General features: G+C 41.5%; 1 protein-coding gene across 4 annotated transcripts; it reads left to right on the top strand.

Annotated features, from left to right (window-relative positions):
- The first annotated feature begins 30,327 nt into the window (after positions 1-30,327).
- Positions 30,328-115,111, top strand: JPH1 (junctophilin 1). 4 transcript variants are annotated; one of them, XM_041769368.1, is made up of 6 exons: positions 30,328-30,925; positions 36,838-37,597; positions 91,222-91,340; positions 105,555-106,204; positions 112,536-112,631; positions 112,806-115,111. In XM_041769368.1, exons 1-5 carry the CDS (start codon positions 30,547-30,549, stop codon positions 112,614-112,616), a joined length of 1,989 nt encoding a protein of 662 aa, XP_041625302.1. In that variant the 5' UTR covers positions 30,328-30,546; the 3' UTR covers positions 112,617-112,631; positions 112,806-115,111. The 4 variants fall into 4 exon arrangements, with proteins under 4 accessions (XP_041625302.1, XP_041625304.1, XP_041625303.1 ...); XM_041769370.1 differs by having other exon boundaries at positions 113,081-115,111; XM_041769369.1 differs by having other exon boundaries at positions 113,084-115,111.
- Positions 115,112-144,179: the final 29,068 nt, after the last annotated feature.

Consider the following 144,179-nt stretch of genomic DNA (forward strand, 5'->3'; position numbering starts at 1 on the left):
AAATAACTCTCGTATAGCTGGATGAAAAATCATAGTTTTATACCAGTCTAACTATTGTACACCTCTTAAAATTTGGCATAATAGTAAATTAATAAAAATTCTCCATCAGCAAATATGTATTAATATGACTGTAAAATGAATGTATAATTCATTCAGTAAATACTTAGTGAGCGCCTATTACATTCTAAACATTGTGCCAGGCTCTAGGAATACAAAGATCTGACACTCAATATATGTCTGGTGCCAGAGACAACAAAATAAATAGACAACACAATAGAGTTGAGAACTGTCAATCTTAGAGTGAACACAAGGTTCTATGAGAAAAGAGAGGCAAAGATGTAACTCAGGTCAAAAGAGACAAAAATCTCATGAGCTCCTTCCTCCCCTTTACAATATTGCATTTGTTATTCTATAAATTCTTTTATGATTTTTAAAGATTTTAAAATGCCTTTCATAACTGTAAGTTAATTCAAATGCTATAGCAAAAATGATCCTTATCAAGTTTGTTTTTTTTTATCAGTTTGGTCTTCAAAGTAGAAGAGAAAAAGCAAACTTTGAAAATAGAATGAGGTTTAAATTATGGTTCCACCCCTAACTTGATCTCTCTTGAGCCTTCACTTCCTCATGTGTAAAATATGGATATATATATATAAATATATATTCCCGCAGTGGGAATTCAATAAGAGAATGTATATAAAGCACTTAAGACATTGCCTGGAATACAGCAGTTGATGAAAGCATATGTGGAAAGCTCCTCCATGACATTAAGAGAACGTAATGTTATACGTTCTCTTCTCTCTTAAGGCCTCAAAATTTTTACAACTATATAATCCTCCATTGCCATTCTTTATTTAATTCTTTAAAATAAAGCTTTATTGCCATTCTTTATTTTAATTCTTTAAAATAAAGCTTTATTTTAAATTCTTCAACCTCAGATTCCAACATACTATACAGTTAACTTTCCTTAATTAATTCAATCACTTCAATAGCTAAATAGATTCAACAGTCTTGGCAGGTCATCTGTCACTTGCCACTGAAAGGGTTCTCACAATAAATCCCATGCATATAAAACACTGAGTACTTTCTCTATCACATCTTCCCAGTCACAAAGCCTTACAGCAAACATTAAATGAATTGATTATTGTGTTGGTTTTTAATATTAAGCATTTATAGATGTCCATGGGAGTAAAAATGTGTACATGATTTCTGAAGGGAAATTTATCCATATGCATCAAAAACCTTGAAAATAGGCAAAACTTCTAACCTAGCACTTCTTCTATTTGCAATTTAAGGAAATAAATTTTAGCAAACTCCAGCAGCTGACCCTAAAATTCTATTTTCTCTTTCACCGATGGTAATAGAAATTTTTAGCTAAGCACATAGGTGCTGAGAATAAAGACTGCATTTCCCAGACTCCATTGTACCTAAATGTGACTTTATGATTCCATCTAATAAATGGGATAATGGACATGCCCCAGGGAAAGTTCTGGGAAGTTTCCCTAAGAATACTGTTAGTCCTGTGCTTCCTCTTTATTTCATCTTGCTTCTGGGAGGGTGAATGCTTATTTTATTTTTTGGAATTTTTTTTAAAGATTTTATTTATTTATTAATGAGAGAGAGAAAGAAAGAGAGAGGCAGAGACACAGGCAGAGGGAGAAGCAGGCTCCTTGCAGGGAGCCCGACATTGGACTCGATCCCGGGTCTCCAGGATCACACCCTGGGCTGAAGGCAGGCGCTAAACTGCTGAGCCACCAAGGAATCCCCTGGATGCTTATTCTGGACCGTAAGAAATGGGACCACATCCCAGAGATGGCCAAAGCCATGAGCGGGAGAGAAAGTGAACCCCTAACGACATGGGAGCAAACCACCACACCAATCTCAGTCTGAAAACCTCCAAACATTTACTTGAAGAAAAAATAAGGCATATTGTTCAAGCCACTGTTATTTTTTGTGACTTCCAGGTGCTATCATCTTAACCTACACTAATATATCAATCTTGGAAGATATAAATGGCTTTTGCTTATTCTCTACATATAGTAATTTTCCTATAAATGAATATATGCTGCTTTTACCTCTTAAAGATTTGAGTGTTAAAAGAATATCATTCAGCAGATTAGATAAGGAAACATAGTGGTGTTTTGGGTTTTTTGTTTTGTCTTAAATCATGATAGGAGTAGGAAAAAAAACTGTTACATCTACTTTCATTGATCCATAATTCCTGTTATTTTCCATCTCACTAAAAGCCACTTGTAGGTAATATGAAAACCCTATTATCCGTTTACTTGATCATTCATAGAGTTGACTAAATTACACAGGTATTCTGTAATTGTGTGTTTTTGTACATCATAACATAAGCTGTGGGTTTCTGGAGAACAGGACCCGGATCCAGGTCAATTTATTTCTTCAATATGCATTGTTGACCTTACCTGTCCCAGGAACAGTGCTAAACACAGAAGATGCAGACTTAAACATCATAGTCACTGGGAACTCAAGTGTGGAGAAAGAGAAATGAGATTTCAACACGTGTGGAGATTACTTTGATAATCTTTGATATCTAGGAGATTATAATAGGAATATAGACAAAGCTACCTAATACAGATAGTCTCCCCAGAAGAGGTGATGATCTTTACTGTAACTACTACCATACTAGTGCAATTACCAATATATCCAATGTTGTGCCATCTCTTGCTCATACAGGCCCATGAGAGGTGATTATTGAATTTTCAGGAATTTTATAAGCTGGATGTTCAACCCAGTTATTACAAAAAATTGAATTGCTTTTAAATGAATTACTTACAAAATACAGCTAGCAAGTACTCAAAACTCACCAATTCCTGTTTTATTACATTTATTATTTTCTATACTCTTGAATTTCTTTTGTCTAATATATTTGTATTCTTGAATTTATATCTATTATATTTGTATGATGGAAGTTATTTATATGGGTATGCTACAGTGCATCTCTTCTATCTCCTTGTTCAGTGATACCATGTTAATAACTTGAATGGTAGGGGTATTTACACTACAGAACCAGCAAATGCTATCTATCATGTGTTTGTTTTCTCAAGAAAGTTGGTTGTTAAACATTTACCAGTACACCACTAAATGCACATATTTTACTTAATGTTGAATAAATTGTTTTGAAGATGATGATGATCAGGAGAACCATAAGTATATTTGAGAATGTGTAAGTTTGCATATTAATCTGTATATGGTACCTTTTCCTATCCCAACCAGCATTGGTTCTGCTTTTTCCTCCATTTCTCAGACAACCACACCCTATTTCCTTTTCATTCTCTTCACTGTGTTTAGGGAAAAAGAGGATATGCACACATTTATCAGCCAACTTTCGAACTGAGCACTTTCTCTAGCACATCTTCCCAGCAGCAAAACCATGAGTCATAGTAAACAGAGTGCATTGATTATTACATTGGTATTTAACACTAATAATACCTTATAAACAAAAGGCAAAATGCAGAATTTTTGCATTAAAGATCACGGACCACTTTCTTACAGTCTCATTTGATCCTCATAATAGCCTGTGAGGCAGCTACCATTCCTAATTTAGAGTTGAGGAAATAAGGTTTAGTGATTGAGGGAACAGTCTGAAATCCTATAGTAAGTGAAAGAGCTGTAACTCAAACATGACTTTTTAGACTACTTGTCAGGGTGTTATTTTCTACTACAGTATTCTAGTTTGAAGCCAAAGAGAGAAAGTTCTGGACTTTAAAGCTATACACAGCCTGGGACAAATTTCTTTCTCATGTGTTACATTCTGAGTCTTTTAAGGCCAAGGACCCAATGTTGTTAATTTCAGTATCACCAGGAACCCAAAATAGTGCTTGGTGCATAAAGGATGCTCCAAAATGCTTTTTAATTCATAGAAAAAAAGAGTAAGTAGTCATCACCAGCACCAACAGTGACAAATAAAGACAGAAACAAAAAATAATAATTAATAATAAATTATAGCCTGTTTAGTTTACTGCCCTAGAAATTCTGTGTGTAAAGGCAATTTCATTTGACAGAATTCGGTATTTACAAATCTGGACTATGGATCATGGCTCTGAAAATGAACTGCCTTTTATGTTAATATTCATTGATATTCTTAATTCATTTAAATATTTGAAGGAACGAAGTGCAAGTGAATTTGATTGATGTTTGAAATAATAGATCACGTAAACTTTCTTAGCCTGAGTCACCTTACTTATAAAATTATGATAAAAATCCTCCAGATATTCTGGATACACATATATAACCAGTTTGGAAAAATTCCTTGATCTAGATAGTTATAATATGTATCTTTTAGTGTCTTCTGCTTCAATCAAGTCTTGATTTGTCATAAAGAACTATTATGGCGGAATGATATATATGCTTATAAAAGCGATTATTCAAAGTCCTATTACTCATCTATATTGGCAGGTATTAATTCATATTTATATATACATACATATTTTTTAATGTATGTCACCTAAGCCAGAGATCTTGAAACCTTTTGACAAATTGTTCATACTCTAGGTTTCTGTTTTTTAAAGTACTTTTATGAATGACCACAAGAGGTCTCTATTTTTTTAAGAATAATTTGCTTTTCTCTTTTTTTTTTTTTTTTTGCGTTACAAATTAAAAAACAGAAATGATGATATTCTCAAGAGAATATATTTAACTAATTAAGCTATCTCATTCAAAATCAAATTTTCCAAAATGAGGGAAAAAAAATCCTTTACACAAACAGAAAAAGAGAACTGTCTCCAGTTCTTCCTGATACAGCAGCATTAACACTAAGCACCCAGAAGCTACTTAGCCTGCTCTGCTTTGACCCATGCTAGTCATCTGACACACGTGAATTGCACAGAATTTGTAATTAGTACGCATATAAGAAAAATGCAGGTCCTTCTTTAGAAATTACTTTTGAGAATTTTTTTTTTATCTCAAATGTGAATATAGTTCCTGTTGTCTGGCATTCTCAAGCATCTACAAAACTCTAAGTATTATCTAATTGAATGAGATAAAAGTTGGCTCATGGGGTACATTGATTTAGTAAAAAGAATTGCAATGAGCTCTAGCCAGAGCTCTAATCTCTAATGAATATGGCCCCTGTATTTGATTTATTGTAGTGGTTCTCAAAGTGTGGTCCCCTGACAAACAGATCAACATTACCTGACAACTTATTAGAAATGTACATTCTGGGGCACCTGGATGGCTCAATGGTTGAGCATCTGCCTTTAGCTCAGGTTGTGATCCCCGGGTCCTGGGACTGAGTTCCGCATCAGGCTCCCCACAGGGACCCTGCTTCTCCCTCTGCCTATGTCTCTCCCTATGTCTCTGCCTTTCTCTCTGTGTCTCTCATGATAAATAAAATGAAGAAGAAAGAAGAAAGAAGAAGAAGAAGAAAGAAAGAAAGAAAGAAAGAAAGAAAGAAAGAAAGAAAGAAAGAGAAAGAAGAAAAGAAAGAAAGAAAGAGAAAGAAAGAAGAAAAGAAAGAAAGAGAAAGAAAGAAAGAAAGAAAGAAAGAAAGAAAGAAAGAAAGAAAGAAAGAAAGAAAGAAGAAAGAAAGACAGGCACATTCTACTGAATCAGAAATTCTGGAGCAATTGGTGTTTTAAAAAGCCCTCCAGGTTTTCCTGATGCGCTTGGGATTTGAGAAACTACCAATTCAGTGTAAAACTGATGAACCATTCCAATTCTCCATTTGAATTTGCCCCATCTGTAAAATTTATAGAGCAGAATTGCATATGAAAACACAACTTACAGTATCTGACTGCTTCCAGTATCTAGGAAGAAAAGGTCAGATGCTTTGAAACCACTTCCACAAAATAGCCTGATAAAACCCCATGGTGCCAAATCACCAGTTATAGTTTATAGGCTCAAGATGCCAAGACACCTCCACTTTCGCTTCAAAAAATGTAGCTTACCCCCTGCAAGCTTATAAGCAAAACCCTCAATGACCTTAGAATAGCCCCGATGTACTTTTGAAACTCTAAAATGTTACTTCTGGTCTTTCCTGCATCCCAGAGCAATCATATTTAATACCAAGTGCAACTTATTAATTCAGAAGGCTCTAGCTGTGAGGTTACCGTAGACTTAAAATAATTTGATTAATTTTCTAGTCTCTCAAAGAATGACTACTAAGGTTAATGTACTAAAATCTTTATTTTTAACTAGAGTATTCACTTTGAGCTATATTTCCAGTAGAAAAAATTTGACATATATGTCCACTCACTCTCATTTATCTCAACTGTGATGAATGATGTACATTTCAGAATAAACACATGAATATGGATTAATATATAATTTAAGCAAAGATGTCTTTTCCCTAGATGGTTGCTAATATTTTTTGGAGTGTTTACTGTGTGCCAGGAACTATTTTGAGCACTTATGTGTAGATTGTATTTAACACTTGCAAAATCCCTTAAGACAGGGAGAAGTATCATCCCCATTTTATAGATGAGGATATTGAGGCACTGACATGTCAGGAAATTTCTCAAATTCACATTATCAACCCCAGAAGTCTGGTCTAGAGGTCATGTTCTTACCACTGCAAGATGCAGGCTCAGTATATGAGGGATAACCATGAGGTCATCAGGTCTGATTTCACTAGTCTATATGCAAATATTGCTTATTATCTTCAGTCACTAATTGTTTTAATTCAAGAATTTTTTGCCCAAGGCTGTTTAGAGCTCATAGAAAAAAGGAGGAATAACAGGATGGAAAGAATATCCTCCTAAAACTAAACTAACACTTATAAATTTGAACCAACACAAATCAGGTCTGAACCAATACCAAAAGATTGGGATCGTCCCTTGCATATTCTCAGATCATTATGCCTTGAAATTAGAACTAAATCACAACAAGAAGTTTGGAAGGACCTCAAACACGTGGAGGTTAAGGACCATCCTGCTAAAAGATGAAAGGGTCAACCAGGAAATTAAGGAAGAATTAAAAAGATTCATGGAAACTAATGAGAATGAAGATACAACCATTCAAAATCTTTGGGATACAGCAAAAGCAGTCCTAAGGGGGAAATACATCGCAGTACAAGCAGCCATCCAAAAACTAGAAAGAACTCAAATACAAAAGCTAACCTTACACCTAAAGGAGCTAGAGAAAAAACAGCAAATAGATCCTACACCCAGCAGAAGAAGAGAGTTAATAAAGATTTGAGCAGAACTCAATGAAATAGAGACCAGAAGAACTGTGGAACAGATCAACAAGACCAGGAGTTGGTCTTTGAAAGAATTAATAAGATAGATAAAACATTAGCCAGCCTTATTAAAAAGAAGAGAGAGAAGACTCAAATTAATAAAATCATGAATGAGAAAGGAGAGATCACTACCAACACCAAGGAGATACAAACGATTTTAAAAACATATTATGAACAGCAATACGCCAATAAATTAGGCAATCTAGAAGAAATGGACGCATTTCTGGAAAGCCACAAACTACCAAAACTGGATCAGGAAGAAATAGAAAACCTGAACAGGCCAATAACCAGGGAAGAAATTGAAGCAGTCATCAAAAACCTCCCAAGACACACAAGTCCAGAGCCAGATGGCTTCCCAGGGGAATTCTATCAAACATTTAAAGAAGAAACCACACGTATTCTACTAAAGCTGTTCAGAAAGATAGAAAGAGATGGAGTACTTCCAAACTCGTTCTATGAGGCCAGCATCACCTTAATTCCAAAACCAGACAAAGACCCCACCAAAAAGGAGAATTATAGCCAATATCCCTGATGAACATGGATGCAAAAATTCTCAACAAGATACTAGCCAATAGGATACAACAATACATTAAGAAGATTATTCACCATGACCAAGTAGGATTTATCCTCAGGATGCAAGGCTGGTTCAACACTCGTAAAACAATCAATGTGATTCATCATATCAGCAAGAGAAAAAACAAGAAGCATATGATCCTCTCAATAGATGCAGAGAAAGCATTTGACAAAATACAGCATGCATTCCTGATCAAAACTCTTCAGAGTGTAGGGATAGAGGGAACATTCCTCGACATCTTAAAAGCCATCTATGAAAAGCCCACAGCAAATTCTCAATGGAGAAGCACTGGGAGCCTTTCCCCTAAGATCAGGAACAAGACAGGGATGTCCACTCTCACCACTGCTATTCAACATAGTATTGGAAGTCCTCGCCTCAGCAATCAGACAACAAAAAGAAATAAAAGGCATTCAAATTGGCAAAGAAGTCAAACTCTCCCTCTTTGCCGATGACATGATACTCTACATAGAAAACCCAAAAGACTCCATCCCAAGATTGCTAGAACTCATACAGCAATTTAGCAGTGTGGCAGGATACAAAATCAATGCCCAGAAATCAGTGGCATTTCTATACACTGAGACTGAAGAAAGAGAAATTAAGGAGTCAATCCCATTTACAATTGCACCCAAAAGCATAAGATACCTAGGAATAAACCTAACCAAGGAGGTAAAGGATCTATACCCTAAAAACTATAGAACACTTCTGAAAGAAATTGAGGAAGATGCAAAGAGATGGAAAAATATTCCATGCTCATGGGTTGGAAGAATTAATATAGTGAAAATGTCAGTGTTACCCAGGGCAATTTACACATTTAATGCAATCCCTATCAAAATACCATGGACTTTCTTCAGAGAGCTGGAACAAATTATTTTAAGATTTGTGTGGAATCAGAAAAGACCCCGAAGAGCCAGGGGAATTTTAAAAAAGAAAACCAGAGCTAGGGGCATCACAATGCCAGATCTCAGGTTGTACTACAAACCTGTGGTCATCAAGACAAGACAGTGTGGTACTGGCACAAAAACAGACACATAGATCAATGGAACAGAATAGAGAACCCAGAAGTGGACCCTCAACTTTATGGTCAACTAATATTCGATAAAGGAGGAAAGACTATCCACTGGAAGAAAGACAGTCTCTTCAATAAATGGTGCTGGGAAAATTGGACATCCACATGCAGAAGAATGAAACTAGACCACCCTCTTGCAACATACACAAAGATAAACTCAAAATGGATGAAAGATTTAAATGTGAGACAAGATTCCATCAAAATCCTAGAGGAGAACACAGGCAACACCCTTTTTGAACTTGGCCACAGAAACTTCTTGCAAGATTCATTTATGAAGGCAAGAGAAACAAAAGCAAAAATGAACCATTGGGACTTCATCAAGATAAGAAGCTTTTGCACAGCAAAAGATACTGTCAACAAAACTCAAAGACAACCTACAGAATGGGAGAAGATATTTGCAAATGATGTATCAGATAAAGGGCTAGTTTCCAAGATCTATAAAGAACTTATTAAACTCAACACCAAAGAAACAAATAATCCAATCATGAAATGGCAAAAGACATGAAGAGAAATCTCACAGAGGAAGACATAGACATGGCCAACAAGCACATGAGAAAATGCTCTGCATCACTTGCCATCAGAGAAATACAAATCAAAACCACAATGAGACACCACCTCACACCAGTGAGAATGGGGAAAATTAACAAAGCAGGAAACCACAAATGTTGGAGAGGGTGTGGAGAAAGGGGAACCCTCCTGCACTGTTGGTGGGAATGTGAACTGGTGCAGCCACTCTGGAAAACTGTGTGGAGGTTCCTCAGAGTTAAAAATAGACCTGCCCTATGACCCAGCAATTGCATTGCTGTGGATTTACCCCAAAGATACAGATGCAATGAAATGCTGGGACACCTGCACCCCGATGTTTATAGCAGCAATGTCCACAATAGCCAAACTGTGGAAGCAGCCTCGGAATGTTGAGGAGCCATCTGTCCATCGAAAGATGAATGGATAAAGAAGCTGCGGTCTATGTATACAATGGAATATTACTCAGCCATTGGAAACGACAAACACCCACCATTTGCTTCCACGGGGATGGAACTGGAGGGTATTATGCTGAGTGAAATAAGTCAATCGGAGAAGGACAAACATTATATGGTCTCATTCATTTGGGGAATATAAAAAATAGTGAAAGGGAATAAAGGGGAAAGGAGAAAAAATGAGTGTGAAATATCAGAAAGGGAGACAGAACATGAGAGACTCCTAACTCTGGGAAACGAACTAGGGGTGGTGGTGGAAGGGGAGGTGAGTGGGGGGTGGGGATGACTGGGTGACGGGCACTGAGGTGGGCACTTGATGGGATGAGCACTGGGTGTTATTCTATATGTTGGCAAATTGAACACCAATAAAAAATAAATTTATAAAAATAAAAAAAATTTTAAAGCCTGAAAACTTCAGTAAAAAACAATGCAATTAGAAAAAAATAATAATAAATGCATAAATAAATAAATAAATTTGAACCAACATTCCCCTGATAGTATCTAATATCCTTTCTAAAAGTTTAAAAAGTGCTTTAAAAACAGTATTCATTTGATTTTCCCAACAAACCCCCCTTTTAGAGATAAGGAATCGGAGCTGAGATGTGACCCCACTAATAAGCAGTAGAGCAGGAACTAAAACGCAAGGCTTACAGCTCCAAAACCTGTGCACATCCTACCACAATCCACAGCTTCAAAGAGGCTCACCACTTGCCTCAGCCTAGATATGGGCCAACCCAAGAGCACTCCATTATTTATTACATCACAATCTGATTTCAGTCTCCTTTCTTGACTTTACAATGAAGGATCTGGACACGGTGATCCAGGACTGTGGGATCCTCTCATTGTAGGAGCCCAGTGCCTGAGGTTACACTTCATTCACTGTGTAACTTGTCCACCTTAATTTAGTGTCACCCTCCACTGAAGACCATAGCATAGCAATCAAGAGCTCAGCCTCCAAAGTCAGAGCTGGAGACAAATCCTTGCTCCAGCATTCACCAGCTATGTTAGCTTCCTCGCTCATAAACCAAGAAAAAAAATCAAACCACTTTCACTGAGATAGACTGAGGATTGATAGCGATTTATAAAGTGTTATTTAACACAATGTTTAGCATAGGGCATATAAAAATTATAACATAATGATGGTAGGATGGTAAAAGTAATTATGCTGGGTAAATGTTAACTATTAATGTGGTATGTTCTCCAGTCAGAGGAGTTTGGCTGCTTGATTGGCTAATCCTTGGAACTTCATTTTTGGCAATTCTCTCTAATGAGTTCATGTAAACATTAGCCATTTGTACTTCAAAAATACGTATGAAAGCATCAGCATTAGGTGGAAATTAAATATTTCTTTTCTTTTTGACATTAAATATAGCTAATGAAAGAAATAACAATAAAATATTTAGATTCTATGCATAGATTTACACGGGTTCATTTCTAGACCTCAAGCTCTGCCCTCTGGAGCAGATCACTAAAAGAACACTTTGTTGATTATGTTAATATTAGGCATGGAGAAGTCAAGGAGAAAAAAAGGAGTCACTTATCAGTATGCTTGACTTGCATTTGAATAATATCACTAATGTTCTTTTCTTAATGTTACAATAATTAAAAGGTCTATTTATAAAAGTTTACAGTTCTGAAAGCCTCCAGGATATTTTAGACACAATCTTGGAAAAGCATAGTCCATAGAAGATACGTAAAGCTTGGGTGTGAAATTGCAGCTTTGTATTCGTTGTGTTTCCTAAAGTGAAGTGCTTTCTTACTAATTTACAGCATGCTTGTATACCGTTTGTCATTTAATCACAACCATAGAATACCATTCTCTCCATGGAAGGTGCTTTTCTCTCCATTTCCCCAAAAGTGACTCAGGTGGTGTTCCCAGACACCTTTTAACATTCTCTTTCATGTGCAAAGGAATCTTTCCGGGGATTTAAGATCATTTGTCACTTATCTTTGTAATTCAAATTAGAATATTCAATAATACACTGGAATTTATTTTTCCAATACCTTTGCTCTTGTGTTTAGTCACTAAACAATAAGTGGAGAAGTTAATTTATGCCTGCATTGTCTCTGGCCACATGAGAAAAATGGCATAAAAACTCAGAGACATAAGATTTAAAAAAAGAAAATGAAAAAAAAGAAGAAAAAAGAAATAAAGAAAGAAAATGTTTGTGTTGCAAGGATTGCTCTAAGATTTTGCTTTGTTAATGTATAAATAGGACAAGATAAGGTACTGGCAGCAGCATGTCCTCAGCACCAAATAGTCGTCTATGTTCCTTTGGCACTAACTTGAACACACTAGAATGATATTTTTTTCTTAACCACCAATGTCACCAGGGATGTTGAGAGAACAAACATGAGAGCTAGTGCTTCAAAAACTACTTCATTTATCTTGTTGGTCTTAATAAGATCCTAAAGAAGCATAAGATAATAGTGATAATAGAATAAAGTGCTGAATTTTACACTGATACCAGTCTAAAGCGGCATGTGCTTTAATTTTTCACATAACCATATTTTTCAAATAAAAGCAATACTGTGGTTCATAGAGAAAAGATTAATTTAAATCCTAAGCATACAACTGAGACAAATGAAACTATGAAATTGAATCTATGCCGGTTAATGCTACATGAGAGAGATGGATGACATGTGACCACAATGAACCTTTGCCAAAGACTCCCTGAGTGACACTGGGGACTGGTTGGGGAGACCAGTGAACCACAAAGATCACAGAGAAAAAGAGCCTGGCTTTACAAGCAATCATATCCTTTTAGAGCAGAGCAGTTCAATAGAAAAAGGAAAACTGGTCAAATTCAGGTGATCCTTTGGTTTCCAAAAAACCATATATCAACTTAAAAGCTTTTCAGCCTTGCATATTGCTATATGCAAGTTCTGCAAATGTAAAAGCCCAGTTTTTCCCATTCCAAGTGGCAAAAGAATGTGAAGGTGGTACCACCCAAGAGACATGGCCATAGAATATATGAAATTGGAATATACATGAAATGGGACAGATGAAGATGAAACACCGGGCCTCCCAGAAATAGCTACAGCCCAGAAGCTTGGTCTGGAAAGGGAGACTTGAATAGTTTTAAAGGGAGGGAGATGCCCCTTCCTCCAAGACCTCCGGGGAGCAAAGGTGCTGATTCCATACAATGAAGTAGCTGAAATCCGATGGGCCCTCTTTAAATAACCGATGACCAACAAGAGCCCTCTTTTTCACCTTCCTCATTACACATGTGCCTTGATGGCTGTGGCAGCTGCAGATAACAGCAAGTTCTCAGGCAGACGTGCAAGGAAGTTCACGGCTCAGCTCTCAAGAGTCCTAAGCCAGCTGTCCTAAAAGCTGATTTAGAGCTTACTCCCCTGTGGCCAGAAGGGTGCAGAGCCCCCTCTAGCTCTGCAATGGGTTCTGCACCCTCTTCTTTCTTCAGCTAAGTCACAGCTCCCAAATCAAGGCTCTGGGTCAGCATCAGTTTTTGTACACGTTTCCTCCAACTCTGGAGCCAGCCCCTGGTCGCCAGTAGGCCTGTTTGGTGCTGCAAATGTGATCCTGTCTGTCGTTTGGGCCTCAGCAGAAGGGCGACATGACCATATTTATTGCTGTTGCTATTCTGGGGCCCGGATGACGTTTTTTCTCCCCTTGTGGCTGAGCACTGCCCGTTCATCTTTCACCACTCCCTCCAAGTCTGCAAGGCTAAAACCAGGGATACAAATAGACTCTATCAGGAGGAGAGTTATAATGAGAACTTCTTAAGAGGTCTCAGCCCATTTGCTTTAATGCTATGGCCTTGAAAGATTTAAATTCTGTCGTCCTAAGTTTTATACGTGTACTGTTCCCATCCCACTATTATCATAAACTGCTATTGGTGGTGACTTTCCTTAGGAAAGCTTTGCAAAGTGGGGGGTGGAGGAGGCAGGGGGAGCTTTGACTGATAAACACAGCTTGGAAATTTGGCAAATGTTGAGTTTTCCACTGCTGTGTGTTGGGAATGACCAAATGTTACCAGAACACTTGAAGATTCTCACTTGCCTCCATCCCTTCACTCTTCGTACTAAGACACTCCCCTTCTGTGACACGAAAGTGACTACATGACAAGCCACAGAAATTCCTATTAAGGATACAATGATACAGGGCACAGGTGACAGCTCCTGGAAAGTAACTATATACAGATTTTCTAAATGAAGAACGTAGGCACATAAATAACTAATTACCACATGCATTACATGATGCACCAAAGGGGAGTGCCTCTGACTTTACCACTAGCCCCTAGTCATTCCCCACTGGTTAGGTCTTCACCAAGGCTCATAATCCCTCCACGTTGGCGCTCACCTGGCTGGTCATCTGCGCGTGGCAATCCTCAGGTCTCTAGCTCTGCTAACATAACTCTTCGGGTTTCATAGGCTCTGACACAAATCACATTTGTAAGGGACACAGAAGCAGAAAGCGTAGGGGAGGCAGTGGGTTGCAGGAGCAGCACGCGTGGGCTCCGGTGCCAGCTGCCCAGGCTTGGAGCCTGTGCCCCCTCAATCAAGGCATCACTGGGGGCCCACTTCGAGCTTCCATTTCCTCCACGAAATCAGGATGATAGGAGGAGCCCCCTCAGGGGTTTTGTGAGAATTAAATGAGAAAACCGTATGGAAACACAGAAAAATTCACAGGCTGAGAACAGAAGCCTTGTTTCCAAGTTAGAGCAGAGAAATTTCACGTCACTCTAGCACATTTCCTTTGAATGAGTTGTGGTTCACCTCCAGGCTGGGCTGCTCGCTCTTCGGATGTCAATATGCAGGAGTTGTGCTCCAGATTCGGATGTTTCTGGCTGCCAGCCGGGGAAATACCTTTTCAATATCCAGGGTAGTATTGAAAGTGTACTATCAGCGGGCAGCGTGGAGAGTGTTCACCTATAGAACTGTTTAAATAGAAGCACCTAAACAAGGCCCAATTCTTTTTTTTTTTTTTTAGGCCCAATTCTTAATGTTAAGAAAGTGGTATATATAGATCACACACGTAGCTTTATTGCCTTCATTTGTGTTTATCACACACGTAGCTTTATTGCCTTCATTTGTGTTTTTGTCTTTCCTCCGTCTTTTCAGATGCATATTTCTGCATTTATTTCCACTGATGGTAAAATAACTAGAGACCCATTTCCACCACGTCCTCTTAATTTAGTCCCTTTCCTGGGAATTCAGGTAACTCCCAGTGGAATACAAACCTCTTTGGGGTAAATATTCAAGACTCCATTCTCCCTCTCTCTGGTAGTAGAAGTGGGGGGCGGGGGAATAGGTCGAATTTTCTGGTGCCTTACTGTTCACCTGACCTAAATGAAAGGGACATCTGGTTTGCCAACCAGCCTCTGGTCCTCACGGGCCTCCCCTGAGGTGTCTTGTCCAGCTGGATCTTTGGGACTTGAGCCTTGCCGCATGTTCTAAAGGGTTTATGTCTGAGGTCACTCGTGGCCAGTCCCTCTAGCAAGGTCTGGCCAGTCACCGTGTGGCCATCTACCCCTCCCCAACGCTGACTCAATCTTGGCTCTAACTGATCCTCTGGAATTCAACATCTTCTATCCAGGCCCTGTCCTTGTGTCATCTATCCCACTGCTCGTGGATGGGAAGACTTGTGACAACTTTGAACACTAAACTCTGGCTGACATTCCATATATATTAATCTGATTAATTTACAATTATAGACTACATCATCTTTTGCCTTGTCAGGAGATGCATATTAATTTTACTGGCTGTTCTTTGCATTTGGAAAATTATACAAACGAGTGCTCAGTTTGACAGAGTCCCCACCCGAATTTCTTTGAAAAGTGGGTTTTTTTTTTTAATTTTTTTTTAAGATTGTATTCATTTACTCATGAGAGACACAGATAGAGAGTGAGACAGAGACACAGGCAGAGGGAGAAGCAGGCTCCATGCCGGGAGTCTGATGTGGGATTCGATCCCGGGACTCCAGGATCATGCCCTGGGCTGAAGGCAGGTGCTAAACTGCTGAGCCACCCAGAGATCCCACCTTGAAAACTGTTCTTTAGGGATGCCTGGGTGGCTCAGCAGTTGAGCATCAACTTCACCTCAGGATGTGATCCTGGAGTCCTGGGATCGAGTCCCACATCGGGCTCCCCACAGGGAGCCTGCTTCTCCCTCTGCCGGTGTCTCTGCCCCTCTCTCTCTCTCTCTCTCTCTCTCTCTCTCTCTCTGTCACTCATGAGTAAATAAAATCTTAAAAAAAAAAAAAAAAAAAACTGTTCTTTATGTGCATGAGGGCAGGACTAAGCTTTCTTAGGACCCTTAATGTTTTCTTCCCACATTCCAGTGGATGGGTTTGTGTACCTGACTTGGAAGGCTAGTGCTGTAAGTCTCTTTCAGCCACAAGGCCCAGGAAGCAGAGATCTCTGTGCTGCCTCTTTCTAATCATGTCTGTCCTGAGTGCCATCAACAGGAACCACAGGGACTTGTGACCATGTCCCAGTTGGTCTCTCCTTATACTCAAATCTTAATGATCCTTTTGACACCACCAAACTTTAGATTCCAGTGATCCCTTTTAAGACTGTTAAACAATTCATTTTGTCTCTGTGGCTCTAGGAGAAGGAATAGTTTCCTCTAGGAAGTCCCTGGGAACAATCCACTCTCATTTAGAACAGTCTTCCAAAGGGAAGTCCACACAGCCATGGGAGCTCACCCAAGTATTCTAAGGGGTCTGGTAATTCCAGATTTTTCCATCTCTATGGACTGTTACCTGGTTTTAGTAGGCTAACTTTGACACTGAGTCTTTCTACAATTAATTTGTAGAATGCAGGCATCTCCACCAAGCAATAGTCAAATGGTATGCCAGTACACTGTACAAAGAAAGGCTTCCTAATAGATCCCATCTAAGAGTCCTCCAAGGCATCAGCATGTGTGGAATCAGGAGAAGCTATGCCTCTGTGGGCAGTGCTATAATTTTTTTTTAATGCAAGCAGTGATTTCATCAAAACATCATCTGTCACATTAAATTCAGGTTGTTAATTTCAATATTGTTTTCAATTTATATTGGTTTTGCTGTAAACATACAATAAGTATATAGAAGTCTACCTTGTTTTACAGTTTATATATTTAAATACACATACACAATGATCACACACTCAAATAAAATTATTTAAACCACCATGGGAGGGAGATCTGGATAAATTTTTGTTTTCCTTCAAAAGCTATTTGTGCATTTCTCAAGATTGAAAAATGCTGTTCTGTAGTAGAGGAGGTCACATCTCGCTTCAGGGTGTGTATGAGAATCAACCAGGGGGGCCTGGCATTTAGCACCAATTTCATATTTTCTTTCTAATAACACCCTTTTCCTTTTTTCTCTGCCCTACCCCCAGCTATGGGGTAAGTTGCAAAACAGTCACATATTCTCACTGGACCTCTTAGAATAAGATCACAAACAGGCCCTTATCCCTGCCTCACTCCCCACCATCATCTCTCACCAATATCCTCTCCTTTCTCAGTGAGCCTCAGCATATTGTCCCGTTTCAGTTCCTCCTATGTGCCAAGTTCTTTTCTACCTCACAGTTGTTTCCTCTTCTCCAGCTGATCTCCTACGTATTTTCCAGGCTATTTCCTACTCATCCTTCAGAGCTTAGCTTAAATGTCACTTTGTTAAAGAAGCATCTGAGCAGTCTCTGTTGGAATGACGGATGGATGGGTGGGTGGAAGGGGGGTGGGTGGGTGGCTGGGTGGGGAGGCCTTCCCTGACCTTTCATTTCATCTAAATTAAAGTGTCACTTGATATTCCTTTCTAGAGTATTGATTTTTCTTCTATAATACAGCAATTTTCAATGCCATATTGATTTAGGATCTATCCACTCCTCCCACCTTAGTAGACTGTACATTCCATGAGGGCAGCTCACTAATGACTTTATATCCATTAGAAGGTATTCCATTTAGAAGGCATTCACTATGTGTATGTATTGAGTACATGAACAAAAGGAAAACCTGAAGATTACATTCACATCACTAAGTAACTATGAACATTTTAAATTCTTTGAATTAATGGATTATATAACATGGGACAATCCAAAAAATGATTAAATTTTGAGGAAAATGATAAATTTTGGCCTTTGAGCTGAAACAGCCCATGCATACAGCCAGCCTCCTGAGACTCTAGTCAAAGACAAAATATACACTATAATCAGTATGAAAGTGACTATAAAAGCTACAGATTTTTTTCAGTGAAATTCAGTTATTGCTCACACAGAATGGCTCTTAAGATATGTATGATTCAGTAGTCATCAAACCATTTTCTTATAACAGCAGATTTTTTTTTCATTTACCTGACAGAATGATTTTTTAAAAAAATCTAAAAGAGGTAGTCTCAGGATCATTTGAACACATTTTCTTCCTGTGTGTTTCACCCTAAGCCCCTCCTATCTCAACCCTGCTCCAAACCCCCAGGAGGGACAGGAAGAAAAAACAGTTAATCCAGATAATTAGGAGTGAGCAGGGGGGGCAGGCCAGTGTGTCCCACTGCCACAGTGCCCAGCTAGTCTAGGACCCCATGAAACTGGCCAGCGGGATAAGGCTATAATTCTAACTGTATGGAAACCTCAGGAACTGGGGTTGGGATACTTTGCTATGTGGTAACCCTCAGGCCTTCTCAGCTTAGCCCAGACCCTATGCCCTGCTGCTTCTCCAAGATGGATGAAGGGAGACAGGCCTCTCAAGGCCAGGGATTCTGAAAGACAGCATAACTCCCTGAGTCAAAGTTTCAGAGATACTGTTGGGGAAGGAATGGAGACCTTACAAGTCCACCAACTGATTTGGCCTAGAGTTATCAGATTTTTGTTAGGGTCTGGATTTCAAGGCCACTCCGTTAATGGCTTGCTTTATTTTGTAAGTATTCACTATCTATTGCATACTTATCCTCAGGAGACATGCTCATACATAGTACTTTTGGATTTTGCTTTTAAAATGAGATTATTTTTAATTATCAAAGCATCCTGAAAGAGAATTTATGAAAGAAAGATGAACCAATATTGAGAACTCTAGTATCAGGCAACATTGAATTTGTTTTATCAATTTATGGACTATAATGGGATATGAAGGGATTACCCTAAAATAATGAAGAATGATGTGAGTAGTAATTAAAAATACGATTCCTGAGCTCCAACTCAAACCCACTAAATCAGAATTCACCAAGAGAGAGACTTGGACATGTATATATTCCCCCTGGTGACTGTCATGAGGGAAGTTTTAGAAATTACTCTACAAAAATGACTCTTCATCAGAGAAATACAGTAGAATCATGTGTGTGATGGGGCTTCTCTCAAAGATTTTGCTAGAGGAAGGTGGAGCCTGAACAAGCATCTTTTGAAAATGTTTACCAAGGGATTCGTACCTGCACTTTGATGAAGTATCAGTCCTGAAGGAACATTTAACATGGATCCGAGGTGTGGAAATAAGACATAATTTAACTTAGGCTCTAACACTGCAGAAGAAAATGATGGAGCATACTTCCTTCTAGAAGGAGCAAACTTTTCAAAGCAGCACACACAGCAGGACTGACACGCCAGTATACAGCTGGAGGTTGCTAAATGTCCACTCTGCCACAGTCAGGCAGACAGTCTATGAATTATTCAATCAGTTGGTGAGTCAGAAATCACTCATGCCATCTGGATTACCCAGACAGTCTTTTTCCATTTGGAACACTGTTTCTGAGGGTCGTAAAATTCATGAAGTCCACTCAGTACTGTACGCGTTACTGCATCATATGCCAACAGGAATATGTGATTCTATTCAATCACACATAAAATATTGATTTTTTTAAACATGTTAAGATGTGAAGATTGATTACAATTTAGTTATCAATAGGTAGTACAATTTCAAGATTCAAAATAAAGCAAATCAAAATGCTCTTCAGAGAGCATTGCCACCCCTCCCTTTAATTTTCTCTGTATCTTTACCGGTTTCTATATACATACAAATAAAGAAAAATACAGCAGGTTACATATACTGTTCTGAACCTTGCTTTTTTCCCATTAATAAGTCTTGGGGATTTTTCGTTATCAGTTCATAGAGAACTTCCTCATTCTTTTTTAAAGACCATGAAATCTGAATTTCTTAAGATTTTATTTATTCAGAGAGACACAGAGAGGCAGAGACATAGGCAGACAGAGAAGCAGGTTCCTTGTGGTTAGCCTGATGTGGGACTCGATCCCAGGACCTCAGGACCACCACCTGAGCCACACAGGTACCCCTTATATCTGAATTCAATTTTATTACGTTCAGAGTCAGACCTTCATCTTTGTTTGACCAAGGCCCACTTGTAATAAGTGTGTATGTGTGTGTATGTATGTGTGCATGTGTGTTTAGTGTGTTTATTTTTAAAAGATCACTGGGTGATCAGTTCACCTGTCAGCGCAGAGCCTCTTAGAAGCAGATGCCAGGACAGAATTAGACATACACGTGAAGGATAAAGGCCAGAGAAAACCGGAGTAGGTGGGGAAAGCCTCTAAGTCAGAATGCAGGTCTGAAACCCATGAAAGGAAAGAGGGAAGGAAGGAAGCTTGGGTAGAGGAGCCTCAGATTGCAGTGTAGCCCTGGAGAGTTTCAGCCATCAATAGGGAGCACAGGAAATGTCAGCCTGTCAGAGGTGATGTTGAGAAGGAATGTCCAGCTCTAGCAATCCCACTGTCCTCCGTTATAAGGTAGGTGAAGCATGGTCTCAGCATGAACACGGCCAGGATCCAAAGGTGCAGCAAACTGAGGCTGCTGACTGATCTCCCTCCTTGCAGCAAGTCCTCTTGAAGGAAGATCTGAGCAGTGGCCATGGCCACTACCATCTCTCCTTGCGTTGGGAAGGTCATCTTCTCCACGCACATTTGGGGAGCTCTCTTTTTAAGGGAAAGCTTAGAAATGGGAAGTTAATGGGACAAATAGAAGCCCCATCACTGTAGTAGGTCTTGGGGCTGTGAGTGGTTATCCTCACCCTCTTCTTCTCACCCTTCTTAAATCCCCCTTACCCTGAGCTACCACAGCAGCAGCTTTTGGAGGTTTACCTGGTGGCGTGGCCCAAACCCTCATTCCTGGAAGGTCCAAACCTTGGTAATTCATGCCCTTCTCATGCTGAAGCTGTGCATCTACAAGGGGTCTGTGAAGTACCAGGAAGCTCCCAATGGAGCACCTGTGTTCCACACATATTCCCTTCTGTCCCCATTTTATAAAAGCCTTCTCCTGCTCAGAATTTGCAGTTCAACAGGATTTTCATTTTGTCCTCTTACAAGTGTTTCCCTACTGGAAGTCCCGTGGGGCCCAGAGTTACACAGAGAGAAAAAGATCATTGGATGTGATGTTGTGTGAGGTCCTCTTGCTTCCACCTCTTAGTTCCTGGAGCCTATAGTGGGTTCCTATGGGAACCCTATGGGTTCTTTTTACGGAGCACATAGTGCTATGTAGAAGCTGATTTAGCGAATATACTGCATCCTGAAGGACACCAATCCATTTTTGCAGATTATTACCAGCAGACTGGAACTTCGGCTGTGCCTTCAGGAGACCAGACCATTCCATTGTTCTGTGAGGCTGGCTCCTCATGGATAACAGAGGCATGCTGTATGTAGTATGTAAGGCAGCATGTAATAAGACCAATGGATCCCAAGGTCAGGGCTCACTTTAGGAACTCGTTCATTCTGAAGTAGGTCCCCTGGTCATTCGTGATGCTGTATTAAATTCCATGGCTATGGATCAAGTATCCTGTAAGCTCCTGAGTAGTGGTGATACTGGCTGAGTTCTGTGCGCATGATAGGGAAACCCATACCCAGAATAGGTGTCTACCCCTAGAGAGGATAAACCACTGGCTCTTCCGGGCTAGAAGACGCCTAATGTATAGTCAACCTGCCACCAAGTACATAATGGTATTCTCAAGAACTAGTCTCTGTTGCTGGCAGGTTGGACATTCAGTGAAAGCAGTTACTAAATTGGCCTTGATAAATTTGAGTCCTTTCTGTTGGGCCCACGTATTACCTCCATCTCTGCGGCCAAGGCCACTAAGTTCACAGGTCCCTTGTTCCAGATCTAGGATGGGTGGCAAGGGAGGATGGCTGACATCAACTGGCTGAGTCCTTTTGTCTGATTGGGTTTTCAGTGCTTCCCTCTGGAAAGCAATGACATGCAACACAAAACTCTATACATTTAGCACCCATTCCCATGTCTCTACCCTAGAACTTCATGTGTCCAATCTTCCAGTCCTCTTCCTTCCAGGCTTTTCACTAGATGGCCAGGCTGTTGGCCATTACCTGGAAATCTACATACATTCCTACCTTATGCCAATTTTTTTTCCACACAAAACAGATGACCAGGTTTACCACTCACAACCCTGCCCCTTAGAAAGATTTTCCCCCATCTAGAGACTTTCAAGACCACTCCTGAGTAGAGCCTCCATTCATTTTCAGTTTCATCCACATACTGTGCCTTTCCATCTATAAAGCAAATGCAGGCTTCTCTTCCTTTTTCAGCTGGTTGTGCAGAACCTCAATCCTCCCCCAGGTGAGAGCTAAGGAAGGGGTGCTTAGTGCAACATCAGGGAACATGAGGGACTGGGCAACCGGTTCTGGTAGCTTACTCATGCCCTCTGTTCCCACTCAGCTTGATTCTGGATATGCCATGTCCAACATACAGTACACTGCTTTGGGTCCTTTTGAATTTGTCTTGGCAGGTTCGACAAGACCCAGCTTATAATGGGAAATTCTAGATGGCTGGTCACTTGGTGTCCTATGGTCAAGCATTCCTTTTCTACCAAGGTCAGGCAGCTTACCAAGCACTGATTCTCAAAAAAGAGACAGTTCCCTTTTGCAGAGAATACAGCCTTGCTTCAGATCCCCCATAGATCTGCATTGTGATTCTTCCACTGGGGCTTGCCATCACCTCCCTATTGCACCTTTTCTCACCTCTGACACCAAACACCCACAACAAAGGATCTGCTTGATCGTATGGCCCAAGAAGCAGAGTGTTTGCAGCACAGCCGGGGCTTCCTGCAAAACTCTTCCCTGCTCTGAGCCCTCTCAGTGCTGGTAGCTTCTTCCATCCATGTCACTTATCACGTAGGCTGCAGCACTTTCTAAGTATGATCCGTGTTGCTTCCGGGACACAAGAGGGCTACCTTTTTTGTAGTAGATCCCACAAGACGCAGCTGGTTGTTTTTTACTTTGGAGAGGGCGTTCTGGGCAGAATGCGGCCCTGATGCGAACACCAGAACAGATCTGAAGTTGTGGGAGCCAGAGGCCACCTGCAGAGTACTCTCCTCACAGGATCTCTCTGAGGGGGACCAGAGGCGTGCCCTACGTGGCCGGCCCATGGGGTGTTCCTACTTCTCAGTAAGCTGTACAAAGTGTTTGCCATGTGAAAGTAAACTGCAAGCGATGACAAAAATGCTAGAGCATGTTTAAGGAAAGGACGAGGAACTGAAGCTTCATCTGCAATGCAATCAGCATCTGAAGAATCCAACAAAGCTTCGAGGTGTGCAGGTCGCAGTGAGCTGTGGATTGGGCCACCAATATCTGGCAAGGATAGAACACACCCCCATGTCATTCAGTCAAGGGATAACCTTTCCGATTACTGGCTAGAGTTGCAAATCCCATTCCAGTGCTCTTGGAGCCATTCAGTCCCCAGCCGTAACCTACTTTTCTTTTATTGCTAATAATTGATTTTCCCCCTCTCCTCCAGCTATCGGGTACTTAGAGGCTATTTACCCCTCCCTTAGTTATGCTTTCAGCAAACTGTGTGCCTCCCTTCTTTATGCAACTCATTTCAAAAAGGTTCACTCATCAATTTTCACAACTTTTAACATCTTAATACCAACGCTCCCATGAGCCCAGGGTGATGTGTGGAAGCGCTGAATAACTGTACTGGACACCTGGAACTAATATTACATGGCATGTTAACTAACAGGAACCTGGAGAAAAATTTCACAAAAAACCCAACACTTCCAAATACGCTCTTGTATTCCTTCACCACCTCCAACTGGTGCTATTTCCAATACTGAGTTGCCTCAGTATCTTCCTATTTTCAGAATAAATCACTCTTCTGATGCAGCACGAGAGAGAAGCACCCACCATCTTGTGTCGCAGGCCTCAGGAGGTCTCCTGTCTCTCACAGTCACAGGTGTGGGTTCCCTTCATTCCCTCCCTTTGTAGGGTGGCTCCTCACGCAAGAAGGTCATCCTGCGTTGATGTCTGGAAGGACAGCCCTTCTACTTTATCCACAAAGCTAACAATACACCCGTGATTCCTACAAACTATCGCAGCCCACAAAACCCCTCTGTCCTCTGAGCTCCTAGGACACTTGGCACTTATTCGCTGCTTGGAGCTGCCTCCCTTGCCCCTTTATTATTTGTCCTTTTTTTAAAAAAAGATTTTATTTATTCATGAGAGAGAGAGAGAGGGAGAGAGAGAGAGAGAGAGGCAGAGACATAGGCAGAAGGAGAAGCAGGCTCCCTGCAAGAAGCTATATACAGGACTGGATCCCAGACCCCAGGATCTCGCCCTGAGCCAAAGGCAGATGTTCAAACCACTGAGCCACCCAAGCATCCCTGATTTTTCTTTTTTCTACCTCCTGCCTCTTTAGAGATGCTTTATACCCTTAGGAGCAAGTTCTGAGCCTTCTACTTCTCTGTGTCTCCACACCTAACCCAGTGATCATATAAGCATGCGCACACAGGCACACATGGACACGCAAACAGGTGCACACATCCACTTTATGTTTTGCTTCAATTACTGGAGTTTCCACACAGACCTGCAATCCACTCAGTGCCTTCAAGCTTACTGTCTCTTTGAAGTCTCCCTTTAAGCTGTTTTTATCTTTGTCATTGTGAGAACTTTCCTGAAACTCTCTATCAGCCTCATCATTGGACATGTATGCTAAGTGCACGTGGAGCCCTGCCCATTAGGAAAAGTAGGCAGAGAGCCACAGGGACAAGTCATGGGAAGAAACCAAAGTACTACCCTTGAGACTTAAAGAAAAGGCTCAGCTGGTGTTTTTATATCTGAATTAGACTATTTCTAAATTAGACTCTTAGCCCCTTAGGGCAGGATTGCCTAGTTGCGTAAGATAAGCCAACAAGTATCCAGCAATTACACAAAATTCTGGTCCCAAGAAGCTAATGCTTAGAACACAAAAGACAGCCTAAAATTAAGGAGACAGAAAGGGATAAGAAGAAGAACACACAGGGAAGGAGACAGCTGAAGAGGTAGGAGAGCAAGAGAGTGAGCAGAGGTGACAGACATGGGTTTTTCAGAACCTAAGGGAGAGAAGTGCTCACAAGGGTCGAATTCACAGCTGTCACTAGCAGGACAGACACTGAAGAGATGCCATTATATCTGTCAGCCAGGAGGTCCCTACTGGGTACATAAGTTTCACCAGATTAGTGAGGACAGAACCCAAACTGAGTGGCATGAGAATAAGAGCTAAGATATACGAGCATATATGATACACGAATATACACGATACTTGAAATATATATTACATGAATGTAATATTCTTTCGAGGAGGTCAGCAATCTTGAGAAGAACAAACAGAGGACTTGAGGTGAAAGCAGGCACCAAGAAGTTAGGGCTGTTTTTATGTGGAGGACATAGGAGCGTGGTTGTTGGATGCAAGAAATTACAGCATATTCAAGTGAGAGAAGAAACTGACCCCCGGAACAAGGAGAGGAAAAAGGATATCCATTATCTTTTCCTCTGGGATGGAGTGGTGGGAAAGGAAGAACATAAGAACCAATGATAAATTCCAGAGAAAGGAAAAAGAGGGATGATGCCCCCGAGTTAGCTCTTCTCCTCTTTAGAGAGAAGACAAAGCCTCTGCTCAGTAGGAAAGGAAAGATCTGGGCTGCATAGAGTTCAGGTGATAGGCATCCGGAAGTTGCCTGGGAAGAGATCTGCTGTGTGTGTGTGTGTGTGTGTGTGTGTGTGTGTGTAGGGATTAACCTAAGGCTGGCCCCCAGGGTTTGCTATGGCAAACTGGTAGCTGATGTGACTGCCTCCAGAAGGGGCTTCCTGTGAGCAGGGGATGGGAATTGGGGATGGGGCCAGCACCAGTTCACTATAGAAAGCACAGTGTGATAGGGCCGGCAGGCAGGGAAGGGCTAGGACATGGAGCATATGGAAGGAGTAGAGACTGGCAAATTGATGGCCTGTTCAGTGACTGGGAAGGCCAGAGAGTGTCAACAAAGAGTAGTACTGTAAACTTCCAGTTTTCAGAGGTGGCCTACATCCTGGTCCTTATAAGGTCCAGGCTGCATCATGACACTGGGAAAGACAATGGGCGGGCAGGATGAATCTGCTCAGGACAATGACAGGGGACAGCGTGCAGGGCAAAGAGGGCATGAGCCACCAGTCCTGGATGAATAGGGGAGTGACCTAGATGGAGACAAGAGTGGACCACCAGTGGAATGAGTGCACCATGCAAGTCTCAAAAAGGAGGCACTACTGAACAGCTGCCAGAGAGAGCAGAAAATCAAGGATTATTTACTTATTGACTAATTTATTTCTAGCTTTTGACCTGCCCCAACTGGCTGCTAAACTAAACATCTTCTCTTGGATGTATTTCTGGATTTTTCTTCTCCTTTAGTGAACCTATCTTCCCACTTCTGTAATTTACTCTTCTTCCTCCATTTCTTTAATACTAGACAGTAGCATTACCATTCATCTGGCCAGCTACTCTTAAAAATAAGAAATAAAAGTCACTTTCACTGCTCTCCATACAGCCTGCTCTCTCTCCATTTGAAAGCTCTCATCCTTGCTCAATAAAGGACAGTATTAAAGAGAACCACCTCTACAGTCAGACAGACTCGGTTTGAATCCCAGCTGGACTGTGTCTACCTGGAATGATCGTGGGCACATAAACGTCTTAAACCTTATTTTCTTCTTTGTAAAAAGGTTATAATACTACTATTTAATCCCATGGGTTTTTATGAGGTTTAAATGAATTAATGCATGTAAAGCACTGAACACTCAATCTGGAACTCAGTAATTGCCTTCAAAGTTGTAAAAACCATTAATTTTGGAATTAACGGTCTTAATTAATTCTTCCTCTTTCAACATCAAGTTGTCCTCAAAGCCTATAACCATATGTCTTTTGTACTTATAATGGATAAATTTCTTAAATCTTTATGAATGCTTTATTACAAATGTGCTAGTAATAATTTTGATTGGGTTAACCCAGTAATTTTAATTGTATGAGCTTTTTTACACACCTTGATGCAACACACTTAAGACAATAAACACCCACAGATTAGCTTTTGTCATTTGTAAATTTTTATCAAGAATTTCAATAATTCTAATACTTAAATGAACCGAAGTCACTAAGACATTTTTAAACACGCCTTCATTAGAAAATACTAAATTCTAAGCAAAGCATCCTCATCGAAAGGTTGTTACTAGACATTCACTCTCAACAAGGCTTACGTTTTGTTATGAAATTTTGGAGAGTGAAAGCCTAGAATAGCTGAGTTTTGAGCATGGGGAGAAAGAAAGTGCTGGAATGGTTGTCAGCCCCTGGGCTTCAATGGCCTCCCCCACCCCACCTGTCAAACCAACATTCACATTCTCTTCTTACTAATCCCTTCTTAAAGCTAAATTCAACTCCCCCTTATCCAGGGCAAAGGTTCAGAGTAAGAGGGAAAATAAGGACATGACTAACCCTGACTGGTGAATTGCAACATTATTCCACTGCCTACTATCTTCTATGCCATCATCCTCGGCACCTCTTCCTCCTCTTACTTCTCTTTCTCAGTCTTCTCCAACCATTACCATTGAACGTGAAAACTTACATGAATGCAACATTCCATTGTGATGGCAGCAGGTAAGTAGAGGCAGGGCTTGTACGGTTACTATGCCAAAAGTTCTAGAAGCTACCAAAAATTCAATACTAATTTCCTCCATGAAGAGAGCCTAACTCAGGTTAGGATTACAATTTCTTAAAATTTACTATCAGATATTTGGTGTATCAGGTATCTTCTTCTTTTAATGAAGATGCCTTCCAAAGAAGACATCTATTATGGATAGCAAGAGACAAATTAAGAGATAAATGGCCCTATCTTTCATGTTTCTCAAATCTCCATATTCTATCTATGATGATGTGCGTGGATCCTTTGTCCTTTGTCCACCCACCACTGGCAGGACTAGACATCCACCACAGAAGCCAACCTACTCTGTGCTAGTTTATTTCAGAAAATCCATCATTTGCATGAGAGCTCACTAGGGAAAGTTCAAAAAAAAAAAAAGTTTGCACCGTGCTTGCAAACAAAAACTTAGCCCTGAAATATTCAAATATGGATCCTAACATGTAGGGGTGGAGATTTAAAAAAAAAAAAGAAGAAGAAGAAAGAAGAAAGAAGAAGAAGATTGGGACACCTGGGTGGCTCAGTGGTTAAACGCCTGCCTTCAGCTCAGGGTGTGATCCTGGAGACCCAGGATCGAGTCCCACATCAGCGCTCCCTACATGGAGCCTGCTTCTCCCTCTGCCTATGTCTCTGCCTCTGTCTCGCTGTGTCTCTCATGAATAAATAGATAAAATCTAAAAATAAATAAAAGAAAGAAAGAAAAAAAAGGGAAAAGGACAAAGGTTATTTCATGAAAAAAGTTTAAAAAGAGGAAAAAAGATACTGGTTTGAGCAACCACACCGTCTTTCACATCAAATAAAACCCCAAAATAAATGGCAATATACCCATCTATGCTAGCTCCTGATCCTGGTATATCCCATAACAGAGAAATGGAATTATGGTTCATCAGCAAAGACCTGGGCCCTCGTTTTCCCAGTGGCCTAAACCAATCCCTAGTCCAGGACAAGATGCTGAGCAAGATGCGTAATTATTTCAGGCCACTAGGGTAAGTGCTATTCCTGGCAACTCTGCAGGCAGTGCCATGGACGAGGGTTTCTAATTCTCTTTGGTGATTTGGTTCTGTGTAAACTGAGATTTTTTTTTTTCTTTCAGTATTTCAGCCACATAAGCAGGAAAGGCCAGCTCCAGTCCTGAGATAGAGCCAATCAAGGTCCATTTCATTCCTTTTTTTCTGCACACTTTAGTCTATTTTTCCCCTGCTCCCTACCCTGACGCCCTGACATCAGATCATTTTTATCTGATTATCAAATACCTACTGAGACAAACTTTGGCAGCCTCCGCTGCTCCCCCAGTCATCCAAAAGCGTCTCGGCCTGAGGAATATCATGCATGAATCCTCCGCAAAGCAGTGTCCTCAACAGGCCAACCTCAGACCCCGGGCTATGACCACGGAAAGGTGTCTCCTGTAAGTATTTTGGTGAGACCAATGCTTGGTTTCACCAGAGGCAATACTGATTCAAGCGCCTATTGCCAAATCTCTAATTCTTGGCTCCGCGCTGTACCAGCACATACTCAAGTTACTATCGCACGTAGGAAGGGAAAAACAAATCTTATCATTCCCATTTGGCAGATGGTGAACTGGAGGTTTGCAAGTTTAAAAGAGTTGCCTAAAGTGAATTCGACAGCACAGCGTGGTAGCTTGGAAAATAGATCAGCTGACACCTGTCCCCAGTTTTTTAGGTCACTGGCTTTTTGTAAGTTTAGAGCAGTGTTTAAGTTCCCTATTCCTCCTTGACATCTTCTATTTACTTCGTTAAGCTGTGGGTACCAGCGGAGAGGTACCAGGTGTACATTCCAGACACTTACAGGATATTCACAGACCGAGCCCTCCGCCTGTTGGGTACAGAGGCCCTCCCTGGCTGCAGAACGTCTAAGGTTGTCGGAAGAACAAACATTAGGGGCTCCGATGCGAAAGGAAAGGGCATATACGTATACCCTGCGAAGGCAGATGGAAAAACCCCCTCTTCATTACCGCAAATCAAAAGCTGCCCGAGTTAGTTTGTGCTTTTTCAACTTCCATTGCTCTCCCCCCCCCCCCCGCCCCGATCTTCATTAAATAAATGCAAACACATGTGCTTAGAAATGGGTAGGTGTAAAAGAACATTCTGCACAATTATATCTAGGCTGCCAGCGATTTCCATCGCATGCATCCATATATCTAGGAGATGTGAGCGCACGGTGACAGCTGAGCCTGACAAATGCGACAGGACACACGCTGGAGGAAATGCAACTACAAGACCAACCCGCATTCAGGAGTTTTCCCTCAACACACACGTGGTCGCTCTTACAGGAGCTTAACCACGTGGACAAACCCCAAGCAGCGGGCCAGGAGGCCGGGCCGCCCCCACGCGAGCAGCCGCGCCTCCGCGTCCAGGCGTCCCCGGGCACGCTCGGCCTCCACCGGCCTCCCACCGGCCTCCCACGGGCGAGCACACGCGCGGCCGCCGGGGAGCGCGGACCGGGGCGGGGCGGGGCGGGGCGGGGCGGGGCGGGCCTGGGCGCCCGGGGAGGGGCCGCGGGGCGGGCGCGGGGCGGGGCGGGCTCACGTGGGCGGGCGGGCGCCGCTGAAGGTCCGCTCGGGAGCCCGGGCTGTCCTCTCGCGCGCGGCGCTGGCCGGGGCGGCGGCGGGGAAGGCGGCGGCGGCGGAGGAGGAGGGGGAGGAGGAGGAGGAGGAGGAAGGCGGCGGCGGCGGCGGCGGCGGCGGGAGCGGGGGGAGGACGGGGGCGGCGTCGGACTGGAGCGCGGCGGCCGCGCGAGCTGCCCGGGGCGCTGTCGTGAGCTCGCGCGCCGGGCCCCCAGCCCCGGGCTACACCCTGCCGTGCCCAGCTCTGCCCGCGTCCGTGCCCCCGCGGGGCGCGCGCCGGGGCTGCCCCCCGAATGACGGGCGGAAGGTTCGACTTCGACGATGGCGGCACCTACTGCGGCGGCTGGGAGGAGGGCAAGGCGCACGGGCACGGCATCTGCACGGGGCCCAAGGGCCAGGGCGAGTACTCGGGCTCCTGGTCGCACGGCTTCGAGGTGGCCGGAGGCTACACCTGGCCCAGCGGCAACACCTACCAGGGCTACTGGGCGCAGGGCAAGCGGCACGGGCTGGGGGTGGAGACGAAGGGCAAGTGGATGTACCGGGGGGAGTGGTCGCACGGCTTCAAGGGGCGCTACGGGGTCCGGCAGAGCCTGTGCACGCCCGCCCGCTACGAGGGTACCTGGAGTAACGGGCTGCAGGACGGGTACGGCGTGGAGACCTACGGGGACGGAGGTGAGCGCGGCGCCGGCGGCTCGGCTGCTCCGCGGGCTGGGCGGGGGCTCTGCGCGGGCGGCGGGCGGCGGGAGGCGCACGTGTCCGGAAACCCGCCAAAACACCTGGGGGAGCCCCCCCGCCCCGGCCCCGGCCCCGGCCCCCGCCCCGGCCCCCCGCCTCCCGCGCCGCCGTGCGGACGCGGCCCGTGCGCGCGCGGGCAGGGGCGGGGGGCCTGACCCGGTTCTGGGAACGGCCGCGGGTGCACACCGGGAGCGAGGCGTGAGCGCACCTGGCCCGCGCCGCGGGCGGGTCGGCGGCAGGGAGGACGCTGCCGCCCGAGCCCGTCCCATCGCGCCCCTGAGCCCTCCCTCTCCCGCCGGGTTTGAGGGCGCCACCCCCGGGGACTGAGCGAACGCCCGGGGCGTGGGAGGCCGGCGGTCGGTGCGGACCGCTCCCCGGATTGGTTTCACGTGGAGTCGTATTTCGCTTCTGGTCCTCTAGTAGCCTAAAGATAGCAGCCAGAACCCCAGGACTGGGATGTAGGGGGATTGTGCCTTATTTGGAGCGCATTTGGGACCCTCCTAGCCGTGGAAGTGGAGCGGCCACCTGATGCAGGTGGGGCTCACGGGCCGTGGGGTTTTCCCTTCCCGGTTTCCATTCGGTTCCTCAAAGTAGCGGTTTTTCCATCCAAAGAATGGTAGTCGCTGTTGACCTGGAGATCTTTGGGCAAGTTACTGGGGAAATGTCTTAGGAGTGAACAATGAAGTCTAGGTTTTAAGAAATACTTTCTTAAGATGACATTCCCACAGTCGCTAAGCCAGCAGCCACCGTGGAATCACCCCGTTGCACTACGGTGTATGCCCTCGACCCGGCTAGCTATAAACCAACTTCATATTTAACAATGTTGCGAAATAAATTGTGTGTATGATAGGGCAGGGTTCCTTTCTGTTGTTGTTTTTAATTAGGAAAAGTAGCCATTATTGGAACAGGTGTCAAAACCTGATGAATTTACTTGCGTAATAAGCAGAGAAGGACGAATGGCTTATGGTTTGGCAAAATACATTTTTCTGATTATAAACATAATCATAGCTGAAAAGAGTTAGGGAAGGCAGTGTCAACTTTTGTCATTACACAGCTCGGAGTTGAAGGGTATTAAAAAGATCCAATAAAAGTTTCTCCAGCCCACTGCAACCTCAGGCCACTCCTTCTACAGAAGCTTATACAATTTATATACACTTCACTTACTCAGAACACTCGGGCTCTATTTCAAATGCAAAATGGTAGGATTTGATTAAAAGGACATCTTTTCGTTCTATGGTATAAATAGAGGATATGATTCTCATGGATTAAAAGGTGGAGGAAAAAACTTCCTCTAATCCTTTTATATGGGCTACAGGAGTCTTGAGTCTCACAGTAGTTAATTAGGGCCCTTAAATGTTCTGAATGGGCATATAGTGCCTTGGCTGACAGCCCTATAAATATGTTAGGTTGTGACTGGATTTTATTAGAGGCCCTAGGTCTGTAATATAACTAAATTCCATGCTCAAAAGTAGAATGCAAAATTTCTCTTTTAAATGTGCATATTATAACTTCTTAAGACCGGAGATAGTTCTCTTCAGTTTGGGAAAGTTAAAAATAAGTCATAAATAATAAAGTCTTCTTTTAGGGTTACTACTTACTAAACAAAATCTCTTGGTTCTAGAGGATTCGTTACACTTGACAAATTATATTTGCACTTAGCAAAATATTTTATATATATTACATACATATTATATATATATGTATATATATATGGCACAATAAAGATCCTCTATGTATGTGTTATAGAAGCTCAAATAAGTGACCAGGATGACCAGGATGACTTTAAAACTAAATTTTAAAAAATTTTTAAATTTTTGGCATCACCATGGAACTGTGGTTTTCCTTTTCTACCAACTACCAAAAAAAAAAAAAAAAATCAAATATGCTACCAATTAGGAAGGAAAAAAAAAAAAAAAAAAACCTTGAATGTCTTCTCTGTGCTAGCTGATTTTCTGCTTTCTTTCAGATGCCACTCCATTTAATTCAAAAGTCCCTAAAGTGGGGGGTCTAAGTAGAAGTATATTGCTATAACTTATTTTATATAAGTTTTAGCCAAAATAGGAAATACCACCTTCCCTATTCTTACTTAAGAATTAGTTTATTTTTGTCTCTGTGCTACCACAGGTCCATCCCTGGGCACTCTCTGTCAAATTTAGGGAAAATCTGATTCCATGTATTTTGTGACAACATTAAACTAGATGAAGGAAGTATTAATTCCAGGTGAAGAGTATCACCTGACTTACTAATGATTGTGTGTGAAGTGTTGCCAAAACTGCCTGAATATTAAGAATAAATTAGTACCATACTAATGAAATCCTAATCTAGGTGCCCAGAATTTTTTGCATAAAGTCTAATCTGCTGTACCTCATTTTTTTCACCAGTCATAAAACTATTGAAAATATCTAGGAAGACACATTGCTTTATTAACTATGTGCATACTTGCATATACCCATTCATAGCACATAAATATAAGTTTGGCATAGCACAGTCTACATTTGACTGGAACTCATTCTGAACTGGATGCCTTCCACTACAAGATTGTGTCGTTAAAATGGCTATATCTAGAAAACCAGCTCCCAGATGAAAAAAAAATCATAGAACATAATTTAAGACAAAACCTGTAAAAATAATTTTTACACTTGTGCAAGATACATCTTTGAGGAATGGAAAGGAACTAATTAGAACTTAAGTTGGACAGCAGGGAGAAGGTTGGAACCCACCTGCTTCATAAAAAAAATAGAAGCCCTTTTTTTTTTCTAAGTTCATTGACTAAACCTATTTTAAATTTCAGATGAACTACTAACAGTTTGACTGTAAATTGGTTTTTAGCAATCCCATGGAGGAGGTCTTCCATATACTGTGATTTAACAAAATAGCATAGGAACGTGGCCAATGCTGTTGCCCCCACCCCCTTCCCTGTTTGACAGTTAAGCAGAGACCTAAGCTTTCTAATTACTGCTGTTGCCTTAAACTGCTTGGATTTTCAAACACTACTTATTTGGAAATTGTAAATATTCGTCTTATTTTTGGAGATACCAGTTTAAGGAAACTACTTGTTAATTTTCCCTCACTGTTCATCATTTACTAAGATGGTATGGTTGCATTTTCAAAGTATAAAACATATCAAATAGCACCATTGGAAACTGTTCTTGCAAAAAACGGGTTTTTTTTAGTACACGTTTTTTTAAGTCAGGTTGTAGAACTTTTATCTTAGAACTTCTATTTTATCTATATAGGCAAAGGGAAAATCAGAGTTGAAATTTCCTAATAATTTAATTCCCTTCCCTGTTAAGGTGGTGGTTATTTGGAAATGACTAATATTCAGTAGGAACCTTCTTAGCCTGGGATATTGTATATGACTATCTTATCCTTTGGGGTTTAGCCCTTTTGAGAATGCTATGGCCTACCTACCTCCTCAGAAGTTCATAAATGTCAGATTAAGACTTTTACGTTTACCCAGAATAGGACATCCATAGTACCAGACCTACTTAGAATTTCATTGTTGTCTTGCTGTTGTCTGCTTATCGGACATCTAACAGACTAAACAGAGAAGGTAGTCTTGAAATTTGTCAAAACTTTTGATTTTGGAGCTATTACACTTTTAAATGCAGTGAAATAATCAGCCCCTAATTGATATGGTATGAAACCATATCAAATGATATCACAATGATATGAAACCACTAGCATATATAGCTCAATATTTAAAAAGTAAATGGAAATCTGTATGTGGCAATATAAAATGAAAAGTGACTACAAGGTATATCAATATAATCAGATACTGAAAGAGGTCAAGACAGACTCTAACCATGATTTATTTTTTTATGATATTGTGAGTTACTCTGAGTAATACAGAAATAATTATATCTTAAAATTTCCATAGAGCTTCTTCTGGAGGATACTATAATTTAAAATATGCCTTTAATTAAAGGAAATTGCCTTGACTTTGAAAGGGAAATTCTAAGTTCCCTAATTTTACTCTTTTCCTAAGTTCCCTAATTTTAATACTCAGTTTTTCCATGCGATTATTTAAAAAGCCACACCAGCTAATTTGTTTAATAGAAAATTTAGCTAATTTATTTAATAGAAAAACTTACTAAGCACAAATGCTTTAGATTAGAAATTATCCTATTCCTAGAAAGACATAATATTCACTGAAAAAGCGATCTGGTGTCAACAGAGTTTTAAGGGACATTGTCAAACACACGTTTGCTCTGAGATGTGAATTCTATACTATTAAGTAAGTGGAAGTTTTATTCTGGCCTTATCTCAGTTTTCCTAGAGGTAAATAGTATATTCTTTTGAGCCACCAAAGCTGTTTACTATAAAGTCATCAAACACTTAGAGACCACAGGACACATAGAGCCACGAGACTGGAAATTTTATGTTTGCTTAGGAGGTAACCCCTGCCCTCAGAGTGCTTCTAGTCTACAACGTGTTTCAATATGTAGTGGCAGGGACTAGGGAAATCCATGAAGAAAATGGCCAGGAGAAAGCAGAACTTTGGCAAGTAGTAGAGGACAAATCTTAAACCAGTTCACCTGGAAGTACAAAATAAATTGGCCATTTTTTTCATAATGGTTCATATATCCTATCTGTCAAATCACTCTTAGCTCCAAAAATTTCTCCCAAATCTAAATAAAAGCCTAAATATTAAACTATTTTCCCTACCCTAAAAAAAAAAAAAACATGAACATGAAAGAAAATGTAAAATAATTTGGCCACTGTCCCGAGTATTCAGATCACTAATAACTTAAGTCTTTGAGCTTATTGGAATGTTATAATGACAGACCTGGCGTTTTTAAAGGTTTTTGGCTAAAGGAATAAAATGACAATCAAATTCACAGATAGAACTCATTTTCATCTTCCGTGACACTGCCTTCCCATGGTGGAGGGGGAGAATAATAATTTCGGGGAGAAAGGTCGTTTTCTGAGGATCATTACCTTCGAAATGAGAAAGTAGTGGTTTCCAATGAAACACTCGGATAGATTTTGAAAGGAAAAGCGAAGTTCCCAGGCTATTGGAAAATGCTATTAAAATGCTATGACATTAAGACCATAGACACGAAAAATAAAAGATAAAATAAAATTCAAAAAGACCATAGACGCGAAGCTACAGGGCGGGAATTCACAAACGGGTGAGCAGTGGTGCTGGGAGCTGCCCGGGTTGGAAGCGCGCGGGGTTTGGCTGCGGGCCGCCTGCGGTGCGCGCGCCCGGGGGCCTGCAGGTGAGCTGCGGGCCGCCTGCGGTGCGCGCGCCCGGGGGCCTGCGGGTGAGCTGCGGGCCGCCTGCGGTGCGCGCGCCCGGGGGCTTGCTGGTGAGCTGCGGGCCGCCTGCGGTGCGCGCGCCCAGGGGCCTGCGGGTGAGCTGCTGGCCGCCTGCGGTGCGCGCGCCCGGGGGCCTGCAGGTGAGCTGCGGGCCGCCTGCGGTGCGCGCGCCCGGGGGCCTGCGGGTGAGCTGCGGGCCGCCTGCGGTGCGCGCGCCCGGGGGCCTGCGGGTGAGCTGCGGGCCGCCTGCGGTGCGCGCGCCCGGGGGCCTGCGGGTGAGCTGCGGGCCGCCTGCGGTGCGCGCGCCCGGGGGCCTGCGGGTGAGCTGCGGGCCGCCTGCGGTGCGCGCGCCCGGGTGCCTGCGGGTGAGCTGCGGGCCGCCTGCGGTGCGCGCGCCTGGGTGCCTGCGGGTGAGCTGCGGGCCGCCTGCGGTGCGCGCGCCCGGGGGCTTGCAGGTGAGCTGCGGGCCGCCTGCGGTGCGCGCGCCCAGGTGCTTGCGGGTGAGCTGCGGGCCGCCTGCGGTGTGCACGCCCGGGGGCTTGCCGGTGAGCTGCGCGCGCCTCACGCTGTGCTTTCTCTCGAAGGTACCTACCAGGGCCAGTGGGCCGGCGGCATGCGGCACGGCTACGGCGTGCGCCAGAGCGTGCCCTACGGCATGGCCACGGTGATCCGCTCGCCGCTGCGCACCTCCATGGCCTCGCTGCGCAGCGAGCAGAGCAACGGCAGCGTGTTGCACGACGCGGCGGCCGCCTCCGACAGCCCCGCCGGCACCCGCGGCGGCTTCGTGCTCAACTTCCACGCCGACGCCGAGCTCGCGGGCAAGAAGAAGGGCGGCCTCTTTCGAAGGGGCTCCCTCCTGGGGAGCATGAAGCTTCGCAAGTCCGAATCCAAGTCCTCCATCTCCAGCAAGCGCAGCTCGGTCCGCAGCGACGCGGCCATGAGCAGAATCAGTTCCAGCGACGCCAACTCCACCATCAGCTTCGGCGACGTCGACTGCGATTTCTGCCCGGTGGAGGACCACGTGGACGCCACCACCACGGAGACCTACATGGGCGAGTGGAAGAACGACAAGCGCAGCGGCTTCGGCATCAGCGAGCGCTCCAACGGCATGAAGTACGAAGGCGAGTGGGCGAATAACAAGAGGCACGGGTACGGCTGCACCGTGTTTCCTGACGGCTCCAAGGAAGAGGGGAAATACAAAAATAATATTCTGGTCCGGGGGATAAGGAAGCAGCTTATACCAATACGAAATACAAAAACTAGGGAGAAGGTGGACCGAGCGATCGAAGGCGCGCAGAGGGCAGCTGCCATGGCGAGAACCAAAGTGGAAATTGCAAATTCGAGGTATGTCACTTGCAGGCTGGGTGGTTCAGAAGAGTGGGCTGCCCCTACTAGGTCTGTCTTTGTGTTGGCGACCTCACCAGGTAGCCTCTGCAATTGCCAGAACCACAGTTAGAAGCTGGTTAAGTCCAGCGGAATGAGTCGGAAACCTACCTGCACTGTCCTGAAACGTGATGATCACAAAAGGCCCAAGGCACAAGGAGGTGCCCTTCCTGTTGCAGATTGCTTCCCCAGTACTTAAGGTCAGGTCGCTCAGACCCTGTGCACACTTTCAGGGATCCAGTGCACACTTTCTGGGGTGCTTTATTTATTATTTTTTGTTTTTTATTTGAGAAGGCGTCAAAGTCTATATATGGCAGAAATGCAGTTATAAGACCACATCTTGCATGCATTCTTTAAAACTCCCATCCAACTTAAGGGCGCTTGTTATGGTGAGCCCTGGGTGTGGTATATGTGATGAATCCTACTTCTACTCCAGAAACCAATATTGCACTGTGTGTTAACTACCTAAAATTTAAGTTAAAAAAAAATAGTTAATAAAAAAATAAATATCACTGCAAAAAAAAAACAAACAGAGCCCATCTATATGGGAATGGCAGAGGGACTAAGGCTCACGCAAGTCACCGCATTCTGTGCAGGAATGATTAGATCACTGGTGTATTAAAAGGAAAGCGGTGGGGGGGGGGGGGAACCTGACATGGACAGATGGGACTGTCAGCGTGCCAAAGTTGGAAGAAAGTAGAGCAGTAGAGAAGGGATGGAGTGAGTAGGAGAAAGCGGTGAATTATAGATTGAGAAGTGGGGTGCATGTGGGCATAGAAGGACTATGTGCTTGAAGTTTTACCATTAATAGCTGGGTTCACGGATCCAGCGAGAGGGATGGAGAACTCTATCGGGAATAGAATTGTCCTATTGTAGACAAAAAAGGATGGTTATAAATGGAAAATATTATTTTTAGGCTTATTTACATGGCCACTGACTGGCCACAGTTTTGTATGACTTGAGGCATTTATCTTCCTGTTTCAGTAATATTTTCTCATAGAAGTAAAGCTTCCTTTCGAAGCCACAAGATATGAGCATGTCTTCAGATTTTTATTCTTAGCATTGAATTAATGAACCCTCTTTTGGTTTGGTTGAGCCATATGAATTCATTACTGATATTTGGACCTTTTAATCAAAATTGCAAAAATGGCTATTTCATGTGGTTCAGTGGAATACTTTCAGACTTCTGAAGTTGCTTTAAAAAAAACCTATTTTATGGCTACTATTTATTTCTTAGTATCTGAAGCACTACTTGGTCTTGTTTTTTGCATTATATTGAGATATGCAGGGTTTTCATCTTTATCCCAAACTCATCCTGTTTTAAAGTTAATGTGGCTTGTTGATCAGCACAAACTTTCAGGAAGTTACATTACTTGCTTTTCAGTTTGCTTATAGATGGGATACTTGATACATCTAATCTTACTGGTTCCCCTGGCCCTCAGCTAACTTGGGTTATGCCCTGGCCTGTAATTTTAAATGGACTCCTGGATGCTCCCCTTTGTTTTCACCTTACAACCTAGTGATCTAGTAGAGGCAGTTCGATCTTGGCAGATGGGAAGTACACCTGTGCAGGACGATCTAACATGATTTTCTTACACTTGCTTTGATTATTGACTTTTATCATTAGTTTAAATTGGAGAAATCTATATAATGAAAGGGAAATGCTTGTAATGCAAGGATCTCCGATTATACGAGGATCATAAAACTCTTACCCAAGTCCTAGCCACATTAACCCTGTTGAAAATCTTTTGGGGATAGTAGTCATGTAGTTTGAGAATACTATATTACATAGTTTATAATCAACAATTTAGCCAGTTAACTATTTCATAAAAATTTCACTTAGCTATTTTGTAAATACTCCATTCATTATACTAAGTGAAATAAGCCAGTCACAGGACAATTGTGATTCCACTTGAGAGGCGTCTAAAATGGTCAAACTCCTAGAAACAGAGAGTAAAATGGTGGTTGCCAGAGGCTGGAGGGAGGGGGGAAATGGGGAGCTGTTGTTCAACAGCTATAAAGTTTCAGTTAAGCGAGGTGATTGTGCATGTAGTTAACAATATTGTGCGCATAAAAATTTGTTAAGAGGGTAAGTCTCCTATTAAGTGTTCTAACCACAGTAAGGAAATATACGTATGCTGTTCAGATGACACAAAAGACAAAATACTCCATTAACCTTTTACATCTTACATCCACATATATTACTTCTCTTTCCAGATTCCTTGCTCTTTTTTTTTAAGATTTTATTTATTTATTTATTTATTTATTTGAGAGAGCACAAACAGAAGGAAGGGTGGAGGGAGATGGAGAAGCAGGCTCCCCATGAGCAGGGAGCCCGATGTGGGGTTGGATCCCAGGACCCTGGGATCATGACCTGAGCTGAAGGCAGATGCTCAACCAACTGAACCACCTAGGGGCCCCAATTCCTTGCTTTAATAAATGCTTCAGGTGCAGAGTTTTGTCACTGATTTTTGTAGAAAGTAGCTGTAGGACTGACATTCCCCTTCAGTCAGTAGCTCTGAGTTTAAAATTCTACATTCTTTTAAAAACTTTTTTGGGGTGCCTGGGTGGCTCAGTTGATTGTCTGACTCTTGATTTCAGCTCAGGTCATGATCTCAGAGTCATAAGATTGAGCCCCCTGTCGCATGGGGCTCCATGCTCAGGAGGGAGTCTGCTTGGAAATCTCTCTCTCCCTCTTACCCTGTGTGCTCATGTGCATGCACGTACTTGTGTTCTCTCTCTCTCTCTCTCTCTCTCTCATAAATCTCTAAAATAATAAATGATTGAGTAAAACTTTAAAAAAAAAGAAAAAGCTTGTTTGAAGGTTTTGGAACTTGCTGGCTGAGGGAATGCCTTCTTGCTATGTGTCACAAACCATAGTTCTTTTTTTTTTTTTTTAAAGATTTATTTATTTATTTATGATAGACATAGAGAGAATGGCAGAGACATAGGAGGAGGGAGAAGCAGACTCCATGCCGGGAGTCTGACGTGGGACTCAATCCCGGGACTCCAGGATCGCACCCTGGGCCAAAGGCAGGCGCTAAACTGCTGAGCCACCCAGGGATCCCCTAAACAATAGCTCTTTATAATGCCTATCTGCTCAGTCCTTCCTGGACCCCTCCGGTAGTTACTATTAATGTTTTGATTTGAAAAAATATCAAAAGTTTAAGAACGTAGGTGACACTCTCGCCCTGGGCCTCCTCCAGTAATGGCAAAGTAACAACCAGAAAGTGAGGCTCCTGGCAGCTGCAGCTCTGAAAATGGCTCGTTGGCCATTAGCAACAGAGAGAGAGGGTAACACTGACCACCTTAGTTCGCCATCCAGATAATGCTAATCACTATTCTATTGCTGTTATTTCTTAGCCCTATGGAGAATTTTTGTTTAAGTCTCAGGAAAATGGATCCATTTTTGTGCCATCACTCCATATCATCTTGAAGCAAAGTCTCAAGTTAGCCTTGAGAGAAAATAATGGTATCCACCTTCAGGGAAACCACCTTTGGCTCGGAGATTCAAGAAGGTCTGTGGACCTTTCCTTTGCTTCTTCGCGGAGGGAGTGGTGTGTCTCTGCAGGAAACGCATGGGAGACTCATTTCAGAAGGCGTATTATGGGGTCTCTATTTAATTCTTATCAGTAAGGGAATGTGAGGATCATCTAACAGTTAGTGGAAATAATGCAGCAGGTAGAGAATTCGCAGATACTGATAGTTTACTAGAAAGTTAGCACATAAAAGAGTGAAAACTCCAAGGGAGACTAATAATTTGCTGACTCCTATAACTTTTATTCAGGTTTCTGTTCTGATCTAAAAAGTACTGTGTCTATAAGAGGTAACAAAATGTTTCTTCCCTACCTGTCTTGGTCCTGTGGGTTAAAAATCATGTGGAATTGAGAAAATGTCTCAATCTTGTTTTTAAAGAAATGTCCAAGAGGTAGGAGAGCAACTCTGAATATTTCAGGTTCCTCACATTCACAGGCGGAGACTACAGCTCTGCCCAAGATCACCCCATTCTTCCTGTTGTTTCAATTACAGCTCTCACTTGATCACTCTTACTCCATGTAACTTTTGTCTCTGGTCATTGCTTATGAGGTGTTCAAAAAACTGTTCCTTGAGAAAGATGTCTTAAGGAAGAATTTTAGGGTGAGGCGTTTGGCTGAGATAGCAAATAAGTGGCCCTGAGAGAACCACACTTTGTGGAAAAGGACAGATAATCTAGAAAAGGATGTAGACCAAAGAAGAGCTTTGTAGACTCTGAGCCCCAGAGGACATGATCGTCCTGCTAAAGAATGGAAGATATCTGGTGACAGGGATGGGAGAGACCAATTGAGAACCACAGGCATTTGTTTGTACTGGCTTTGTTGCATCACACAGATTAGAAGAAAAAAAATAAAGTGGGAGGGTAGATTGGACCACCATTCTCTGACTCTGTGGCCCACCTCACTGAATCTGGGAGGGTATGTGGCTGGACGGGCTTTCCAGGGCTAGTGTGAAATATCAGTGACTGCTGCTCCAAACATCTCCCAGACTTCAGGTGGTGACAGCAGCCCTGAGATAGGTAATGTTGGGATGGAGCCCCGCTGGGCCTGGTACACGTGTAGTAACAGGGCAATGGAAGCCCCAGATACAATGTGGAGGCCCACACTCAAGCTATCTGGTGCACAGGTGAGCTTGCAGCACCTGTTTTCAGAATTAGAGATCGGATTCCATGTTGCTGATTCTGGACTTTAATATAAAAAAATGACACTTTTTTTTCCCCCAAAAATCCTCCATGAAAGTATATTTCCTATAGTTTTCTTCTAAGAAGATATAACTCATTACCATTCTCCTTCTTTCCTCCATCACCTGAATGGTTCAGCCACAACAGCTTTTCTTCAGTTCCAAGGGAACTGCCTGCTTTCCCCCTGCCTGGTGCCCTTGCCCCAGCTGGCCCCTTAGGCCACTCCATCTTCTGGGTAAGGCATCAAGTCTCCTCACGGAAGGTTTCCCTAAGCCCACACCCTCCCACCCCACTGCCACCCCCTTCTACCCAGACGCCCATTTGTCTTAAGTTCTCATCGAATTTCAGTATATTTGTTTGGTATCTCTTTCTCCAAGTAGATCGGAAAGCCAGATCCTGAAGGCAGCTTTGCTCACTTTTAAACACCCAGCAGCTGGTTTAGATCAGGGCACTCTCGTAAGGGCTCTGGTAAATATTTGATGAATAAGTGAATTAAATTCTCACTACTTAGGCCACAAACACTACCAGCGCTTCTAATTCTATTTTCTTGGGCATTTATAAACCAGCCTCAAAGAAAGGAAATCATCATGCTATAAATCTGGCAATAATCAAGGAAGTACAGAAAATGCAAAAGTATGTTACAGGTATGCTTTTCCTTAGCTATGTCAACATCGTTAAAGAGTCATTACTAAGTCAGGGCCTGGGAATAAGAACTTGAGGGTAAGCCAGACTGTTATCTCCATTCTTCATAGGAATGAGCTGGTCCAGTGATACATGTGAGTGCTTCCCTTAAACAGATGTGGAAACTCCAGAAAGTCAGCTTATACTCACTATAAAAAATATTAGCTCATCCTGCCTGTTTGACATCACCAAGTTATGTGATCGGTCAGAAAATAAGAGCTTACTGTTTTTTTTTAAGAATCTGTTTGCTAAATATTCAGCTGCCTTTATTCCCTTTTGAAGATTTTTCTTGTCTTTTTTTTTTTTTTTGGCTGAAATTTTTCATGAGCTCAAATAATAGTGTTCAATAGAAACAGTTCCTTAAAAGATTGCTTGACTTGATTCACACTTCACTTATTAGTAATTAAAACCTAGAGTCAACCATGAGTCAGTGCGCATTACAGATCCAAATTAAACTTCTACCAATTGTAGGGGAAAAAAGCTCAGCTTCTGCCAAGTTCGTGTGAAGGGCCAGGAATTTGAAATTCTTAAATTCAGTTGGGCAAGCGGATTCCAGTTCTCTTTTGTAAATCAAAATTCTGATTTTTTTTCTTTTCTGTAATGTTTGTAGTCCTCTCATATCTTTAAAAATAATTGTAGATTATCTTTTCCATGGATTTTTTTTAAATTTCTTCTACTGGGGCTCTCGTAAATGTTCAGTTTTTAACCTAAGTGATTTTCGCAGGAAGGTTGAATTTTTTGTAACGTCTTGCAAGTCATTTTATTGAAGAAGCCATTAAATAGGTACAGAAATTTGGGGGGAATCACCTAAAATGTGGATTTCAGTGTTGAGTGCATTAATGATTTTTTTAAAATTTTACCTTCCATGCTCATCTGTATCAACCTTTGCTGCCTGTCTGGCTTTTCCACCTGTTATTACCAGCCTTTCTACAAACAGATTCCAGAGTCTTGGATAATACACTCAGGCTGAGGTGCAGAAAAGTTCCTGTAAATGGGGATTGATAGTTCCTCTGTCTTCACAGGAGGATTGTCTTAAGAGTTGAATGAGAGAGTGGATGGCATAGGGCTTTGTATGTAAACTGTGAATCACCATATCCAGTTCATGTTTTGAAATCATATGAGTATGATTCCCATAAGTGCGAGTTGACAGGTGACCAAGAAACCAGACTGAGATAGAGGTGAAGATGGAGAGAGGAAGGAAAAAGGAAAGGAAGGCAGGCTTGGGAAGCAAAAACAGGGATAAGCAAAAGGAAAGGCGTTAAATCCACCAAGCATGACCTCCTGTGTTTAGATGTGGGTATGTACCAAGACTCACCCCATTCCCAGCCTCAGATCTTTCTGAAGTCAGTCTATTGTCAACAGGTAGTTACATATTTTAAGACTGAAAAAAAAAATTGAGCAAGGAAATGGCACATGTATTTGTATCAAGCTGTGCTGGGGTAATGTTCTGAAGAGAAGGCAGGATAATAAAGATTTTTATCTTCATATTGTGTAGGTATAACTAGTGTAAGTCACCATTCTTTGATTATTATAGTTTATGTATTGTGCATACAAATTTTAAGCACATGTTTCTCCTTACTGAAGAATGCCCATTTCCCATGAGTGAGAGCAAAGAGTCTGCTCTAATTTCCTCACGTTCTTGTCCAGGCTGTTTAAAGAAAGCTGGACTTCTCTGTGGTGAGGGGCCCAGGACTTCTCTGTAGCAGTCACTGAGGATTTTCTGTGTGGGTGTACAGAGGGAGCAGCTGAAACCAGAAAGATACTGAGGCGTCTGCTCTGACCTGCTCCCAAATAAGGGGCAAAGTGTGGATAAGCTGGTACTCCATAAGAGGAACATGCCCAGCTTCTCTCTTTCAGCTCTGATTTTATGGTACCTCACTGCTTAGCAGGTCGTTACACATAACATGGGAACATACTATGTTATGGGAACCTTGTAAAACTTTCCTCGGGTATCTTGTTTCTGGAGACCTCTCTTTAAAAACTCTTTATCCAACCTTCCCAAGTCCAAGCCCATTCAGAAACTGAGGCCTTGAGGGTGGTGTGTGTTCTAATGACAACCAAGTAGGTTCAAGCAATACAAATTTAATGAAAATTGGTCTTGCACCATAATAACAGGAGGGTCACACAGTTATTCAGATGTGTGGGCCATTAAAAACATACATTTTTAAAGCCCTGAATCACGTAGGCATGGCTCTCCACTTTGATTAAGCAGAGAGCATAAGGAGAAGATGCTGTCTGTATATGGTGTGAACGAGATACGAGGTAATGTTGAATTCTGCAGAAATCTACTTGGCAAAAACTGGCTGCAAAGACTGGAGGGAAAAAGCAATGTTCCAGGGGGACGATAAGCTAGGTTTTTGGGACACATGTTGGCCTTGTTTTAACTGTAAAAATCTGCGTGCGCTTAGACAGTACAAATTGCAGCAGGTTCGATCTCATTTATCTCTGAAGCATGACATTTTTCCCGATTCTGTAAACGTGGAAGAATTAAAGCAGCAGTTACTTCCTAGTGTAACTTCATTTGTAACAAAGGGCCCCTTACTCTGTTTCCCAGAAAGCCAAAGGTGTGATAGCATTCGTGTTCCGTCCCACGTGCTCCGTACAAATTTTAGCCTTGATCTGGAGCTACTCTGTTTTCAGGCAAGTGGCGGAGTTCTGTGTGCATGCTAACACAGCTGGGAGACTCCTGAGCTGCAGCTGCCAGGCGGCCAAAGCACCCCGCTCACAACTTTCCATTATGGATTAAGCTGACTCTGCCAACCTCACTTTACTCAAGACACCAAACGGGACGCTTGCAAGACTAGTGCCTTGCAAATCTTTGAGATGCTTTTCTTATTATAGATGAAATATGAACATTGTGTTTGGGAACAGGATCCAACAAATGCCAAAGGTATTTATGTAAGTCATTCAGCTTTAGTACAACGGCCTCTTGAGAATAAAACCAAATAAGCTTTTAATAATTTTGCCCTTCTGTTTCAGTTGGTGTTTCACATTTATTTGTATAATATCCTCAATTCACAATAAGCTTCTTTATCAGGAATTTAATTAATATGTAAGGAATCAAGATCACCTCCAAAAGAGTACGACTCTTTGAAGTCAAATCTTCTTAGGATTTCCCTGAGTGCCAAAAGAAACTTATTCAAACCAAGGAAAATACATTAATTCCTTTCCTAGCATTTTTTAAATAATTGATTATGCCAGAGATTAACAAATAACTTTGCTATATTTTTGTTTTTAAAAACTTTTGAATAAGGTTAACATTTTTTTGCTGAGGTTTACTGTATCGAGTCCCTCAAGCTTTGATCTCAATTATCTTGGTCCAGAGATCCCTATCTATTTCATTTTTTTCATTGGTGCAGGAGTTTTCTGAATTAGTATTTCAGGATTTCCTATGCTCACTTCCATACATTAGGGGAAAGGTTTGATATTCATGTCAGGAACCTACTAGTCAAAATGTGTTGAGGAAAAATCTAAAAGAGTTGGACTTTCAGGTTCAGGAGTGGGAATGGAGGAGCCATGCCCATGCTCCACAGGTCCTTGTTACTCATTCCCACTCCTCCTACTCACCCCAGTGATTTGAGAATCAATTGAACTGTGACTACTAGAATACCTTGCAGAGATACAAATGCCGTGGAAGGATTGCAAATTAACACACTAATTAATACCCTGGTCTGGATTTGCAGAAAAGACACTAGGTTACCAGCCCATCTTATAAGGCTTGGTTTTTATCTCCATGAAATATTAATTTTAATCATTCTTATAACATTAGTGGATGGCATGCTGTGTAAATGCAAAATTATGATTAGGATCCAGTCCTTTCCATCACATGTTAGGACAGATAAAAATGCAGTTACATCTCAGATGATTGCCCCCTTGCTAGGAGCTAAGGTAGCACATAGGAAGAGCTTAACCCTAGCCTGGGGCTAGAGGCATTGATTGTGCAGGTGGTACCCAGCTTGAAAACCGAAGGATGTGTAGATGTTTCCAGAAAAAGGTAGAGAAGAGTGCAAAGGATAATGGCCCATGTGTATTTGGGGTACTGTAAAATGTTTGGCATGGCTGGAAAAGAGAAAACAAGGTGGTGGGGGGTGGGTGTTGAGAGATGAGGTGGAGGAGAAGGCAGGGGCTCACTGACCTATGGGGGGGGATTAGACGTTATCATAGAGACCAGAGAGAGCTACTGGTAGTTTTAGACAGAAGGATGACATCAAATTTAGAAAGATCACTTTGGATGCAAGTAGTCTAGGGACTGGGAAGAACAAGGGGCAATAAAACTGGAGACTGATTAGATAGTAATCTGCTAACTGATAACCTAGGTAGGAACCTCAGGGCCAAGCTATGCAGTGACAGTGGGGATGGAAAGAAGCACAGCCTCCCAAGCAGACTTAGTAGGAGTCTGGTTGGTTGAATAAATGTTGCAAACCTAGAAGAGGCAGAGGCAGAGTGACCACCAAGTTTCAGGGCCAGCCAACTGGATGGATCTTGATACTGTTTATTCAGACAGGGACCAGAGAAGAGGGTACGGGTGTAGAGAGGAGGATGAGTGTGGATTTTTACTTTTTGAATTTTGACGTGCTGGCCCCAAAAATAAAAGGAAAATTCAAATGTGTCCCATCCATAGAGAGCTCAGACCCAAACCCTGAGGAACAAAGACATTTATGAGGCACATCACAAAAGAGGAATTCCATCCACACATATCATGTCCACACATGATACTAGATGCAGCTCTTAAGGATTTTTTTTTTTAAGATTTTATTTATTTATGAGAGACACAGAGAGAGAGGCAGAGAGACAGGCAGAGGGAGAAGCAGGCTCCATGCAGGGAGCTCGACGTTGGACTCGATCTTAGGTCTCCAGGATCAGGCCCTGGGCTGAAGGCGGCGCTAAACCGCTGAGCCACCCCGGCTGCCCAATAGATGCAGCTCTTCTTAAGAAGTACAAATTAAGCAATTCTCACATTCAGTAACCAGAAGGAACCTTTGCTTGTGGACAGTGCAATTCAGGTATCAGAATGCCTATTCCTGAATTTGTGAAATTCTACTTTCTAAGATTTGTGCTCAAAGGACCTACCCTGAGCAAGATCTGTTGGCCTGTTTCTTTCTTGGCAGCACACTGGAACAAAATACCACTCTCACAAATTATTGTGCTAAAGAAACATCATTTGGCAAACATTTATTTAGTGCCAGCCCTGTCCAAACATGGCACTAGGCCCTAGGAATACAAAGATGAATAAGAAACAAAACTTGTCATGAAGAGCAAAATGCGCTGGGGAGTTCACAGCACCCCTGTGCAGCGGGCCGGTGCCGTGAGCCAAGTGGGGCTGTGGGGTGAAGGGACCCACCGGGAAGCACCTAGCCCACCTCAGGGAGCCTGTCACTTTCCCTCTCTGCCTGGAGCATCTTCACATCCAGGCCCCTTTCCTTTGCCTAACCTTTGTCCATCTTTTGTGATCATGCTCGAGGTCCTTATGGGACTGAATTAAGAAAACCTAAAAAGTGTGTCTTTGTATATGGACTTTTAACCCCTGACAGTAGCAATGCTATCAACTGAATATACAGAGATTAATTAGAATTTTATAGTGCTAAGGAGATGACTGGTGCTTTCTTTAAAAAAAATAAAAATAAATTATCAAATTTTTTCAATAGCCAAATAATTTCAATTTAAATTAATTTAACTTTAATTCAGTAGCCAAATTTTAATTTAATAAAATTACATAGAATCTATAAGATACGATTTTTGATGGTAGCAGAATCTCAGCATCATTTGGATACAACAACGTCAAAGTTAGCTATCTTGCAGTAAGTTCATTTTTTTGGCCATGTTTCCACATATGGAAGCAGTGTAGACACATCTAAACATTTCCCCCACGTACTACACAGGAGTGCAAGCACTCATCTGAGGATAGCAATTTGGGTGATGCCTTTTGGCCACATATAAACAGAGCTGACATGGTTAAGTGGTTACCTGGTGCCTGAACTTGTGCCATGAACTTGGCATCTGTTATCTCCCCTAATCCCCTTAGCCATGTTAGTAGGAAAGTGAGACCTAGAAAGGTCATAAAACAAGTAGATGACCCGTGTTGGGCAAACCCCAGGCAGCACAGCATCAGATCCATGACTTTAATGTCCACTAGATTTTGGGACTTGAGTTAGGAGTTGTTTTGCTTTTACCCATGCGCTTGCCTTTGGCTCATAAAGGAAGATCCATCTGGGAGCAGTATTATTTCATCATATGCTTCATTTTGTCAGTTTCATTTAACCAATATTATTCAGTAGCCCCAAATCTTGTGACTGAGACAAACATCAATAGATAGTATCAGTTTAGTATGGTGAATTCTAAGAAAAACTGAAAATGCAAAAGAAGGAAGAACACTGAGCACATGTGAGGCTGAAGGCTGAGCCTGTAGCTGTGGAGGCTTAATTCAAGATTCAGCGGAAAGCAAATGGTGGCAAGGATGCTCTGGACAGGGCATATCTTGAAGAAGACAGAGTAGGTAGAAAGTGCATGGGGTAAGTTCCTAGCAGCAGTTGGATAGAGGGGCAGTGCATCTGCAGATGCGATCCATTCACACTCCCTGCAGTGAATCACAAGGCACTTGAAAATTTCTGGCTCCCACCCAGTGCTGACTTTGCACATCTTTGGGTGAGGCCTAGAAGTCTGCGTTCTACAAACTTTCCTGGTTATTCTGAGGCACACTGAAGGTTGGTAAGTGTAAGTTAAGATGTGATAGGAAATGATGTCATAAAGGTTCAGGAGCTGGATTGTCTACTTGTGTTGATCTTAGGGAGTCTTTGAAAGAAGTGGAGCAGAGAACTCTGTTTCTGAGATGGATTCAAGTGGGGCTGAAACTAGAGTCCTGGTCTGTGGCAAGATGATAAAGACCCAGTCAAGGGCATGAGTAGTAGAGAAGTAGATGAAATTAGGAGGAATTAATGGATAGAAGTGGTGACAAACAGAGGCAAATCTAAGATGTTTGTGTGTGATATCCTAATGCTCCTAAATTGGATTAGTGAAAAGGTTCATTCCTGGAATGTGGGTCATTTATTTCAAATATATTAAGCAAAGTCATCTATCTGGATCTCTCATCGATAGATGGGATGAGGGAGAAATTCATCTATGGGGAAGAGAAAGTGGAAAACCCAAGCCTGGACCTCCACCGCTGTGTGAATTCCCTTCCTTTGCCAGTATTTGAACTTGTCTTCACCCAGCCATACCAACAACACTTTTTATAGAAGTTATTCCGTTAGTAAATACAGCAAAACATCACTGACGTTTTACTTTTCCAACTCCAGATTCGTCCTCTGTCAGAAAAGGAAAATGTGCCATTGTGTAAACTGTTAAGAACGAGATTACAGTTAGGGACAGACCAAATTAAAACCAATTTTGAAGTACCTGTAAGCATTCCAGGAGCACAGCTCACATACCAATGATTTTTGATCATCTCAGGGGTATTGTTAAATGTTGACATACTTAGGACCACGCGAGACCTGAAGTGTGAGAAAGGAAGCATGGACCTGACCCCTCCTTAGGCTTAGGGTTGGAGAGAATTTACACCGACAGGGAGCAGTTAAGTAATAACAAAGCAAATCGTTCAGTCAACTGTTTATTAGTGCCCACCTCATGCCATACAGGTTTTGAAGTAGTTTATGTAAATGTCTAAATGGTCAGCCTTACAGGAATTAAAGATTGGCCTGTCCATAAAGCACCTCCAGAGACTTTTCTTGGCCACTAGTAATATTTTGAGGTATTTTTTTCATGTTACCATACAAACTTGAAAGTAAAAGCATTTTTCACAATTATTATTCTTCATACTCACTAAATCAGAAGAACTTTCAACCCAGTGTTGGAATGATTAAAATCTATAGAGCATGCAGTCCCTAAGGTTTCTTTTCTTTTTTTTTTTTTTTTAAGATTTTATTTATTTATTCATGATAGAGGCAGAGACACAGGCAGAGGGAGAAGCAGGCTCCATGCAGGGAGCCCGATATGGGACTCGATCCCGGGACTCCAGGATCATGCCAGAGCCAAAGGCAGGCACCAAACCGCTGAGCCACCCAGGGATCCCCTAAGGTTTCATTCTATAAATGAAAACAAAGGAAAGAAGGCCATATATAAGAGCTTTCTTTTTCCTTTTTTTTTTTTTTTTTGTGCCTTTGGAGTCTTCAGTAATATGTTAATTTTGTGGTGTTAAAGTTCAGTTGCTAAACTTTACTCTTCAAAAGTTTTCTTTAAATTACAGTTGCTATATTTGTAACAGTTACAGAGCCTCCACTGTATTCAGTGCCCAATAAGGGAAATTTCAAAGGAAAAAGAAGGCGTAAGTCAACAAAGGGAAGAAAATAAAAAAGTCTCCAGCATCCCCACCCCACCACCACTGCGAAGTGTCTGTGTAAACATGTATGCATGTGAATATGTAAATTCATGTGTAGAAGATGCTAGCCCTAAGGCAATGCTGAGTAATGAGAAAGGGGAGGAAAATGAGAGAGACAGCGTGAATAAAGGGGTTCCTGGTATAATTGGCGTGTCTGGTGCCAGGTGCAGTTGGTCTGGAATGATTTCATAGGGAATTTGAGCCTCAAGCAATATTTCCAAGGGAAGCTAAGGCATGATTTGTCATAGAGGCAACAGAGATTTTGCCAGGTGGGGGAAGAATGGCATGTCTGATGACTCACAGCCTGAAGAGAATGAGAAATGCTTCAAGGCAGTAAAGATCACCAGTGTTCATTATCGATTGGCAGTACTGTCTTCGTGGTTCGCTGGAGTAGATATTGCTTTTGGCCTCAAAGCCTTATTAATCTTCTGATGTTCTGTGTTGGTATTCCCCAGTGACTCCGATGGCCAACAGAACCTGAAAACAAGGGTTTTTTGTATGTAGACACTTCCCTTTCACCCTCATCCTACTACCCAGAAAAAACAAATAAAAGGTCCAGAAAGTTAGTAAATTGAGGGATAGCAGTAGTGGGGCTGGTCTGAAATTTCTGAAAGCTAATGCTGTTTGGTTTGTAGAAAAGAATAAAAATGATAGGAAGGTGGGAGGCTAGAGACACTGGAGCTAACATTTCTGTTAGATTTTCACTCTGATGCTTCATCTTTTTTTGAGAAGTCTTACAGTGTGTGTACAAAAGCACACTCAAAACCCTTCTGGACTGTGCACCCCCCTGCTGGTGTGTATAATGTAAGACGCACAGTGTTTTGCTTTGCTGCGGGTAGTGTAGAGTAAGTACAGCTGAGTCATGGTCGGAGAAGAGGACAATTAGATAAGGGTGCTGACTATTGAAGGATCTTAAAAGCACTAATCAGGTGTTATGCAAGACACAAGTGGAAACTGTTTCAGAGTCCTGAGGAAGTTAGTAACATGAGCAAAACAACATCTGAGGAGAATGGCTTTAGCTGTCATGTACAAGGTGGATTGGAAGCAGCAGAAGTTTGGGACTGGACCATGGAAGACGTGAATAAATGAATGCATAAAGAACTGGGTTCTTGAAAGTGGCAAAGGAGAACTCACCTTGTATACCACTGGTTGTATACAAAGAGAGTCAAAACCCTAAGGATCTGAGGATAATGCACTAAGAGCACACGTGGACTGTAAATAATGGCGGTGACACCTTGGGGAGAAGGATAATGAATCTTTGAGTCCTGGACTTTCAAGGAGGAACAAAGCAAAAAGAGATTCCTCTAAGAATGGTACTCAGAAGGCTTGTGCATTTAAGAGTTTCCAAAGAAATGAAAACATCAAAATCAAAGGTTTACATAGTCGCTTTTAATAGAATTGTCAAAAAAAAAAAAATGAGTAGAGAAGCCTGGGGTCGAGAAATTTATAAGGACTTATCAGAGATGGTGTGGAAACGAGGGAATTATTTTATGCTAAGATAAGCTTAGGCAAGATGCTGACCAGTGTTTGATTGTGGTTATCTCTGTTTGCATCTCTATTTGGATAATTCCATTGTCTGAAATCAAATTAGCAAATCCTTTTTATTTTTTATTTACTCTATTGATAGAGTGGCCATTGCAGTATCTAGATGGTCAGCTATATGGTAATCCGAGCTTTCATTAACTCTTTTTGCTGCCTGTTGTCTTTGACTAAGTCCATATAAAAGAGTGAAGTTGACATCTGTGATTTTCTTTGCCTTGGAAAGGCATCTTTTTGCTTAGTTATTTTTTGTACAAAACAGATCAAGAGAATAAGCACATGGCTTGTATGAAGATACTAATTACACAAAGAGTGTGAAAACTTGCAGAGGCTAGTTTCAGGCCCCAAACCATATCACCTGGGACCTGCCCCAAGAAGGACATTAGTAGGAATTGTACCTACATGGAGTAGGTAGGACCAAAAACAATGGGTAAGTTAGTCTTACAAAGAGCACTGGGGTTCAGCTTAAGATCAAGATCACGAAAAAAAAAAAAAAAAGATCAAGATCACGGGAGAACCAGAGGTCTGTTTTCTGATTATTCTGTTCCCCAGTACCATCTACTTTTTTTCACTCCCTGGTCTCTGTTCTAACTCGTTGCAAGTCTATTTTGTTTGACCCCTCTCTAGCTTATAATAGTCCACCTCGCTTCCCAGAGCAGCCATGTCCAAGAGCACAGTTCAGCCTTCCTGCAGATTCTTGGCAGTGGCAAGTCCCAGCTCAAAAAGCAACCCCCCCCTCAGCTGGCTCTGACTAACCACCTGAGAAATCCCCCCTCCTGCTGGAAATCAGGCAGGTGCAGGAGTGCTTGACGAGATACAGGGGCCTCTGTTGAGCAGTCTGATTTTCCCATTAAGAAGAAACTGGTAACGTGTATTCTGGTCTAGTCTGTCAACAGTTTTTCGTATTCTCACAAAACACGAAAATATGAAAAGAAAAAATATTTTTACTGAACGTTAAACACTTACTAAATCAAAATATAAGATTGTAGCTCTTGCAAAAGCATGGATTACATTGAGTCATGCCTTACAATTTTTGTCTAGATGAAGACTGAATTAGCCAGGGATGTAAAAGTTTTAAGTGTTCAAGCTATGGAGATTAGGAAGGGATTTCTTTGTAGGGAAAAAAAAAAAAAAAAACAACTTGTAGGCAAATACTTACAGTCCCTTTACCAAGGAGGTGTAGTGACTACTTGGAGTTTAAAATAGGCTGTACCTAACTGATTTTTCTCATGACATTTTCAAGGTTTTTTTTTTTTTTAATTAATTTTTATTGGTGTTCAATTTACCAACATACAGAAAAACACCTAGTGCTCAAGGTTTTTTCCCTCTTAATTTTCTGTTCTTCCTTTTCCTCCATCCATTGTGGCTCTATAAATTAGTTTCAAATGCTACTCCCCTAAATTCTAAATAAGTTTTAGAAATCTGAATACTGAACTAGTGAACTATAAAGCCATAGAGTTACAAGTTTTTCCTAAAAGTTAGGCACAAATCTAAAGCTAGCTAGAATCATTTTAAGTAAGAACTACAAGAGTTAAACCCAGAATAAAATATTTCCTATACCAAGAAAGAAAATTATGATCATGAATAAGAGGTCATTTTTAGACTTCATTGGCCTACTTTATGTGTATTAATGTATACTGTATAGCTAATAAAAATAAGTCTTCTACATTACATGGGATTCAGCACAGGTATCAAGACCTGATAGGCAATCTAAGTACTTGGTTTTGATTCATTCATCATTTTTGAGTTGGCTTTCTTCCTTGGAGACTTAGAATCCCTTACAGATGTAAGATCTCATTGGGTTTCTGATGGTTCATATATAAGCTCGATACAACATACATATCTTTTAATCCTTATGCTGAGATCATTGCATAAAAGTTAAATTTATTTTTTTAGGTTTTCTTTTTATTACTCATGAGAGAGAGAGAGAGAGAGAGAGAGTCAGAGACACAGGCAGAGGAAGAAGCAGGCTCCATGCAGGGAGCCTGACATGGAACTCGATCCCAGGTCTCCAGGATCAGGCCCTGGGCTGAAAGCAGTGCTAAACCACTGAGCCACCCAGGCTGCCCATAAAAGTTAAATTTAATGAAAATGATCATTCCTTACTGAAAGTCCTTTATAGTTAGTGACCCCGATTTCCTAGGGCTCAGTTACAACACACACATGAAACCTGAGTGATAGGAGACAGTTGGGTGATGAGTTGAATTTTGAGAGGTCCAATTCGCCTGGAGACTGTATCCCTTTCCCGCTCAGGTCAGGGCCCAGGAGCAAGACCCCAAGAGACCCATCCACAAATGACCTGAAGAACATTCCACATCCCTCCTGGTGCTGGCCCTGCCTTATGTTTAGGGGTCAGGACACCAGAGAGATGCTGGCAGGCTTACCAGACTGGGCTAGGGAGAAGATTTTACTCAAATATTGTCTATGTGACATTGTAAGCCTTAGATTACTCATCCAAAAAATGGGGTGATTTGACACCCAGCTCACAGAAGTTGAGAGAATTAAATTTGATTAGTATATGAGTTCCCCTCACACAGTAAGTAGCACCTAATAGGTACTAAATAAGCTGATAGAGCCAGCAGCTGTCGATTACTTCCACACTGAGTACTGTGTCAAGACAGACCTTGCCTTCTGAGAGCTCCTATTTCCACGGCAGGAGATTGAGGAGAAAAGCAGCAGATATTATAGGATGGGACACGGCAAAGGACAGCGTATCTAAGAAACCAGCAGAGGATCCCTCACCACCTGGGGGAACGGTGAGGGATGTCCAGGGGCAATTCTTGGGCAGTCTTGAGGAGACAAGTAGCATGTCCAGGAACAAAAGAGGGAAGAAGGGCTTTCCTAGCAGAGGGCACTGCAAGGGCAAACTCGTGGGGGATTAAGAGCTCGTAGGTCCCTTCCGTACTAAAATGCTATTGTTACTGATACTCCTGGAGTTTCAGGGCATGGAGAGGCAGTGCATGTGTCCCATTGCTGGTTAAGAACACACACTGTGGCTACAGTCTGGGTTCGGATCCTGGCGAGGTCAGGTCATGATGGGACTCAGGCTTCACATTCCTTCATCGCAGTGGGGAAAGAACAGTAGTAGCTATTAGCAGGATTATTCTGAGGGTTAAACGAGGTAAGAAATTGGAAGTGGAACGCAGATGCTGCATGTTTCATGCTAGTGTAAGTTTTGTAATTATCTCAGCCAGCGGTTCCCGAATCCCATGCTCTGCATAAAGTGGGAAGAGTAGGTGTTTGCGGGAGAAACCAAAATGAACTAGGGCCCTATCCTCTAGGAAATTTATAACCTAGTGGCAGAGATGGATAGGTAAACAGTTTGCAGTGCAGCTGGAAATTAAGGAAGAGCTATGTGGAGGCTGAAGCAATGTGTGGGAGCATCACTAGAAAAGAAATCTGTTCCAAGGAAGGAGGAATTCTTGGGAGAAATGAAGTTGGTAGAGAATCTTCACCCAGCACTCATCCTGGCTCGCTTTGGCTCTGTTGCATGTGACTGAGGGCAGGATCCGTCCAGGTGCACTGTTGGGCCCATTTCCTTCCCCGTGGCCGACTTTGTCTTGGCTCCTCACCCATTTACCTGGATGGCATTCAAATGCTTCCCTGAGAACTAAAGCTGGGAGGGTAAATAAGGTAGGTTTATATCCTCAGCCTAAAAGAGATGCAGGAAAAACAGGAGCTGATGGCAAGTCAGGCACCAGAGACTTGATCTTCAGTGGGAAGAAGTCAGGTTACCAGGAAGTCCCCAGGCCCTAGGCTTTGGAGCCCAATCACAGAATACCCCTCCCAGCCCCCGTGCTGCTCCTATTCTGGTGCTTTTGCTGGTAGTCGCTACACCGACTCCCCACATTCAAAGGAGTGCCCCCCAGACTCGCAAGTTGCCGTCTTCTTTGCTGCCCCAAGTGCCTCGTGAGGCCTGCGTTGTGCATGCGAAGCCAGATCTGAGAAAGCAAAGTGAGCGGCCCTCCCCCACAGTGGAGGAGCACCTGCCAGGCTCTACAAGAGCCCCCATGTCTCCCAGGAGCCACCAGCTCACAGGAAGGAGGAGGTGGGTGTCTACTGCCCCCCCACACCCACCCCGTGTCTTTCAACAATTGGGTCCAAGCTATCCTGTTTCTGGCAGAGTCCACTCACAGATGGTGGTTTATGCCTGACTCTGTCCCACAGTTTGAGCTCTGAAAATGTGCCATCTCTTCTCTTTGGTCAGTCTGATCCTGGGAAAAGAGGCTTGCAAGTCCACTCTAACTCGGGCATCTTTGCCTTTGAAAATCAAGGAAGAAGTGAATATGCGCTCTAGCGCGGAATTTCAGAAGGGACAAAAGAGGGAAACAGTTCAAATAAATGTTTAACTGACAGCCCGATTTTTGCCCAGAGCGGGTTAGGGAATTCTTTCTGCAATATGGTAATAGTAGTTATAAGCACAGATGTCAGGGCCACAGCAACTTCAGGTCTTGGCACTGTCACATTTTTTAGCTGAGTGGCCTCAAGTAAACAACTTTACCTAAGTCTTAATGTCATCATCTGTGAAATGGGCCATGATAATTAATAGTGCCTCCTCGCAGAGTTAAAATGAGTACTCCTTGAGTTGGTATATGTTAAGTATTTGGGACAGTGCCTGGCCCCAGTGAGCATGGTGCAGGTGTGCACTCTTACACTTACTATGGTGCCCATAGAGAAATTTGGGGTGAACTTGTTCTCCTGATGCCTCATTGGGCATATCTGAGGAAATAATACCTCAGGTACTATCCAAGGCTTTATGAAGTTCAAGTAATATGCATGTTCAGTTATTGGGTTAGTGGAAGCTTCTTGGCATTCCTAGGTTTCTGAGAAGGACAGCTGTAGAGATTCTCCCCCAAATTCTGGAATAGCACAAATTATTTGTTCCTAAGACATCATATACAAACATAAAGACAAATCCCAGCCTGCGGTATATAGAGCCACACCTCTGTTTGAAGTGCCTGCAGGCCACTCCATGGTGTGTGCAAACTGTGGATAGAAAGACAGATTTTCATGATGCAAGTTTCCTTTTGAGACTCCGACCAGCCAGGTTCATTCACCATTGTGTGCTGCATGCTGTGGAATTTAAACAGCTTTGAGCTGAACACCTGTATCTTTGTCCTGGGTCTTGCCTTGCAAAACAGGATTTGATTGGACTTCTCTTTTCAACACGGTTACCCACCTACAGGCCCGTACTTCTGCATTCCTACTTCCTAGTGCTTCACAAGAAATAGCCAGACTTGAAAGTATGAGAAAATAACCTGAAAGTTAGATAGAAAATCCTCCTCATGTATGTTTATGTTTGATTAAAAACGAAGCAGTGTGAAACGTGTATTGTAAGATGATTAAAGTGTCTTCATTATGTCCCTTCTGAGGCATATCTGTTTCAGCTTTAGGGAAATAATTGAAACCAGCTTTCCCCCAACTGCATCACCAATATATTGTTGGGCAAATTTGCAATCTGTGAAATGACATCAGAAGAGTAGAGTAAAAAGTCGGGATCCAGGAGTCAGTACCTACAGACCCATTTGCCATAGGCCATCGTGACAAATTATGGAAGACCCAGACCACTGTCTTTTGGGGCACTGAGTACTTACAGTGTTTCCAGGGATAAACACCGCTTGGAGTTTAGAAGTGAGTCTGAGATCATCTGGCCCTCAGGCAGCCTCCAGTAGGACAGTGTAACAAGTCACCATAATGCAAGGTGAAGAGCAAGTGCCACAAGAGAGTCAGTGTGTTTTCAGAATCTTTTTAGTCTTGTGTAAAGTTTTAAAAAACATAGGGATTTTTTCCACGTGGAAGCATCAGGAGAGGTCTCAGGGGATAGGGGCTAGAGTTGGATCTTGGGCCTTGGGAAGGATTTCTGCAAGCACAAATGGAAGAGAGTCTGTTCTAAGCCAAAAGCATGAGAAAAGAGCACAAATAAACAGCTCTGAGGGCTATGGCAGTGGAGGTCACAGTGGGGTGGGGGGACATCCTGTAAGGAACACAGCTCTGGTATGCTACTGAAGGTTTGTGATTTATTGTGCCTTTTTCAGTTAAATTCCTTTGGAGTTATCTTCTTTTTTGAAAAATCAAAGCCTTCATTACCATTACTAATCTGTTAGGCCATCCTACTATTCTTGCTGAGTAGATTTGTGTTATCACCACTCTCTGAAGAGGACCACATTGGAGCTGGTGGTATGATTGTGATATATACACTCATTGCCGTAAATGCAGGTATGTCCACCACACTAATCATTTGTTATTTTAACCCCATAAAGAAATGAAAATTGGATCTAAGTGAACTCTTGCTCCATTCTCTCAGGCAAGGTTTCCAAATAAAATATTATTTTCCCCTTTTTGACGGTTGCTTGGTTTCATGCATTTGGTGGGGTTTGTGCAGGTGTAGTTTTCTGGCCTGGTTTGTTGGCATCTTTCAGAGTTTGCATAGCAGCCTGCTTTCTAGCAGTCCAACCACTCCCTTCACGTATGGGTGAGGCCAGCAAACTCTTAAGTAAAATCCTCCCTCCATGCACAAAAGAAATGCATAGTTGGAAAGTCACTTTTAAGGCTAAGTAGCTCTACGTAGTGAAAATATTTACTAAGGTCTTAACAGAAACATGTGAATAAAAGATTATTCAAGGGGCGCCTGGGTGGCTCAGTCAGTTAAGCATCTGCCTTCGGCTCAGGTGATGATCCTGGGGTCCTGGGATCAAGCCCCAAAGTTGAGTTGGGCTCCCTGCACATGGGAAGTAAGTTCTCCCTCTGCTCCTCCTTGCGCATGCGTGCTCTCTCTCTCTCCCCTCCCTCTCTCTCCCTCTCAAGTAAATAAATCGTAAAAAAAAAAAAGGGGGGGGGGATTATTCAAATAACCTAAGCTTGTCATGACAATTATGTAAGTCTGTGGTTTCATGGACTCTATTTAGTGTTGACTCAGGACGGTAATCACATTGATCTCTTTTGAGAAATTGTCTGTGAGCTCTATTTTCATCTCCTAAAGCATTTCTTTGAATGCTCATGTGCTCCTTAACTCTCTTTCCTTCTGCCTCTTGCTTGTTCTTGTCATCTACCCACATTTGCCCTTCTCCCTGCCAACTTTCCTCACTCCTAGACTTACCATCCACTACCCTCTGGATATGCAGCTCTGCCTGGCGCATTTTTACCCTGTAGACCCAGTTCATTTTAATGGATGTTAATTGAGAGCCTCCTCCCTGCTGACATGATGCAGGTCCAAGACATGGGTTTTCAAAGGCAGCACTTGCCCTTTGGGTGCTCATCATGTCATGAGGTGAGACAGACAAGTAAACAGCCCATTACAGGGCAGAAGTGCTAGTGCAGCTGAAATTCTGCTGGAGAGGGCAGCAGGAGGCTTAGCGACCCACGGACGATGGGAAGATGAAACCTGCCCCAGCAAAGCCCCTCATGGGGCTGCCTTCCCCAGCTCCCTCCATCTTCCTGTCTGCTGCTTGGCTTTCCATGCAAATCCCTGTTCTGGGGCTTCCTAGACTGTATGTCTGTGCTTGTTTCATCCAGCCAGTTCTTACTAGTAATTGTACACCTCATGGTGGATAGTGGGTAGGACACATCCCATAAACTGTGATTTCCCCAGGCTGGTTCTTTACCTCTGTAAAGTGAGAACAGAGACTTAGAATTCTTTCCAGGGTTTTTCTGACTTAAAAAAAAAAAAAAAAAAGGAATATGCGATTATCAGCCAAAGCAAGAGCATATTTATATGGAAAACCATATAGACATTTTGTCTTTATTTTGTGATGATGCAGACATGATTTAAAAGCAAATTTATTTTGTAGGATTAATTTTTAAGGATAAAAAGGAAAGAAATTGTAGTTTTTATTTTTGGTGGGTTTTTTTAATGGTTCCGAATCTGAAAGTTTGTTACCAATGTCAAAACCGTGGCCCTGAAGGAAAAGTGTGTGTGTGTATATATGTGTGTGTGTATATATATATATACACATATATATGTATATATATATATATATATATACACACACATATATATAGTCAGGAAGAAATTTTACTTCATTGGTTATGAGATGGACTTTGACTCTTCTTCCAAAGTCTCTGCTTTCTGTCTTAAAAAAAGAGAAACTGAACTAATTGTTAAATTGAATATGTATACTAGTACAGTTTAGTGACCTTTTCAAAAATCATCTTGAAGTGATTCCAAGGATTCTAAGAAATATAAGGATTTGGGCTATTTCTAAATTTAGTAGCCCATGATTTTCAAAGCTTTTGAGTTTTAATATAGGTTCTCAGGACTTATTGCAATTAGTAGAGAACTTATTTCTTTAACAGTACAGGGAACAGATACAATTTTTAATTTACGATAATTCTTCCTAGATCACTTCTTAATGTGTGCAAGAGCACCAAAACGTAACTGGGTTTTCCCCAGCATCGATGCACATAGCAGCATTTGGAAATTTGGAAATTTAGAATAGCTCCCTCGCAGGCCAGGCTCTACTTTTAGTTGTCATTACAGGTGGTATTTGAGTCTTCAGAAGTCTGCCTTGATTATTTTTTTAAATTCCATTTTCATTATAAAACCTTCCTGGGAAATGATTTTTGTTTTATAGACTTAATTCAGTTTAGCTAGTATTTATCATTTATTATTTGGACAGGCCCTTGGGAGGCTCATTAGGAAGAGCAAATTACACAGTATAATTAACCATCAATATAAGAAAAACTGCCAAACAAAATGTTTAAAGCCAGATTATTTTTATCACCCCTTTCATGAATTTCCAGTGTAATAGAAAAGATAGGACAAATAAGAGAGCATATATAGCTAGCCAATACCATGAGTTTCATAGAGTGACACATATACCTGAAGTAACCACAGATAGGCAGGTAAAAGCTTCATTTAAGAAATGAGTTATAAATGGCATTTTGAAGGCAGAAGTGGCAACATTGTGAAGACGTGGGCATGCTTACAATGAGATCCAAGAACAGCCCAAGTTCATGGCAACTAGTCAAGGGGACCCACTGACTGTAGGTGTAAACGTTGCCCTACTGAAAACTTGTTAACAGAATGTATTTTAAATGGATCATGCTTTTACCATATGCTTTTAAGTGGCAATTTCTCTTAATTTTAATATTCTTTATTTTTTGGATAAATGATACATGTTCATGGTTCAAAATTGTAAAGTTTCAAAATAGAAGACTGAGTGATAAATCTCCCTCCCATTCCTGATTCCAGCTGATCAGTTCCTTTTCCTGAAGACAGTCAGTGCTGTTATTATTAGCATCTTCATAAAATTTTTCTCATACTTACACATCCAAATATACATCTTACCACCTTTAACACAAATGGTTATATACCACAAGTCCATAATTGCTTTCAAGATATTTTGGGTCCGATATGTTTTAGAATTCAGAATTCAGTGGATTCTAGAAAAGCAAAATGGTGCTTATAGCATAAATTGCATAATATCTATAGGAGGGTCTGAACAGCACAGAGTAATCAAACATTAATTCTCCAGGGAAACTGAATATTCACACCAAAAGGGATAAATAAGGACCATAAATAACCTCATGCCAGTTGCACTCAGGTGTTACTGTCAAGTTTTGGCATTAAACATGAAAATTTTGATTTTTAAAGCTTTTTAGATGCAAAGCTATATTAAGGAATTACAGATAAAGGATTGTAGCCTAGAATACACACTGTTCCGTACCCTATTGTTTTTAAATTAGCAATATATATTAGAAGTCAATTCATACCAGTACATAAAGAGCTTCCTCATTCTATAAGCAGTTAGAACTGGTTCATATACGTACTTCTTGTAGAAAATGATTTAAATACATACAGTAGTTTGTGTTCATAAGCATTTATGTGTGTATAGCTATATAAGACTCATAGATTGGTACAGTTGAGCAGAATCATCATTTTCTCTAAAACTCTTTATAATGCCTTTTTAAAAAAAAAGTAATAGAAATAGTAATGATACTGGTTTATGGGAAAAAGAAAAAAAAAAAAAACAACCCACACAGGTGAGCCAAACCAACAGAGCAGTAACATACAACATTAAAATTTGTTCAGTGTTGCGTTAAAAAAAAAAAAAAGGCCTGGGGAACTAGAATTTACTTTTCAGTATTCCTTGTGAGGATTCTTTGCCAAATAAACACATGCAGGTTTATTCGTAATATGATAATTCTTTATAGAATAGTTGCTACTAGGCAAGGCAAGAGGCTGTTTAAATAACGGAGACACTCTTTTTAATTGGTGTGTCAGCGCCAATGACTGAAAGGAGAAAGACTGGTAATAGCATGCGCTGTTGTCACCGTGCACCGGTGTTTGGGCAGAGAAGTCTGACTATATAAGGCAATGCCCAAGTGAGCCTTATCAGCGTTTGACCGCAATTACGGACAAGCAGCTGATGAGCGTGCTCGTCCGCCCTCTGCAATTCCTTAACGTCTTGGCAGATGTGCATTTATCATCTACCTCCAAAGTTCCTACCTGCCACGCTTGAAGCTGTTGCCACCTGCATTTTCTTTTCTATAGAGCTGAACGTGAAACTTAAAGTCTCTAGAGAGGATGAAAGAGAGAGCTCAGTTTACTGTTCCAAAAATGTGTTATGCATGTAAGCATACTTATTTTTAGTGATGTGTCAGTGGAGAGTTTGTTTAGGAGTTCATTCACCACTCCTGGCTCCCGAAAGCTTTTTCCCCAGCCACCACAGCACCTCCCCAGCCGGCCCCACCTCTCCAAGGCTGGGGTCCCAAGGAAGATTTGCAGCCACAGCCACCACCCCTTGGACTCCTTGGGTGCAGGCTGTGGGGGGAGGGAAGGGAGGAAGAGGAGGAGAAGGCGGGGAAGGAGCCTTTAATCACATCCAGTCATTAGTTTGCCTTTTTGCTTTTCATTGGTCTCCGTTCTGGGTTGTTTCTACTCTGCCAGTCTATGTATTTATAAAAAGAAAACAGAGCGTTTTTTGTAGGAATCAACCCAAGGGTTCAATTCTAATGCCAACGAGTATGGTTTTCAATTAATATTAGTGTTCAAGCCTACAAACTGGGCTTCTAATCCAGGCTTGGGTGTGCAGTGCTTGGGGGTGGGGATGGGGGTGATTGTGTACACACGGACACATCAAAGAGTGACCCCAAGCTGGTGGTGTGTACTGTGTCACCATAAGATAGAACAAAGAGATAAAAAGTGAATATGGAGACAAAGCTCTGACCTGGATTCGGTTTTGTTTTTTTTTTTTTAAGATTTTTTTTACATTTATTCATGAGAGAGGCAGAGGCATAGAGGAAGAAGCAGGCTCCCTGCGGGAAGCCTGATGTAGGACTCGATTCCAGGACCCCAGGATCACGATCTGAGCCAAAGGCAGACGCTCAACCACTGAGCCACGCAGGCGCCCCTCTGACCTGGATTCATAACTGGTGTCCATCTTCTGCCTATCTATTCCTCTGTCTTCCCCCCCTCCCCCAGCCTTCTCCCCACTTCTCCCTTCCCTCTCTCCCTCCCTCCTTCCTTGTGTTTTCTTAACCCTTTAGTGGAGAAGGTAAAGCAATCACATTCCTCAGGTCCTGGCTTTCTGTCTGCAACTATTAATGGAAGGTCCCTCTCTTCTTTTCCTTCTTTCCCCTTGATTGGTTTCCCCTGGCCCATTTCCTTCCCGTGCATAACCACTCAGTAATAAGTGGATGATAGGCCATTTGATTCTGTACAAATAGAAAAGTATGGTGTTGCTTCTAGATATTTTTAGTTTATATGAATGGAACTATGTCACACAGCTCATTTTCTTCTCTTTGTAATCATTTAATATTAATAATGGTAAAGTTTTGTTTTACATTTTTTATATAATGTTAAAGTTTTGTTGATTTTTTTTTTTTTTTTTGCCACCCAGGACTATTTTAGGATGTACACCTGGTATCCATGCTACTATATGTACACCTGGGCCATTGGTTGTGACTGCCTCACAATATTCTAAAGTACGCATGCATCGTATTTTACTTACCATTCCTTCAGTGATGGATGCTTAGTTTGCCTCTACCACCCCACCATCACAAACAGCACTATAATAAACATGATGTTCAACTCTCTTTTAAAAGCCAAGATACAGGGGTACCTGGGTGGCTCAGAGGTTGGGCATCAGCCTTTGGCTCAGGTCATGATCCTGGGATCAAGTCCTGCATCAGGCTCCCTGTGGGGGAGCCTCTCCCTCTATGTCTCTGCCTCTCTCTCCGTATCTCTCATGAATAAATATTTTTTTAAAAAATAAATGAAAAAAGCCAAGATTCAACTCATTAAAGTGCCTGTAGAAAAACCCTAGGGCATCTATTTTAAATTCAAATGTTATACATTCTGAAGTTCTTAATTTAAGAGTTTTTCTGTAGTTTGGAATAATGTTGGTAACCCACCACAGAATGAGTATTCTTGGCATCTCTGTCCTGATGGCACAGAAAAAAAATAAAGCTTTCTGATAGAGCATGAATGCATTGTGTGATTGGGCAGATAGCCTCTGGGTGTTCTGTTTTAGAGTAAAATATTCACACATATTCCCCAATAATAGTTTGAGTCTTTGATAGGCAAAGCTTGGAGGAACATTCTAGTCTAGTACAGAGGACGGATCTTATTCACACTCTGTAATTTACGGTCATGGAGTGTGGGAAGAACATGCTTTCCAGTCAGGAATGCCTTAACTCTACCTTGGGCAAGTTATTTAACCTCTCTTAGCCCTTGTTTCTTCATCAATAAAATTAGGGATTATAGAGCCTTCCCCATAAGAACATCAAAAGGATTAAATAAGCTAGTATATGAGATGGATCTTTTGTAATGCCTGACACATGATGAGCCTTTCATAAGGGGTAACTGTGGAACGTTAGAAAAGTCTCCTCACCTCCGATTAGATTAGACAACTTTCCAAACATTTTTCCAAGAGCCGGCTTGGTCATTGTTCTGTAGCCTCTCCCCATCTTCCACCTGTTGTAATGTCAAAGGTGGCTGACGGTTGGCACTCCTCGGAAGGCAGAGGCTGGCGGTGGGTGGCACCAGTGGTTATAAGAAAAGGACAGGGTGTGGGAGGGGGAAATCCAACTGTGTTTAAGAAGATTTATCCTATGACCTACTATCATCAAAGTATGAATGTGAGGAGATAATTGTGGGCTGAGCTAGGTCAGGATTGGGCAGCTCCCACTAAGCACAGTGGACAGATGAGAACCGGTCTGGCACATCGTGGGGAGCCAGGGCTGGGTACTCGGATTCCGGCAATCAGAAGAACATTGAGCATCCTTCACAACCTCTCATGAAAACACTGTATGCTTATCAAGCTTCAGTTAGAAACTTGTCCATAGACACTTGCTTCCAAAGAAGAACGGCGTTGTTTCAGTGTGTTAGATACTGAGACTGGGCCTGTTTGCCTGAAATAATTGGGTAAACACATCTGTCCACTTAGTATTTTCAGCTCTCTTAACCAGTGGGGCTCACTGAGGGATCAGTAGGGTTTTTGCTCCTACTATATTAAGGCAATCCCTAAATGCCCAAGTGACCACTGGTAACATTCTGATCTGGGGAGGACAATGGTAAGCAGAGTTGGTTTAGCCATGAATTTCCAGCTGATTATTAGGTTTACGTGTAGCTCACCAACTGATAAGAACCTTTATCTGAATGATCTACTTAGTGAAAGTTCATTTTATTGGGATTCTATTTGACTTAAATACAAAAACCAGTGTACCAAGCAAACAATTATCACAAGTTGGCAGATTCCCGCCCCCATAACATTTTAATTATTTCCAGCTGATGGGCAGCATAGTGTGGAAGAAAGAGCATGGGCTTTTTCATTAAGCGTACCTGGGTTCAGTCCTGATTCTGCTGTGTACTTTGGACAAAACACTACGTATCAGAGCTTGATTCCTCATACATAAGAGAGAGAATAATAGCCTTGAAGGACTGTTGCAAGAGTCCGGCACAATAATTTTGTTCATAAAGTGTTTAGCAAAGTTCCTGGATTATATATGCTCAGTAACTGCAGGATAGTATATATTCATATATTATCAGTCTGTGTGTTTGTACATACACATTACAGTAGTCATATAAATAGGAAAACTTTAATTTCCACATTTCTCTCAGGGACTTAGGATCATTTTTGAATGTCAGACTAGCTCTAGTATATTTACTGTGTGGTTACGCTCCTCTATGTGAACCCATAGCAGTCAGCACACTGCTGGCTCTCCTTTCCTCCCCAACTTCCTTCCCCTGTCACCTTCCTTTTGTGTGGGCTGATCCTTCTCTGCCTCTCCTCTGTCTCTCACATTTCATCACTAATAAGAAAGGTGTGGTGCGCCCAGGTGTCTCAGTCACTTAAGCATCCGACTCTTGGTTTCGTCTCAGGTCATGGGATTGAGCCTCGAGTCAGGCTCTGTGCTCAGCAGGGAGTCTGCTTGAGATTTTCTCTCTCCTCCTCCCTGTGCCCTTTCCCCTGCTCCTGTACTCACACTCTTTCTTAAATAAATAAATAAATAAATCTTTTTTTTTTTTTTTTAAGGTGAATGTGGTAGTAGTATCATTATTTGAAAAAAATAAGTGGAAACATCTGTCTGCTGAAGAGTAGCCCAGTTCTTGGCAGCCAGACTTGAAAAAGCCATCCATGTATACAGGGTACATCCTTTCATGGTCCCTTGAGGATGGCAGGTCTCTTGACTTTCACCACCTTATGGCTGGTGAAGTGATACCTTTTGCCGAACTGGTTAGAAATATTACTACTTTGGGCAGCCCGGGTGGCTCAGCGGTTTAGCGCCACCTTCAGCCCAGGGCATGATCCTGGAGACCCAGGATCGAGTCCCACATCGGGCTCCATACATGGAGCCTGCTTCTCCCTCTGCCTGTGTCTCTGTCTGTCTCTCTCTCATAAGTAAATAAATAAATAAAATGTAAAAAAAAAGAAATGTTACTACTTTGCATCCTGTATGTCTGTTATAGAGCCTCCTACCGTGCCAGCACCACAGTTCAGGAACTGTGGAGCACCTAATACAGACACAGACTTCCCCAGTGTGTGTGTGAGCCACGTAACTGTATCCCCTCCAGGCCTGAGCTTCCTGGTCCACATAAATGAGTTGGAACTAAATGATTTCTGAGGTCTTTCTCCATTTCCAGGTTTTGTAAGATACATTGATGCAATGATTAATAACCCCAGCTTTAATTAGCAGATTACAAGATATTTAAAGGCTGTGACCAGCATTAGAGATCCACTTATGAAAATAATCCACCATGAATCCTTGAGGACACTTAGGCTTTATGCTCATGTGTATAAGCACCTACTGCTAGATTTTTTTATCTATGTTATAAAATATATACAATTGGAATTTTTACTTTCCACAGATGATGTGATTGCTGTGTGGGAGCCATTATTTAGAGTTCTTTATCACTCGAGTCGTAAGAAAGTTTTAGTTAGAAGGTACAGCTGCCTCTCCTACTTGAATCTGATGTCCCTAAGTTTATTTACCAAAGCAAAAATAATTCCTCAGATTTAGTAGGAAGACTGTTACTACTTTTTAAAAAAATAGAAGGAGGTCTAGTTTTTACTCATATGTAATAAGCAAACTTCCCTAGAAATAAGCATAGCTGCCACAAGTTACCGTATATTTAGGTTGAAGAGAACTTTATTTTTTTTTTAAAGAATTTATTTTTTTTAATTTTTTTTTATTATTTATTTATGTAGTCATACAGAGAGAGAGAGAGAGAGAGAGAGAGAGGCAGAGACATAGGCAGAGGGAGAAGCAAGCTCCATGCACCGGGAGCCTGATGTGGGATTCGATCCTGGGTCTCCAGGATCGCGCCCTGGGCCAAAGGCAGGCGCCTAAACCGCTGCGCCACCCAGGGATCCCATGAAGAGAACTTTAGAATGCCTTACTTTTCCAGCATAGTTGCACACCTCAGAGTTTTCGGGGTTTATGGAGGGGCCATGGACAGGAGGAGGTGGAGACGGGCACCCTCATGCTGTAAAAGTCAGCACTTTTATCCAGTTTTATACGGGTAGGGGAAAGTAGGTTAAGTTTGGTTATAGGAATGAATTAGAGGGCCTCAGTCCGTTAAGTGTCTGCCTTCAACTCAGGTCATGATCCCAGGGTCCTGGGATAGAGCCCCACATCTGGCTCCCTGCCCCACAGAGAGCCTGCTTCTCCCTCTGCCTCTGTTCTTCCCCACCCCCTACCCCCTTACCATTCATGCACATGCTCTTTCTCAAATAAATAAAATCTTTTGGGCAGCCTGGGTGGCTCAGCGGTTTAGTGCTGCCTTTGGCTCAGGGCATGATCCTGGAGACCCAGGATCGAGTCCCACATCAGGCTCCCTGCATGGAGCCTACTTCTCCCTCTGCCTGTGTCTCTGCCTCTCTCTCTCTTAATCTGTGCCTCTCATTAATAAATAAGTAAAATCTTTAAAAAATAAAAAATAAAATATTTCTTTTCAAAAAGAATTAGAATTCTCATTCTGACTCCTTAATTTTATAGATGAGGATGCTAGTGTATCAGAGGAAGGTGAGAGGCCTCTGGTCATGAACAGTAAGGAATCAGCAATAGAAGCCAAATCTCTTACACTTCATACAAGTGCTCAGACTCCTCAGACCCCTGCTTCCCCATACAAGAAGCAACAGACCCAGCTGCAGCCAGTATCAGGGACACAAAGTGATGAAGCCCATCAGCCGTGCCTTTAGAGGACTGAATGCATTCCACTGCTTCTGGGGAAGTGAAGAACACTAGGGCCTTCAGTATGGTCTTATACTCCCCTTCCCAATTTACCCTCTGGTTTATTTTTCAACACTTAAGCTTCATGTAAAGTAAGAATTTTTGTTGATGCAATTTCAGATCAGCTATCAAAGAAACTGGATCCATGTTGGAAAAGTTGAACAAGATAGATTTAAGATACAGAGTATAGCCCATACTAACTCTTTGTTGCTCAAGGAAAAGTAGACCTTTGTGACCTTAGGCAAGGAACTGCATCAGGCCAACCACATACCAGGTCATAGATAGAGACTATTTGTCTCCATATCCACATACCAGTGTTTCCAGAGCAGAAAGAGTAGCCCTGTGGGATGTGGTAGCTTCTAACTGGCAATAACACTGTGGGTGTGTCTGTGCATGTCTTCGGATTTGCAGATCTCATGATATCCCCACAACAAACATGTTGAAAACCAATTTGTGCCTCCAAGACTTTTAAGTAATCTGTCCATGATTGTACAGCTTACAAATGGTGGGACCAGGACACACATACAGGTCCTCTGACTAGAAGCCTTGTCACCTCTCTGCTGCCCCTGCTTCACTTGGCTAGTCACACTTGCTGTCATTTCCCATGAAAGTTAAGGATTGCATTAGTTTGGCACAATATGATGCCCAATGCTATTTGGTGGCCGTTTTGTGGTTGTGTGTCACAAAGGTACAGAAATACAGTATATATGTATTGCTTCTTTTTGTCTAGAAAGGGAAATATGAAATTCCAGTTTTCTTGTATATACTTAAACTCTGGAAAAGTCTTTAAAAAAAAAAAAAGCAACACTGATTAGCTGTGGCTGGGTTAATACAAGGGTATGAATAAGGGACAAAGTAAGAGGGAGACTTTTCCCATTGAACCACTTTGAATACATTACGTATTTAGCAACTTAATATATTTTTAAGGTATTCAGTTAATTAAGTAGATAAATATTATCTATAATGATGTTGAGTGTTCTGTGCCCAGCTTTATCTGCACTATCTGTTCTTAGAGCCTTACATGTATCACCTGGATCTTCATCATAATAACTTTGCAAAGCAGGTTCTCCCAGTATTCTCGATTTACAGAAGAAACAGTGTCATAGCAAGAGTCAGTAACTTGCCCTGGGTTATGGGCTAGTGAGTGTTGAGAGCTAATTTGTATCCAGGCGGCCTGACTCTAGAACTCAGGTTTATGGCCACTATAGGCAGGAATTCGACAAATAGCAAGAAATTCAATCTGGAGTGTGTTCCAATATGATGTAAGAGATATTTTTAGTTTGGCACTTTTGAAGTCTGTGAGTCCTAAATAATGTGTCCACATCTATAGAGCAAGCCCAGGGAGACCGTGAAATTTCCATTATGCTAATCTAATCCAAGGATTACATTGGTGCTGTGGTTGTAACAACATGTGGTAGATTGAGGTATTGGGCTTTCGATGCCAACTATTACCAATGCTGAGACACCCAAGGACATGGTGAGGGCAGTAGGTGTGGGGAGGGAACAGCCAGAGCTTCCAGATGGCAGGAGACAGCAGGAACCAGGATGGATGGCATGGTGGCCTCAGGGTGACCAAGCAGGCACAAGGCTTCAGATGCCACTACCATGGGGGTGAAATGCCCACTCTAGGGGTTTGGTGTGTGTCACCCGCTGAAACCTCAATGAAAGACAGCAGAGCCTCAACATCTTATAAAGGTCTGAGGGAGATGTGGCAACCTGGTTTTAAAAAAATCCCATATCTTAGAGTAAAATCATTTGAAAAGCTGGTGCAGCTAATACTCACTTGTTACTTGATAGTATCGAGTATACTCTTATTTAAACTAAAAATTGTCAGGGCGCCTGGGTGGCTCAGTCAGTTAAGCATCTGCCAGGGTCCCGGGACCGAGCCCTGTGTAGGCTCCCTGCTCAGCAGAGCCTCCTCCCCACTCTCCTCCTCCCCCTGCATATGCTCGCTCTGTCAAATAAATAAACAAAATCTTTAATTAAAAAAAAAAAAGACAAACTAAAAACTGTCCCTAAAAGATTATTCTATAAAAGAATCAACTCATGAGAAAAGATAAAATATATATATTAATTTAGATCATATCTGGAAAAAAAATGCTTATCTTTTAGTAAATTCAGATGATAAGGAAAAACAAGTATTCACAGAATGAAAGGAAAGATCACCGTGGGGAAAGTCTATATGGTTTGACTAGGATTTGGGGGTGAGATGGAATGCATGCACAATCCTTACCTTCAGTTCAGATTAGCTCCCACCACTCACTAGCTCACAATCCAGGGTGGATTACAGGTGGTATTACACCAAAAGTTCTTGGAACAGATAATGCCAGTTAAACCTGACATATAAAAAGCACTCAGTAAGTGTTGATGGTATTTATCATCACCATCATCATCAACACTTACTTGCTTGATTAACTTAATACAATGGATATATCCCAGGCGTTTATATTTTTCCAATGGTGATACTTCGTAGAGTACAGGACATTGAACTGACCAGAAACAATCTGCCCCTCTGCTTTGTGTCTCGTGCTGTCTGTACCACACAATGACCAGAGGTAGGGCCGACCTCCAGGCCACAGAGACCACAGAGGACAGCTCACCGTGGCCTGTTGATCAGGTCACACGAAGCATGGCCCATGGCTGCTGTAAACCTCTGGGTCCTGTCCTATCCATTCACCCTTCTCTATACCCCCCAGACCCAGAAATTTGGCCCGTGCCCCTTTGTTTTCAGCTCCTACCACCTATGGTTTTATTTTATTTTTTTTTATTTTATTTTTTCTGTCTAATGTTCACTTCTCTCCCGGGCTCTTTAAAAAATAGGATAGAATTTCTCTTCTCCTTTACCCTGTCCTTCCTAGAAATAATGACACATAAGCCCTTTGTTTATTTTAATCTTGGGACATGTGTGATCTGTATATGCGTGTGTTTTAGTTGATAATACCAGCAGCACACAATATAAGAAAAGTTGAACTAGTAATTAAGACATCATTAAAAATGTCTTTTCAAATGCTACTAATCATTTAAGTTGTTTTGTTTTGTTTTGTTTTGTTTTAAAGCCAGAATTAGTCTCTTCCCTGCCTTGCTCTGACCTAAGAAGATGACTCTCATAAAGGCCTTTTCAGAGCAGGGAGTGCAGAAAAGCCTACCTCCTATCCTTGTTCTAGAAGGAAAATCCTGGTGATGTTAATGCAGTTATATTAAGGGATTTGAAGTTCCTTTAGGGACATTATGTTTCTATTATCTGTTGTGCTGTAGCCACAATTATACTCCCATTGGCAGCATTTCCACGGCAGGTTCCTGATCCAGACTTGTAAATACATGATTTATCCTAAATGGTTATGCATGGTTGTGGCGGAAGAGTCGCTTGGTTTTGTTTTTTTTTTTATTGTCATGCTGCCTTTAAGGATGAGTTTGGACAGTATTTTAGGAAAAGGAAAGATAGGGAAAACCTTAGGTAATTTTCATTCCTAAATGAGGACCCTCGCAATGCATTTGGGAAACAGGATGGCATTTTATTTATTGAAATTTGGAATCAGCTCTGGAGAGAAGCTTAGAGAACTAAAGGGTAATTTATTTTGGGTTGTGTTTTCATGATACTCAGAACATAATGATACTCCGTAACATTGGTGTGCCTTCTAGTAAAAAGCAGGCATCTCTGTGTTGATCCATTTTCTTCATCTCTGTTTTGCTACTGTGTAGATAAATCTGAAAGCCCGTAGCCCTGACTACATGTAACCAAATAGTCTACTAATGGCCCTTCCTTTGTTAGGGACATTTAAAAGTGGTTTCATATTAATTGACAAGAGTCTGTGTGAGTGAATGCTGTCTTAACGTAGTATTTCTGAAATGGTTTTCCTGACCATTCCAGAATAAAAAGGCCTAGTCTTTACTTACTCCCTGCTTGGGTAGTGAAGCTGACTCAGCAAAAAAAAAAAAAAAAAACAAGTAGGGTGTTGGCTGACAACAGGTCAGTAAATTGGTCATTTCTAATAGACCAAGCAGTCAGAGTTAAAACCTCTCAAGTAAACAGGCAGAAATTTGGGTTTTATACCTCACCTCCCTAGATGGCTAGATGAATAGGATCATGTAACTAGTCCAGATTTGAATCCCACTGCCAGCAAAACAAGTATCAGTACCAGCATTTGTACGTTAAGGTCTCGAGGCAAAAGTTCCTGGACTTGTAAAATATTTCCTTAAAAGTTAAGTGTCTTCTGGGTCTTCATCCCACAGCCTGCCTTTAGGGTTAGCTTTGAACTTCCAAAGTTTACAAGACCTCAGCATAGTTCTCTGGAAAGGTGTTTTTTCATTGTATTTAACTTTAATGATTAGTGTGCATTTCCGACCTATTTTTCTTCTCTGAAGGAACAGCGTAACTCCAAGTGAAAACTCAACACTTCTGTACTAGATAGAAAGTGTACAAACTGATGCAGTGGAGAAGGTGGGGGTCCGTTAGGAGGGCAGGTGAGAACTGAGAGTTTCTTCCAATGTCCGCTTCCAAAAAGCTCAGAAATGAGAAAGCTGGCTTTTTAAAAGGTGCGTGTAATTTCTCTAAAAAGGTGCATGTAATTTCTCTTAAGGCTCTCTCAATAGAGGCATAATATTTTACAAAATTCATATCTGGAAGTTCATCTTTGAGAAATTATTCTGCAAATATGCCAGTAACACTCAGCCAAGAGCTGGAGGTGTCTTTATTTTTCCTTTCGTCCTCGTTCCTGTTTCTCAGTTTGCTCTTAAAGTTTTTGGTGGCTGCTCCATGGGTCCCTGCCATGCCTCATGCCTTCCCAGTGAATGGCCCCCACCCCACCTAATGGGTGGGGAGTGGGCGCTAAGCCGGCCTGAATGACACAGAACCTTACACAGCTTGACTCAAAGCCAAAGCACAATTGGATTATGTCAAAAAGGGAAAAGGTGCCACGTGCATTTGCCATGTTTCTTCACAGAGCAGGCCAACTTAAATATAGCCTACAACCACAACTTGTCCAGAATTAAAATAGCCCAGAACAAGTGGCAAATGGCAGGCAGTGGGGCTCTTTGCCAAGAGATGGCTGAGGGACGGGAAAAATGGGCTTTTGGGATGGATCGTCCAGGCTCCGGTAACAACAGCAAATAGGACACCCCAGGATCCTACTTCATAACTTAAATTTCAGGTCAATGTAAATTCCCAGAGCATAAAAGAGAAGACTGGTGAAAATACTCAGAAGCTTATAAGGCTATCTCAAAAACTGATTAAAATGTGCTGTATTATTATCTTTAAATTAAAATCTGGTTACTGAGTTCCAGTTTCATGATTTCTCATGCAGAGTTAAGGGCAATACCATTGCAATTAGGTTTTCCAGGCATAGGAAACCTTTTTAACTCATGAATTAAATTACATCATGACCCTGTAATAAAGCCTTATTTTGACAAAGCAGCCTGGTGCTGTACATAATGAGATTATAATTTAAAAATATAAGCAGCCCTAACTTAACGAGTTGCTAGGGCAGTGTTAGTAGTCAGTATAAGGGTTTTAGCTAGTGTTTTGGTTAAATTATCCCTAAAATTTCTTGTTTGGTTAGTTTTTTAGTTTTTCTTCGTTCCAACCCCGTTGTGTTCCCTGGGCTCGGTAAAACCAAAGAAACATTTTAGTAGAGGACTAAAAGTACACTTAGATATTTACCCCTAATGAGAAGAAACAAACAAACAAACAAAAACCCTTTTTAGACACTTATAATAGTGGTTCACATTTGTAGGTACACAGATGTATCTCAATCAAACATAACAGCCATATATTAAAATGTGTGCTATATTGTATATTGACATGTATTTGTGTATTCTTCTCCTAAAATTCACTGCCCAGTTAAACCTACCAAGCATACCTTTAGCACTACTTTAGAAATTTTTAGTGATACCAGAGATTAATGGTCTTAACAGGCATTTAAATTGATAGTTGATAGCTACTTCTAAGATTACAAAGTAGATTTAAAAAAAAATCCTAGTTCTTTCCATTATGTCTAGAATGAAAAAGATTTGCCTCAAAAATTAATTTCAGACTTACAGGTATCTAAGGTAGATAAGCTGTTTTCTGGAACTATGCCAGCACCATGGAGAAGGTATTTTAACATAAAATGCATGAAGTTATTTATCGTATTAAAATGTGTCGATTGTGGAAACGTTTTATATAGTGTCTCAGAGCTCAGGGTATGAGGGGAAGCCTCTTTCTCAGACCAACATCAACCTTTTTCATTTCACTTTGCCACCCAAGATCACTTGTTTGAGCTACTGTTGCTGTGATGTCTCAGGAAAACATTGCAGAGAAATTTCGTATTTACAGTTGACTGTTGCCAGCAGTGATCATCTGCCAGAGAGAAATTTAAGGGAAAATAAGCTTTAATTTCACCACCTGCATTGCCAGAATTGCAGAGGGGTCAGAGCAGGATGGTGAGGTATGCGATACAGATATAGTAAGCCGAGAAAGAAAAGTGCGCGTGATGTTTAAAATTATGTAGAACTATGTGTGCCTGGAGTAGCAAATGACTCAAAAGCATTTCTAGACATTTGTAATGATTAAGTATGTTGAGGTTTTATTTGAGGTAGAAAACATTAGGAGTTGATCAGGAAATGAGGATTCAGATGGCAATGGGAAGATGTCATGAGAGATGGCCAGGGGTGATTATCTTAGGGAGCCAAATCCAAAAGTGATCTGAAACCTGGAGAAGTGTCCATAGGGAGATGAGGAACAGTGGGACGTTCTTAACATTAGTCAGAGCTCCCAACAGCTAGCTGCAAGCTGCTCACCAGCCTCAGACTTCCATGCGCATCTCCTCCTCATCTTGGGTAGAAAGAGCTTCTTAACTCTTGTTCTTACTCTGTGGAACCAATGCCATTCCCCGGGGCATTCTAGTTCTTCTCTAGGAAGCACTGTCAACAGGGCGGTGGAGTCCACACATTCTCCTCAAAGAATGGAGGTCTTTTCAGGATGGGCGTGTTATGTGCATCACGATGGACTCTCGTCGGCATCTCCTTCCTTTGATGTCCTTCATGTGTTCAGGGTAACTGATGGACCCAAAGGGTCTGCATACTGAGCTATAAAGGGACTTTCTGTGCCCCCCATATCATTCCAGAACAAAATGAAGACTGTGAAGTATTACACTTCATGTCCATTGTGGCATTCTTTGGGTCCAAAATTATGTTTTACCAGTTTCTAGCAGAATCTTACAGAGGATCTCAGGGCTATGGAGTTCTCTGCCTTAGATGCAAGGAGATTTTTCACATTCCTACGTCAGTCAGATAGGGCAGAGTGGCCCTAAGGCAAGAGTACATCCCATTGTCCCCAAGTCTGTTGTCATTTCAGTAGATACTGTGATTGTATTGAAAAGGAAGGAAGAACTATTTCCAGAACTCCTGCTGTGGCTAAAACTTAGCACAATCAGGAAATCTAACTTGGAAAGCGTAGCCCAATGATCTGAGATAAACTGCAGACCTCTAGAGCAACCATCAGAAAGCAGTGAAGCAGCCGCAGCAGGGAAGACACTGAACCTTTGTGCTAACACTGGACAGCTCTCTGCCGGGGGGAGAGCAGATAACTCCTCCTGTCCCTCCAGAGTTCAATCTGACTTTCCCCTAGTTATAAGATAGCAATTAGTACATTTGGAATTTGGGGCCTCAAAGGATATCCTCACTTTAATGCAAATCACGTCCTAAATTTTCCCCTGTTCTTGGGATGTGCGGTATTCCTTCTATGCCTGGAATGCTTCTTCTGATTCTTTGGACTTGATCTAAATCTCGGATTGATGAGCAGTAGTTCCATTTCGGGTAATGCATCTGTCTCTTAAGGAATGGAGTTCCGGAAGACAGCTCCTATACCCCCCAGTGGTTATAGCAGGAGTCCATCCATCCCACTGACAGGCATGGCATCCCAGGCTCCAGAGTCGATTAATTCCAAGAAGAAAAATAAAGGTTAAAAGTTCATCAGAATGTGTCTAGGGTAGGCATAGGCAGACAATAGGCTGCTGGTCAGGAATATTCCAAGTATTATTAGCCCCACAAGGATGTAGTATTGAAGCACATCACTGATAATCTATCAGGACCAGGAGGACAAGATTCCTATTATTTGAGCCCGAATATAAGATGATTCTTTTACTTTATTTGAATCCTGCTTGTGTTTCTACCACCATCTCTACTGGAGTTTGCATTTTTATCTCGATATACATATATTCCTTCAAAAGTGCCTCTGCCCCCCCCCTCCCAAGTTATACTACTAGTTTATTGAAGGGTACAACACAGAAAACTGGTTATCCTGGTTTATATATCTGTCTCTGTCTCCATTTTTCTGTGTCCTTGGGTAAGCCATTCTTTTATCCATTGAATACTGGGATGAAAAATTGCTGTTCTCAGTTTAACACAGCAAGTGCTGAGTACAGGTAAAATTACAACACAGATTTTTTTTTTTTTTTTGAGATTCTCATAAGGATGAAGAAGAAAACTTTTTAAGAATTCCGGAAGAACTGGATGATCTTCTGATATCTCCTTTTAAAGTCGGAGGCGTTAATTACTAATTCGGTGATTTGGGGAAAGGCAACTATGAGTTGGATGAATCTGTAGTATTTTTAACACCACCTAAAAATGTTCCTGCTAAAGAATACCCTTGATGAAAACCAAATCTTTCCTATAGTCTATAGCGAGATGTTTTCTGAGCTGTGTTATTTTCATTTGAAAGTCAGCCAAAACTGATCTTAAGAAATATTTAAAGAAGAAAGCTCAAAATTCACAATTTTTAGAGGGAGACATAAATTTATTAAGGTTAAAGGATCGGAAAGAGGAATAAGGAGGGCAACAGACCCAAAGAGAAAGCATGAATAATAAAAACTATGGATATGAATGAAAACAGAAAGTTTGTAACTAGGAGATGAAATAATTAAATAGAATATTTGCTAAAGCAAAATATAGAAGATGATAATACAGAAGCCATTTTACAATATAGTCCCCTGCTTTGCCCTAAAGCTTAGGAGACTTGGTGGGTCCTGCCTGACTGCTACCACATGAGTACCTTCTAGTTCTCAGAGTCCCTTCCAGTGAACAGTTGTGTTTTTTCATGTGTCAGGTAAAGCACAACTCTCAAGAGTCACTTCCTCAAAACCAGAAGGTTAACATAAATCAGAGAAAACCCTTCATGCTTTTTATATCATTGTCCCCAGTATCTGTTACAGCAGAAGACTGAAGATTGAAAGTAAGAACAGTTAAGGGATGGGATCCCTGGTGGCGCAGCGGTTTGGCGCCTGCCTTTGGCCCAGGGCGCGATCCTGGAGACCCGGGATCGAATCCCACATTGGGCTCCCGGTGCATGGAGCCTGCTTCTCCCTCTCCCTCTGCCTATGTCTCTGCCTCTCTCTCTCTCTCTCTCTCTCTCTGTGACTATCATAAATAAATTAAAAAAATTAAAAAAAAAAAAAAAAAAAGAACAGTTAAGGGACTCTTAGTTGAACTACTGAATGATTCCTTGTCAGGAACCAGGCATGAAATATATGGACTAACTGAATCATAAATCCTACAAGGAAACATAAAGTAACTAAAACCAGTTTGCTGAAAGTATAGTTGACCCTTGAACAACACAGTTGACCATTGAACATATAAACAGGTTTTTTTTTTTACAAATACAGTAAAATACTATAAATATATTTTATTATATTATTAACCATTTCTCTATCTTTATTATAAGAATGTAATACATATAATATTATTAAGATACGTGTTAAATGGCTGTTTATGTGATCAGTAAGCCCTCTGATCAACAGTAGGTGGTTAGTAGTTAAGTTTTGGGAGAGTCAAGTTATACTCAGATTTTTGGCACCCCTCACCCCTGCGTTGTTCAAGAGTCCACTGTTTATCCCTACTATTTCAGCATTCCTCACAAGGCAAGCTTCTCCTAAACTCTGTAATTTCAAAATACGCACGTTTAACATGACAGCTCAAGATGCAGAATGGCTTTGCATGGTCAGTCCCAAGCCAGTTCTTGCTCATTCTGTATCAAATGTTCAACAGAGACATAGATCCCTTATTGTTCACTTTCTAAACATATCTAAATAGAGCAAAGTGAAATGGAAACTGTTAGATTTGGGATATTTAGAGAGAACAATTTTAGGTTATATGAGATGGAAATGGATATTTTATTACCTAAGAAAATGTGTTTCAACTATGAGTTCAGGGAAGAATTCTAGAGAGTTTGTGATTTTAATGAGTGAATGATGTTTGCTTAATTTTTTAAATGTACAAACATTTATTTAATGGAATAGTTTGAGCACCAGGGTGTAGATGTAATGGGCACCGGCAGCAGTAAGTGAAGATTAGGTCCACCTGTGAGCCAATCACTCTGTCATCTGTCACTCAGCTCAGTACTATCGACTGCTAGCATGTCTTTTGACCATTAGTCTTCGGTTGCTCTAGTCCGTAGTCATACTTTAATTGTACCCATAATGGATCCCTGGTAAAGGATAAGAACCATAATAACACTAATGAGATGAGAAATAAAAACAGCATTGACTTGCCAATTCTTGTCATTACTCAGATCTTCTCTGTTCTGAGGGTTGCAAAGTTCTTAACCATGCACATCCAGGTGTTTCTGTTAATGCACTAAATAGAAAAAGTCGTGATTGCATCCAGTTTCATTTTATGGAACATGCATCCATTTTAAAATAATTTGCCCTACCTTTTGTTAACCAAGAGCCTCCTGGCTGATAATTTGAACTAAAGATCTACCCTTTAGTAGCGCACCAATTTTAGGCAGAGTAAGGCAGTTTCTATGCATCCGCCATAGGAAAGCCAGATGCCTTATTTCAATCAGTTAAAAAATGCCTAAAACTGTAAAAATAGTCTGCATTGATAGCACTTCACAGTTACCAAATCTCCTTTACATTTTTCACTTGATCCTAACTTAACCCTTGCTGTTTCCCCCGGTCCACAGTCCACCGTAGGCTGTGCCCTTTCTCCCTACACAGGGTTCCATCCACATCTTCCCCATTCACGTCTCTACCCTGCATCAGGGCTACTTTCTACTGTCTGTGCTTCTCCCAGAAGAGAGAGAGCCCTGCGAGAGGAAGATGTAGCATCCTGGAGACCTGAAATCAGGTCCTCCGGGTCCTCGTCAGCAATTCTAGTATTCCTTATTTCCATTTCCTAGAATCTTTGTGCAGTTCTAATTCCAAATCTTCACCATTGTCCCTCCCCAGGTCCTTCCCATCAGCCCTGAATTGTAGCAGAAGGCTAATGATGGCCATTTATTGACTACCTGCCCTCTCCGAGTTAGTACTAAGTGCTTCATATCAACCAGTTCTGATCCAGAACAACTCTACAAGGTAATGTCCTCCCCATTTTATAGATAAGGAAATTGAGGCTAAAGGAACACAGTCAGTATGTGATAAACTGGAGTTTGAACCCAGGTCTGTCTCATCCCATAGCCCACAGCACTCTCAGTCTCTTTCAAGCTATCAAAGGATCTTTCGAATAACCTTAAAATATTGCATCAACCCCTCACTGTTCTCATGTTTTTTCCTGTTTCCTTTCTTTGCCTTCATCCAAGACCTGTCTCTAACAATTGTCACCTTCTCAAGGCTTCTTCATTTTCCCCTATTGTCTGAGCATCTTTCTTCCCACCTAGTGATAAGATCAGCTCTCGTTTTCTTAAGATAAAGAGTAAAACGCCTTTTCCCTTGGCCCAGCTAATCCTTCTGGTTACTGTCCACATTTCCTCCTTCCTTTCTGGACAAAAGTCTCCAGCATGTGGCCCACACCTGCTTCCTCCACTTCCTCTGCCGGTTTCCTCACCAGCCCTCCTCAGTCTGGCTTCTGTAGTGGCTGCTTGTTCACACTGCCCTCTCAGAAGTTCTTATTGAATTCAGCAGCCTCTCCTCTGCCCTCACCTCTCTCTAGCACAGGGCAGGATTTACCAATCATCCATTCCTCAGATTCCAACTGTGCTTGTTTCTGGGATTGCACATAAATCAGTGCCTCTGCCCCAGAGAAGAGACCCGTTCACATCTGGCCCCACTTAACTCCTAAGAGGAGTTATCTAAGAATTTATCTAAGAATAAGAACTTGGAATACTTATTTCTTTCTCCAGGTCCCTAAGACAATTTTGTCTCTGCCCTCAGTTCTTTTTTTTTTTCCCCTCAGTTCTTTGCTTTTTTGTGACTCACTTGGGTTCATCCATCTCCATGAACTCTGGAATGTCTTCTCTGATCACCTTCCTGTTTGTAACCTTGACCTTTCCTTTGCATCGCAGCCCTGTATTTCCAACTAGAAATGCCTGTGTTATATAAAAATCCGGTTTGTCTAAAACTGAACTTGTCATCACCTTCCAGCTGTCTCTCCTTACTACCTGCACAGTTTCTGTCTGTAGTAAGCCATTCATATGGACACCAAGTTGGATACCTTGGGGTTATCTTGTATGTTTCTCTTCTTACCCATTTATCCATTCTACCAGCATTTGTTGAAACATCCTCTGTTCCAGGATTTTTGTTAAAAGCTGGCAAGACAGACACAGAGGCTGCCCTCAATGTTTCAAAGTTCTGATAGTCCTTCCCTTAAAATGTCTGTGTGTTGTTCCTTCAAACTCTTGCCCTTGTTAGATACTTAACGTGCCCTGGCTTGGACTAGCACAGTAGCTTCCCATCTGAGAGTCTAGCCTTTGGTCTTTTCTCCTCACTTCGTCAGAATACATAGGATGATCCATACTTACACATCAGGTGATATCAAGTAGAAGGTATTTTTTATTTTTACTTGTAAAATATACATACAAATACATACAATAAATTGTAAAATATACGTGCAATCTACCGTCCTAACCATTTGTAAGTGTGCATACAGTTCAGTAGTGTTTAGTACATTCACGTTGTTGTGCAACCAATCTTGAGAACTTTCTTAGTTTGCAAAACTAACAGCTATACCTGTTAAAGGACAACTCCTCATTCCCCTTGCTTTAGAACCCTTGGCAGCTACCCTTCTATTTTCTGTCTCTATGAACTTGACTATTCTAGGGACTTCATATGAACAAAATCACTGGATGTTTGTCCTTTTGTGACTGGCTCTCTTCACTTAGCATGGTGCCCTCAAGGTCCATCCATGGTTCATAGCAGGTGTCAGAATCTCCTTCTCTTTTACAGTTGACTAATATTCTCTGTATGTGTACACCACACTTGGCCTATCCATTCATCTGTTGATGGACACCAAAGGGTTTCCCCATTTGGCCGTTGTGAATAATGCTTCTGCGAGCATGAGAGCACAGATACATCTTTGAGACCCTGCTCTAAATTCTTGTGACTGTATACCCTCAGGTAATTGGTGGATCATATAGTAATTCTATTTTTAATTTTTTGAGGAACCACCATACTATTTTCCACAGCAGCTGCGCCATTTTACACTCCATCCATGCACAAGGCTTAAATTTCTTCACATCCTTACCAACACTTGTTTCCTTTTTTTTTTATAGTAGTCATCTTAATGAGTATGAGGTAGTACCTCAATGTGATTTTCATGTGTATTTCTGTTGTAGTTAGTGATGTTGAGCATCTTTTCATGAGCTTGTTGACACTTTGTAGATCTTCCTTGCAGAAATATCTATTCAAGTTTTTTGCCCTCTTTTTATATATTATTTAAATTCAGTTTGCCAACATATAATACTCAGTACTCATCCCATCAAATGCCCTCCTTAATGTCCATCACCCAGTTATCCCATCCCCCCACTGTTCCTCCCTTTCTGCAACCCTTTGTTTCCTAGAGTTAGGAGTCTCTCATGGTTTGTCTTCCTCTCTGATTTTTCCCCACTCAGTTTCCCTCCTTTCCCTTATGGTCTGTTTCACTATTTCTTATGTTCCACATTATCAGTGAAACCGTATGATAATTGTTTTTCTCCAATTGACTTATTTCACTCAGCATAATACCCTCCAGTTCCATCCATGTCAATGTAAATGGTAGGTATTCATCCTTTCTGATGGCTGTGTCTTTTTTTTTTAAGACTTTGAGAGAGAGAGCGTGTGTGAGAGAGCATGAGGAGGGGGAGTGGGAGAGGAAGGCAAAGGAAGGAGGAGAAGCAGACTCTCCCATGCTGGGGAGTCCAGTGTAGGGCTCGATCCCAGGATTCCAGGATCATGACCTGAGCAGAAGGCAGATGCTTAACCAGCTGAACCACCCAGGAGCCCTTGCCCTTTTTTTAGTTGAGGTGTTTTTTTGTTTTTTTGTTGTTGTTCTTGTTGTTGTTGTTTTGTTTTGTTGTCATTGAGTTGAAGGGGTTCTCACATAGTCTGGATACTGACCCATTATCAGATAAATGATCAGCAAATATTATTTCCCATTCAGTGAGTTGCAGGTGATTTTTATTTTAAAGAGAAGTTTTAGTCTAATTTAGTGATAATGTTTTTGAACTTTAGAATGACCCTCAATTTAAAAGGACATTTTCTATAAATCATTTCAAGAGTAAAACATGTCTTAAATGTTTCTTTTTTACGTCAGATTTTTCTCAGTGCATAAATTACATGGGAAGGTCAATTTTAAATAAATTTTATAAAACTCAGAATAAAGTAGAAGATATCCAGTTATTTGGCCTTTCTTCCAACAGAGGATTACAAATGTGCTTTTGACCTGGCTCTCCAGAGAATATAGCCTTTAAGCTTATTAAATTTGATCAAATGTTATGGAATAAAATCTGTAAAGTACCTAAGAATGAGGACTTATTTTTCAAGCTTGAAAATGGATATAGAAAAAAATCCTGTGAAGGAAGTTGAATAATAAATAGGTTCTGCTGTCTCTAAGTTATGACCTATGTTCCTAAGCTTTAGCATGTTGCGAGGGGCTACAGTTTGTAAAACTTAGTGTAACAAGAGCTTATTGATCTGGTGATTTTTTTTTTCAATATCCAGTTTCCAAAAAGGATTTGCAGGGCATTATGATTCACATACATAATAGCATTCCTGACATTAGAGAATGTTAAAGCCATGTAGTGAGAGTACATAACCATACACATAGATTAAGGTTAATTTTACTTCTAGATTCCTAGTAGCCTTAACAAAAAGAGAGAATACATTATGTAGTTCTCATTGTATGATACAAGGAGGCACACAGATTTATCATCGGAGGCTATTTTTTCCTGGCACAAACTTTAAGAGGAATGTGTCACCAAGATCTTTATAAACCCAACAATGTCACGCATAGTGGATGGCATTTTACAAAAAGACATATAAACATTCTTCATAGGAATCTTGGTTCCTTCCATCTGCCTTTGATAAAAAGCCAAGGGTATGATATGATTCTACAAAGGGATTTCTGTGATAGCTAATGTAATGCAGTTTGACTTTTGATCTCATGGACCAGAATCATCTGTGGCCTAGACTGGACTCAGCCTCATCTTTGGCTAGTAATGCTTTCAAAGCCAGCATATTATCACACCTCTGTAAAAGTTTGGGCCCTTGAAAGATCAAATACCAAACTTCAATGGGGATATAACGCCCCTTAGTTTATATTTTATAATTCTATATCACTTTTTGAAAAGAAAGACATGAACTCCTGCCTGGTGAAAGAGACAACTCTTTGTTGATGATGTAACTTGTTTCTACCCAGGACCTAAGAATCCTGTCTTGAAATTACTGTTCCAGGTCTTGTCTTTTTAAAAAAAACAAGAAGGTAACTGAGGGAGAAAATGAACACTGAAGAAGTAATAAAATGGTAAAGACTGGACCCATAACAAGTAGTCTTCCCAAACCATGTTTACTGAAAATAGATATTTAACAGAATCATGTAACATGTACCCATTTTCCAGACTAAAATCTTCATCTGCTATGTCAGGCACCAGAAGATTGGAAGTTAGAAGTCAAGCCCAACATATAAGAGCCCTGCCTGTACCTCCGCAGGAGGAGCATGTGCTGAGCCTTGCTGGGCTGGGTCTTATCAGAGAACCAAATCAAGATCAAAAGAGCAGTTTCTTCCGGGTACAGTAACTCAGAAATCATGCCTCTGTTTTTTTTTTTGTGTGTGTGTGTGTGTGTTTTTGTTTTGTTTTGTTTTGTTTTTCTTCATGCCTCTGTTTTTTTAGCCGAGATCTGTGCAGCCTCCCCTCTCTTTTTTTTTTTTTTTAATTAACTTTTATTGGTGTTCAATTTACCAACATACAGAAAAACACCCAGTGCTCATCCCGTCAAGTGTCCACCTCAGTGCCCGTCACCCATTCCCCTCCAACACCCGCCCTCCTCCCCTTCCACCACCCCTAGTTCATTTCCCCGAGTTAGGAGTCTTTAGCCTCCCCTCTCTTGTTCCTGTCAAGAGTATTCCTCACACAACAGACTGATTTCTTCTTTTTTTTTCTTTTTTTTTCTTTTTGTTTTTCTTTTTTTTCTTTTTTTTTTTTTTTTAATGATTTCTTCTTAAAAAGGACTACAACTGTAGGCACAAGAGAATTGGCTTTCACAGATCTGGGTGTCACATAAACGGGTAGGGTCACAGTCCAAAAGGAAGGCTAACAAGTCATATTTTTTTCATGTCCTTATCATGGTGCCTTAGCGCAGGGAAGAATGTTAGCTATCGTCATATATTTTCAGGAGAACCAGAAGGGAAACGGAATGGTCGGCAGTGAAGATAGAAACAGGGACTTCAGATCTGCCTTTGCAGTCACCCTGGTGAGAGAGGGTGGCAGTGTGACCAGGGCAGGCACAGCAACGACAACAAGAACTGGCAGGTTTGAGGATATGTTTGGAGGTAGTGCCAACTGGATTTGCTGACCGTGGCTGTGGCGTGTGGCAGAAAGGGAGGCATCAAGGATGACTAAAGGGTTTAGACTTGAGGAACTGGAAGATGGGGTTGCTATCCCCTGAGATTTGGATTCTTAGGTACAATTGAGATTATTTTTAAATTTTCCTAATAATCTCCTTTAAATATTTCAACATCAAAGCAAATCATGAATACAGCCCCTGAACCAAATAGATCATTGGCTCTGCTGTCAAATTTTAAATCATATCAGTAAACTTAGATTTAATATAACAAATTTTACAAAGACATCAAACATCAAAATCCACATTTTTTTAAAAGGAGTTTATTGTTGGGAAGAAAACACATAAAAAGCAGAAATAGCAAAATTTGTTAATATTATATACAGTTTTGTCTTTAGCAGATTTCTTGTCCATTCTAAATTAAAATCTTCATCAGCTACGTCAGTGAATAGATGAGTAAAAGATTGAAGTTAGAGGGTCCGGGGTGGCTCGGTCGATTAGGCATCCGACTCTTGATTTTAGCTCAGGTCATGCTCGCCAGGTCATGAGATTGAGCCCTGCCTTGGGCTCCACACGGGGAGTCTGCTTGTCCCTCTCCCTCTACTCCCTACCCCCTTTACTCGCTCACTCTCTCTCAAATAAAATCTGTAAAAAAAAAAAAAAAAAAGATTAAAGTTAGAAGTTGAGACAGCTAAAAGTCCAGTTTGTTACCTTAGCAGGAATATATACCAGGCATGTTTGGTATATTGTTGATAGACTTTTTTCATAAAAGCATTCCTAGGTTTAAGAAAAATCCAGAAAGCCAGACTATTTTCTTCTGGGTATGATGACTTGAAAGTTCATGAAAAACTATTTCAGTTGTTAAAGAAAAAAAATTAGATAGTCATCATCAAATTACTGATTGGAAAAATAGCTTGAAATTCAGTTGTTGTGTAGAGAGGATGCCTCACATCCAGAAATTCTACATTTACTGGTTTGGCTGTTCACGAATGACCTTCCCAGGAGAACCAAGGTCCAGGGGGAACTCACCCAGCTGCTTGTGTGAGCTTAGCCAGCCCCTCAGGTCTTCCTGCCCCTTCACCTATACATAGTAACTCTCTACAAGCTAAAATGGGTTTATTTGGGGGGAAAAATATGGCCCTAATGGAAAGTTGCTTTTTACTTACTTTTTACTGCATTTTATGGGAGAAAGTGTATGTGATAATGGTATTTGGAGATTTGTGAGGGTCTGACCCCTTATAGATATTGGCAGTGTGTTGAATACATGCGAGATTTTTTGGGCATGCATGTTCCTTGTGTGTGTGTGTGAGAGAGAGAGAGAGTGTGTGTGTGTGTGTGTGTGTGTGTGTGTGTGTGTTTTCTACGTGACCAGCTACACAGCAGGGCATCATCTACTTTGCATCGTTGCAGCTGCCCACCCCAGACTGACTAGCCTGAACCCGCCTCCCCGCCCCCCCGCCCCCCGGGCCCATGAACAATGGCATGTCTTACCACTTGGCTGAATGAAGGGGTCGTGTGTTGAGCTCTGGAACTGAGCCTGGGATTTGAACATATGAATTCACTAACATGAGCCACTATTGAGCCCAGATTTTTTTTCCCCAGGCAAATCTAGACTTGTCAGTGGCCTAGCCACACAAAGCTAGCAGAGACAGCTGATCAGATGGGTTCCTGTTCTCTTCTACTTCCTGTCATTGGATTTAGGGCTACCAGTAGCTCTCGTGCAGACCTTTCGTTTCAGGTTTGAATGTGGTTTTGACTCATCTTGCCAACTGTGCAACAGCATTGACACAGGGAGGGGCTCTAGATGGAACGGTCCCCCTCCCTGTTTGGTCTTACCGGAAAGAGCAAGTAGAAAAGGAAAGGGGTTAGGGCTTTACTGACACTGTGCCTCCAAGATATATTTGCAGAAAGGTTAAGCCCGTATTTGTTTATTCTCCAGTTTAGCATATCATAAGAAGTGGTGGAGATAAATGGTATCGTTTTATTTGCGTATGTGGTGGTGTGTTGTGATATTATCAGAATAAACTGTACTTAGTTTTACAAATTTTTCACTGAAGGGCTAGCAGATTTTGTTATAAGGCAGCATAACTGTTCTCTTGCGGCTTCATTAATTATGATGCCTAGACATAATTAGGCTCTATCTAAGAATAGCAGAGAAGATGGAAAATAATTCTGGGGGAAAGAGTTGAGATTCTGAGAAACTGTGAAAGAACATAAAAGAGGACATCCATGGATTCTCAGGAGGAGCACAAGGGCTACAGTGTTATCCATCCTCAGTGACGGCTCCCGTGAGGGTGTTAGGATGCTCTTACCCTCTTGACTCTGTTTCCATTTCATGGTACCTTATAATGAAACATCCTCTGTGATTCAGAAGTAACAGTTTCGATGATTGAAAGTAGATCCATTCATTTTTAAATAATGGACTTTGTTTTTTAGAATAGTTTTGTGTGTGTACAGCGTTCTCATATATACCTCCTCTCCCCTACACCGTTCCCCCTGTTACTAGCATCTTGCACTGGTGGGTACAGCTGATGAGCCAGTATTGATACTATAGTGTAAACTAAAGACCACAGTTGACATGAGGGCTCACTCTTTGTGCAGTGCTGTTTAGTGGGTTTTGACACGTGCATAGTGTCGTGGAGCCCCCAGTACGGTATCAAAAAGAGTAGTGTTGCTCTTTCTCCTGCACTCCACCTGTTCATCCCTCCCCTACTTTTACCCTGAACCATTAGCAACCACCAATCTTTTTACTGGCTCAGTAGTTTTGCCAATCCACTCATTTTTTTTTTAAAGATTTTATTTATTTATTCATGAGAAACGCAGAGGCAGAGACATAGGCAAAGGGAGAAGTAGATTCCTCACAGGCAGCCCAATGCAGGACTTGATCCCAGGACCCCAGGATCATGCGCTAAGCCAAAGGCGGATGCTCAGCTGCTCAGCCACAGGGGTACCCCTGTCAATCCATTCATTTTTAAGTAACTACCCAGATGTTCCTGAGGACACATCATTGACTCCTTTATTCATAAAATGAACCCTCAGTCGATACCATGTGCCAGGTAGTGTCATACACATTTGGGAATATAGCAGAGGACCAGCAATGCAAAATCCCAGTCTTCATGAAGCTTACATCTTAGTACTTCCAGCCTTCCATCTTGGCTAGGTCCTAAGGGGGAGTGAAGGATCCCATGAAGACACAGAATGAGAGGAGGTAGTTGGAGAATTTGGGAACAGGACCTCCTGCCCATTAGCCCCCACCTCAGTCTCAGGGCAGACCCCAACTTCCCTGCTTCCTTCCTGCAGCTAGTCCCAGGAATTCCATCTGCTGGCCTCCTCCACCTGCCACCTGCCTTTTCTCTCCTAAGAACTGCTGGGGCACAATGTTGCTTCTCAACTTTTTCTCTCCTGTTGTTTCTCTCTTTCCTTTTTCTTCTTTAAGATTTTATTTATTTAGTTATTTGATACAAAGAGTGTGCACAAGCAGGGCGAGCAGCAGGCAGAGGGAGAAGCAGGCTCTCTGCTAAGCATGGAACCCAGTGCAGGGCTGAATCCCAGGACCCTGGGATCATGACCTGAGCCAAACACAGACGCAGACGTTTAACTGACTGAGCCACCCAGGTGCCCCCATCTCCTGCTGTTTCTAAATTAAGTGCAGGCACCTCTTTCAGACTTTCATTAAGCTTTTATTACAGTTACTTAAAGCCCTGCCTGGTGCTAGTAAAATTAGAATAGAAAGCAAAACTAGAAGAAATAGATGCCCATGATTATCATCTAAATACTGACTGGACAAGGTGTTCTTTGGAAGTGGATGACCTAGAGTTCTCTGTCTTACCCTCTGAATCCTCTCTTCTTGGGCACGTGAACATCAGTTCTCCTGTGTTGCCATAAACAGCCCCCTTCTCTAAACCTACTGCCTTCTCCCTCACCCTAGTCCTCTGGAAAGACAGGAGGTTTCATGACTGAGGATGGGCCAGAGGGCAGGTGGAAGATTGAGAGACTTCTGTTTCCTCTTTCCAACCTCGGCCTCCTTGTTTCACAAGAATTAATTGATCAATTAAATGGGCTCCTTAGAACCTCCTGAGCATATTCTTAAGTGCAGACCTGGTGCTCCGCTTCTACAGGCTGGCGAGAGCCTGTTGTGTGTATCTCTTCCCAACTGCACGTCCAGTGACATCACACTGGTCACTTGAATTGGTCATAGAGGGAGTATTTAACCATGGAAATCAATGCTACTTTCTTTTCCAGAGTTACTTTTTTCCAGCGTTCTATGGGATAGACCCTCTTGGTCAAATTCTTTTTTTTTTTTTTAATATTTTATGTATTTATTCATGAGAGACACACAGAGAGAGAGAGGCAGAGACACAGGCAGAGGGAGAAGCAGGCTCCATGCAGGGACCCTGACCTGGGACTCGATCCCGGATCTCCAGGATCATACCCTGGGCTGAAGGCGTGCTAAACCACGAGCCACCCAGGGATCCCCTTGATCAAATTCTTATATAGATTCTGCCGCAGGAAATAAATTCGTGAACACTGTATTCCTAAGCTCTACCTCTACTCTCCATGGTTGGCGGGGGGGGAGCTGCCAGCCAAAGGCAGCAGGAGCTTCAACCCATAAGTTTTGAAAACCAGGCTTTGCATCAAGCTGCGCAGAACTTGCTCACCCTTTTCATTTCCCTTGAAAGGAGGACTGAGGCATTATACAGGTGGTTCCACCCATGTTGTCTTCATCGATGGCTCACAACAGTGTGACCATAAAACTTGCAGGGGAGGCGCTGGGCCATGACTACAGTGAGCGTGGCTCTTCCCCAGGCCGCAGACCGTGTGCTTGCCCACGTGTCATGAACAAGGCGCCCCCCATGCTGACTCCCCTTTCTGCCCTGTGTAGGACTGCACACGCAAGAGCCAAAGCTGACGCCGCCGACCAGGCTGCCCAAGCTGCCCGCCAGGAGTGTGACATCGCAAGAGCTGTGGCCAGGGAGCTGTCGCCTGACTTCTACCAGCCAGGTGAGACCGTTGCCCACTGATGGGAGAGCTAGGAGTTGGACCTTCGGTTTCCTTTCTTTTTTTTCCCTTTTCCTTAAAGGTCTGTGAATACCAGCAATACTACAAAACAAGTAGGTATAAAAAGTGCTAAGTATTTGAAGTCTGAGTGTTAGTGCTGGAGATTTGGTTTATTCCCCAGTGTCTCTCCCTTCCTGCCTCCTGACTCCCAGCAACAAACTTTGAGCTGATAGCATCAAATGAGATGGGAATCCCAAAGAAGTACCTGATTCTAAGAAATGGCGTTAGCGTGTTAGTGACTGTCGTGGATGTCGTCACAAACATTCCAAATTCAGAGCCAGGTATAACAATACTGTTAGCGGTAGTAAGAGATGAACCAATAACTATTGTGACTATTTTTTAAAATATTTCTAAACTGAATTTCAAAGGACTGTAGTTAGGTAGGGACATACACACTTAAAGGCAGACTAATATGCATATATTAACAGGAAAATCCAAGTCATGGTAGAAGAAATTAAAATAACAACCTCAAAAAAAAAATCAGACTCAGTCCAGATCATCTACCTCTCAAATGTAATAAAGTAACAATACACAAATATTTGCAGTAGGTTTAAATATTTAACTCACTTCCTAGTGAGTTAAACCACTTCCTAGTGGTTTCTTAGTAGATTGTTTCCATCCCTTTCTATAATACTCTAGCTGCTTTTTTATTTATGTTTCTTCATTGTTTTAGAAACATCTTCCTAGTAATTGAGGGATCAACAGATTTCTAAACGAAGGGATCAAAATAAATGCTCTATAAGTTTCTACATACCAAAATTTGTATTTTCTTGGTAAAGAATTTTTCCACATTGGTTTCTATGAACTCAAGCTGGAAAATTAGCACCCTGTACAACAACAAAGGTGTTCAATCCATGTTTGGTTCCAGTAAAGGTAAGATAATCCTGGAACCCACTAAATGAACTAGGCAGGTCAAAGTGAACAGTATAGCAAGATCCATACAAAAGCTAGAAACTTGGCTGTAATAAAGGATGGAAGAATGGAGAAGGTAAAGGACATGGTGATTTTTTTTTCTCCTACAAAGAGTGAAGACAGTAAAAGTCTAGGGGAAGAAGACTCCATTTTTACATGAGAGAGACTAAAAAGGACTCATTCTATTTGTTGCTGAGTGATAGAGCTGTCAGAGGGACTTCTGTAATAGTTCAACTCCAGGGAGACAACCATGGTAATGGGTGTTTTCTTTAACGTGCCTCTTTTTTAAGCCTCTGGATGAGACTTCAATCATTTAATGTATATGTATATAATTAAGAAAGGGGAACCCTCCGTTCTTTGCAGTGACCTCTGCTAGGAATAAACTATTTCCTGGTGTGACATGAACTCACACTTCCCTGATGCCTAAGTATATTATTGGTCACTACCTGTTGGTGTGACAGCTGCAGATAGAGTGCAGCCACCCAAGAGGTACTGTCCTGTTCCCTCCCCAATGGCACTACCCCTGGGAAGCAGCTCAGTACTCAGGAGATCGGTGCTGCCCCATGAAGTAGTCCTAGGCTTGAGCCTCTCTGAAAGCAAACAAACTTAGTATTGTTGTCTGCAGATGGTAATTTCTAGGTTCTGTTGCTAATTCTCTTGGGGGACAGGGTCCCTATAGATTTCTATTAGGTGTTACCAAGAGGTAAATGATACTGAAGGTCATCTCAGTTTCCCAGACTAAGTGGTTTTAAAAGCCTTTTATGGCCTAAAAGCATTTGAGGGAAGAAAATATTGTGGGAAACTGTAATTCCACCCTCTTCGCTAACATACCAGCTTCATACAAGCAAGTTGTCCATCAGTAATGAATACATCACAGTAGCGCAAGTTGACAACGGGTCTATTTAAGACAAGGGCTGAGGGGAAGGCTGCAGTCCCCTCTGACCCACAGCCAACTCTTCCCTCAGCAACTGGATAGAAAGCCTTTTCTGTACTAAGTATTATTGATCTTCTCAAGGGAGCATAACTCAAGCTTTCCATTCTGCATTTATAGGGCGATCAAATCAGACATTTCTAAAAGGGCTTTCAAGTACTTTTTTAAAATCAGGCTTCGCATTTAATTTATGTATCTTAGATATAAATATTTCCATTGTTTGAAATGCATTTGTCGTGCATAGAAGTTGTTGGCCCTGGGATAAAGGAGGTCTGCTCTACCTTACATTTTGAACGCTTTTTCCCAGCATTGGCAATATTTTCAGATATTTGCCATTAGTTAAATCTAATCTTGCTTTTAGTTCAAAACTGCATTATTCTACAGTTCAGTTAAAAACTAAGGAAAAAATAGACCCATGGGGGATGGTCACCCAAAGGGTTAAGTTCAAACAAATAATAAAAAGCATACAAGTGAAGTTATATGAGTATATATGTAGATAATTACACATATACACACAAAGAAACCTTACTCGTCATGTGTACAAGTGGCACAGTAAGTCATCCCCCAAAAACTTAGATTTGACCTTTCCCTTTGAGAGTTAAATTTTCAAATGACCCGGGATCCTGCACAAAGATATATAGTGATCATAAGAAATAGCACAGGTATATTACAGCAAGATTTCCTTGTAACCTGATTGAGTGTATTAAAACATCTAAACAATTGGTCACCCAAAGTAGTATAGGAAAAAAAAAAGCCACAGAGGCAAAAGTTGGCAGCGCCCATCCAGACACCGTCCAGAGGAGAGAGAAGCCGAGGCCAAAATCTCAGAGTATTGCATTTGAATTGGCAAGGACGTTGGTGTTATGGGGAAGATGCAAGGAACTGCAGCCAACCGTGGATGGCTTTATTGGCAAGATCATCCAACGGAGGAAATGGATGCATCAGGCTAGCTCAGCCTCATGCCTGTCGATATTTGATTCATCTCATGCTTCTTGTCCTGATTCCATGCTCACCGTAACCTTCTGATGTGGGATTGAGCCGCTCACGGAGGTCTACCAACAGGAACAGCATGCACTGGTGCTTTTGGCGCGAGTCCCCTGGCCTAGGCGATGTTTACAGAGCTCATTGTCAACTAACAAATTGACCTTCTGGTGTTTTACATCAGTCTTGTGAGCTCTGCTGATGTGAGTCTGCCCCAAGGGATGGCTCTGCTTCAAAGTGCTGATGAAATCAGGTTTCTAAGCCAGGAAAGCTGAGATGAGATTTTGGCCCATCACTGAGGAAGCAGAGGAGAGACTGATTGGGAAACTGTATGGCTCTTTGTCGTGCTCTTCCAGTCTCCTTCCCATGAAGGGACTGACTTTGTTTTTAATTTCAAGGGGTATTAACAGGGTGCAAAACTTTTCTATTTATCAGCTATGGGAGAGACTGGGTGAGAAAAGACTGAAAAGTACTGCCCCAGGATGTGGTATAAGCATATTTACCTTGACCCTCTTAGGAGACAACTAGCCCACTTCCTGAGGCAACATCCTCAGCAAGTGAGCACTCTTCTCTTCCTATGTTTAAACGTGTGTATTAGTTAATTCAGCTGCTATAACGAAGGAAAGTACTACAGACAGGGTGGCGTAAGCAATGGAAAGTTATTTCTCAGAGTTCTGGAGGCTGAAAATCTTGAGATTAGAGTGCCAGTATTGTTGGGTTCTGGGAGAGAGCCATCTTCCCAGCTTGGAGATGGCCTTCTCCCTGGGTCCTCACGTAGCCTTCCGTGGGTGTATGTGTATGGTTAGAGACAGAGAGAGAGAGAGAGAGAGAGAGAGAGAGAGAACTCTGGTGTTTCTTCCTCTTTCTAAAGGTAAGGGCACAAACGCTGTCATGAGGGTCTCACTTTCATGACCTGATCTAAACCTACTTACCTCCTGAAGCCCGCACTTCTAAATATGAACACACTAGGTGTTTAGAGCTTCAGCATACGTATTTGGGGGAGACACATTTAGTCCATAATAGCATGTACGTGCACACACATAATTCTCTGTACATTACTTAAAGTGAAATATTTAGGCTATTATGGGCCAGTGTTAATAACTAAGCTCACATTTCTGGTATGAATTAGAAATCTTTAGAGATCAGAACATATTTTCATTATATAATGGTCCGTGCTTATCATTAATATGTAGTATTTTGGAATAAGGGAAGTATCCTGGAACAGATGACTTCTAAACCCACTCTCCAAAACCCAAAACCCAGAATCAGTCTTTTCATGGAAAAAGGGAAATGGAATAATCCACTAGTTGACATGAAATTAATAATTCATGAGCTTGCCGGTTATTCCTACCACTTACCTCATTTCTGTATATTCAGCTCCACAAATGTGTGCCGAGAGCCAGCCTGGCGCAAGGCACAAGAATGGATGTCCCGCAGCTTGCAGACAAGAGCGCTGTGGCTATGCTCATGCAAGTGGCAGTATTTTTATAGATGGGACTCCTCAAGTCCTGTAGGAAAGGGGCATTCTTTCCACATAGAATATGAAAGTAATCATGCTACTGGACATACAACCTTTGCAGAATCTCTCAGTGTGATCCTCTTGTACTGATTGGCAGTCTCTTTAGAAAATATCTCATTTCTATTTAATGAATTCTGATGTTACTACAAAGCATTTGCGATCAGCCCTGCCCTTGTGGACATTTGTTCCGGGGAACCTTCACGGCGCTCCTTCTGCCCATAGGCAGCCCACCGAGGCTCACCTCTGAGGAACGAGTTGCATGCCCTGCTGTCACCATCTGCCGTACCCTCCGTTCAGAGCCTTCCCGCCAACTGTAGCAAGGAACCTTTCAGTGCTCAGTGGTGGGGCATGTCAGTGAGCAGGTGACTCGCATCTGACTTCTTCCTACTATGAATCCCCAGGGGAAGAAGTCGCTTAGGATTCACAGATGTGGCCTGTAAAGATAGAGGAAAACGCTTACGGTGACGGCTCTCGACATACATGGTCATGTTGCTCCCCGGCAGTCACCTGACTAGTCTCTTTAATGAACTGCTGCATCTCATCAGTTTCATGCTGCTGGCATGGCACTGCTGACACACATTACTGCACAGAACAAGGAGCAAGCACAACACGTGCCTTCCAAGAAGATAGTCCAGGAAAAACTTCTGTCCTCTGCATTATATGTCTTATTCAAGAAGCATTTCGTCTTACTCTGGAAAATCTAACTGTATATCCTCCTTTAGCTGGCCAGTCCCCACGTGACTGCCCCATGTTGGAACCATTGCCCGCTGGAGTTAGGCCCACCTCTAGACAACATTTTTTATTTTTTGCAGGCTTTTAAATGGCTATATTGGGTACATTAGAATCACCTGGAGCATGTGTTAGACATTAAGACTTGGCACTTATTCCGAGGTCTCTGCGACTTGCACCCCAGCTGCCTTTGATGGACAGCAAAAATGGAGCCACTGCTTCAGAGTACATTTATTTTCTTATCTAGCCATTTATTAATGGACAGTAAAGCTGAGAAATTTAATGTGGAAGGAAGTCCAAGAATGTATGTCCACGATTCTAGTAAATTCTTTTTATTGAGGAGTACTTGATATCCAATGTCTCTGGTATACAGTATTGTGATTTGACAATTCTGTGCATTATGCAATGCTCACCTTAGGTGCAGTTACCATCCCCTTCACCTATTTTGCCAACCCCCTTTTTCCCTCTGGCCACCTCCAATTTTCTGTATTTATGAATCTGTTTCTGGGGGGGTTTTAGTTCGTTTGTTTTGTTGTTTAGATTCCACATGTAAGTGAAATCATGCAGTATTTGTCTTTCCAAATCTGACTTATTTCACTTGGCATAATACTCATTAGGTCTGTCCATTGTCACAAAAGGCAAGGTCTCATTTTTTATGGCTGAGTAATATTCGTGTGTGTGTGTGTGTGTGTGTGTGTGTGTGTGTGATGTGCTTACCACATATTCTTTATTCATATGTAAATGGACACGGTTGCTTCCACATCTTGTCTATTATAAATGCTGCAATAAACATAAGGGTGCACATATCTTTGAAATAGTGTTTGTTTTCTTGTGGTAAATACTCGGCAGTGGAATTACTGTAATGTATGGTATTTCCATTTTTAATTTTTTGAGGAACCTCTGTAGTGTTCTCCCCAGTAGCTGAGCCAATTTGCATTTCCACCAAAATAGTGCACTTGGGTTCCCTTTTCTTCACACCTTCAACATTTATTATTTCTGATCTTTTTGATAACATAACTAAGCTATTCTGACCGGTGTAAGGCGATACCTCATTGTGGTTTTAATTTGTATTTCCTTGGTCATGAGTGATGCTGAGGATCTTCTCAGGTATCTCTTGGCTATCTGTATATATTCTTTGGAAAAATGTTTGTTTAGGTCCTCTGACGTTTTTTTAATCAGATTATTTGGGTTTTTGGTGTTGCGTTGTATAAGTTCTTTATATATTTTTTGATACCCCTCATCAGACATATCATTTGCAAATCTCTTCTTCCAGTTAGTAGGTTGCCTTTTCATTTCCTTCTCTGTGCAAAAGTTTTTTATTTTGACGTAGTCTTAATTGTTTAATTTTGCTTTTGTTTTCCTTGCCTGAGGAGACATACCTAGAAAAATTTTGCTATGGCCAATGCCCAAGAGATTATTGCCAGTTTTAGTAGTTTTAGGTTTTCAGGCCTGATGTTTAGGCCTTTGATCCATTTTGAGTTTATTTTCATGTATGGTGTAAGATAGTGGTCCAGTTCCCCAGCCATTTATTAAAAAGGGACTGTCTTTTCCTTACTATATATTCTTGCCTCCTTTGCCATAGATTGACCATATAAGCATGAGTTTAATTCTGGGTTCTCTGTTCTGTCCCACTGATCTATGTGTCTGTTTTTGCGCCAGTACCATACTGATTTTGCTGTGTAGTATGGCTTGAAATCTAGATTGTGATACCTCCAGGTTTTTTTGTTCTTTTTCAAGATTGCATTAGCCATTTGAAGTCTTTTGCAATTCCAACAAATTTTAAGACTATTCTGATTCTGTGAAAAATACTATTGGTGTTTTGATAGGGATCCATAGATTGCTTTGAGTAGTAGGGACACTTTAATGATACTAATTCTTCCAATCCATGAGCATGGAACATCTTTACATTTGTGTCATCTTTGTGTCTTTCATCAGTGTCTTTCTTACAGTCTTACAGTCTTCAGAATACAAGTCACCTCCTTGGTTAATTCCTGGGTATTTTATATTTGGTGCAGTTGTTTTCTTAAGTTCTCTTTCTGCTACTTCATTATTAGTGTTTAGAAAAACAACAGATTTCTGTATATTAATTTTGTATTCTGCAACTTTACTGAATTCATTTACTCATTCTAATAGTTTTTTGGTGGAGTATTTAGGGTTTTCTGTGTATATTGTATAGTATCGTGTTATCTGCAAATATTGACAGTTTACTACTTTACAAATTTGGATAAATCCTAAATTTGTGAGCTGCACCGTTATGGTCTCACATTTTCAAAATGAAGCATGTGGGCTTTATTTCTCATGGTTCAGTGACTGTATCTTTTCCTCACAACTTTAAGAATGTATAACCAATCATGTTTGTCAGAGTCCATTTTCCCCTGCTCTTTTCTGTCCTGGTAATTAAGTTAAATATTAGTTTTTAATGTGCCTTTATCTTTAGGTTAGCAAAAATAACTTTTGTTCCTACCCCTTAGATTGAAGGCATTAAAAGTATGTTGTAATTTCTGTATTCCAGTAATGCTGTAAAATTGAATAGCAGTGAAGTACAAATAAAATCAACCAACTCTGACGAAATTTTGGCTAGAAGGGTTAAGAGGAAAAATACATAAGGAACACACTGCATCAGACTGTATCAGATATTAGCCCTTATCTCACAGGAGAGGTGGAGAGATTTTGTAATAAATAAATAAATGTGCCATGGAATCATGAGGTTCTTCTCCATGAAAGACCCGTATAAATGACCTTAATGGGCTTTTTAAAGGAGGGGCACATCTGTTGATGAAAGAACACCACTTTCTGGTGCTGCTGCTACTACTTCTTTCTCTTGGTGGTATGTGCAGGTCCCAGCATCAAGAGAGAATTTAGAAACAGGAAAATAGTCACCTTTTGAAGGATTCTCAGGTGCCCCTTTTTCTTCAGTGCACTGAGATACCTTTCTCTAGGCCAAGAATTTATACTTTCAAAGAAAATTGCCAAATTTGGGGGAGCTTACCAAGTTTAGAAAGGAAATCACGATTGTTGACACATGATCTTATCCTATTTGGATGAAAAATGGGATAATACTGTTTGTTATGTTTGGGGCCCTGAATATAACGTATAATTGTGGGTCTTTGGGAATTCTCATTTTTCTGTTTAAAGTATTACATTATACGTTGCATCATATTTTAAGGATGCACAGGAGCTGTGTGACTTTTTGGTTTTCAGCTACAATAGCTGTTTTCACATTGGTCAATTGACATGATGCCTGCTTCCTAAGATTTTGGTGAAGCTTTAAATTGGAAAATACCTTATCTAAATAGCAGTCTCAGAACAATAAAAACTACTCAGAACACCAGAGAAGAGCAATCGAAAGTATAAGTAGGCCATGTGTATTTTAACGATTAAGGATGATTGTTCTTCAGCTTCTCTGTAAATCTTCTGAGTTTGGGTTGAAGAGTAGGAGTAGGGGGCAGGGAGGAAAGTGAACAGATGCCAGTTTCTGTAAACAAATTGGTGGGGTGGTTTCTCCTTGTATACTTAAGGATGATATTGTTGGCTCCTGCCCATTTGCAGAGAATAGGGCCACCTGTACTGTATGACCTTGACTTCACCTCATGAGATGAAAGTGGCTGATAGGTTGAGCAGTGGCCATAAGAAGTATGTGCTCATAGGGGAGGAGCTGAGAGGTGAAGTGCCTACAGGGAAGGCGCTGCCTTGGAGTGCTGTCTTGGACAGCCCCAGGATTTCCACTGCCTGGACCACTGACTTTTATAAACTCTCAAGGCAGTACCATCTTGTGCAGCATAGTCTGAGTCTTTACTCTTTCTTTACTCCTTCAAAAATTCCCACATTTCAGTACAATTTTTTAATTAAAATATGGTTGACACACCAAATGTTACTTTATTAATAAACTTGTTTATTTGTTTTGTAAGAGAAAGAGAGTGGGAGCAGGGGCGGGAGGGGCCGAGGGAGAGAGAATCTTAAGCAGACTCCTTGCTTGAGCATGGAGCCCAGCACAGGGCTCAGTCTCACAACCCTGAGATCAGATCATGACCTGAGCCAAACTCAAGAGCCAGACAGACACCTAACTGACTGAGCCACCCAGTTGCCCCACCAGATGTTACTTTAGTCTCAGGTGTATAGCATAGTGATTCCACAAATTTATACATTTAGGCTTTGCTCACCGCAAGTACAGTGACCATCTGTCACCATACTATGCTATTACAATATCATTGACTATATTCCCTATGTTATACCTTTCATCCCCATCACTTATTCTGTAACTGGAAGCTTGTATCTTCCAATCACCTTCACCCATTTTGCTCATCCCACCACTCCCTTCCCCTCTGGCAACCATCCATTCTCTGTATTTATGAATCTGTTCCTGCTTTTAGTGTGTTTTGCTTTTTAGATTCCACATATAAATGAAATCATGTGGTATTTATTTGTCTTTATATGATTAATTTCACTTGAGTAATACCCTCTAGGTCCATCCATGTTGCCACAAATGGCAAAAATCTCCTTTTTCATTGCTGAATAACACTCCATTGTGTGTATATACATCTTTTTTATACATTCATCCATCAAGGGACACCTCGGTTGCTTTAATATCTTGGTTATTGCAAATAATGCTGCAGTAAACACAGGGATGCAAAGATCTGTTCAAATTAGTATTGTCATTTTCTTTGGGTAAATACCCAATAGTGGAATACTGGATCATATGGTATTTCTGTTGTTAATTTTTTGAGGATGTAAAGTGATATCATTGTGGATTTTATTTGCATTTCCCTGATGATTAGTGATGCTTAGCATTTTTTCATGTGTCTGTGAGCCATCTGTATGTCTTTGGGGAAATGTCTTTTCAGGTCCTTTGCCTATTTTTCAATTAGATTGTGGGGGTTTTGGTGTTAAGTTGCATTAGTTCTTGCGTAAGATTTTGGACATTAACCCCTTATTGGACATATCTTCTCACATTTAGTAGGTTGCCTTTTTGATTTGTTGATTTTCTCTTTGCAAAAGCTTTTTATTTTGATGTGGTCCCAATGGTTTATTTTTGCTTTTGTTTCCCTTGTCTGAGAAGACATAGCTAGAAAATTTATAACTTTCATCCCCTACGATGGTGCCACGGCTGGTGTCAAACAGATTATTGTCCATGTTTCCTTCTAGGAGCTTTATGGTTTCAGGTCTCACATTTAGGTCTTTAATCCATTTTTATTTTTGTGTATGGTTTAAGAAAATGGTCTACTTTCATTCTTTTGCATGTAGATGTCTAGTTTTCTCAAGGGACTGTCTTTTCCTTATTGTATATTCTTGCCTCCTTTGTCATAGAGTTATTGACCATATAAGCATAGATTTATTTCTGGGCTCTCTATTCTGTTCCATTGATCTATTTTTGTACCAATATGATACTATTTTGGTTTACTATAGCTTTATAGTGTATCTTGAAATCGGGGATTGTGGTACCTTCAACTTTGTTTTTCTTAAGGCTGCTCAGGGTCTTTTGTAGTTCCATACCAATTTTAGGATTATTTGTTCTAGGTCTGTGAAAAAGGCTCATGGTATTTTTTAATAGGGATTGCATTGACCCTGTAGATTGCTTTGGATAGAATAGGCATTTTAACAATATTCTTCCAATCCATGAGCATGGAATATCTTTCCATTTGTGTCATCTTCAGTTTCTTTCATCAGTGTTTTTGGTGCAGTTATAAATGGGATTGTTTTCCTAATTTCTTTCTGCTACTTTATTATTAGTGTATAGAAACACAACAGATTTCGATATGTTAATTTTGTATCCTGCAACTTCCAAATTCATTAATTAGTTCTAATAGTTTTTTGGTGGAGTATTTAGGGTTTTCCTCTTTTTAAAAAAATTTTATTAATTATAGAGAGCACATGCGAGTGAGGAGAGGGGCAGAGGGAGAGACCCTACAAGCAGACTCCCTGGTGAGTGCAAAGCCCATGAGATCATAACCTGAGCCAAAACCAAGAGCCAGGCGTTTAACTGACTAAGCCACCCAGGTGCCCCTAGGGTTTTCTATATTAGTATCTTGTTGCAAATGGTAGGTATTTATATGCCTTTTTTTTTTCTTTTTCTTACCAATTTGTATGCCTTTATTTCTTTCTCTTGTCTGATTGCTGCAGCTAGAACTTCCAGAACAATGTTAAATACAAGTAGCAAGAGTGGACACTCTTATTTCTGATGTTAGAGGAAAAGCTCTTAGTTTTCCACCACTGAATATGATAGTAGCTATGCACTTGTCATATGTGGCCTTTCTTATGTTGAGGTATGTTCCCTCTAAACTCACTTTGTTGAGAATTTTTATCATGAGTAAATGATGGATTTTATTAAATGCTTTTTTTGCATCTATTGAGATAATATGATTTTTTATCCTTCGTTTTGTTAATGTGGTGTATCACATGGATTGATTTGCAAACATTGAACCATCCTTTGCATCCCCAGAATAAATCCCAGTTGATCATGGTTAATGATTCATTTCATGTATTGTTAAATGAGATTTGCTGATATTTTGTTGGGAATTTGCATCTATGTGCATCAGAGCTATTGGCCTGTTATTTTTTTGTAATGTCTGTCTGGTTGTGATATGAGGGTAATGCTGGCCTTATAGAATAACTGTGGAACTTTTACCTCCTCTTCTATTTTTTGGAATAATTTGAGGAGATTAGGTTTTAAATCTTCTTTAAATGTTTAGTAAAATTCACCTGTGAATCCATCTGGTCCTAGACTTTGTTGGGAGTTTTTTGATTGCCGATTCAATTTCATTACTAGTAATTGATATGTTCAGATTTCCTGTTTCTTCCTGATTGAGTTTTAGAAGACTGTCTGTTTTTAGGAATTTATCCATTTCTTCTAGGTTATCCAATTTTTTGGCAGATAAGTTTTGCAGTAGTCTCTTTCATATTTCTGTGGTGCTGGCTATTTTATTTCTGATTTTATTTTGTCCTCGTTTTTCTTAATGAGTCTGGCTAAATGTCAAACATTGGGCTTTATTCCTTTTTTTGTAGTTCCTTTACGTATAAAGTTGGATTGTTTGAGATTTATTACTGTAAATTTCCCTCTTAGAAGTGCTTCTGCTGCATCCCAAAGATTTGAATCATTTTGAGTTTATTTTTGTTGTCTCCATGTATTTTTTTTATTTCCTCTTTGACTTTTGGTTGTTGAGTAGCATATTGTTTAGTCTCTGCATTTATGGGGTTTTTTTTTAGTTTTTTTCTTATAATTGATTTCTCATTTCACACTATTGCGGTCAGAAATGATGCAAAATAGGATCTCAGGCTTCTTAAATTTATTGAAACTTGTTTGGTGGCCTAACATGTGATCTAGCCTAGAGAATCTACCATGGGCACTTGAAAAGAATGTATATTCTTCTGGTTTTGGATAGGATGTTCTGTATGTCATCTGTTAAATCCATCTAGTCTAATGTATCATTCAAAGACACTGCTCCCTTTTAAAGGGAGAAAATAACAATAATGTAACAGTAGGAGACTTTAACACCCACTTACATCAATGGATAGATCAGCCAGGCAGAAGACAAATATCTGTTAATATTTGCTTTATGTATTCACATATTCCGGTGCTGGATGCATAGATCTTTACAATTGTTATATCCTCTTATCATTATGTATTGCCCTTCTTCGTGTCTTGTTACAGTCTTTGTCTTAACATCTATTTTGTCTGAACTAATGTATTTATAAAAAAACTGGGGTAACAATACATATCTGTCAATAATTACTTTAAATGTAAATGGCCTAAACGCTCCATTCAAAAGACATAGAGTGAGAAAGGATGGATAGAAAACAAGACCTACCTGTATCTATATGCCTATAAGAGACTCACTTAAGAACTAAAGAGATAGACTGAAAATGAAGAGGTAGGAAAAGATCTATATGCCTATAAGAGACTCACTTAAGAGATAGACTGAAAATGAAGAGGTAGGAAAAGATACTCCCTGCTAATGAAAAAAAAAAAAAAAACACTTGATAGCAACACTTATACCAAGGTCCTTTATTTTTTTTTTAAATATTTTATTTATTTATTTGACAGAGAGCACAAGCAGAGGTAGCAGCAGACATAGGAAGAGAGAGAAAGCAGGGACCTCATTGTAGGGCTCAATCCCAGGACCCTGGGATCATGGCCTGAGCTGAAGGCAGATGCTCAAATGATTGAACCACTCAGGCACCCAGGGTCCATTTCTTTAAGTACAAATTTTTCCATTTAAAAGAATAACATGATTGTTATAAACAATCCTGAAATATTCAGAAAAAAATCCTAAGACTAGAGTGTCTAGAACAACTGCCTTGTCATGTCTTTGCTTACAGAAAATAGTGAAATGGATCCATGCTGTGAAAGGACTCCAGGAAGTTTAAAGGATCCTTTGATGGGGTGCCTGGCTAGCTCAGTGGATTAATAAGTAACTGTCTTGAGCTTCAATCATGATCCTGGGGTCCTGGGATTGAGCCCCATGTCAGGCTCCTTGCTCAGTAGGAAGTCTGCTTGCCCTCTGCCCCTCCCCCCTCATGCTCTGGCTCTCAAATAAATAAATGAAATATTTAAAAGAAATGAAAAGTAAATGATCCTCTGATGAAATAGCATTACAAATGTCATCTGCAGATTCTGTTCTTACACAGATGTTCTGTTAAATGTTAATTTATTAAATAATTTAAATATTTCAATATACTAAACATATGAGAGTCAGCTTGAGTATATACTTTGTGTTTTAGTTATGCTGGATAATTTAAATATGCAGATTACATATGGTGTTATCCAGTGCTTCATCAACGTGAATTTCACCTCAGTGTTCTGCAAGCAGGTAGGAATGTTGCAATTATTAGGAAGTCAGAACTGTTTGACCTTTATGGCTATCAAAATAGTAGGAATACTGGTAAATATTAAGTTTTTCTGCAAATAATCTTTTCCCTGGGAAATGAAGTGTGCGCATGTTTAATCCAAGCCTTGTCAATATTTTTAAAGAAAAAAAAAAAAGAGGAATGGCTAATCTGACGTAGCAAAAATGCATATAGATAGCCAGAAGGAACAGCCTTTATGCCTTATTTTTATTAGCTTCTCTTCTGTTGTCAATTTTTTCCCCAGGCCCAGATTATATCAAACAGAGATTTCAGGAAGGTGTAGATGCTAAAGAAAATCCAGAAGAAAAAGTACCAGAAAAGCCACCTACACCAAAGGAATCTCCTCATTTTTATCGCAAAGGCACGACACCCCCCAGGTCTCCTGAAGCAAGTCCCAAACAAAGCCACTCTCCCCAGCCCTCCTCCCCAAAACCCACGAAGAAGCAGAACCCCAGCTCAGGGGCAAGACTCAACCAAGACAAACGGAGTGTGGCTGATGAGCACGTGACAGCCATCGTCAATAAGCCTTTGATGTCAAAGGCTCCCACGAAGGAGGTGGGAGCCATGGTGCCCACGTCCAAGTACTCTGGCCGCCACCACATCCCCAACCCCAGTAACGGGGAACTGCATTCTCAGTACCACGGCTACTATGTGAAACTGAACGCCCCCCAGCACCCTCCAGAAGACATGGAGGAAGACGAAGGATCAAGCCAGTCTTCCTCAGCGCTGGTGCACAAGCCATCACCCAACAAGTGGAGTCCCCCTAAATCTGTGACAAAACCAGTTGCCAAAGAAAGCAAAGCTGAGCCAAAAGCTAAGAAGTCTGAACTTGCTATACCAAAGAATCCAGCAAGCAACGATTCATGCCCTTCTTTGGAAAAAGAAGCCAATTCAGTAAGTTGTGCAAGATGTGTTTTTTCTTCCTTTTGATTCTTTGAGGTAGCAGCACAGGGTGACTTACATCTTGATGACAGCTTCTCTAGCTGAAGTCCTAATGATGAACTCTGTGTAGAATAGAGGTTAGCACATTTGTATCCTGGGACAGCAAAGAGCTCCCCAGGTAGAAAGTCCTCCCTGTTCGCTCAGCCACCCACCTTAGACATCATTCAGGTAGCCAGCTTGTTCGCATCATATGTTAGCAAGCCTTGACTCACACTTCTTGGTAAGTTTTGTGGTAGCTTAGTTCAGACTGCTATAACAAAGATGCCATAAACGGGGTGGCTTAAACAACAAAATTTCTTATTTATTTCTTAAAATTCTGGAGGCTGGGGAGGCCCAAGATCAAGGCACCACAGACTTGATGTCTGGTAAGAACCCAATTCCTGGCTCATAGACCTTCTTGCTGTTCCCTCACATGGCAGAGAGGAAGAGCAAGCTCTCTCAGGTCTCTTATAAGGGCACTAATCCCATCATGAGGGCTCCACCCCTCATGACCCAGGGCCCACCTCCCAAAAGGCCCCCTTCCAAATACCATGACATTGGGGATTAGGGTTTCAGCATACGAATCTTGGAGGAACGTGAACACATAGTCCGTAACTACAGCTCAGTCCTCCGATTGGCTAGAAAGGAATCATGGGCCCTGAGAATGGACACCCCCTCTCAGAGCCCTAGCTGGGAAGAGGATTCCATCACCATTTGCTATGTTCTTAGTCCTGCTTTTGATCCTCACAACAGACATAGAATAAAGGAGTAGATAGAAAAAAAAGACCTATCTATGTCTGTGTGCCTGTAAGAGACACCCTTCAGACCTAAAGAAATAGACTAAAAGTGAAGGAGAAGGAAAAATACTCCAGTCAGCATCTTTAGACAAAAGAGTATCTTTTCTAGCTGTTGTGAATTATTCCCCTAAATATTTAGTTTGGATTTTACTTAATTAGTCAGGCTTTGCCACTAGAACATTTTCTTTTTTTTTTTCCAACTATTTAAAATCACTTTGGTCTTCTAACTTCTCAGTGTTTAAATGCTTCTAAAATGTTAGTTTTCTGGTAAATGCTAGTTTTATTATCAATTAGTCTTGAGAATCTAACATTTTTAAGTATTCAACCAGAAAGCTGTATGTAATTGTGTCATTTGATGAGCATGTAGAGATTTGTTGAATGATATATGGAATTCATACTTTATCAAATTCTATAGAATTTATAAACTTTTTGGAACAGTGGTGTAGCATGTTAAATGTAGCTTAGGAAAAGCCACAGCTGACCCAATATTTACTAGTAATTTCTGAGTCATTTGCATAAAGGTGTGGATTATAAACTGATGAACAAGAATGTAATACAACTAGGTTTTTTTTTCTTTTGTCCATTTTAACAGAGTTACACTGTTCACAATTAAATAGTAACAATGTAAAAAAAAAATAAATAAATAAATAAATAAATAAATAAATAAATAAATAGTAACAATGTTAAATAATTTAAGTTCATCTTTTTTATTAACTTACATTTGGTGTTTCTTAGGTTTATCATCTAAATATAATTCGATTAATCAGATCAACTTCTTGAGAATCATCCTGCATGGGGATAAATGGTTTTTAAGACAGACTAAGTCGATTATTATTAGCTTGCCTGATTTACAAGGGTGAAATTCAAACAATGCAAGGCCATATAGTTTCTATCTTGGGCATACCCAGTAGTGGGGTTCAGTTGACTTCTAGAACTCCGTAAGAGGTGGTGAATGACCCTTTATATGAAATGTTACTAATGTTTGATAAATTCATAGCCTCCTTGTTTAGAAGAAGTATCTTATTTATGTGCAGAATTGTCTGATTCTTGGAGGTAGCCAAGCATCCTCCAGCCTGGTAGGTTGATCTCTAGGGATCTTCTATACCCCAAAAGAAAGAAAACCTAGCACTCTGCATGCCGGGAACCAGAAGTCAAGATTGGCTTGGCACCTTCATGTGAAGATTTTAACAATTAACCTTTTTTTCCTGATAATAACAGAAAGCTGCCTTTCGCACTCCTGACGACTGTTTACTTGACAGTTTAGAAGTGATAAGATCATCATAAAGGTAGTTAATGAACCACCTTTAAAACGAAAGAGTACTGCATACAGTTTTAAGATAGACACTGTATAAGTTAGAAGTTTATAAATAACTTGAAAATTCGTAGGAGTAGTCACAGGAAAGCACACCCTGGAGGGCAAACCACAGTGAAGCGGTGTTCTTTGTGAACAAGAGATCTAGTATGAGTCAGATTCGTCATTTCTAGGGTGGTTGAGTACCCCGGGACCTGGAATTTTAGTCACCAGCTTATTGACTGAGACAGGATAGGCTGGAGGCTACGGGTGTGGACTCTGGTCCCAGACTTCCTAGGTTCAAATCCCAGTTGTGTTGCTTCTCAGTCATGTGACCTCAGGCAAGTTTCCTAACTGCTCCGTGAGTAGTTTTCCTCATCACTGCCTATATCATAGGGTTGTTTGGAAAATTAAATGAGTTACTACTTACCCGGTTCTTAGCACAGTGCATGGCACATAGTAAGTGCTCAAAAGGCAATGGCTATTGTACTGTAGTAGTTGAAGCATAAACTAGTTCATAAATATTCCAATAGATTTGACCCATCCTCAGGATCACCCTGGGTATTGATCTCCTAGAAATACAGAAAATCTTCTGAGACACAAGCTAACACTCGAGTGTGAGTGGTAAGAGACAGGAGGCTATGCCACAGATTACTCTACAATGCTTCTCAAGAAATGTGACTCGGATGAGCCATGGTTGCACACAGACTGATGTTTCATGGAAACACATTCCATGTGGTACCAACATTTTTTGCAACATGGCAAGTTGGGTAGGAGCCAGAAGAGACATTACAGCCTTATCAAGCAGACTAGCAAGGGGTCTTCTCATTAGGAATCTTGACTTCTTCTGAGAACTGCCTGCACTTTTTCTTAGCCATTACTCTCCTCCAAGTCTATTTTGAAACTTACCTTTCTTTTGAATTGTAAAACAAGACATCCCTGTCATGTGGGGGAGGGGGGTGGGTGTTAAGATTTTATTTGAGAGAGCATGAGCAGGGGGAAAGAGCAGAGGGAGAAACAGGCTCCCCACTGAGCAGAGAGCCCCCAAAGCAGGGCTCCATCCCAGGACCCTGAGATCATGACCTGAGCTAAAGGCAGACACTTAACCGACTGAGCCACCCAAGCATCCATGTCACACCCTTTTGAACCATGTACACATACTAACACCCTACAAACAATGAATATATATAAATTTGGCTATTAATACTGAATTTTGTTCATGTTTTTAGAGAAGTTTTAGATTTAACAAACTACAGTAACCCTTCAGAAGATTCCTCACAGTTTTAAATGAGTAATAGTCTTTTGAAGAAAAAAAAAGCTAAATTTCTTGAGTTAGAACTTCTTTCCATATTTTGACTTCCCACACTTTATTATTTTCTGTCTCAAAGTTCTTCCAATCAAGACTTGCACTTTGCCCTGCTGCAGCCTCTTTTATTACACCTGTCTCAGTCAGTCTTGAAAAGCAAGACTGATTTTTTTTTTCATTTTGCTATTTTAAGCCACAACTGGCTACCACAGTCATGTTTATGAGACTTCACCTTAAAGCTTTCCCCACCCTGTGCCCAGCCTAGGTATCTGAAGAACACAGAGGTCACGTCTTCATATCTGCCTATTAAACATAGCATCCCAGAATTTATTTATCACCTGGTTGCTGTTTGAACTTTCTTTTGCTGCCTTACCCTCATCTTCACTGAGTCATCTTTAAAAATAGCTTTATAAATGGAGTTGTACTAGTTGGATAAATATATGTTTCTGTGTTATATATGTATACTTATTTACATATATTTACATATATTTGTGTATATAAATATGTCATTCATCCAAAAATGCTAATTCAAAAAGTTAGATAAATTCATGGAACCTTATAAGGATTTATGAAATAAGAGTTTAAGGTCCAGACATACCTTAGACTTTTGAAGTTAGATTCACTGAATGCACTTTCTTTGTTGTTCTACTTTTCCTTGGTCCAAAGGACCAAGACACTAAAATTCTACATTGTGGTGTTCTGAGCCCATATACTTTTCCTCATCTTTCATGTGAGAAAGGAATTATGAATTAAATCCACTGACCTAAAGAGTTAAGTGAATCCAAATTTCTGAACATATTCATGAGAAAACTCTAATCAAAATTTGTGGTAGTAAGAGCATTTCTTTAATCTCCATGCTGAGTTATGACGTTGAAAGATTATTTCAATTATTTTCTGAGTTATAAGAATTTCCTGTACTATGCATTTTAATTTAATTATTATTGAAGAGTTACATAGATCAGGACCCTCCTAGTAACTTAGAATGCAACTATTATAAAAGAATAATTGGTCATATCAAGATTTGATGGTTTTCTGCTGCAATGAAATCAGAGGATAGAGATGAAAATGCCGTTTTCAAGAACTTGATTAGAAATTATTATATTTAAACTAAGTCCTGTGGCTATAACAAGGATGTAGGGGGAAAAACAGCAGCTCTGAAGTAGACAAAGTTTAATTTTAGTTCTGTAATTTGTTTAAACTGGGTGAGTAACCTTGGGCAAGACACCTACCCTCTAATTGTGCTTTTTCCTCTCATTTACTTGGGGTTTAGGGACTAGGGCTTTACTTCTTCCTCGTAGTCCCTATCTCAAGGATACCCATTTTTACTTCCTTTTCTCCCCCACTCTGATTTTTACTAATCACTGTGTTCTTCATTTAAGGCGGTGAATTAATAAGGTCAACAACCACATCCACAGCACCTGGAAAAGTACAGATGAGATAGTAGGTGTTCATAATGAAAACCTGGATGGACTGGGCAACCCGTATGTGCAGGTGCATGGTGGTGAGCAAAGCACAGCTCCCGCCACTACGGAACTTAGTCTAAGGGAAAGATGGAAACTAACAAGAAGTCACAAAGTGTGAAGTGTTAGGATAGACAATGGCTGGGGAGTCCTGACCTCTGCCAGAGAAGTTGTGACCCCATCTGGGGAGGAAATCTCTATAAGGATATGACCCAGGCTCTATACCTTGCAACGTGAGCACTAGACCAATTACAATTCCAGTCCTCCTTACCTCCCCCACAACAAAAATCACACCAATACCACATTCAAGGACTTGGTTACCCTGTTTCAATGTAGCCTCATTAGATACTCAAATATAGTAAAACTGTTTCCTCATCTGTAAAATAACAGTTAAAATACTACCCCACCCACCTCATAGGGCCAATTTAAAACACATTTAATACTACTTAATACACTATTTTAATAGTAAATACCAAGATCATGTCTCTAATAAAGACGGCCAAGCATGAGCAGCTCTGAAAAGACAGGTCATAAGGTGGGTTTTTGTTTAAACAAAGTTTGGGTACCTTGGGTTGCTGGTATTTATCACAGCCATATTTATCAAAATAGGATTCTGTTGTTTATTAAATAGACCTTGACTGGGGCACCTGTGTGGCTCAATCGGTAAAGCACCTGCCTTCAGCTCAGGTCATGATCCCGGGGTGCTGGGATCGAGCCCCACAATGGGCTCCCTGCTCAGTGGGGAGCCTGCTTCTCCCTCTCCCTCCGCCTCCCCTCCTCATGCTCTCTCGCGCTATCTCTCTCTTTCTCTAATAAATAAATAAAATCTTTAAAAAGAACTTGATTTCTGGCATGTTGTAGCTGTGAGCAAAAAAGCAAAGAATTAGACCTATAAAATAATTTCTGCAAGTGTTCAACTCCCCACTGGCAATTTTTAAGGATGGGGTGGTGTCCAAAACTATGACCAGGAAAAGCAAGAGTCCTACATTTTTCCTGAGAGGCCTCATACCCTAAAGATTTTATTCTTACTCTTATTCTAACTGCCTTCCTGAGGAGAAAATTCTTTCTCACCTAAATTACATCTTCACAAACAGTACCTGTCCACCTTCCACTAGTCCCTAATCCCATTGTGGCAAACCCTCACCTGGACTGTTGTCAGAAGTTTTGAGATGAATGAACTAGATTATTTGTAAGTCTTTTTTTTTTTTTTCTTTTAGACTTAATCAAGACTGGATTCATTTCGTAGTGAAAGTGCGGAGACGGCTCCATCTAAATATGGCATTGCTATTTTTAGTTTATACCTTTTGGAGCTGCTGTCATTTGTTCTTGCTTTATTTACTGCAGCGGGGTTGAGTTTTTTAATATTTCTGGTAATTGATTTTATGAGCTAGTTTGAGTATTGATATTAACATGGAAACATTATGCCCCTTTTGTTCTGTTTCATTTCCAGGGCCCCAATTCAGTCATGATTGTCCTCGTCATGCTGTTGAATATCGGGTTGGCCATTCTTTTTGTTCACTTTCTAACTTGATTGGAATTAGGACAGGTAAGAATAGCCTTAATTTCTACATAAAATCACCGCATATAACATTCTTTTCCCGTATTCGAATTTATATCTATTTTTTTAACAACTGCATATTGTCCTTCACTTTAAATTTTGGCTGTGCCTGAATGTGATTCAACATAGTTACTTAATGATGTAACTGTTTTGACCCTTCAGTGAAGTCATGACAACTAGCGGTGTTAGCGCACAGTTCTCTGCCGTGGCATCATCAGCCCTTTAAATGGCACACCCCAGTCAGACTCAGACTCAGGGAAGGAGGCTTGGAATTAGGATGGGATCGCGAAAGAGATGACACTTGGAAAATTCAGCCAGAGGACCTGTTCAGTTCCCCTGGGAATGCTTTGTGGCTTTGGGGTCCTCTGGGAGCTGAAGCAAGCAGCCGTGTCGGAGAGCAAAACTTAATAATCATTCTTTTTTAAAATCTGCTGAAGCAGCCCCATCCGGCGAAGTTCTTGGCATTGGCTACTCCATCTGTCCTAGCAGAGAGTGACTAAACTGGAAATGTATGGAGCTGCATTTTTTTTTTTTTTTTGATGGAAGTCAACAGCTGCCTTACTATTTTACCATCTGACGTTTTTAGTAGGGAGCTGGGGAAACAAACGACTGCCCGAGGAATGCGGTCGGAGGACTGTGTTGCTGTGGCCATGGTTCCAGCATTCACTCCTATCTCATTAGAAGAAATAGGTAGCAGCATCACTCACCAGTCTTATGCCATGACCTGCTGCTCTAAACATCTCCTGGAACGTTCCAGGAGAGAACGTTTCGTTTGCTTGTGCACGACTATGTTCATTTTTGCTGTTTATTGAAATAGGATGTAGAGTCCTCTACAACGTGTGGTCCTGGCTGGATGAGACACACTTGTTGCATCTCAAGGAAAAGAAACAACAACACTCTAGAGAAGATGTGTTCATTTCGATAGCAATACATCTTTTTTTTTTTTTTTCATGCCGTTTAGTCTTCCTAAACCTGTAACAGGCTGTTTAAAATTTAGCAATGTGAAGGCATCGTACCTTCCGAAGAAATAATTTTAAATATTTTTAACATTACTGAGATGAATTATTTATGCACTTAAGAGGTGCTAAATTTTAAAAGCTGAAGGACAACAGAATTCTAAGAAGTGTAGTCAAAATGTTGCATGGATTGCAGTAATCGGTGTTTAAAGGATTCAGTTTCATTGCTGACGTACTTTACAACCAAATAAAATCTTGTCAGTGACTATGTTAATTCCCATGAAAGTTAAGCAAGATGCTATTAATAACTGCTCTTTTCTTTTTTTTCTCCAACTTAAATTTTTGTTGAATACATTCAGGTAGAGCGTAAAGCTTTGTTAAACCTCTGCTTCTCGATTTTACGCCTTTCGTGTTTTTCAAAGTCCTTTCGTAATTTTATTTCACATTTTAAAGGCTTAGACATTTTTATTTAAATATTTGTCTTTTGCAGTCCTTTGTTATTCTGACATAATCTGATTTTTTTGCTGTTTTATAATTCATCTTTATTATTCAGAAGCATGCTTATTTAGAGACACTACGTGGTCTTTATAAAAATAATTATTTAAAAAGAAATCAGGGGAGGAAAGGTATCTTAAATTTCTCGAAGACATTACATTGTGGAGAAGGAGCTAGCTATTCCTAAATATTTTCACAATCTGCATGGTTTAATCAGATTCTTTTTACCTTATTTGCTACCTTTTTAATGCAGAAGAGACAATTCACATGTTAGCACAGGTGTGGACTGAATGCTTTGTCATCTGCAGGGTAGTAACCCAGTGATGTTTTTTGCAGAAGTGCAATATGTTGAGAATCCTGGGTGTGACCAATATGGAATAAAGAAGAAAGCAGAAAGAGAGCAAATGAAAATTACAACTTGTATATTTATTTATTTTTTACATTTTGCTTTGACTTTTAAATTTAGGAAGTACGTTTTTAGCCAAGAAACATTTAAGCTCCTGTGTCAGTCTCAGTACTCTCACTGCGCCTTCCTAACCCTGTAGCTCTTGATGCTGGGAAAGCAGATTTTTTAAAAAAAAATAAAATAAGATTAAATAATCTTATTAAGTGTTTATTTAAAACGTGTAATGCTTTGGAAATAATGGGTAACAGATAACTAAAGGATATGTTTATAAAGTGAGCATGTTGGTTCCATTTATAAATATATGTATGATTTATAAGCTTTTTTAAAAAACAAAGCTCAAATTGTTGGTATTTTTCTAAAATGTGCACAGCTGTATTTTACATGAAAGGCTCTTTCTAATGGGTTGTTATACTGTACTCTACATTTTGGACAGCACATGAAGTCTGCCAATGTACTTAATAAAACATGACCTTGTTTATTTAAAGTTTCTTGCTGTGAAAAAGAACTCCCTACCTGTGAGTTCCTTTATTTATAATCCTTGAAACCAAAATGTATAATGTACAGTTTTCACAACTGTATCCGCTCTAATAAAAAAAAAAGTTGGTTATTAATAAAGTTGCAGGTGTGTTTCCTTTGTGAGTAAATTACTGTCTTGAGTTATGTGGAATTTTTGGGTTGGTGGTTGTATTGAAAGATCTGCTGAAAACTTGACAATAGAAATGGGGTGCAAGGGATCCCTGGGTGGCGCAGCGGTTTGGCGCCTGCCTTTGGCCCAGGGTGCGATCCTGGAGACCGAGGATTGAATCCCACTTCGGGCTCCCGGTGCATGGAGCCTGCTTCTCCCTCTGCCTATGTCTCTGCCCCTCTCTCTCTGTGTGTAACTATCATAAATAAGTTTTAAAAATTTTAAAAATTAAAAAAAGAAACGGGGTGCAAGATGCTCAATGAAGCCACATGGGAAAAGGTAGTTACACTGTACCATTGTTCTCTTCCATCCTGGGCTTTTCAAATAATTTTGTAAAATATGTTTCATTTTTCTGCTCACTGCCTTCATTAATTGGATTAGCTCCTTAGCCAGGGATTTTAAGTCTGCTCCTGTTTTTAGGGAAATCTCAGAGTTGGAGTAAATCCCCCTCCTGCATGGGTCCTTTTCAGTTAATTAAAGTTTGTGGATCATTGTGCCCCAAATAAGCTAATATGTTGCTATGCCCCTGTTTAGACACATTTCTGGAAGCCTAGAGACACTGTGCAGTTGAATAAACTTGCCGCCACCAGAATTTCCAGCCACTGGGCTCCCTTTGCAGCCATCCAGGACTGGCCAAGGCTGCCTTGACACGTAGCAAGCTATGAGGTATATAATAAAAGGACCACCTCCAAACAGCTGCCCAGGGAGCTGCCATGGGACTTTTACATTCCCAAATGAGTCACTCCTGTTGGAGGCTAAGGTATGGAGACCCCTGTACAAATAATCAAGTTATCACCTCTAAGTAGTAAAAGATTTTTCAACTTAAGTGATTAATCCCCTAGTAAATCCTAAAAGAATGGAACATAGAACAGATTATTCTGGAGCAGGCAGGCAAAGCACAGGGTGCTAGAGAGGTTATTGATTCCAGCTTCATGCCCAAACCACAAGTTTCAATGGCTAAAGCCAAAGCTGGGGTGCAGACTTCGTGGTTGGGAAATCTGGAAATTTTTCTACATACCCTTTTAATGCAATAACCATTTCAGGAACTATGGTAAGCAGGCTCCTCAGGAATACGCTCATTGCAATTTGCAGCTCTCCTCCCATGGAAACTTTGGAAACTTGTAGAGCCTCAGCTTCCCAACTTACTGTGTGGCCTTGCACACAGCATATTCGGCGAGCTCGGCGTAACCAGCAGCTCATCAGGCTGTCTGATGATCCCAGGCTTGTGGACTATCTATGTCCATCATTTCCTTCTTACCCCAAAAGTACTGAAAAATAGTGTTCTGTACTCTTCCTACATGAGTCTCATTTATGGGAGTAGGAGAAAATATATAGAATAAAACAAATAGTCCTAAATGCAGTGAATATGGATAAAATTCTCAGCTGTGGTCATGATTGAGTCTGGATTTTTCTCTAGTCTGTGCCCTGGTTTCCTCATCTATAAAAATGGGTGTAACCACAGCACTGACCTCACAGCATGGTTGTGAAGGTGACAGCTCATTTATGTTGTTAAGTGCTTCATATAGTGCCTGGCTCATAGTTTCTGTTGCGTTAGCTTTTGCCGGTTGGAGGAACTAGGAAAAACAATCTTAATTTCTCTAAGTGCCTCAAACACATTAAAAAATATAGTGATATCCCACTATAAAGGCTGCTCTTTAAAGGTTAATTATGGTACAGGTCGATGTTCTCTCTTCAGTGGTGATCACTGTGAAAATCAAAGGCCTCTCTGAACAGAGTTCCTGCTCTACACTAAGATGCAGTTTTCTAATATGATGTGAGACATTTGCTTTACGAAGAATGTTCGAAGCAGTGACTCATTAGATTCTTAAAAGATCCCAGGACACCTGGGTGGCTCAGAAGGTTCAGCATCTGCCTTTAGCTCGGGGGTGAACCCTGGGTCCCGGGATCAAGTCCTGCATCGGGCTCCCCTGCAAGGAGCCTGCTTCTCTCTCTGCCTGTGTCTCTGCCTCTGTCTCTAATGAATAAATAAATTTTTAAAAATCTTTAAAAAAAAAAAAAAAGATTCTTAAAAGATTCCTAGGGAAGAATTCTGCAATTAAGTGACTTGCCCAAGGTCGTGTAGCCAAAAAGTTACAAAACTTTATATCCAAGTCCCAGCTCTGACTCTGAAGGTACTTTCTCATTCACATATTGGTTTATACTATTTCCATACTGTCATGCTCATCGACCATAAAAGAGTAGAAAACATGATGAAATGCAAGGTGACAGTATGGGTTGAATTAGTCCATTTCTATAAATTCCTTAATGCCACGAGATTAATGTGACTATAGTAGAGTTTATTAAAAGTTCTGAATAATGTATTTACAGTCCTGTTTCATGACTTTCAGTAATATATTTTTGAACCTCATAAAATACTAAATAGTAACAAAAGTTAAGCATTTAAATATTTTGGAGTGAGAAGCATGTTGTACATAAACTCTGTGTGTTTGAACTTGATTTCAAGGATTAACCCAGAAATTACACATTGTGCCCAAAAGACTTAAAAGATTTAGACAAATATCATGATGTTCTTTTGTGACATCATCTCAGTGTTCCATACAGTGTCTTCATATTCTCTTGGATCCCAGATCTGATTTAGGCAAACTATTAAAATTAACACAAAAGTGAGGGCCTGAGATTTGTTTGGCTAGTGATTGGCAAAGCAGCTGTGACTTATCAAAGATGAGGAGTGTATCAATCTTTGAAGAGAATTCTGGAGAGAAGATATGAAGGGAAAGACGGACTCAGTGGAAGGTAACAGTATAGAAGTACAGGTCTTTCCTTTTCCCATCCTTGCCCCAAGCAAACTCATTCGTGAAATATCAAGAACATCATCAAGCTTTCAATGGAATTATATTTGCTTCAGGGAAAGCAATGGAGTTCTTTGGTTTCAGAAATATATGTCACATGTCACATTCCTGCCATTTATGGCACATATTTGGAAGAAAAGAATCTGATAGATAAATATCATGTCCCCCATACAGTAAATGCAGAAGCAAAGGTGAGAAGAAGCCAAAGGCCATCTAATTTTCTCATGTTTTGGACATGTTCTAACAACAGCCTCCAACCACTGGAGCAGGTACCTAGAGTCAGGTAGCTGTTCCTGAAGTTGATAAAGGCCAAGAAGATGCTCAAACATACCCTTGTTGTAGAGCTAACAGGTGGTGCAATCTGTCACCTGAGGACTAGACCTAGCATTTTAAAAGCAATTTTACGTTAGACAATTGGGCCAAATAAAAGTTAGCAGAGATTAGAAACATTCAGATCCAAATGATATTTAAAAGGATAGACTATCACTTAAGTCCATGGTTATTCATCAGTCCACTGAAACCAAGCAAGAATTTGGGAAGTAATCTCAACACAAGAAAGCGCCAAAGAATGCCCTACATCTTTGCCCAAAATAAAGTTTGACGCTATCTACATCTCATTTGTTTGGTGTGATACAAAGTGATGTGGGGGATTCAGCATAATTTTTCATTTCTCAGTGTCCACTTTATTTCCCAATATTTACGTACTTTTCAGTTTGGTTTTCTCCCATTAGGATTTTTGTGCATAGGAATCTCTTTCCATGTTTTCTGACAATCCGGTCCATTTTTTTTCCTCTATGAAAGAATATTACTAATCTAAAAGACCCTAGGCTGTATTTTGGGGTTTCTGATGGTTCACTCCAGCTGTCAACAATTTACCTGTATTGTGTTGACATTCTACAGACTTATCTGAGTAAATTATAAACGAAGCATTGCAAACTGATGTGCTACCCTACTTTGCGCACTCCCTGGAGTTTTTTGTTTGTTTGTTTTGTTTTTGCTTTCTTAAAGATATTTTTAAGTAATCTCTACACCCAATGTGGGGCTCCAACTTACAACCCCAAGGTCAAGAGTCACATGCTCTACTGACTAAGCCAGCCAGACACTGCGCCCCACCTTTTTCAAAAGATGAGCTTTCAGGAATTTCAATGTAGCCTGTGCGTTCACTACCCACCCTGACCCCTTAGTGCCCTGAAAAACCGAGCTCTCCACTACACTGAATCATCCTCCTCAGCTCACCAGCATGCTTAAAGACACACAATTTACTGGAGCAGTGTGACAAACATGTCAGCTTAATTGAGGATGCTAATTCAAAGAGAGAAGCATAAAAAGGCATGTCACTTTCTCAGATGCCAGTTTATGGAACCAACCACACACTTCCTTTTGAGTTATCCCCCAATTCATTGGCTGTGCCTAACGCCAAAACTACATGTCCATTTTGGTATAGTCTAAGGATAGTTTTGGTGTCTATAGAATGGGAACAATAATATCTGCCTCATATTGTTTTTTAGTTTTTTGGTTTTTTTTTTTTTTTTAAGATTTATTGATTTTTAGAGAGAGCGCACATGCACGCATGTGAACTCAGGTGGGGGGAGCGGCAGAGGACGAGGGAGGGACAGAATCTTAAGCACACTCCACGCCAAGCCCAGAGCCCCAACGCGGGGCTCGATCTCACAACCCTGAGATCATGACCTGAGCCAAAACCAAGAGTCAGATGCTTAAGCAACTGAGCTACCCCAGCTCATCCATAGTGTTTTTATAAGAATCAAAGTAGAGACCTTCAATCAACTCCCTAACACATGGTTAGCTCTCAACATATAGTAGGTGGTATACACTTGACAGTCTCAACTTTATCGGCAATTTTACTTATTCCCTCATCAAACATTTATTATGTATCACTGAAATGACTTTCTAGGCCCAAGATAGAGTGGCCCTTGCCTGGGGTGCCCTGTCAGCAAACTAGAACTTAGATAACTTTTGGGTTTCTATAAATTCTCTATTTGACCAGTATATCCAGTCAGCCAATCCCCGAACCCCAGGCCAACTCTGGATCACTCACCCTAAGCAAGGTTGAGTGTTATGGTCCCTACCAATCAGATTTTTTCTTTTTTCTTTATTCTTTAACCTATAAAAGCTTCCTGCCTTTTACCCCATTTTTCAGTACTCCGAAAGGAGACTATTTACTTTATGAAGTGTTAAAGTTTGTTTTTAACACCTAAATTGTTTTCTTGAATATTTCAGTAGTAGTTAACTGATTTTTCTTTAAATTCATTGAAATGAAATTCCTTGGTCATTAAGTATCAGGTCCTCCTGCACTAAGGGATGTACTCTACATAGAGAATCAGCTATACTTTAAATAGTTAAATGAATTCAGAGGCAGAGGACAATAAAAAAATGAAAGTTCTTACTGATCCTCAGAAGACACACTAGTGAGCATTGATGTGCTTCTCATTAGAAGCTTAGGAATACTTAATATGGAACACTCATACTAGGTACAACTATTCATTAATGTCTATTACTCACAAAAACTGCATGATAAAAAGATACAATTAAGGTGTATGAGAAATGAGCCCAACAAAGACTTGCCATGATGATTATACTCTTGGTTGTAGGAAAAAACTTCCTGAGGCAGGTAGAGCATCGAGATGTTCACTGATTTGCAGAAATGTGTTACTGGGCCCAGCTATTATGTTTAATCACTATGGTTATGAACATAGGCAAATGGCTCTGGCTTTAAAGAAAATTAAAATACATTTAATCAGAAATAATAGCATAGCAAAACATCCTCATGTCAGATCCTCCAGAGCTGAGTAGTTAGTGTAGCATCCTTTAGTTTGTAAGTTCATCATTAATACTTACAGAGAAAGAACAGAAAAGAGGATAAGAAGTTGCCTGCTCAGTTCAGTGTAGATCTCCTGATAGCTTATCTCAAATCCTGCATTAAGCTAAACTTGAGTGCTTTTCTTCAATAGAAAATAAGAAACAATTCTCCTGCTCGAAACATATTTCATTCACTATTTTAAGAAAACCTGGCATTTGAGGAAAGTCGCCTCCTGGGACTCTAAATAGCTTTTATATCATTAAAACACACCCTTTCCCCCCCGCCTCACCAAATCTCATTCTATATTAACCACAACAGGAAGGAGACTATTTCGGTGGTTTTCAAACTTCAATGAGCATTAGAATCACTTAAAGGTAAAATACTGCTGCGTCCCACCCAGTTTCTGATTTCGTAGTTCTGGGAATTCGCATCTCTAACCTGTTCCCAAGTGATGCTGATGCTGCTGCCCAGGGAACCACACTTTTGAGAACCACCGTGTTATATAATCACGCAGTGTACAAGTAGGAGTCACCAACTACAGTTAGGCCCACAGCCCGGCTGTGTGTGGGGGGTGGCAAAGAGAAGAATGGGAAAGAATACATACATACATGTTAACAACCGTTACCACAATACTATTTGATCCTTATAATAGATCAAAGAACTGAGATAACTTTCCCATTTTGCAGTGAGAAACCTCAGGCCGAGTGGGGTAGAGAGAACTCTTCAACCAAACACAGCTGATGGGACACCTGGGTGACTCAATGGTTGAGCGTCTGCCTTTTGGCTCAGGTCATGATCCCAGGGTCCTGGGGTCAAGTCCTACATCAGGCTCCCTACATGGAGCCTGCTTCTCCCTCTCCCTGTGTCTCTGCCTCTCTCTCTATATATATATATATATGTCTCTCATGAATAATAAATAAAATCTTAAAAAAAAAACAAAAAACAGCTAATGAACAGAACCAACACTCCCACCCAAGTGCCTCTGGCAACCAGTCTGGATGCTCTTTCTCCTACATCTCAGCAGCTCTGAGTCTATCCCCTGGTCACTGAAAGGTTAGAACACCACGCACATTGCAAAGTTGTTCTGAGGACTGTCAGGCAAGACATGAAGGCTGAGCCCTCCGGTTTAACTGAAACAAAGCCTTGACATCTAAGTTGAAGGCAATGCATCATTTAGCACATGAATGAAAGTCCTTCTCAAGCCCATGTAGTGGTTTCTCTGCATCCATTTCTCTCAAAACACATTATGAAATCAGACCTCATTCTTTTAAGATTTGCACACTCAGATACTTCTGTTTTCTCCGGCATGCTCACATTTACAAGCCTACACGTAACTATTCATCTGTGTAGACAATCTCCCTTATTTTTGACAGGAAAAAAAAAAAAACTCTATGCCATTAAATATGACAACAGTGTCTCACACGCAGACTCCATCATGTCAGCTGACCTTCCTCAGCAATCACCAGCCTCCAAGAGGAAACCTGATTATCAAAGAAGAGAGAAGGCAGTGATTGCCAGGAAGCAAGGGGGCTTTTAGGAAAACATCCTGGTCCTTATTTTTGTCAAGAGATATGTGTGGGATTTAGGAAATTGATCCTTCAAGGAGCATCAGACAAGTTCCCGATCTGCCTCAGAGAGCATATCTTCAACACTGAGATTTTCCACAAATGGCAAGAATAGACAATACACAGAAGAGGAAAACACAATGGTCAATAAGTGTGAAAAGATGCTCAATCTGACGGGTAGCCAGGGAAATGCAAATTAAAATAATAAGATTTTCAAAATCCAGTGCCTGCCACATTGACTACATTCTCAGCTGAAATAGTAAAGGAGTTTGATTTGGAGTCAGCCCTAGATCTCCACTCCAGAGCATCTTCACTTCCTCACTCTGGGAAACTGTCCTGAGCTCCACAAAAGTCCCTCCTCAGTTACTCCAAACCACCTTGCTTGATTTTTAGCACTTTACTGCATGAACCATTTGTTTTTCAAATCTGTCTCCAACTACTAGGCTGTGCACTCTTTGCAAGTGGGGACTTTGTCCTATGTCTCTACCCACCAGTGTCTGGCACGTACATAGGTCCAATAAGATTGATGAGTGAGTTAATACAACCAAAATAACCTTGCCTACTTGGACGGCTGGCTCACTATTGAAAGGAAGCTATCTTTTTGCAACATGCTCTGAGGACATGACCCCCAATTCTTTGGTCTTATCATAATAATATTACTATGCTAAATGTGTGTGGGGGGAGGGTGAATATTTATGGAAGAGTAAGCAACTTCAAGCATATGTAAAAATCCTGTTCAGATGTCACTCATTTCTACTTGGCAAAAATCACAATGGAGAGCCTCTGTAAAAAGCAGTTTGCTAAGCAATTTGATAATATATCCAAGGCAGCCACCAGATCATCTATCTTGATTATGAAAAGGATTTCTAATAAACGAGAAAAGCTTCAGTTAAGCAAGATGAGTAAGTTCTAGAGATCTGCTGTACAATATTGTGCCTGTAGAGAACAGTACTGCATTGCACCCTTTAAAAATCTTTTAAAAGGGGCCCCTGGGTGGCTCAGTTGATTAAGCATCTGACTCTTGGTTTTGGCTCAGGCATGATCTTATGGGTTGTGAGATCGAGTCCCACATCAGGCTCTGCACTCAGTGGGGAGTCTGCTTGAAGACTCTTTCCCTCTACCCCTCCTTCCACTCACATACTCTTACTCTCGCTCTCTCAAATACATCTTTAAAAAAAAAAAATCTTTTAAGAGGGTAAATCTGATGTTATGTTCTTACCATAAAAAAATTTTAATGATTTAACACCTTGAAATGTTTTCAGATATTTAGGATTAGGTGGATGGCAAACGGATGCCAGGAGCTCATTCAAAGATGAGAGTTCCTCATGCATTATTTGCCTCAGAGTGGCAACTGGGAGGGGAAGAAAAATGAACAGATCAGAGCAACACTGAGGAAACAGAATAAACCCAAAGTGGTGATTTAGTATAGAGAATAGGGAAAAGTCGGATTCAGAATGACACCCAGGGTTCAGGCTTGAGCCATTGAGTGCTTGAGTCCTTACCTAGGATAGGGGAGATAGGAGGAGGTGTGCACGGGAGGCCAGAAGGCACAAGTTTTAGTTTGAGACATGGTGGACCTGAGGGGTTTGTGAGATGGGCTCAGAGGAGAGGATGCCATTGAGTACATGGGCCCAGTGTTCCCAGAGAACTCTGCGAGCAAGTTGTGTCCCCAGCATATGGCAAAGGGATAACACCACTGATGTGCAAGGACTCGTTTTTCTCTTCACAAATATTTCTATCTGTTCATTAGAGCAGGTCTCTCGACAAGACTACGCTCAGAAGACTTTTTTTTTTTTTTTTACCATGGTGGAATATATATATAACATCATTACCATTTTAACCAGATTTAAGTGTACAGCTCAGTGGATTCACACTGCTGTGCAACCACCACACTATCCATCCTCAGATTCTTTGTAACTGATATTTTTCAATTGCCTCTTTCCAAAAGTAACTATTTTGTCATTAATTTCACTAATTCAGGCTCAATTATTACAGAGGTGTTTGGAGTAATTACAATAAATCTTTTCTCCTGAGTCTGAGGTCACTGGGCATCACATCAAATGCACAATTTTTCTAATTCATTTTATAACAAAGAATTTGATGATTAAACTACTGTATGTATCTGTGAATACTTAAGCAATCTTCAGCTGAATCACGGAGGGTCAAGAAAGTTTTCCTTCACGAGGAGGAGCCGGGGGCAGAAGAGGGCAGCTGCTAATCACTACTGCTCAAGCCCCTTCCTGCATGAGGTGGGATTGGCTTCTTTGTCCTCCTTCCTGTTTCGGTTTCCTGTGCAATTGAGCCTCCCACTGAACTCATAGATAAATTTAAGAAGAAACAACAAAGTTTGATCTAGAAGTTAACCAGTATTTTTTAGTTATTATCTGGATGGAAAGACCCACTATTCATTTACTGAAATTTAAAAAGAGAGGGAGAGAAGGAGAAAAAGAGTCAAGAAAAGAGAAAGCTTCTGTAGGTCCTGGGAAACCAAAAGGGCAAATAGATCTTGTCTATTAAAATGGTCTTTCAGTTCTCTTACCTCTTAGAAAGCAGAGAGATTACCTACTAATCCATAAAAATTTTCACTGATCTACAGTTAAATAAGTCGCTAGATAAATCAGAACTCTAAATTTGCCAAAATCTTTTCTAAGATCTCAGCTACCTAAAAATCTACCTCTAGGGTAGGAAATCATTATCAGGTAATCTCATTCCTCTTTGCTAGATTTTTGCTCTCTCAGATTCTTTTAATCCTTGGTGCCTATGTGACCTAATTCTGGCCAATGAAACTTTGCTAAATCTTCTGGAAAGGTTTTGCTTTCCTGATAAAAGGGATAGATAGCAGAGAGAAAGTGTTGCTCCACCTTCCTCTTTTTTTCTGTCTTGATGTAATTTGATGTCTTGTGCTGTGGCAACCATCTTGAAACTGTGAAGCAATGAGCATAAGAAAGAAAACCAAACAAGAATGGGGAAAAGCAGAAAATTGGAAAAAGTTTGGATCCTTAATAATGATGTAATTTTCTTGTTAAATAATAAATGTCATTATGGTTTAATCTCCCTTTTTTTAAAAAAATCCCCCTTTTAAAAGGTAATAAAAGGAGAGAAATGGTTCTAACATTGTGTAAATATAAAAGACAACAATGTTCATGCTTATTGTTTGCATCTACCCTAAAAAGAAGAAATCATTTAGAAGTCGATTCATTTCTGTACTTGAGAGAACTGGACTTCTAAAACATTGAAGACCTGATCCTCAAAAAGTTAAAAATAGAACTACCCTATGATCCAGCAATTGCATTCCTAGGTATTTACCCAAAGGATACAAAAATACAACTCAAAGCGGTACATGCACCCTGATGTTTATAGCAGCTCTATCAACAACAGCCAAACTACAGAGAGAGCCCAAGGATAAAGAAGACGTGGTATACGTATACAGTGGAATATTACCCAGCCTTCAAAAGGAATGAAATCTTGTCATTTGCAACAACTTGGATGGACCTAGAGTATATTATACTAAGTGAAATAAGTCAGAGAAAGACAAATACCATATGATCTCACTCATATGTGACGTTTAAGAAAGAAAACAGATGAACGTACAGGAAGGGGGAAAGGGGAAAAAAAGGAAAAAAGGAAACAAGCCACAAGTTGACTCTTAACAACAGAGAACAAAATGAGGGTTGATGGAGGAAGGTGGGTGGGAGATGGGCTACATGGGTGATGGGTACTAAGGAGGGCACTGGTGGTGACGAGCACTGGGTGTTATACGTGAGTGATGAATCACTGAATTCTACTCCAAAAACCAGTATTGCACTGTATGTTCACTAACAAAATGTAAATACATACAACATTGAAAACCTGAAGAGACAGCTGCATGAACTCTTCTCTCCTCAACCAGACCATTCGCTATCCTCTGCAGGTCCATCCTACCCACACACACCCCCAAGCTCATAAACTGCCCCAGTCAGGCTCTCCCCAGTCCCTGCCATTTGAGCACTGACTGTGTACTGGCCTGTTAGAAATGCTTCATGAACTTTTTCTCATTAAATTCATTCTTTACAGTAAATAACTATGCAGCAGTCATTGGCATCCCAGATTTACAAGTTAAAAACAACAAATCAGGCTCCATGAGGTAATGTATATCCAGTGGCACCCTCGCAGCTAGTAGTAACAGAGCTCGAATTTGAAACCAGGTCTATTTATGAAGTCTGTGTCATAGGGTTTGTGAGAACTGATTTCCAGTTTGTTTGACCGGCATTATCTGCCACTGTTCCCTCAGGGCTGACTGGCTCCTCTTTGTAGGCGCCATTGTTAACCTCCTACACATCCTGCCGCCAGTGTCTCTTGAATGATCCCCCCTTTTGTGGTCTCCTCACCACCATTCTGATTTGGCTCCTAGTAACTACCAGGCAGTGGATCATGGGAGCGTCCAAACTGGTCTCCCTGCCCCCAGTCTGCCCTTCCTATTGCTCCTACTAGGACTTGCCAGAGAGACAAAGCCAAATATTTCTAGAACATAGCTCCAAACCTGTGACCTCCTTATTATAGAATGTATGCTCACTTCTTCTCTGCCCTAAAAATGAGAAGAAACAGGCACCAGGCCAGACCCTTTCCAGTACATGGTCCTCAGGTCTGAAGGAGGATGATCAGAGGCTATCCCCCAGTGGGATCCAGTCCCCTGCCAAGTCTTGATTTTCCAATTGGCCAGCACTTAGCCAAACAAAGAACTCAGCCAGGAGAGGGGCAGAAGGCTAAACAGAAAATTCCCCGGAAACTTGAGTGTTAAGTTTGTACAACCACAGGCCAGCCAGGTGTGCACCCTCCTGTCATTGGGGTGCAAGGACAGCTCCTGGGGTCTCTGAGTTCCAGGAGCTGCTCAGCAGTAAAGGGACCCCACAGTCCTAGCCCACCAGATTTTCCAGGTTCACAAAGCCTCAGGCTGCTATGCTTAGCACTAAACATTGTTTCTGGGGCAGCCCCCATGGTGCAGCAGTTTAGTGCCACCTGCAGCTTGAGGTGTGATCCTGGAGACCCAGGATCAAGTCCCACGTCGGGTTCCCTGCATGGAGCCTGCTTCTCCCTCTCCCTGTGTCTCTGCCTCTCTCTCTCTCTCTATGTCTCTATGAATAAAATAAATAAAATCTTAAAAAAAAAAAGAAACATTGTTTCCAAGGGGGGCGGGGGTCTCAGTTTTTTAAATTCTAATTTTATACACATAAAATGGAATAAAGAATAGCTTGCTTCTTTCATCACCAAAACCATAGAAAGTACATTTGAGTGGAACTCTCCTGGTGGAGGTTTGCAGATGTTGGGTTCTCCATTCTGCACATCAGCAATCCTTTTCACTATGAAAGGATCTCAAAAAGACTGAGGCTAATTACATATATACAATAGAATAGTATTCAGACATCAGAAAGGACAAATACCATTTACGTCGACATGGATGGAACTGGAGAATATTATGCTGAGTGAAATAAGTCAATAGAGAGAGACAATCATATGGTTTCAGTCAGATGTGGAATATAGGCAACAGCAGAGAGGATCATAGGGGAAGGGAGGGGAAACTGGGACGTCATCAGAGAGGGGAACAAACCATGAGAGACTCTTAACTATAGGAAACAAACTGAGGGTTACTGAAGGGGAAGAGGGGGGAATGGGGTAATTAGGGGATGGGCATTAAGGAAGGCACGTGATGTGATGAGTGCTGGGTGTCATATGCAACTGAGGAATCGTTGCACACCAAAAAAAAAAAAAAAAAAAAAAAAAAAAAAAAGACTGAGGCCATTAAAGTGCCCTTCCTGGAATCTGACTTTCCTTCCAGCTCTTTGTGGTACCCCACTGTCAGCCTCCCACCTTTCCCTCCCCAGGCTTCTCCCCATTCCACAGAGTAACCGCAGGGGCATTTGGAAGATTTGGAAGATGAATACCTCCACTCAGACTCCTCGAGGCTCCTGACCCCTGCTGCCACCCACTGCCCACCTCCCTTCCCCCCTGCAAACACACATGGTCTGTTCATCCCTTCCAGGCATCAAAGAGAATGTCTGTCCCAGACAAGAATTTTAAGGGAGTAGATCCAAACAGGCTGCAGGTCCTGTAAGAGAGTACCTAGGGGGCTCTTGGGCATCCATCTACGTTCCATATGGTTCTCTGTCCTCTCACCATGAGCACCTAGGAAGAGGTCAGAACCTTGCAGATGCAACTGCAGTCCAAAGCTACAAGGCTATTATCTAAACCTGGATATCACAAGTGGGGATCCCCCAGGAAGCAGAATGAGACACGGATTAGCTTGCCAATGTCCATCAGGGAGGGAGCAGCTCTCAGGTCAGCACCTGTGGCAGGTTTAGGGGGAAGAAGCAGGAGAGGGAGGAGAGAGAAGCTGAGCTGTGATGCAGCCCCAAGGAGGGCCTTGGCTGAGTGAGGCTGAGGCACCCCCCGCCCTGAGTCATTCCAAGCTGGATGAGAGGACCAGGCCTATTGCCCAGCCTTGGATCTTGGGCAGCACTCACAGCAGCCACCACCCTTTGAATTGCCTCTGTTCAGTGAAATCCAGGGTCGGGGACAGGGGGGCCCATCGTGTGGCCTCTCGCAGGGGCTACACCTCCTCTGAGCCCCACCAGCACCACAACCCTGGTTCACAATCCAACTTCCCATGTTAGAAGGGCCAGATGGTCAACCCCTTGAGGGCAGTGGCACATGCTCTGACATAGTATCCCTCCCCATGATGGCCTTTCTCTCCATGAAGCAGTATATTCCAAAGGGAAGAAGGTGGGCTCTGGGTTGGAATCGGGGCCAGAATTCTTACTTGTTCTGGCAGCTGAGACAGCTATTTAAACTCTTTCAACCTCAAACATTCCAACTGCAAAATGAGGTAACATACCCATGCCTCTCTCCGAGCCGTTTATTCAGGCAGCAGCCCTACACCGAGAGGCCATGACCTACCCAACACCCTGCACGTACATTGTTCCTGGCTCTTCCAGCATTTCTCTTTTTACATCAGCAGAAGACAAACTGCAAGATGCCTCTGAGGTCAAGGTCACACAGCTGTGAGGGATATGACAGGCCTTTACACCTAGGGACACCTGATGCCAACATCTTGGCCCCTGCTGCTGCTTCTACACCTGGGGAGCCCCTCAGGTGGCTGATATTTCACACTGTTCACCTATCGCCAGTCCTCAAATTCCTTCCATAGCAATCAAGACCCCCTTTATTTTGGCTCCACACCACGTTCCAACCTCGCCTCCCATGACGTGCCTCCAGCCTCACTGGTCCTTCCCCAGCCCAGCATTCACCATGCACCTGCCCCCCACCTCCACTGAAACAGTGCTGCCTCCTTGAAGCTGCTCCCCGCTGCCACTTGGAACGATGTCCCTTCTACGTGCAAAACCCCTGCTTCCCACTTCACATAAGCTCTTCTGTCATCCTCCTCTCTCCACATCTAGTCATTTTAGTCTCTTTTCTTCAGATTATAAACTCCTTGAGAAAAGGGCAATCTCGGTGATCATTATATTCTTCAAAAGGCTCTGCAAAGGGTTTTTTTACAGGAATAAGCACTCAAAATGCATCTATTGAATTTCTTAAAAAAAAAAAAACATGATTCTTTCGTTCCATAAAACGTTCTTAAACCTCTAGTTTCGTTCCCTTAAGAATGTTCATGATTTGAGGTGTTGTTGGTTTTTTTGTGGCAGTAGTTTGCTTTGGAGGATCATCTGGGTCAGATATCCTACCTGGCTTTTGTATCCCGTGGCTGTTCATGAATCTGTGTCCCACGGCCCGTCCCCAGCCATGCAAGCCGGGGAGTCAGGAGGATGGAGGCTCTGGGGTTGAAGGTGGGCCTTTGGTAAGCAAGCCAGCAAATCAGTACCATTCTCCTGAAGCTTGGGGAGGGGCGTTCCCTCCAAGGTCAGCAGGATCACCAAGTGAAAGTCATGAACACCAATAAAAAATAAATTAATTTAAAAAAAAAAAAGTCATGTTCTCCAGCTTCAGCCTCCTGGACAACCATGAAATGCCAGCGTGCACCCCAAGCCCCAAGGAGAGGCAAGCTCTCTCCTTTTCAGCTGGTCCCGCAGCCATCCCCAGGCACCAAGGAGAAGAAAATCCTGTGTGTGCTCTCTTGAGAGAGATCCTGGGAAAGTGCGGCCTGAACACCTGCCCCAAGCCTCATCAGCTCACCTGAAAATGGGTGGGGAAACGGAGAGGCAATGATGCAACCAAGCTGCTGCCTTCCCAGAACAAAGCCACTTAGGTTAATTTGGCTTGAACTACCTTCTTTCTGGAAGAACATGAGGCAAGGTGCTTTGGGAAATGCAGAAGTAAATTCCACTCCCCTGTCCTCAAAAAGCTTACACTCCAGCAAAGGAGTGGCTCGCTGACCGCCTCGAGCTTCCTGGGCCTGAAGGTGAGGTCCGTGTGCCCAGCACTGTGCTGTGGAAACACTGGGTCACAGCAAAGCAGAAGCAGCGGCAAAAAAGCTCCCTCTGTCACCACCCTGACAGCCCCACTGACCGAACAATACGTTAGTTAGAGCCTCTCAGATGACATATGCAATTGGACTGTCTTCAGCCATCAGCTCTTACGGCTCAGATCAATGTGTTTCTAATTCCTAAAGAACAGATCCTGTGTGCTGGGATCCACAGCTGCACCGAGGAAAAGCTGCAGTCTATGGCAACTTGTTTTCAGAGCAGCGTTGGCAGACGAAAGAAAGGATGCCAATTATCCACATTTCCTATCCTAACAACAGCTTTTCCTCCTTGTGAGGCATCTGCTAGTTCCATGCAGTGCTCTCACCAAGGGAACCAGCCAGAAAGTGAATTCCTTTGTATCACTGGGTTCTGGTGAGTTCTCCAACACAGAGAGGAACCACAGCACAGGGAGGCTGTGGGGGGAAAGCAGTGCTAAGTAGAAAGTCCTGGACTCTTTCTTTTCACCTGCAATAGGCTGGTTCAACACAAATATAAAAAAGAATATTGGGGAAGGGGGGGTGGGAAATGGGAGAGGAGGGAGGAAGGAGAGAGAAGAGACGAATACAAGCCTGCTACAGTGATGTGTTGGCAACAGTATAAGAAACTCCAGGGGATCCCTGGGTGGCTCAGCAGTTTAGCACCTGCCATTGGCTCAGGTCATGATCCTGGGGTCCTGGGATCGAGTCCCACAAAGGGCTCCCTGCATGGAGCCTGCTTCTCCCTCTGCCTGTGTCTCTGCCTCTCTCTGTGTGTCTTTCATAAATAAATAAATATTTTTTTAAAAAGAAACTCCATATTTGGGGGGTGCCTGGGTGGCTCAGTGGTTGAGCATCTGCCTTCGGCTCAGGTCATGATTCTGGGGTCCTGGGATTAACTCCTGCATTGGGCTCCCTACAGGGAGCCTGCTTCTCCATCTGCCTATGTATCTGCTTCTCTCTGTGTGTCTCATTAATTAAAAAAAAATAAATCCTTAAAAAAAGTTAAAAGGAAACTCCATATTTTAGGTCAAATGGAAATATTGGACTTTGGTGGGGGAATAAAACACTTAAACTACCTTCTCTGGAGCCTTTTGAAAGCTCTGGAGCTGGCCCAAGTTTACTTAAAATGTGGTAGGCGTTTACAAACCATATGTAGGTCCCTAACTGAATTCATCATTCCCATACTGTCCTCCCAAGGTCCCAGAAGCTCTAATCCTAGGTACTTCCTACTTTTCACTGGTCAAACATAATTTATCACCAACTCCCCATCTATTCAATGTCACTGAATTCTTTGAACCTACCTCCCACTTCACTTCCACTGTCTCTGTTCTAGTTGGACCTCTCATAACTTATAGCAAAGGTCTCCAAGGACAGGGTCTGCTCACCTTTGGTTTTTGCTACCAGAACTGTACTACAGATCCCCAGTATGATACTTCACATGATAACAACCTCAAGGCACATCTGTAAATGTACCATGCTTTCTCATGTGTCTTTGGCTTTCTTTACCTGTGTTTTCACCCCACCTGGAATGACATCTCCCTCCCATCACACTCATCCAATGCTCAAGTCAATCATTCTCTCTCCAGAGAAACATTTCCCTGACCTCCTCAGAATGAAATGCCCTTCCTATTGCCATAGCAACCAGTAATTGTTAGCTGCTTTGCCTTTTTTCCTTCTTCACTGTTGGCTCATTGGAAATAGAGACTATTCCTTATCCCCCTTGCCATTCTACACTTAAGTTGGGCCCAGAGAAGTTACTCAATAAATACTTGCTGAATGAGTGAATGAATGAACAAATCTCTCCTGAAGGAAAATGAACTAAAACTATGGGAGGATGTATGGAGTTTAAATATAATGAAAAACTCCTTGTTTTATAACAGATTTTGAAAATGCTTCACCTTGGGGATCCCTGGATGGCTCAGCGGTTTAGTGCCGGCCTTCGGCCCAGGGCATGGTCCTGGGGTCCTGGGATCGAGTTCCACATCAGGCTCCCTACATGGAGCCTGCTTCTCCCTCTGCCTATGTCTCTGCCTCTCTCTCCCTTTCTGTGTTTCATGAATAAATAAATATTTTTTTTTAAAAAGTTTCACTTCAACGTCATGTATATAAAATTGATTCAAAATGTGATCCATACATGCAATGGAATACTATTCAGCCATTGAAAAGAAATGGGAAAAAATAAATAAATAAATAAATAAATAATAAATGAAATGAAAAGAAATGGAATTTTCACATGTGGTATAAAAGGGATGAACCTTGAAAACATTATGCTTTGTGAAGTCAGCTAGACAAGGAAGGATAAACATTGTGTGATTCCATTTGTATGGGGGGTCTAGAATAAGCAATTCAGACAGAAAGTAGAATAGAGGTTAGCAGGGGCTGGGGGAAGTAGAAAGGGAGAGTTATTGTCTAATGCGCATAGAATTTACACTGGGGAAGATGAAAAAGCTTTGGGTATAGACAGTGTTGATGGGTTGACACCATTATGAATATGTTTAATGCTACTAAATTATATGCTCACAAACTATTAAAATGATAAAAAGTTATATATATCTTACCAAAAATAAAGAACAAAGTATTGACACCTACTACATCATAGATGAACTTTGAAAACATTGTGCCAAGTGAAAGAAGCCAGTCACAAAAGTCCACGTGTTGTATGATTCCATTTATATGAAACGTCCAAAATAGACAAATGGGCAAATCCACAGAAACAGGGAGTAGACTAGGTGATTGCCAAGAACTGTGGGAAGGGAGGGAATAAGGAGTGTTATTAATGGCTAACAGGGTTTCTTTGGAGGCCGAAGAAAATGTTCTAAAATTAGAGAGTAGTGTTGGTTGCACAACTCTGTGAACATACTCAAAACCACTAAATTGAACACTTTAAAAAGATGAATTTTATGGTTTGTGAATCAGATACCAATAAAGCTGTTATTTTTTTTTTAATTTTTAAATTCTTAATCTACCGGAATGAATTGCAATGTGAGAATTTAAATCTTTCTTTCTGAATCTTGAAGAGTATTATAAATACTCATTGATCTAAACTGGTTTAGGGCCAGGAAACAAGTAGAATTGATGGCTTTCTCTAATCACTTAAAAAGTTCACGAGGCAACTAATGAAATTCAAACTGACAGGATATCATTTTTACCTACCAAGTTGGCGGAAGTCGTAAAGTTTAATGACAGTGTTATCTGTGTTCTCTTCACAGTGCTTACTGGAAGACAATAAGCACTCTCATATACTGTTGAGTGATGTGAATTAAAGTCAATACTTTGGAAAGCCATTTGACAATATATAGTAAGAGGTAAAATACAGTTATCCCTTTGACCAGCCATTCCTTGTTTGTAAATTTATCCTAGAGATATATATTTGAATAATGAGTAAATACATATATACAAGGATGTTCACTGCTGTGCTGTTTATAATAGCCAAAATATTGAAAATAATTTAAATATCTACCCACACAGGACATGCTAAGTAGATTTTCAGATTTCCACACGATAGAAGGCAATGCTGGTATTCAAATTGCTGAAGTCTATATACACCACAATAAACCTTAAATTTAAAAAGCAAGGTACTGAATTTGTACGAAATGAAGCTGCTTGTTGTCTACCCAGTATTCATTCATTCTTTAATCCTTACTAAACAAACCTTGACTTTATTCTGGGCCTGACCTCCACAGCTACTTAGGGATCAGGTGAGAGGGGAGGGGGCAGTAACACCCCCTGGGATGAACTTCAGCTTATGGAAAGACAGGAAGTAGAAGAGAGCCGACAAATAAATATCTTCCTCATCCATCCCCTGATGGAATGCTGCAGGGTATGGTGCCTCTTTGTATCTTGTCCAGAGGGCCACCCTGCCCCCCGCCCCCCTACTTGAGACTGAGAAACTGTCTAGATTCATTTGTGAAGCAGCAGCCACCACCTATGTGTATGTGAAGTAACACACCACCTTATATGTGCTTCCCAACTTTCCCCACCTCTTTCCTCACTCTGGCCACATGTCAATGTGCCTCCCATCTAACCAATAGCACATAAGCTTTTCTTCAAGCTCTGTTTCCTAGGCTAAGGCAATGTGTATATATTTCTTTTTCAATTAAAAAGAGAGAGAGAGGGAGAACTGGTTCATTTTTTAGAAACTCAGTGAGCAAAACAAATGAAGGCACTGGACCTCAGCCAGTGGATTCGGAGCTATTATATTCCATAAACTTTTATTGCTGCCGTTAACCAAAAAATTAAACATAAGTCCTTTTTCTTCTAACACAACTCAACCTCCTCATTTTTCTTAGTGCATCCTATTAGGCCTTTTACACAGTCTGGCAAGCAGTAAAAACAGAAAGTTTAAAACCACAATACATAAAAGGATCTGAATTTTTACTGAATGATTGAAACCCAAAAGGGACAGATCCCAAAACCAAGGACATATGAGAACACCTGTCTGTGCTGTCCTCGTCTGACTTTGTCTGCAACTTAGAGACAGTCAAAATCCCATCATCCTGAAATCTGATATCACAGACTGCAGGATCAACGTGACGGACTCCAAGGCCATGCAGTGGTTTCTATGTTGACAGGGACTCTAAAATTCACTGGCAGCCAGTATTAAAACTGCAGGCCTCACTCAGGGGCCATGTCTTTGGAGCTCGATGACCTAAGTGAGAATCCTTATGATTGCATTTCTCAGAAGTTGGAGTAATGGCCACATTCCTCAGGCATTCTTCTCCTGTAACACAGCTTCAAAGTCATGAGCTTCTGTTTCTACAACTGGGAGCCAACACTGAGACCACAGGATTATCAGCCAAACACATACAGCACTTACAGTACCGGGGTACGGAGGCCTGACCTTGAGCTCCAAGACGCCAGCCTTGGACTCTCTTCAGCAAATCGAGGTGTCCCTTCGTGCAGTTGGCCATGTCAGGTCGGAGATACGCTAATCCAGGAACAGATAGAAATTCATCTGCGCAAATGTATATGGTGCCCAGACAGACCAATGTCACCCTCTGCATGTTCTGTCCCTTAGAGTCCTTCCGTGCAAAGTGAGGAGATGGCCACATACTGCAAACATTCTCGCGACTGTGCCAGGGACCAGTTGTTGTGTCTAGGCACCAAAAAGGCATTTTCAATATTCCAAGCACGCCTCCTGGAGAAACACTGCAGGCAGGTCCCAGGACCATGCCACCCCAGAGAAACAGAGCTGTCCACTCCAGAGGTGAAGTCAAAACTGCTGCCTGAACAACAAATCAAGAATTTGTACACTCATATTTACAGCACTATTCACAATAGCCAAAAGGTAGGAGCAACCCAGGTGCCCATCAACCTATGAATGGATAAACAAAATGTGCTATGTCCATACAGCAGATTATTATTCAGCTTTAAAAGGGAAGGAAAGGGCAGCCCAGGTGGCTCAGCAGTTGAGCATCTGCCTTCAGCCCCGGGCGTGATCCTGGAGACCCCGGATCAAGTTCCACATCGGGCTCCCTGCATGGAGCCTGCTTCTCCCTCTGCCTGTGTCTCTGCCTCTCTCTCCCTCTGTGTCTCTCATGAATAAATGAATGAAAACTTTAAATGAAGGATGGATGGAAGGAAGGAAGGAAGGAAGGAAGGAAGGAAGGAAGGAAGGAAGGAAATAAATAAATTCTGACATGTGCTACAAGGACCCACCTCAGAAACATTATGCCACGTGAAAGAAGCCAGACACAGAAGGACAAATGCTTTATGATTCCACTTACATGTACTCAGAAAAGGCAAATTCATAGAGACAGGAAACAGAAGAGAATTCACCAGGGGCTGGAAGGAGGGGGAAATGGGGGGTTGTTGTTTAATGAGTATGGGATTTCTCTTCGGGATGATGAAAACTTTCTGGAAATAGATGGCAGTGATGGCCACACAACAATGTGAGTGGACAGAATGCCAATGAATGGTACACTAACACTGGTTAAAATGGTAAATTTTATGTTATTTAATGGCACAATTAAATTTTTAAAAATCAAGATAAAAATGTCATTCTGTGAATAGAAGTATTAAAAGTAAGTTATGCCTTTAATGCACATTCATTACCTATTATATGATCAATTTTGAACTTTGAGGGATGGTAAGCTCATAAGTGGCCAATGCCCAGGAAGCAGTTAATAAGAAATCAATATGGAAATAAGGTAATAACACTTATATATGTATAATAAAGTTTAAAAATAATTAACATTTATATCATGTCTACTTAAGAATCTCTTATTTCAGTCCAAACTACACGGCACCTGAACCAACTTATGTGCTCAACAAAATGTTAGAAGTTGATACTCTTAGGTCTGTTGTTGTTGTTGTTATTATTATTATTATTTACAGATATGGAAACTGAGACACAGAGGTTAATAACTTGCCTAATAATTATTATGTGGCAATGCTAAAATAATCTTGCAATATCAATGTCTGAGCTTATCCCATGAAATTACAACTCCCTCATCATAGTATATAGAGGTGTCAATCACTACCAGGGCACAAAAATACTCTTTCTAGCTGGATTACTTAGAACATAACTGTTATAACAAATGCCAAAATAATAGAGGCCCAAGCAAAATAGTATATATTTCTCCCTTATGTAGGAGGCAATGTGGAAGTAGTCCATTATTAATAATGATATCCCTTGGGGTACCAGCTAGCTCAGTCAGTAGAGCATGAAATTCTTGATTTCAGGGTTGTAAGTTCAAGTCCCACATTGGGTATAGAGATTATTTAAAAATAAAATTTTTTTGGATTTTTATTTGACACAGAGAGAGAGAGAGAGCAAGATAGCACAAGCAGGGGGAGCAGCAGAGAAAGGAAGAAGCAGGCTCTCCACTGGGCAGGGAGCTCAATGTGGGGCCCAATCCCAGGACCCTGGGATCATGACCTGAGCCAAAGGCAGATGCTTAACTGACTGAGCTACCCAGGCACCCCTAAAAATAAAATTTTAAAAAAATAATAATAATGACATCTCTATAGTTTTGGGAACACAGGTACTTTTGATCTTGTTCTGCCATTCTTGGTGTGCAGCTTCCATTGTATAGTCTAAGATGGCAGCCATTACATGAGCCATCATGTCAACATCCCAGCCTAGAGAAAGGTGAGAAGACTGAGTAAATACTTCATCCCTTTTTGTCCATAACCCAGAAGTTGCACACATCACTTCTGTGTGCATCACAGAACTCGGTTGTGCAGGCACACCTAGGTATAAAGGAGCTTAGCAGTCAAAGTAGGGCTCTTGGCCTAATGGTAGAAGAAAGGTTATGAATGGACAATGTGCAGTCTTGTGCACTCACCCCTTATATCTGGACAAAGTCAAGACCCTCTGCTAGACCAGGCCACTCTGGGGGACTTCTCCTCCCCACCAGCAATTCATGCCAGCAATCCACCCTGCATTGTGCCTCTGTACTGTGCCATCAGCCATTGACAAATGCTGCTGTTAGAAAAATCTATACTAGGAGACTGAAGGTTTGCAAGGGAGGGAAGGAGATATTCCCTTAAATCAACTCAATCTGCTCTATGCATAACATTAACTGTGGGAAGTGAGGGAAATAGGAAACTCTATGCCCTGCAGCAGCTAGAAAACCCAATCAAAGGTAGCCTGGCCATGAGGGCTTCAAGAAAGCAGTTTTTTAAAGGCCATGACTGTGCCCTCTTTATTTTCATATTCCCGGGCAACCAGGATAGCACAAAGCTCACCAGAAAATAACTAACGTTTGTTTGGCACTTTGCAGTTTGCAAATCTTTATCGAATTTTACCAAAACCCCCAAAAATAGTTATCATGACTGAGCCCTTTTTTTTTTTTTTTTTTTTTGTAAGAGGGAGAAGCAGGCTCCATGCAGGAAGCTCGACGTGGGACTCGATCCTGGGTCTCCAGGATCACACCCCGGGCTACAGGCGGTGCTAAACCGCTGTGCCACTGGGGCTGCCCCTGAGCCCATTTCATAGGTGGTGAAACTGCAGGTCAGGGAGCCAGATGAACCGCTGCCCAAGACCACACCATCAGGAAAGGTTAGGGCCGGGACTCGAATAGTTTTGGAGGAACAGTGACTGTAAAGATTTTCTATTGTGGCCAAGTCTTCTTTCCCTCTGAAACTCTCAGTGCTTAGCATAACTTCTAAAATCTAACACTAATCATACTTATGTAACTACTTGCTATTTGTTCTTCAGTACGACAGAACATAGTAACTATGGTGCTTGTCACTAGGTGTATGTCAGATTTGCTAACATCACTCTCATTCCTGCATGCCCAGTGTTCTATCAAGGGCTCTCCTTTTCCCCTTGATGCTGCTCACCCACTGGTACCAGCATGGAATAAGGCGTAGAGTCAGAGATTTTTAAACAGGATGGCAGTAGCCAATGACATGGGATGTTCCCTCCATTTCTGTGTCCTGACTCCCCACCAAAGCCACTTTGCACTCCCTGCTGATGGCAAGCATGGGAGTGAGGAGTGAAGCAGATGGAATGATGAGACAAGGACTGGAGAATGGCCTGGGTGGCTGTGGTGACTCCAAATGCACTGGACTTGGACTCAGATCTAATAACTCTGACCCCTCTCTGACACCAGGTTGCTAAGGAGCTTTGGACAAGTAACTCAATGGCCCTTGTCAGTTTCTTCATCTATAAATCAAAGACAACACCAGTCCCACAAAGAATTCAGTGAAAAGATGAAATCCAATGAGCACAAAGGTAACCAGCACATAGCAGACCCCCAGTAAATGTATCCAGAGGACTCTACAGCTGGAGACCATTTGCTCCAACACTTCTATTTCATAAATGAAGGAGCTAAGGCTCAGAGAGGTGAAGTAGAATTCCCAAGGTGACCCAGCTGGGCTGTACAGAGCCAGGAACGGGCACCAGCTCTTTTCACTCCTGGACTGGTGCTCTGTGCTCATATACCATACTGCTCAGACTTGTACTAGGGGAGTTGTGGAAATCCCGATGAGTGTGCATGTTTCAGGAGAAGAGTTAGAGAGCTGCAAATCTTAGAACTGATACATGCCTACAGGTGCACTTGTGCATACACACGTGCATACGTTCTGGAACTCTCCTTAAAGCAGGGGGACTTTGTATCTCACTGACCGCTATAGCTCCAGTGCCTAGAACACTGCCTGCAATGAGTAGATCCCAGCCAGTATTTTTTGGATAACTGACTGAAACACACACATACACACATGCTTCTGCAAGGCAGAACATTCATGGAACTCTAGTGCCTAGTCCGTAGACAGAGTCAGTTCTAGAATTTAAGCCAGACAAGTTGTGCCCCAGAACCTTCTATTATCTGCTAGCATGTCTTCTGCCCAGTGCCCAGTACCTTCAACACTCTAAAGGCTTTTAGGCTCAAAACAGCTTCTCTACCATCAAAAATTCACTTTTTCTGGGATGCCTGGGTGGCTCAGTGGTTGAGCATCGGCCTTCGGCCCAGAGTGTGATCCCAGAGTCCTGGGATCGAGTCCCACATCGGGCTCCCTGCATGGAGCCTATTTCTCCCTCTGCCTGTGTCTCTGCCTCTGTGTGTGTATGTGACTCTCATGAATAAATAAATAAAATCTTTTTAAAAATTCACTTTTTCTCATTTCATTGCCTCTGGGTCCTGACCACCCCCCAACAACCTATATGGCAACAGGTGGGATTTGACTAATTCAATTAACTAATGGACAGATGGGCAAGAATTAATAAAGATCCTCAGCAGTCTAAATAGTATAAGGCAGGGTAGTAAGATATAGCAAAAGATCAATGGGAAGCTACAATGGGACTTTCCTAGAGAACCAAAAAGTTGTAATTCACCACTGTTGCCCTTGATACCCAGAAAGGGACACTAAGGAAACATACAGGAACCTTGAACTAAATCATATATCTGCTGTTTTTCTCTTTCCTTGAGGCTCTTAACAATAAGGAGTTGTTACAAGGTAGGCTGACACCATTCTTGAGAACAAGCCCTTAAGGAATGTCTCTGTACATCCTGGCTTGTTAACAACCAAGATGTAGGATCCTTAGATAGGATGGAGAATATAATTCAAGAAAGCCAGAAAGGAAAAGTTCTGTAAGACAGAAGGGGAACGAAGGTGTCCCAAAAGCTGATAAATAGAAAAACAGACATGGAAGTAAAAGAGGCAGCTATCATCTAAAAGAGGAAGTAGGCTTTGTTCATTTATTTGTTGATCTGTGTATTTAACTATTGATACCTATTAATACCTCCTGAATACCAACTATCTACAAGCCCTGTGCTTGGCACTTGAGGAACTGTAAGAGCAAAACCAGTGCAGGTCCTGCCTCCAAAAACAATATGCTCCAAGGGAAGAGACACATTTCAAGCAAATAATCACATGTGTAAATGCAAAAGTTTCACTCGGGCAGGTTCTATGAAGAGGACGTCCTGATTGTAGCATCCCCAGTGGGTGCCCCACACAGACCTCTGGGATAACTTCTACTTGTTTGGTCGATGAGCCTATCCCCAAGCTGCTGTGGCCAGTTTTTACCTAAAGCCTCCACCTGCAACCTTCTCCAGAGAATTGTTCATTGACATCTCCTACAGGAAGTGCTTGGAAATTAACCTACCCCAGCAGCCCGTGGCCAGTCACTGACTTGGGTGGAAGTACAGATGTGTTGTGTTTGTCTCAAAGGACAGACTGTAGTTCAGTTTACCCTACAGATCTCCCCTCCAGATCAGACTGATCAAGATTTTGCCCAAAACCACATTCTCGCGCAGCAGCCTATCCTTCCCTATCTCGCTTCCTTCTCTCCCTTCCAGTTTTCCTAAGGGCACTTCCTCAATAAATTATGAACACACATATTGCCACCTCAGGCTTTGCTTTTAGAGAACTTAATCTAAGACAATGATATTCTGAAAGTATATAACTGGGAGATTTCACCAAGTCCGAGATGATAAGGAAAGCTTTCCTGAAGAAAGGACTGAGTTGAAGTGAAAGAGTCAAAATTCACAAAGTGAATTGGAAGAGAGAGACTTCCAGGCAGAGGAAACAGCATGAGCAAAGGTCCTGTGGCAGCAGAAAGCATAGCTTTTTTTGATTTCTTACTAGGAGCCCTCAGAGTGGGGGGAGGCTGGTGTGAGATGAGACCAAGAGATGGATACAAAACAGAGGGGCCCAGTTTGTCTAGTTCCAAGTGGGGAGCTGCAGGGAGGGAGATTTCAGCTTAATGATTTGGCAACAATAGAGAGCTCTCACAGAGATAGCAATGGTTGTCTTGAGGAGCCATGAGTTCTTGTGAATGAGAATGTGTAAGAAGAGAGATAGTTGGTATCTACCAGGGAACTTAAATATGGCCCTGGATGGGATGTTGGAGACAAGATCATCAACATTTCAGATTTTAAAGGTCAGTGATAGAATGCTTGGCCTATTAAGTAAGGCCTCAGGAAATAAAACTATTCCCTCAAATTCTGAGCTGGACATAGAGCAGAGTTAGTCCCAAGTGCAAGTGAGGAGTAAAAAAGAGGTTGTTTCCATCCCGCCCCCACATCCCTTTCCACAGGGCCCTTGAACTGACCTTCCTCACAGGAAACACTCTCTCCCTGAGAAAACTTATGGGGCATTCCAGTTCACAAGTGTCTGCTCTCACCCAGTTATACTTTATAGCTTAATGTGTTGTTGGACACATGGATTTGGAAATTAAACTGCCTGATTTCAAATCCTGTCTCTATATTTCCTACTTATGTGACCTCAACTTGTCTTTATTTCCTTCATCTGTAAAAATGCTAATGCTAATGATACCTACCTACCCTATTGGGCTTTATTAACAATAAATGGAATAATAAACAAAAATCACTCAGTGTGGTGCCTGGAATGCCCAAAATATTCATTAAATATTGACTACTAGGATTTACATTAAGGAACTACTTGTTAATAAAGCTCAATACAGCTCTTTCTAGAATAGAGTAGTGATTAATAGTATGAATTTGGAGCCAGTCTGCCTGGACTCAAATCTTATCTCTACCACTTTCTAGTGACCTGCTTTGGACAAGTTACTTAATTGCTCTGTGCTTCTATTTCCTCATGTGGAAAATGGGGATAATAAAAATACTGACCTCATTAGGTTGCTATGAGAATTAAATGAGTTAATAGTTGTAAAGCCCTTACACCAGAGTTTCATGGAGGAAATATCAGTAGGTGTCAGCTATTATTAGTATATGCAGAATTATTCACATTTCAAATGATCACTCAGTGAGAGTCTGAAGGAATGAATTTGTAAGAGTGGAATTTCAGGTGGTACGAGTCTCTCTTCTAGGTGGGAGGGGCTTTGGTGCCTACCAAATCGAATCCTATGTGTGAACAAGAATTCTCTCAGGCTGCTCAAAGCTCAGACCATACCAGCAGTTCTGCCTCTGAATGTCTGGGAGGCAGTAAGGCCACCAGGGTATAGAGTTGGGAGGACTGGTGTCCTGTCATTCACACAGTTATTGGCAAGGGGCTGCAGAGAGAAGGGCTCAGGTCAGGCTTCCTCACACGTCCTATCCCAGAGCAGCTGTGGTCCGTTTCTGCAGTGGTTAGTGGTGTCCAGCCATTGGGGGAAGGGCGACATCTCCTTGGGGGTGCCCCTTCCTATAGACCCTGGTGATGCCAAACTCCTCCAACCTCTCCCACTGTAAGCAACAAGCCATTTCTTATTCATCTCTATATTTCCAGAGCTTCACAGGGGGTCTAGCACATATTAGTTGCCCTGTCAGTCTTTTCAAACAGACTGATGTGTCCATAGATGGCTCCATTCCTACTCTGGCCCCCTGCCTTCTCAATTTGTTTCTGTCACCATTAAGCCAGACAATCTCTGGGGTTTATGTTGGGAACATTCTTTGGGGCTTCCTGGATTTCTAAATTGCGGCAGTAACATCTTCATCGGTGATTGCCAATGGTTTCAGAAGAGGGCATCAACAGAATGTACCAGGACAACGCCCTGAACTCGTCTAGCACAGAACTCAGAGAGACCCAGTGAGGCAGACACATCCCAGTCTTCACAGCTCCACCCCAGGAAATTCCATTTCAGCTTGTCCAGGTTTCAAAAAAAGAGATTCTTAGACCACTTCTCTGAGAGTCTTCTGGTATGTTCTGAATGCTCTGAGTTATTTCAGGACTGCATTATTTCTTCACGACTTCACCCATGATTTTTGATACAGTCTCTCCTCATTCAAAATAGCTAGACCAGGGATTCATGTGGCATCTGTCCCTCTTTATTTCAAGATGGCAGAAAACGTAGAAATATGTGGCATAACACCCCAATGATATTGCCTTGCATATCAGTGCTTTCGTGTTAATCTAACAAATTTTATTTTAAGATTTTATTTATTTATTCATGAGAGACACAGAGAGAGAGAGAGAGGCAGAGACATAGGCAGAGGGAGAAGGGAGAAGCAGGCTCCCCATTG

Source organism: Vulpes lagopus, chromosome 9 (genome assembly GCF_018345385.1).
Source record: "Vulpes lagopus strain Blue_001 chromosome 9, ASM1834538v1, whole genome shotgun sequence".
NCBI classification, from domain to species: Eukaryota; Metazoa; Chordata; class Mammalia; order Carnivora; family Canidae; genus Vulpes; species Vulpes lagopus.

Coding starts and splice junctions, on each gene's coding strand:
- JPH1 (XM_041769368.1), top strand. CDS start 30,547: ATGACGGGCGGAAGGTTCGACTTCGACGATGGCGGCACCTACTGCGGC. Junction 37,598..91,221: donor GTGGAAATTGCAAATTCGAG/GTATGTCACTTG, acceptor TGCCCTGTGTAG/GACTGCACACGCAAGAGCCA. Junction 91,341..105,554: donor GCCTGACTTCTACCAGCCAG/GTGAGACCGTTG, acceptor TTTTTTCCCCAG/GCCCAGATTATATCAAACAG.